The 122,500-nt window shown below is 47.3% G+C and overlaps 13 protein-coding genes and 1 long non-coding RNA gene across 41 annotated transcripts in view; 11 read left to right on the top strand and 3 right to left on the bottom strand.

Annotated features, from left to right (window-relative positions):
- Nucleotides 1-2,835: 2,835 nt before the first annotated feature.
- Nucleotides 2,836-4,295, top strand: LOC134038668 (uncharacterized). The gene is made up of 5 exons (XR_009932672.1): nt 2,836-3,105; nt 3,357-3,412; nt 3,598-3,646; nt 3,901-3,952; nt 4,188-4,295. It is a non-coding gene; the product is annotated as an uncharacterized LOC134038668 (long non-coding RNA).
- Nucleotides 4,296-4,690: 395 nt separating this feature from the next.
- Nucleotides 4,691-20,986, top strand: sec31a (SEC31 homolog A, COPII coat complex component). 7 transcript variants are annotated; one of them, XM_062484770.1, is made up of 29 exons: nt 4,691-4,861; nt 5,490-5,569; nt 5,749-5,872; nt 6,348-6,543; nt 6,908-7,003; nt 7,141-7,281; nt 7,544-7,686; nt 8,046-8,145; nt 8,289-8,450; nt 8,763-8,915; nt 9,038-9,268; nt 9,368-9,442; nt 9,612-9,653; nt 11,548-11,931; nt 12,452-12,560; nt 12,713-12,891; nt 13,149-13,275; nt 14,097-14,242; nt 14,327-14,500; nt 14,647-14,871; nt 15,285-15,386; nt 15,977-16,082; nt 16,693-17,043; nt 17,637-17,672; nt 18,434-18,492; nt 18,703-18,951; nt 19,089-19,208; nt 19,449-19,520; nt 19,663-20,986. In XM_062484770.1, exons 2-29 carry the CDS (start codon nt 5,491-5,493, stop codon nt 19,840-19,842), a joined length of 4,161 nt encoding a protein of 1,386 aa, XP_062340754.1. In that variant the 5' UTR covers nt 4,691-4,861; nt 5,490; the 3' UTR covers nt 19,843-20,986. The 7 variants fall into 7 exon arrangements, with proteins under 7 accessions (XP_062340754.1, XP_062340758.1, XP_062340756.1 ...); XM_062484774.1 differs by lacking the exon at nt 11,548-11,931; XM_062484772.1 differs by lacking the exon at nt 15,285-15,386.
- Nucleotides 20,987-21,289: 303 nt separating this feature from the next.
- LOC134039029 (stearoyl-CoA desaturase 5-like) lies at nt 21,290-24,804 on the top strand. Its single transcript, XM_062484777.1, has 5 exons — nt 21,290-21,714; nt 22,884-23,014; nt 23,721-23,926; nt 24,165-24,397; nt 24,595-24,804. The coding sequence occupies exons 1-5, from the start codon at nt 21,477-21,479 to the stop codon at nt 24,783-24,785; spliced, it is 999 nt and encodes a 332-aa protein (XP_062340761.1). The 5' UTR covers nt 21,290-21,476; the 3' UTR covers nt 24,786-24,804.
- Nucleotides 24,805-26,623: 1,819 nt separating this feature from the next.
- tmem150c (transmembrane protein 150C) lies at nt 26,624-30,246 on the top strand. Of its 2 annotated transcripts, none has more exons than XM_062484528.1 (8): nt 26,624-26,984; nt 27,759-27,840; nt 28,021-28,074; nt 28,157-28,189; nt 28,279-28,346; nt 28,500-28,627; nt 28,746-28,923; nt 29,210-30,246. In XM_062484528.1, the coding sequence occupies exons 2-8, from the start codon at nt 27,767-27,769 to the stop codon at nt 29,416-29,418; spliced, it is 744 nt and encodes a 247-aa protein (XP_062340512.1). In that variant the 5' UTR covers nt 26,624-26,984; nt 27,759-27,766; the 3' UTR covers nt 29,419-30,246. The 2 variants fall into 2 exon arrangements, with proteins under 2 accessions (XP_062340512.1, XP_062340513.1); XM_062484529.1 differs by lacking the exon at nt 26,624-26,984 and adding an exon at nt 27,093-27,549.
- Nucleotides 30,247-30,351: 105 nt separating this feature from the next.
- On the bottom strand, nt 30,352-33,703 carry enoph1 (enolase-phosphatase 1). Of its 2 annotated transcripts, XM_062484526.1 has the most exons (7): nt 33,637-33,696; nt 33,342-33,464; nt 33,097-33,198; nt 31,929-32,131; nt 31,434-31,566; nt 31,111-31,234; nt 30,352-30,955 (listed from the first exon to the last, which is right to left on the bottom strand). In XM_062484526.1, exons 2-7 carry the CDS (start codon nt 33,423-33,425, stop codon nt 30,816-30,818), a joined length of 786 nt encoding a protein of 261 aa, XP_062340510.1. In that variant the 5' UTR covers nt 33,426-33,464; nt 33,637-33,696; the 3' UTR covers nt 30,352-30,815. The 2 variants fall into 2 exon arrangements, with proteins under 2 accessions (XP_062340510.1, XP_062340509.1); XM_062484525.1 differs by having other exon boundaries at nt 33,342-33,703.
- Nucleotides 33,704-34,500: 797 nt separating this feature from the next.
- Nucleotides 34,501-39,612, top strand: hnrnpdl (heterogeneous nuclear ribonucleoprotein D-like). Of its 5 annotated transcripts, XR_009932699.1 has the most exons (9): nt 34,501-34,749; nt 35,617-35,785; nt 35,917-36,078; nt 36,212-36,343; nt 36,541-36,652; nt 36,983-37,144; nt 37,904-37,999; nt 38,415-38,518; nt 39,306-39,612. XR_009932699.1 is itself a non-coding variant. In XM_062484524.1 (8 exons), the coding sequence occupies exons 1-7, from the start codon at nt 34,661-34,663 to the stop codon at nt 37,972-37,974; spliced, it is 897 nt and encodes a 298-aa protein (XP_062340508.1). In that variant the 5' UTR covers nt 34,501-34,660; the 3' UTR covers nt 37,975-37,999; nt 39,306-39,612. The 5 variants fall into 5 exon arrangements, 3 of the variants coding, with proteins under 3 accessions (XP_062340508.1, XP_062340507.1, XP_062340506.1); XR_009932698.1 differs by having other exon boundaries at nt 37,904-38,518; XM_062484524.1 differs by lacking the exon at nt 38,415-38,518.
- A 239-nt stretch (nt 39,613-39,851) lies between these two features.
- Nucleotides 39,852-44,531, top strand: hnrnpd (heterogeneous nuclear ribonucleoprotein D). Of its 13 annotated transcripts, XR_009932697.1 has the most exons (9): nt 39,955-40,487; nt 41,092-41,260; nt 41,379-41,540; nt 41,805-41,936; nt 42,038-42,131; nt 42,318-42,458; nt 42,848-42,937; nt 43,274-43,374; nt 44,116-44,528. XR_009932697.1 is itself a non-coding variant. In XM_062484516.1 (8 exons), exons 1-7 carry the CDS (start codon nt 40,312-40,314, stop codon nt 42,913-42,915), a joined length of 930 nt encoding a protein of 309 aa, XP_062340500.1. In that variant the 5' UTR covers nt 39,955-40,311; the 3' UTR covers nt 42,916-42,937; nt 44,116-44,531. The 13 variants fall into 13 exon arrangements, 11 of the variants coding, with proteins under 11 accessions (XP_062340505.1, XP_062340500.1, XP_062340496.1 ...); XR_009932696.1 differs by having other exon boundaries at nt 42,848-43,374; nt 44,116-44,527; XM_062484516.1 differs by lacking the exon at nt 43,274-43,374 and having other exon boundaries at nt 42,318-42,446; nt 44,116-44,531.
- Nucleotides 44,532-44,830: 299 nt separating this feature from the next.
- si:ch73-234b20.5 (uncharacterized protein LOC449923 homolog) lies at nt 44,831-46,130 on the bottom strand. The gene is made up of 3 exons (XM_062484530.1): nt 45,965-46,130; nt 45,310-45,471; nt 44,831-45,139 (listed from the first exon to the last, which is right to left on the bottom strand). The coding sequence occupies exons 1-3, from the start codon at nt 45,965-45,967 to the stop codon at nt 44,999-45,001; spliced, it is 306 nt and encodes a 101-aa protein (XP_062340514.1). The 5' UTR covers nt 45,968-46,130; the 3' UTR covers nt 44,831-44,998.
- Nucleotides 46,131-47,871: 1,741 nt separating this feature from the next.
- LOC134039014 (zinc finger MYM-type protein 4-like) lies at nt 47,872-54,908 on the bottom strand. Of its 2 annotated transcripts, none has more exons than XM_062484748.1 (19): nt 54,774-54,908; nt 54,120-54,252; nt 53,964-54,019; nt 53,672-53,827; nt 53,496-53,559; nt 52,977-53,247; nt 52,526-52,685; nt 52,206-52,418; nt 51,956-52,106; nt 51,628-51,743; nt 51,176-51,505; nt 50,878-51,007; nt 50,201-50,346; nt 49,975-50,110; nt 49,676-49,852; nt 49,403-49,494; nt 49,127-49,192; nt 48,911-48,988; nt 47,872-48,820 (listed from the first exon to the last, which is right to left on the bottom strand). In XM_062484748.1, exons 1-19 carry the CDS (start codon nt 54,804-54,806, stop codon nt 48,071-48,073), a joined length of 3,258 nt encoding a protein of 1,085 aa, XP_062340732.1. In that variant the 5' UTR covers nt 54,807-54,908; the 3' UTR covers nt 47,872-48,070. The 2 variants fall into 2 exon arrangements, with proteins under 2 accessions (XP_062340732.1, XP_062340731.1); XM_062484747.1 differs by having other exon boundaries at nt 54,120-54,255; nt 54,774-54,899.
- A 113-nt stretch (nt 54,909-55,021) lies between these two features.
- On the top strand, nt 55,022-58,117 carry adprs (ADP-ribosylserine hydrolase). Its single transcript, XM_062484750.1, has 7 exons — nt 55,022-55,226; nt 55,362-55,576; nt 55,822-55,918; nt 56,065-56,272; nt 56,572-56,759; nt 57,128-57,228; nt 57,565-58,117. Exons 2-7 carry the CDS (start codon nt 55,390-55,392, stop codon nt 57,930-57,932), a joined length of 1,149 nt encoding a protein of 382 aa, XP_062340734.1. The 5' UTR covers nt 55,022-55,226; nt 55,362-55,389; the 3' UTR covers nt 57,933-58,117.
- Nucleotides 58,118-58,572: 455 nt separating this feature from the next.
- si:ch211-266o15.1 (zinc finger MYM-type protein 4) lies at nt 58,573-70,816 on the top strand. The gene is made up of 27 exons (XM_062484746.1): nt 58,573-58,968; nt 61,330-61,792; nt 61,900-61,955; nt 62,092-62,247; nt 62,360-62,423; nt 62,672-62,942; nt 63,054-63,213; nt 63,321-63,533; nt 63,633-63,783; nt 63,996-64,111; nt 64,234-64,569; nt 64,706-64,856; nt 65,047-65,237; nt 65,338-65,488; nt 65,808-65,930; nt 66,045-66,088; nt 66,265-66,406; nt 66,668-66,813; nt 66,904-67,039; nt 67,162-67,338; nt 67,520-67,614; nt 67,742-67,892; nt 67,993-68,144; nt 68,244-68,358; nt 68,741-68,977; nt 69,078-69,204; nt 70,057-70,816. Exons 1-27 carry the CDS (start codon nt 58,630-58,632, stop codon nt 70,274-70,276), a joined length of 4,683 nt encoding a protein of 1,560 aa, XP_062340730.1. The 5' UTR covers nt 58,573-58,629; the 3' UTR covers nt 70,277-70,816.
- Nucleotides 70,817-71,031: 215 nt separating this feature from the next.
- mat2al (methionine adenosyltransferase II, alpha-like) lies at nt 71,032-75,170 on the top strand. Of its 3 annotated transcripts, none has more exons than XM_062484553.1 (9): nt 71,032-71,263; nt 71,445-71,522; nt 71,747-71,869; nt 72,130-72,242; nt 72,796-72,939; nt 73,081-73,299; nt 73,512-73,694; nt 73,879-74,012; nt 74,364-75,170. In XM_062484553.1, the coding sequence occupies exons 1-9, from the start codon at nt 71,185-71,187 to the stop codon at nt 74,464-74,466; spliced, it is 1,176 nt and encodes a 391-aa protein (XP_062340537.1). In that variant the 5' UTR covers nt 71,032-71,184; the 3' UTR covers nt 74,467-75,170. The 3 variants fall into 3 exon arrangements, with proteins under 3 accessions (XP_062340537.1, XP_062340539.1, XP_062340538.1); XM_062484554.1 differs by having other exon boundaries at nt 71,134-71,274; XM_062484555.1 differs by lacking the exon at nt 74,364-75,170 and having other exon boundaries at nt 73,879-74,016.
- Nucleotides 75,171-75,700: 530 nt separating this feature from the next.
- LOC134038809 (aryl hydrocarbon receptor-like) lies at nt 75,701-85,454 on the top strand. Its single transcript, XM_062484385.1, has 10 exons — nt 75,701-75,949; nt 77,103-77,293; nt 80,892-80,977; nt 81,285-81,374; nt 81,604-81,724; nt 82,917-83,065; nt 83,201-83,376; nt 83,488-83,597; nt 83,725-83,866; nt 83,947-85,454. Exons 1-10 carry the CDS (start codon nt 75,891-75,893, stop codon nt 84,539-84,541), a joined length of 1,719 nt encoding a protein of 572 aa, XP_062340369.1. The 5' UTR covers nt 75,701-75,890; the 3' UTR covers nt 84,542-85,454.
- A 12,595-nt stretch (nt 85,455-98,049) lies between these two features.
- Nucleotides 98,050-122,500, top strand: part of zswim6 (zinc finger, SWIM-type containing 6) — a 38,073-nt gene continuing 13,622 nt past the window's right edge. Inside the window, 4 exon segments of the mRNA XM_062484085.1 lie at nt 98,050-98,563; nt 118,904-119,260; nt 120,233-120,381; nt 120,518-120,668. Of these exon segments, the coding sequence (XP_062340069.1) occupies nt 98,137-98,563; nt 118,904-119,260; nt 120,233-120,381; nt 120,518-120,668 (1,084 nt within the window). The 5' untranslated portion in view covers nt 98,050-98,136.

Here is a 122,500-nt window from a genome sequence, read left to right as displayed (position 1 = left end):
TGGGAGTCGAACCAGAGGTCGCGGGCAGACTGGGCCCCGGGAGCCTCGCACAGCAACAGGTAGACCTGAGGGAGCCTCGCACAGCAACAGGTAGACCTGAGGGAGCCTCTCACAGCAACAGGTAGACCTGAGGGAGCCTCGCACAGCAAAAGGTAGACCTGAGGGAGCCTCGCACAGCAACAGGTAGACCTGAGGGAGCCTCTCACAGCAACAGGTAGACCTGAGCGATGCCGTTGGGAGGGTTAGAAGTGAGGTCCGCCGACTGGAGCACCGTGTGAGTCGGGTGAGGTGTCAGCGAGGTGGACGAGGCTGGTCAGAGCAGCGAAGTGGCTGGACTACAGGGGCTTACTGACCCCAGGGCCACAGCTAGTCTCTCCTGGTCGGTTTTGCATCCACCCAGATGGTCTTTCTGGCAGCAAGAGCGGGCTGGTCCGAGGAAACTTCGACTTCAGTCTCCTGTCAGACGAAGGAGTTTGTTAGAGCGGCTTGTGAAGATCCTCTGCGGTCAGAACCAGAGGAGTGGGACCTTGTTCCTTGCTCGTCACAGCCTCTGTGACTGGGATTGTCACTTTCTGTGTCGAATGGAAGGAGGAGGAGTTCATGTTTCAATGACCATGTATGGACACCTTTAATTTTTTTTTTTTTTTATAAAAAACATATTTTTGTTTTCTCTTCTCACCAAGGTGTTGCTCTTCACCCTATCATGCTTCCATTTTCTTTGTCTCTCTCTCTCATCCGACATTAACTTTTAGTTAAGTGCAGAAGAGGGAAGAAATCCCAGTCCAAGCTGGTGAAGGAGCACAGAAATCCAATCATGATTTTCCTCCTACACAGGAACTAGCCTCGACTGTAAACTCAAAGAAACACTCACTTTTTAGACTATTTATTCGTCCAGCCATGTTTTTTTCAACACCTGTTCAAAGTCATCACTTTGCTCCTTCATGCTACACTACAACTGATTTGAATGTTTCGGTTGATCAACTTTCGGTATGTAGCATACAGATTGACTGGGGTTGGTAAAATATGCATTGTTTGGGGGGTAGGTGATAGGAGGGTTGGTTTTGGCAGCCCTTTACCACAAGGTCTCATGTCGCCTACATTATCTCCATCGGCAGCAACAACAAACACAACAGACGCCACTCACGGTCCTTCACAAAGACTTGTATCAAGAATCCCCCTTTGAAGTATTCAGAAGGAAATGTGGATGCTAAAAATTCTAGGTTCTCCTATTTTAACTTATTTTTGTACATAAATTTAGCTCACACATCTTTTATCTACTCAACTGAGTTTTTTTTAGTCGCTACGAAATTGCCAATAAATTGATTAATGTATAGTATAGATGAGGAGTCTTACAGAATAGCTTATGGGGTGTCGTAGCTGGCAAACAGTAACCAGTGGTCTTAGTTCTGAACAAAGGAACTAATCCACCGTTTCATAATGACATGAGTATTGAAACTAGAGTGCCTTTGGTCTCCTGTAGTGTTAACGATTGGACGTGGTAACGCCGTGTTTGACCCTGAAACATGATCATGCCGAACCCCCCCACCCCACCCCCGAGTCTCACGTGTTCAGGCAGGAATCTGTGTATACGTTTGAACATGGCCTTGATGCGCTGCACCTCACTGTGTTTCCTGACAGGGTCTGGCGGAAGTGGATAGTTAAAAGAAGCGATGTTTAAGACCGGGGGCCGATTGCCCGCTGGCAAAACTCCTTTCATGTTTGCATCTGAGTGTTTGGGTTTGTGTGTGTTTGGGTTTGGTTTTAAAAGATGTAATTCGTGTAAAAGTTGAATTTCTTACAAAATACTTCTGCCTTATGTTCCCACTGCTCAGGGCATTGACCGTCAGTTTTTCCTCTCATCAGTGTCCCTGTTGTCCTTGTACACAGTAAGTGTCACACCTGGATATGCGTCACTGATATCAACACCTTGAAGGAAATTAAACTACCCTATGCACTGAAGATACCTTGTCTAGAATGTCTGAAGACATGAACATAAATTTGACATTTACCAATATTCACATTAAACCACATTTGTAGGTTAAAAAGGGCTTCCTTAAGTTAAGCACAATTTGTGTAGAGGGCTCACTGTCAATTTCAAGTCAAAATATTTGATCTAGTTCTCCCTGGGAGTAATGCACGAACGCAAAACAAATTATAGTACCCTTCGATCATACATCTAGCTAGAGACTTTTACTCAGTTCTTAAATACAAATGTTCGCTTTAAATTCAAAAGTAGAAAACTTTTTGTACCAACCTTCTAGCAGGTTCACGAGTTATCAGTAATTCCTTATAACCTTTTAAATGATTTGCAATAGCAGCGTTTTTGAACCTAATTTGTACCACTGCTACCTGAACCTAAGATGTGCAAAGGCTGTGCAGTGTTCGTTTTGTTGGACTATGTTACGTGACCGTTGCCTGTAACTTAAGGTGAAATCAAACTTTTAGTTTTGTTTGTTTTTTGTTTAAGTCTATTAACCTCTTCATGACCGGTATCGTCTAATTTATCATCCTCACTATAACACAGTAAATATCTCACAGCATTTATGTACTTTTTAATTATTTTCAATTGTAAAATGTATATTAAGTCAAATGTAAGATGTTGTCATTGTAAATTGTAAGCATACCATGAAACAAATTAAATTTATACAGTTCTGTATTTGCATACTGTACATTTTCTTAATTTCATTCATTTCTCAATTATTATTATTTTGCATGACTTCCATCTCAAGTACAAATTGTTTTATTATTCAAACAATATGAAACAGACATTGAGAGCAACTAACTTCCATCCTAACATCAAATGACGTATTTCCTGTGGTGATTACCCACATTGCCCTGCGGCATATAAGTACTTCAGTCTGAGAACTCGTCTTCATCCATGTGGTTTCTACAGAGTATAGTTGGGCGATTGTATTGCATAGCATTGACCAGCTAGCGCGCAAGAAGATGAGACACAAGAATCAAGATGTAAATGTGACATGAACATGTTATCCAACATGCTCACAGAATATTTCACACGAAGCTGAATTATCCAGCCTCCATGGCTAGCCAGGTGGAAACCAGGCCGCCAGCTTCTGCTAGTGGGCTAGCTAGCTAGCTAGCGTGGTAAGTTTACTGCAAGTGGCCGTAGAATTGACTTCAAACGTGCATTCAATTTACTGAAAAAGTAGACTGGAGTATAAAAATCGAAGTACAGTGTCTTATGATTCAAAATCTTTTTGCTGTTCACATAATGATCAACAGTGATTACTATTTTATGATATGAGGACACTTGCCAAGTTGAAGTACGCCACCAGTTTACTAGCACGTGGTGAAATGTAAAGGACCTAGTATTAACATCATTCAATGTTTTACAGGCCCTGCAATGTTTCAACGGGATTGTTGTGGACCCCACATCGTGAAGTAAGAATCGGTAAGAGTCCTGATGGTTATCATATTATATTTGAATTGTGTCGCCCAGTGATTAAAATCTTATTGCTGTTCACATCATGAAAAATAGTGATTACCATTTTGTATATGAGGACGCTTAGTGGAATTGAGACTAGGCCATATATGAAGTTCAAGTATCTAACTCTTTAATTTCCTCCAACTCCACAGATATTCCGTGATTCTGAAATATTGTAACGTTTTGGACTAAATGGATGAGGTAAGAGTCATTTAATATGGTCTGGGTGAATAATGAATAATGACCAGTTGTCCGGTGATTAAAATCTTTCTGCTGTTCACATCATGAACTGTAATGATTATTTTGTTGTATTATTATGAGGACATTTACAAATCGAGTGCAAAACCAGGACACGAATCCTAGCATTGTGCACACCAACGGCACTATATTGGTGCATGGGAAGTTTTCCTGTTTGGAAGATACCTTGACGATAACTGTCTTAACTTTGTTTGCAGGTAGAAGAACGTGTTCACCTGCCACCATGTAGTTCTGTAAGTTATATCTAAGGTATGTAAGCATTACTTTCCATCAAATATGGAAGATAATTAGATTTATTCAGAGTTAATGTGGAAGTTGACTGTCCCAATGATTAGATCAATCACTACCCATCTGACCTATTCACATGTTTGGGAAAGATTAATTTATTCATAAATGAGGGTGCAGTCTTCGTAACATTTCGGTTACATGGCCAATGTTTGGAAATTATGGTTTTTAACATTGTTCTTCTTCGTGTCCCTAACAGATAAATACATGAAAGAGGGATGCCCAACTCGACCTGAGGTGCCAGAAACCTATTCTCCTATTGACCTCTTTGTGACAATAAAAACGTGTTTTTTTTTTAAAGTTCTTGTGGTGTTGCTTTCATGTTTGTGCATACCCACGTATGGCAAGATCTGCAAAGCCCTGACCACATGAGGTTTCAGTACATTTATATGCTTAAGCATTTTAATGATGCTTTGCAGGGTATGTTGGTGCAACTACTTTTAATTTGTGCTGTTACTTAAGGCGCGGAGTTGAGTTAACCCCGTGTAATGTGCAATATCAACACGGGAAATCTGACACTACATTCAAATATCTATCCGTGTCTATAATACCTCATAACCATTTAAAGAATGCAAGATTACGCTAGATTCCACTGTTGATCTACCGTACAAGTAGAATGTCTCCTGGTACAAAATGTTCAGGCCCACGTTCACCGGAAAGGGTTTGCTTACTTCTTGGGAGGAGGGGACTATTATGCCACGTTGATGGAGGGGCAGTGTGGGGACGTGGAATTGCATCCAGTCTACAGCCGGCAGCGGTCCTCTTCTTTTGGTGACATTTATAGAATCACAAAGGGACTCCATTGAAGAAAAGTTGCATGTCATTTGTTTTTATGTGTGTGTTAACGTTGTAAGAAGGAACAGACTTGGGAAAGTAAGTGAATCCGAAGCCAAGTATGAGCAAATAACCGTTTGTTTTTCTATGAGGCTGTGTAGCTAGCTTAGCTATTTGACTTATGGCTGCATATCGCTCATTGAAGGAAATTGTAGCTGCAATAGATTACATTGCTAAATACTGTACATTCTGTACATTCTTTTGTCATTGCCGCTTTGTCATTGCTGTACAAGAATGTCAGAATTTGTAGTTAAAAAGGCTATGCTACATAGTAAAGCGTGGCTTATGTAGCTAGCAAACTTAAGTCTGGCTTACGTACGTAGTGTACCATTTAGTAACTACCTAGGTATAGCCCATTGACCACACTTATGTCTTCGTGCTATAGTATCGTATGACTTGGTAATTAGTGTTACTTAAATGAAGGATGACATTCGGTAAAATCGATTCAGTTTGTGGTCTCAATTAAATACACCTTTGCCCCCTATAGACTCTCCCTTCATCTTAGCATGTTAGTTACCTTTGACTACCAGCAGTTTTATAACCCATACTGCGGGCATGTTGTACCTGCAATCACAAACGATATGTGCACTAATGTAATACAGTTTTAAGTCATGTTAGTAGCATGTTTGTCGTTATGATTGGAAAACGTCATGTTCTGTTCATTTAGGATGAAGCTCAAAGAGATCAATCGCACAGCGATCCAGAGCTGGAGTCCTGCACAGCAACATCCAGTGTACTTGGCAGCGGGTATGAAGGCCTTTTAGACAGGCTCCAACTAGTTTTTCTTACATTCTACTTCTTTTCAACTCTTCTCACAAGAAAAACACAGACTCATCCACGATGAAGAGTACAACATTCCGTATTCAGTTGTCATTGTGAGTTTTCTACCCGTTTTACAGTGAGCCGCCTTTATGCTCGTTGTTTAGGTACTTCAGCCCAACAGCTAGATGCCACCTTTAGCACCAATGCCTCGTTGGAGATCTTTGAGCTGGACTTGGCCGAGCCCTCTCTGGACATGAAGTCCTGCGGCACCTACTCCTCCTCTCATAGGTAGGCTACTAGGGGAGCATGTCTGTTTTCAAATGTGGCAAGGACAACTCTGTAGTTGTCATCCGAAGGTTGCCAGTTCGATTCCCGGTCATGCCAACTGACGTTGTGTCCTTGGGCAAGGCACTTCACCCTACTTGCCTCGGGGGAATGTCCCTGTACTTACTGTAAGTCGCTCTTGATAAGAGCGTCTGCTAAATGACTAAATGTGTAAATGTAGTTAATGACTGAAGAAGTGGCTGTTAAGAATGCTTTTCTTAAGAAAAAGTAGGGGCAGGGTGGGCGCACAGATTTGTAGTTTTGCAGTTTTTCAAAAGTGTGTAACAAATGTATAACAAAACACATGCCCCTGGCTACTACACACACACACACACACACACATCCAGCCTAGCAGATAATCATCACACAGTTAATCAACATACACACTTCCTGGATCTGCACTGCTGTCACATCCTTTGTTTTCGTTTGTTTTTCTCAGATATCACAAACTGGTGTGGGGTCCCCATGGGATGGAAGGGAGTCTCCCGTCCGGAGTCCTGATCGCAGGGGGAGAAAACGGGGACGTGATCCTGTACGACCCTGCCAAGATCGTAGCTGGGGACAGCGATGTGATCATCACCCAGAGTGACAAGCACACGGGCCCCGTGAGAGCCCTGGACGTCAACTCTTTTCAGGTGTGCTCAGTTCCAGACCAGAGGCAGATGTCGGGCCTATGTTGACCTTGTCTTAAGGCCCTTGCACACTGAGTGAAATTTTCGTATGCGTTTTTTGCAATCGGTGGCTCTGAATTGCCCAAAAACCTATCAAAATGCTGGCTATAGATGCGAAAAACGCATAAAATCGAACCCGATCCAAACTTTTTTTTGACGGACGAAAGTTTCGGAGGCAGTGTGTAAGCGCGATTGACATAACGTGAGGTATTTATTTTTTAACGTGCGAACATTTCGGACTCGAATTTCGGACTCAGTGTGCAATGGCCTTTACTGATATTTTACAAGTGCTACAGCTAACGAAGACTCTCTTTCTTCTGTCTAACAGACAAACCTGGTTGCCTCAGGTGGGAATGAATCGGAAATTTACATCTGGGACCTGAATAACTTTGGATCTCCGATGACTCCGGGACCTAAAACTCAGGTAACAGACATTCTCCAAATCTCTTGTTACTTTATCCATCATTACCTTTTTTTTTGGTGTGTATATTCTCCAGGAGGGTCCGCTATTGCCCACCCTGTGCGATTGTTGACCGTTGTGGTCGGTGTGTGTTTGAGCAGCCCCTGGAGGACATCAGCTGTGTGGCGTGGAACCGGCAGGTGCAACATATCCTAGCCTCCGCCAGCCCCAGTGGTCGAGCCTCCGTCTGGGACCTCCGCAAGAACGACCTCATCATCAAAGTTAGCGACCACAGCAACAGGGTAAGTGTGGTCGTCTGCCGTTCGTTCCCTCGCTTCCTGCGTACGTTTTTGGTCTGGCCCTCGTGGGAGGATGGATCTTTTAGGGGGAAAGAGCCTCTGCTCTCCTCTTCCTCTCCTCCCCTCTTCCCTTCTTCCTCTCCTCCCCTCTTCCCCTCCTCCCTCTGCTCTCCTCCCCTCTTCCCCTCTTCCCCTCCTCCTCAAGCTTTGGTGGTTCTGACCCGTGTGTGAGACTGGCGTTTGAGCGTGCGTTTGCGTTCCCAAGATGCATTGCTCCGGGTTGGCCTGGAACCCAGAAGTGGCCACACAGCTGGTTCTGGCGTCGGAGGACGACCGCATGCCTGTTATTCAGATGTGGGACCTGCGTTTCGCCACCTCTCCTTTCAAGATCCTGGAGAACCACACAAGGTAAACCTGAGAATAGTTTTTGGGAAAGGATTCTCTTTTATTTACATTTAGTCATTTAGCAGGCGCTCTTATCCAGAGCGACTTACAGTAAGTACAGGGACATTCCCCCCGAGGGTGAAGTGCCTTGCCCAAGGACACGTCATTTTGTACGGCCAGGAATCAAACCGGCAACCTTCTGATTAATAGCCCGATTCCCTAACCGCTCAGCCATCTGACCCCCAGGTAAACCTGAGCATAGTAGTGCGTGTGTTTGTCTTTCCAAGCAGAAAGGTGGCCGTAGCGTATAACCTAGCGTGTGTTGTGTGATCTTTGTAATATGACGGAACTTAGGAAGTTTGGGCTTTTGTCCATTTGTACAGGGGTGTCCTTGCCATTGCCTGGAGTTTGGCTGACCCTGAACTGCTTCTGAGCTGTGGGAAGGACAACAGGATTCTGTGCTGGAACCCCAACACTGCTGAGGTGAGATTCAAACTCTTAACCCTCCTCTTCTCAACATCACAAACCCGTGAAATCAAGAGCTTTGTAGGAGAGGTCCTGCTTCACCGCGAGTATGCTGCCACTTTTCTGACGCATCGGGGATCCTCTTGGCGGTGTTTCCACAGGTTCTGTATGAGCTGCCCACCAGCACCCAGTGGTGCTTCGACATCCAGTGGTGTCCCAGGAACCCTGCTGTGCTGTCGGCCGCAGCTTTTGACGGACACATCGGCATTTACTCCATCATGGGGGGCAGCAGCCAGGCCCACACCCAGATGCAGGCAGACCAGGTGGGGGGTGTGGCAGACCAGGTGGGGGCTGTGGCAGACCAGGTGGGGGCTGTGGCAGACCAGGTGGGGGCTGTGGCAGACCAGGTGGGGGGTGTGGCAGACCAGGTGGGGGCTGTGGCAGACCAGGTGGGGGGTGTGGCAGACCAGGTGGGGGGTGTGGCAGACCAGGTGGGGGGTGGAGAAGTTGTGGAAGGAAAAAATAAATATAATCCAGACGGGATAAATCTGGTTAACATTTGGTTGTGTTTTCCTGGCGTTAGAGGGTTTTTGCTTGTCTTAAGGTTGACTGGGCACTGGGTCTCTCTGTTCCAGATCACTTCCTCGTTTGGGAACATGGATCCGTTTGGGACGGGCCAGACACTGCCCCCTCTTCAGATGCCCCGGACCCCTGCTGCCCCTGCTACAATCACCCCCCTGAAGAAGCCCCCGAAATGGATCCGTAGGCCCGTCGGCGCCTCCTTCGCTGTGAGTTCTATTTGTTTACCTTTTTTCACTCGCGCCAGCGTTGACTGATGAAGAAACACCTTGCTTCAAGCTGACGGTACCATCTCACCGTGGTTGCTTTTGATTCTCTGTTCCTCGTGTAGTTCGGTGGGAAGCTGGTGTCTTTGGAGAACCTGAAGCTAAACCCACAGCAACCACAGCAGACCACAGCACACTTGGTTCACGTCAGTCAGGTCGTCACAGAGACGGCCTTCTTGAAGAGGTCAGGCCAGCTTCAGATGACTCTCAACTCCGGGAACTTTGTGGATTTTTGTGAGGCGAAGATCGCAGCAGCCCAAAATGAGTTTGAGAGAACAGTCTGGTCTTTCTTAAAGGTAGGAGTTTTAAATCCTAAAGTGACTTTGTTTGTGAACTGTGGCACAATGGCTTATTGTAGAAAGCGGAGAATAACCTAAAACGTTTTGTGTTCCCAGGTGAACTTTGAGGATGATGCTCGGGGTAAATACTTGGAGCTTCTAGGATACAAGAAGGAAGAACTAGCTTTAAAGGTGAGTATTTACAAACCAGTCTTTACAAGTAATTGCTATTTCCTCATTTTAGTGACCTTGTCCACAGATTGAATACAGTGACTTGTTGCTGCCTGACCTTTTGGGGGGTTTAGAGGTTGGCATTAATTGACTTGACAGACCCAGTAACTTGTGCTGTGCTTGTGTGCAGATAGCAGCGGCACTCGAAGAGAAACCTGTTCAGCCCGAGAAGGTAAGATGTCTTAGCTTTGCTCTTAATACACACAGTAACCACTCTACACAGGGCGGTTACATACTTAAACGATACCTCTCTAGCGTAATAGGTTTTGTTTTGTCAACGTAGTCTGGTTTTTGAAGCCGTGTGCAAAGGGTGTTGCAAAACACAACAATTTGAGGAAGTTAAAGTTGTCTTACAAAATGACTTTTTCCTAACCAGTGGGAACATAATCTGTTGACTAAAGTATTGTGAAAAATCTCCGTCTGCATAGTGTCTTGAGTGATTTTTGCATTTCCTTGTGCTCATCAATGATTTATTTACTGGACATAAATCTGGAAAAAATGCTTCTCTCACTGCTTGAATCGATAAAGCAACCAGTCACACACACACACTGTAAGAATGACAATATCCTCCTGAGGATACGATCTGAAGAACTAGTTACACAGTTTTTATATACATCTAAAAAAAGCTCACATAAATACACAGACAGGGAGTCAGATAGCTGAGCGGTGAGGGAGTCGGGCTAGTAATCTGAAGGTTGCCAGTTCGATTCCCAGCCATGCCAAATGACGTTGTATCCTTGGGCAAGGCACTTCACCCTACTTGCTTCGGGGGAATGTCCCTGTACTTACTGTAAGTCGCTCTGGATAAGAGCGTCTGCTAAATGACTAAATGTAAATGTAAAATGTAAGAAAAGTGTTTTTTACCAAAGATTGCTTTGACCAAATTCAAAATTTTGGTTGGAATATTAAGCCTAATCTTTTTACAATCTCTTCTATTACTTGAGAGATTGTATCTCCGTGATTATGATTTAATGTAAACCCAAAGCCTCTTCTGTGCTGAATGCTCTGTGAATCCGGCCTCCTCCCTCCCTTTTTCCTGCTGTTCAAACCTGCTGAAGACTCCCTCTGCTGCTGCTGCTGCTGCTGCTGCTGCTGCTGCTGCTGCTGGACTCAGTCCTGATCCTGAGCTCAACACTGTTCCCCAAGTCAACCTCCACCCTCCTGTTGAACTCCCATCCCAACCGCCTGCACCAGAACCTGTCGTTGAATTTGCCTCCCAACCTCCTGCACCAGAACCTGTTGTTGAACTCCCATCCCAACCTCCTGCACCAGAACCTGTTGTTGAACTCCCATCCCAACCTCCTGCACCAGAACCTGTCGTTGAATTTGCCTCCCAACCTCCTGCACCAGAACCTGTTGTTGAACTTCCATCCCAACCTCCTGCACCAGAACCTGTTGTTGAATTTGCCTCCCAACCTCCTGCACCAGAACCTGTTGTTGAACTCCCATCCCAACCTCCTGCACCAGAACCTGTTGTTGAACTCCCATCCCAACCTCCTGCACCAGAACCTGTTGTTGAACTCCCATCCCAACCTCCTGCACCAGAACCTGTTGTTGAACTCCCATCCCAACCTCCTGCACCAGAACCTGTTGTTGAACTCCCATCCCAACCTCCTGCACCAGAACCTGTTGTTGAACTCCCATCCCAACCTCCTGCACCAGAACCTGTTGTCGAATTTCCCTCTGAATTTCTGGTTGAGCCTGGCTTCCAGCTTGATTCAAATCACGACCTCCTCCTCGCTAGTGACCTCGCTGCTCCTGTGCTTTCCCCTCATTCTGCTCCTCTCCTGGACCTCAGCATTGACCCTGCGCTAGCACCCGCTGCCCTTCTCCAAATCCAGCCTGACCCTAGCCTCTGTACCCCCAGTCTCTGTGCCTCTGCTGAGCTGCTGTCTGTCACCGGGTTTGATCTTGAACCTCCTGTGAATCTGCAGCCTCTTTCTCAGTTCGACCAGATTGACCTGCAGCAGCCTGCTTCTGTATTCGATCAGTTTGGCGTGACGCCTCAAGTTGACCTGCTACAGCCTGTGCCTCAGTTGGACCTCACTAATTCGGTCAACTTACAGCCAGTTCCCGACTTCGACCTCAACCCTGCGTCCTCCCTTGGTCTACAGCCAGTGCCTGGTTTTGATCCCACACCATCACTTAACCTACAACCAGTAGCCGTGTTGGATCTGGCTCCCCTGATCAGCCTGCCACCTTTAGCGGACTCCAGCCTCAACCTCTTGGCTGACCTCCCCCCCGAGGCAGCGTTCGACCTCATTGCTGCAGCAAACCTGCAGCCAGCGGAGGAACCGGAAGAGCCTGAGGTTCCGGCAGCGCTGTTGGAGCCGGAAGCGGAGCCAGAAGCACCTGAAGGAGAGACCCCCGAGGCTGGTGACGGGAAGGTCCAGACTGAGCCCAGTGCAGTGGAGCCCCTCCCTGTGGAGGAGGAGAACCCTCTGGAGGAGGTACCTCCCCCCCGCAGTCCACTCCCAGAGAGTTTACCATCTGAAACACGCGATACGATACTTGATACGAAAGAGAAAAAAAAGATACAATATGATATGTTACGATACGATATGCTACGATACGATATATGATATAATATGTCACAAGATGATAAATGATACGATACGACACACAGCTGTACATTTTTATTGGAATCATGGTGGCTGTTTTTTTAGAACCCTTTTTACTTAACTCTAATTATCTGCATTACACATTGTCTTTCTTAGTTATTGCTTTGATTATATTTTCGTCATTAACATCTTTCTCTCTGGGGTTGACTCATACCTTTCTGTTGCTGTTGTCTTGTTTTGTTTAGGCTACAAATGGTTTGTGAAATTTGGGGTTGTGAAATGATCAATAATTGTTATTACATATGTCTATGGTAAGATAAGGCTTAAACCGGGCTGGTCCCGGTAATCTGATTGGGCGAGGAGAAATTATGCCTTTCCCCCAGAAGTGACTGTTTCTCTGGTCTCTCAGGAGGTGACGGCACCAGTGGAGGCAGAGAGCAGCCCCCCAGAGGAGACTGTGGAAGAAATCACAGGCCCTGGCTCGGTAGAGGCAGGCATCAACCTCAGAGTCAGTCAAGGTAAACTTGGGTGTTTTCTCTTGTTGAAACGTATTTTGCTGAAAAATCAGACAAAAACGTCATGAAGCGTATCGCCTAGTCGTACGCATACAAACTCGCCTATTCTTCGCCACGTAAAACCGGATGACGGTGCTGTTTTTTTTCATTTGCAGATGTAGATGGACTGATCACCCAAGCTCTGCTGACCGGTGACTTTGAGGGGGCGGTGGAACTCTGTCTCCACGACAACCGCATGGCCGACAGCATCATACTTGCCATCGCTGGAGGGGCGGAGCTCCTGGAGAAGACGCAGAAAAAGTATTTCACCAAGACCCACAGCAAGATCACCAAGGTAACGCCTTGCACACGGCCAAAACACTACAGCTGTATGTGTAATGACTTGTAATGATACCTAAAGTATTAACCACAGTGTTAGTGTAACTGTATTGTATACAGTATGTATTATATATCTCGATGGTAAATATATACAACTGTGTGTATCTGTGACATGCTGATTGGTTGAGAAATGTTGTTGTTGCTGTGTATTTTAGATTCTTCTTCTTCTTGCTATGTATATTGATTATTGATTGACCTGATCCTCTCCTGCAGCTGATCAGCGCCGTGGTGACGAAGGACTGGCATGACGTGCTGCAGACCTGCGACCTGCAGAACTGGAAGGAGGCTTTGGCTGCCGTCATGACCTACGCTCAGCCCGACGAGTTCTCCTCCCTCTGTGGTTAGAATCAGCTCTCGGATCTCTTTTGATATTTTCTAGCGCAGGAACAACTCTCTCGAGCCATGTTCCGCTGTTACTTCCTCTGTCATGCTTGAGGGTGGTGATGAAGGTGAGGGTGGTGATGAAGGTGAGGGTGAGGGTGGTGATGAAGGTGAGGGTGGTGGTGAAGGTGAGGGTGGTGATGAAGGTGAGGGTGGTGATGAAGGTGAGGGTGGTGGTGAAGGTGAGGGTGGTGGTGAAGGTGAGGGTGGTGATGAAGGTGAGGGTGGTGGTGAAGGTGAGGGTGGTGATGAAGGTGAGGGTGGTGATGAAGGTGAGGGTGGTGGTGAAGGTGAGGGTGGTGATGAAGGTGAGGGTGGTGATGAAGGTGAGGGTGGTGGTGAAGGTGAGGGTGGTGGTGAAGGTGAGGGTGGTGATGAAGGTGAGGGTGGTGGTGAAGGTGAGGGTGGTGATGAAGGTGAGGGTGAGGGTGGTGATGAAGGTGAGGGTGAGGGTGGTGATGAAGGTGAGGGTGAGGGTGGTGATGAAGGTGAGGGTGGTGGTGAAGGTGAGGGTGGTGATGAAGGTGAGGGTGGTGATGAAGGTGAGGGTGGTGGTGAAGGTGAGGGTGGTGATGAAGGTGAGGGTGAGGGTGGTGATGAAGGTGAGGGTGGTGATGAAGGTGAGGGTGGTGATGAAGGTGAGGGTGGTGATGAAGGTGAGGGTGGTGGTGAAGGTGAGGGTGGTGATGAAGGTGAGGGTGGTGGTGAAGGTGAGGGTGGTGATGAAGGTGAGGGTGGTGATGAAGGTGAGGGTGGTGATGAAGGTGCTGTTCTCCTCAGGTATGATGGGCTCCAGGCTGGAGGCAGCCGAGGATGACCAGCTGCAGGCCCAGGCCTGCCTGTGTTACATCTGCGCCGGCAACCTGGAGAAGCTGGTCTCCTGCTGGACCAGAGCCCAGGAGGGCCAATGCCCACTCTCCCTCCAGGTGTGTGTGTGTGTGCTGGATTATGTAAACTAGTGTTCCTGTGTATTTTGAGTCTGGCTAAGTGTGTGTGTGTGTGTGTGTCAGGACCTGGTGGAGAAAGTGGTGGTGCTGCGCCAGGCTGTGGAGAAGAGCCAGGGTTCTGGTTCCTCGGTCGTGGGCGCTCTGCTGGCTGAGAAGATGAGCCAGTACTCCAGCCTCCTGGCCTCTCAGGGCAGCCTGGACACAGCCTTGGCCTACTTACCAGAGAAGACCAACCAGGTAAACAAACCGACTGACCCACGGCGTCAACACACGTAGCCCTGGGGTTACCTAGGAAACCTGCTGTACCTTATCACGCCTCCTCTATGCCTCCGTCTGCTGGGTTCTGTGCACCTCCTGAGGGTACATGCTCTGTTTGCCCTCAGGCTGCCGTGCAGCAGCTTCGCGATCGCCTCAGTCGGGCCCTCGGCCAGCAGGCTACTGCTCCTCCAGCCCCGGCCCCAGCACAGCCCCCTGCTCCCCAGCAGACAGAAGCCCATCCCAGGCAGACCTACAACCCTGGGCAGCCCCAGGTGCCCCAGCCCGCTCCAGCCCCAGCACCTGCCCCGGTGCCCAGCGCTGGCCCTGCCCAGTCTCAGTATTACCAGCCGGTAGGTTCCTACTCACCACACATGGCAAAACACCAAACACTGCTTCTTAACGGCACTTTGCATTCCTCAGGGATGTTGATTATGGTTTTCGTTCCGGATCGGGTGCGACACGACTCACTTCAAAGGCAGTGTGCTTTCTCGTTTAGAATACATTGTGAATTTGAAGGTGTTTCCTTAAAACCTTTTCGACAACGTTTGTGTCTCCCTGGGTTGTCTTCAGTAGGGATGTGCTGTTTCCTCATGGAGATGCTCTCAGTCTGTGTTTCTCTACCACCTCATTTGGCCTCGGGCGTCTGCCATTCCTGCCGTGATTGGTCTTGGCTGTGTGGGAGGGTCCCTATTGGTTGTTTCTCACCTGCTGAGTGGCCGTCATTGGCCTGTGTGTGTGTGTGTGTCGTCTCTGTGTGATCCAGGCGAGGTCTGCCACTACTGTCACCTCCTGGAGTAACCAAACCCCCACAGGCTTCCCCAGTGCCCCTCCTCCTCCTCAACTAGCCCATGCCTCAGACCAGAAGGTACACTGACCACACCCCCTTCGCCACGGCTGTGACCAGCTTCTATACACACACATGCACCCCTCCCCCCCTCCACGGAATTCACTGCTACCTATACTCCCCCTGGTCTGCCCTACCACTCACCCTCCACCCTTCAGCCAGCCCCCCCCCCCCCCCCCCCCCCCCCCAGACCCTCCTGCATGGCTGTAGATGAGCCCTGGTGTCCTACATCTGTCACGTCTACTTGCGAAATGTTATTCCCCCCCCCCTCCTGTCTCCCAGCTGTTCTGCATGCCTGTTACACCCTTGCTTCATGCGTAGACCACAGAGCCAGTAGAGGTTGCCGACACAGCCAGGAGTCTAAAGCTGTTCCAGGAGAGACGCCCTCGTCGGAGAGATAACTATTTTCCCACACGCAGCAGAAGAATGCGTCCTAGATGATAACATCGGCACGCCGCCTTCGCTAACCCAGTCCACCCTGTTTCCCCTGAGCTTGGAGGGGAAGGGCGGGGCCGCTCGGGGGGGGGAGGGGGATCCGAACCGGAGCCCCACCCCCCGGACGTCCGTCCCGTCAGTCTTGAGAGCTGAGTCGTCTTCCTGTGTCTCTGCAGGTGGAGGCCGGCCAGCCCAGGTTTGGGATGCAGGCACCGGGAGCAGCAGCTCCACCCCAGGCCTCCGCTGCCCCGCCTGCCTACATGTACTCCCAGCAGTACCAGCGTAAGTGTCTCCCTGCGTCCCCGTCACAGGTCAGCAGAGTCCTAGTTCGGCAAGAACCAGGTTTCTGCTTGCTCTCTCACAGGGCATTTTGGACTGAGTGGTCCTCGTTTGCGAGAACTACATCCCAGCAGGAAACGTCACACGCTTTTTTACTGCCACCTAGAGGTTTGGAGTGAAAGGACAGAAAGTTTCCAGACTTTATGCCCTTAGATAAACCACATTCTCTCCTCTTTTAATTTCTCAAATTAAACCACCAAGCATTTTCATGCAGAGAATGCTTGTTTTCCCGATGACATCGTCTACCTTTTTTTCTTCAGTCTTTCCTGTGATGCTTCCGACCCCAAAACTCACTGTCAGAAGTTTCAAGAAACTGAGATTAGAATGTTGATCTCATCTGCATGATGTATTATCCTGAAACACTGTTTGCCTGATGTTACTACAACTTTACATTCAGATTCATCGCATGTATCGATCTGTATCGAAGAAAATGCCTCAAAGGTTAAACTAAACTTGTCAACATGCATGTTAAAATCACTGTCAACTGTATTGGCTGTGCCCAATCTGTTTTCTAACAGCATCTGTTCTCTCTTGTCTCTCTGGTAAACCCCAGCCTACCACCAGGTCAACCAGTTCCAACCTGGAGCTGGGGCACCAGCTATCTATCAGCCTCTCCAGTACTCTGCTGCCTCTCTCCCCCCTCTCCCTGCCTCCTCCTGCTGCCCCCCTGCCCCCGCTCCGGGCTTCCGGGCTCAGTACATGCAGCCCGGCCCCCCTCCGCCCGGCCCCCCTCCTCCGCGCTACCCTGGTCCCCCCGCGGGCCACCCCTCCTCTCCTCACCCTCTCTCTCCCACGGCCTCTTCCGCCTTCTCTCCTCTGTCCTCCTCCGGCGCTTCTTTCCAACATGGCGGCCCTGGATCGCCCTCCTCCTACATGCCTCCTCCGCCACCGACAGGAGCCTCAGGTACACTGCCTGACCCCGCCCCCGACCAGATCCCGGCCTCTCAGAGAACAGGTCTGCACTGGCTCCGCCCAGCCGCCGACCGTCTGTCATCTTGATTGACGTAGTCAAGGGGGCTCCCTAGTTACACACACACACACACAAACACAATTTGTGCTTTTGATGAATATCTCGAAAACAAACCGTGGAAGTCCTTATGGCTTGTAGGTGCTGTGGAAGGGTCTAGCATGGCCAGGGTGAGGGATATTTCAGGGGAGACGGGCTGACACCTGCTGACGGTGCCTAAGGTAGCGAAGCTAAGGCGGTCCAGCAGCATTTAACAGCTGCTGTTTTCGCTAGCGTTCCCCTCGCCTTCCTTTCAATGGACGTGGAATAGCTGAGCTAGCATATCTCAGCTGCCGCCTGGAACGAGCCTGGTTAGCCATTAACGTGCCCCTCTGTGGCCTCGAACACATCCAGGTGTTAGGTGTGTAAAGAGCCCTGGCCATAAGTAGCCTCTAGAGTACTGTTAAGACAGAACATGGTGCTGTTCTTTAGGAGAGTGTTGTTTTTTTGTGCTAATGTTAAGTATGTGCTTAATAATGTGTGTTCCGCAGGGGGATTTAATCCAGACACAGACTGTTTTATGGAAGGTGAATTAAAAGGCGGCTTGGCTTTGCTACAGCAGATAATTACTGCTAGAAAATTACTATTTCACCTGACTGTCCTGAGCGCATAATCGATTTGATCCCAAAAGATTTAAGCAAAGCAGAGGACTTGTGAATATTGTAATGATGTGTGTTCATGTTGTGAGTGTGAATAGTTGCTAAAATCGGACGTTAAACCATTAAAACCACATGCCTTTTGATACCTTTATATATAATGATATGGATGTTGACCCAGATTTCTAGTCAGCCGGACTAAGCAGTCTTTCTGCTGTACGACGATGAGGGCTTTGCATGGCTATCTAGGACAGTCATTACCCTGATGGAAATGGCAGACAGGAATCATGATTGCGGTCAGGGTCATGGCTAGGCTAAAATGCTAGATAACATAGACATACGTGTATTTCAGGTGCTTTAATTTAGCTTTAATGCAGATTTTTTACTATCAGCTGGGTTGAATTCCAAAGAAAAATGTGTGTGTTGAAGCCATAATGATCACGTAGCCTCTCCTGTCATCCAAATATACATTAACCTTTCCCGTAATTACTTTTGACCTAATTTACTTATCATTATCAATAACCCCTCCTTACGCTCTGCTCTGTGAGGTGCATCCTTCCGGCAGGGAGGTTGTATCGGCTTGCGTTGCCGGTCTGGCGTTGTCCTGGTGATGACGTTAGCCGTTGTCCTGGTGATGCGCTGGCTGGAGTAGGAGACGGATGGGTCATCCTGTCTTCTCTGCTTCTCCACAGGGCCCCAGAACGGCTGGAACGACCCCCCGGCGCTGAGCAGAGTGCCCAAGAAGAAGAAGGTGAGTGCGTCTGCCAGCCCTCTCAGATCGCTGTGCTGCACCAGCTAACGTTTACCTCAGAAAAGAGGTCAAACCACCAGGCTTCTAACACCAAAAGGGTTTCGCAGTGACAGCCCCGTATTCAAACCATCTGATTCGTTTGCATTACATGCGTTTCCAAAAACCTAAAAGTTCACCAAACATTTTTTCTCTCAACCTTCCGACCTCCAGGTTCCAGAGAACTACACCCCCCCTGCCCCCATCACAGCCCCCATAATGTCCCCCCTCGGAGGGGACCCCCAGGCCCAGCAGGTTCCCACCATGCCCCCCCAGCCCGGGGTCCACGGCCAGCCGGGGGTCCAGCCCCCCTACCCAGGCATGCAGCAACAGCAGCCCCTCCCCCATCAACCCATGAACCCTGCCCTTCCCAAGACCAGCGTGGAAGGAGCCCCTGGAGCCCCCATTGGAGATGTCATACAGGTTCACGTCTTCTACGACCAGAATCACTCCGTGTTTATTCAGTTATTGTTACACTTCTGTGTTTTTACAGACGTGTTTCTTGGGGACAGTTCTGTGTTTCTGACGTCTGTCCCCTGCTCTCTGCCTGCTCCTCCCAGCCCCTGCAATCCATACCTGCTGAGAAGATCACTAAGAAGCCAATCCCAGATGAACACCTGGTCCTCAAGAGCACGTTCGAGGGCCTCATCCAGAAGTGTTTGGCAGCTGCCAACGACCCTGTGGGTTCTCCTTTATTTACGGATCAAAGTTGCCATAGCAACGCCAACAGTAGCAGTAGCGTCAACTGTCAACCTTAGCAACACTCTACCCCGTTTGTACAGTTGAAAACACTTGAGTTTTGTATTTGCATTGTATCCTTAGTAATGAAAAAGGTTTCTTACTGTGAATCGGCACAGCCAGGATGTTCTGTTTGTGGAAGGATTGTTGACGTGTAATCGCCACATCTCTCTGCCCCACAGCAAACCAAGAGGAAACTCGACGATGCCAACAAGCGCCTGGAGGCTCTGTACGACAAGCTGAGAGAACAAACTGTGAGTCGAACCTTCCTCTCACAGCGAGTCAATCACAAGTAGACGAAAACGCCTACCAGGAAATGTTAGCTTTTAGAAATATTTGGTTTCAAATGGTTTCCAGGGTCAACCATTCTTACCGTTTATCTCTCCCTCTCTTCAGCTCTCGCCAGCCATTGTAGGTGGACTGCACAACATGGTAAGGAGCATCGAGGCTCGGTCCTACACGGAGGGCCTGACCATCCACACCCACATAGTCAGCACCAACAACTTCAGCGAGACCTCGGCCTTCATGCCTGTTCTGAAGGTGGTGCTCACACAAGCCAACAGACTGGGGGTCTGAGAGAGAGGGGGGGGGGCTCCCGATCACCTGACCCAGTCTAGAACAGGACCGGAGACCAATCAGACGCTTGAGATGATGTCATAGAGATACCAGGAAGTAGGATTTGGAGCCTGTGGATGTAGATGCAGGGATGTAATAGCCGGATTTTTGTGTCACTGAGGTTTCCGTGTGGTTACCGATATGTTTCCTTAAGAACGAAGGGATTGATCCAGTAACAGGTTTTTTATTTTTTATTTTCTTGTCAGTATAGCATGGTCAGAGTCCTCCCGCATCTCAGACACCAGACATCAGTATCACCACAGTAACATAGGACCAACCTCTTGCCAGTCTTATTTTTTATCTTCACACAACACGACTCATCACAATCTTAAGGTCATGTTCTTTTTATCGGTTAGATGTAATTTTTTTAATTGTAATCATGCTATTCATACAGAGCAGAGTGCAATGGGGATGGTCCTCTTCTAAAGCAAAAAAACATTGTACGAAAAGGAATGCACGCTTCAAATAGCCTTGGAATCATTGTCAAATTGTTCAGTTGGATTAGCATTAAAATCCAGTGAGAGCCGGCTACAGGGAGAGCAATCTGCAATCCAACAGTCCTCATTTTCTCTGTTATGTTTAAACAAGAGAAACCCTTTTTTGTTTAAGACCAACAACATGCAATATTTTCAATAAATAGTATTTATTTAAAATGCGTTGCTTCACTGTTTTAATATGAGTTGCTTTAGGAGAGAAATTTGGTTTAGTTTGCCTTTTTATGGCCATAAATGGCACGTAGACGTCACATTACTTACTGGTCCTAGACGCTTTATGAGTCACAAGCCTTCTGGACAGTGATACTGTACGCCCAAAGCCATCTGCGGACTGGGATCAGGCATGTGCCTGATAACCTTAATGATATGCATCTGTTTAGCATTCCTGTAGCGTTAGCAATTAATTATCAATTGTCCGGATCAAGCCCTAACATGCTGGACGAACATGACAGAGTTTTAGAATTTGTACTGTTCTTATAGTATCTTACGCCAATAACAAAACTGTTTGCTTTTTATACCACCTCTGCCTGTCCGCAGTATGTATTAGGCTTGTGTATACTATAGGCTACATGTCTTCATGGAGTTAAGGTAATAAATGCTTTGACAAAGTCCTTGTCTGTCATGGTGTTTTCTAATCAAATGAAATGCACTCTCATACAGGGTTTATTGTATGTGTGGCTACATGACAAACACTAGGCAAAGTTATACCTCATTAATCTCACCACAATGTCCAACATGCGTTCGTATAAAAAAAATCCAGTGAACAGAACACTTTATTAGTTCTTTGCATCATTGCAGTCTGAGATCTTACATCAATAACACCTCATCTGTGACTGCGACACACTATTGGCTGCAGAGCTGCACGTTCTTCTGCGTGACTGAAGGGGGCTGTGTTCTATCCTCTGCTCGCGATGCTCTCTGTCACCAGTGAGAGGATTGAGTCTGGAAACTGAGATGCTGCAGTTGGCTGGGAATTGATTGACTCTGTCCACATTTTTCATGTATTGTAAATTATTCTGAAACAGATACCTTGATAAAAGTGAAGTCGGGATAATTAAGCTTTTTTTTTTTGTTTACTGTTGCCTTTATTCAGCAGTGGAGATGGTTAGTGTTCTGACCGCAAGTGTTTATCAGGATGGGGAGACGGTTACCGGCGAGCCTAGGGGACCGGAGGAGACCAATGCTGAAACCCAGGCTCTATGCCGGGATGATTATTCAAAGGATGACCGCTCTCGAAGCATCGTCTGGAGAAACGTAATTCTCATGGTCCTCCTGCACACTGGGGCTGTCTATTCTCTCATCGTTATACCCAGAGCACAGCATCTTACCTGGATATGGTGTAAGTCTGCAAGACAAAAGAACTTGCCTTGTGTAACTCTCTTATCGTGCTTGTGTAACTTCAGTAAATTGCCATTGCAGCCTATTGAGCATTGGCTGTGCGTGCGTGATGAGATCCATGTTGCCAACTGTAGCCTGCGTTCAGTCTAAAGGGAAGCCATAATACAATGTCTCTGTGGCACATCAGCAGGTCTTTTGCATGGTGTTTTGTTATCAATTTTACTCTGATTTCATAAATGAGTGGAGGGAGTTTCGTGGTCTCAGTTCCGGGTTTTCGTTGGTCTGGTTGATTATAATTAACGAATATAGACGCAATTAAATCTGTTTTGCGGTTAAATAAACAAGCAGGTCGTCTCAATATAAAATATCTTATTATCACAGGATTCTCATGACACTGTTTGTCTTGATCATCAAGGGTTTTGATAACTACCGGCTATCAGATTTTAGTTTTTTACTAAAATATAATTTTATTTAAATGATGATAACACTCATTCATCCCACCCTCTATTTCATATGGGGCTGTAAAAAACAAAATTTGGTAATGAGTTCATAATTTTCCGTCCAGTGACAGTTCCCAGTTCCGTCTAACAGGTATCACGACATCGGCCAACACAGCCCTCTAAGTGGAACCCTTTCATTAGTCCTCTTGTCAATAGTAGGAAGGGCTGCTATTTTTAGCCCTTCCTCCAGTTTAAAATCAACAAGCTACAGTAGATTACGTAAAGGACCATAAACAAACATCCAGTCCATGTATAAAAGTCTTTGAAATGTGGAAAAAAGCCTCAAATCCAAATCATAAAGGACAGGCGCAAACACATGCAAGGTCATGTCCCAATTTGCTTTTGATCGGCTAAGAGTCTTAGCCGATCAAAAGCAAATTGAAGTGATGAGTATTTTAACCCGTTAAGGAGTAGCGTCACACATGTGATTCTGAACATTCCAACCGACTATTTTCCGATAGACAAAAACTATATGACAAACGCTATAGTATGGCTTCAAAATTTACAATTAGGAGGCTAACAAGTAACACTAGCAGGTAGTAGCATTGCTACGAGTATTATGCTAGGTTGCTAGGTAACGGAAGCTAACTAAAACTAGCTAGCTTCCGTTTTGGAAAAATAACTCACTCCTTAAAAGATTGCTTTTCTATCCCCACTTTGTGTCTTGCAGCTTACGTTTGCTTCATCATCACTGCCCTGGGGGTGACTGCGGGGGCCCACCGCCTGTGGAGTCACAGGTCCTACAAAGCCAAACTCCCCCTAAGGGTGTTCCTAGCTGCCGCTAACTCCATGGCCTTCCAGGTATAGATTTCTCTCGTGAAACCCACAACCACCAATGCCGACACAACAACAGTCCTAAAGTCTCAGAGTGAAACTACAGTGGAGGTGTCCTGTTTTCAGTCTTGTACTCCGTGACAATATGTGTTGTCGCAATCGATCGCTCATTTTTGATTAAGTCAAGTGCTTTTCCAAATCCAATACAGTGGGAGGTTTTCCAGAAGCTTTGATACGTCTCTGCCTTTGGTTGATTATTCTTTTGAGCATTTTTTTTCTGAATTTTTCTCTAGGGTTTAACTCTCACCAAAACCCCTGACAGACAGAGTAGATGTTTCCTAATGAGTCTTTCGGGAAGTCTCACAAAATCTCAGAAGAAAACATGGTGTCTCATGTGTGCCAAGCTTGACAGCACAATTGCTTCTAAATCTCTGCCATCCTTATTTGTGCGTAAAAGACCCCCCCAAAAAGCCACTAGATAAACTGTTTTAAATCTCCCATGTGGACCTCTTGGTCCCATTAGTTTCAAAGGTTAATGAGAGAAATTAACTTGCTGACCAGTGTGCCCTTCTCACAGGACTTGTAATATATCACAAAAAGATTTTCTAATTATGAACTGAGTAGAAAGTCATCTAACGCAGTGTAATCACACAAATGAAAATAAAACTAACTCGGAATAAACGTCAAAATGATACGTCCTCATTTGCAATCATGGTTGTGTTTCCCTCTCCAGAACGACATTTTAGAATGGGCACGAGATCACCGGGTGCACCACAAGTACTCAGAGACGGATGCCGATCCTCACAACGCCACACGAGGTTTCTTCTTTGCTCACATCGGCTGGCTGTTCGTGCGGAAACACCCTGCTGTCATCGAGAGAGGCAAAAAGCTGGACCTCACCGACCTTCTGGCCGACCCTGTCGTCCAGTTTCAGAGGAAGTGCGTCCCCGAAGCCTGTTTTTGTTTCACATGTCACGTATCTCTTTTACCAAGCTTGGGCAGAGTGATGTGTGAAATAAAAACGAGTTCCTGAAATGGAGAGTTTTCAAAAGATATTTGAGGTCTTTCTGTGATTGTAGAGAGTATACAAGAGTATTAGAGAGCTTATGATTTTGCCTTAAAACCTTAAAAGAAATGTGGATTCCCCAGATACAGTGTGTTTCTGTTTTTTCCCTAGGTACTACAAGACGTCAGTGTTGATCATGTGTTTTGCTCTCCCTACCCTGGTGCCATGGTATTTCTGGGGAGAGAGCCTGTGGAACTCTTACTTCCTGGCCTGCATCCTGCGCTACACCCTCTCCCTCAACGTCACCTGGCTCGTCAACAGCGCCGCACACCTGTATGGCAACCAACCCTACGACAAGACCATCAACCCTCGAGAGAACTGGTTCGTCACTTTTGGAGCTCTTGGTGAGTTTTGGCTGTTGGGTGAGGAACTGTTAGAACCTCAAACTCTGTGGAACTGTTAGAACCTCAAACTCTGTGGAACTGTTAGAACCTCAAACTCTGTGGTGCATCACCATTCAGGAAATGGATACAAGAACGTTGTTTTTTTTAAATCCCTTCTCAACATGTATGTTATCTCAAATGTTTCTTCATGATCTCAGGTGAAGGATTCCACAACTTCCACCACACCTTTCCGTTCGACTACTCCACCAGTGAGTTTGGTCTGCGTTTCAACCCCACCACTTGCTTCATCGACCTCATGTGCTTTCTGGGCCTGGCCGACAACCGCAAGAAGGCCACTCCGCAGATAATACAGGCCCGCAAGCTAAGGACAGGAGACGGCAGTGCCTGAGGACACCTCCATGGCGGGAGGGGAGGGAGGGGGAGGTGGGGGGAGGGGAGGGAGGGGGGGGGAGGGGAGGGAGGGGGGGTTACTGAATAAAAAAGCCTGATGTTTTGTGCCACCGTTCTTCAAAATTCCTTCACATTTTGTTCTGACACATGGATTAGCTGTTCCTTTTTCCGTCCTAAAATGAAATAAGATCGGGTTTTACTTTTAACTAGGTGCAAAGGGGTTGATTTGGTTTTTAAATAGAAGAAAAAGACGGTTGTCGAGCAGGTGATTGTTAGTTAGCTGCTGCTCTTATTTGCTCAGAGCCCAGCTCTCACTAAAGCCCCCAGAGGAAACTTGAGGTAAATTAGAGGTATGAAATCAAAGTGCGACCTCTGTTGCGTTGATGTTTCTGTTGAATATGATTGATTATGAGCCAGTGCTGTTTTTCTGCCTTACCGTTCACCAGAATGTATTTGCATTGAGATTCCTGTTCAGGTCTTGGTAGTATGTTTATAGTGGTCTATGTATCGTCTGACAAGACGACATCCATCATTCAGGCTCTGAACCATTCACAAGACAAGCCTGAAAGAAGGTTGGAAGGAAATTCGTATTGAGCATTGTGACCAAATTGATGTTAAATTTGAATATGATGATAATTCAATGTTAAAATAAGTGGACTAATAGACTGTGGTGTAGACATTAATTTTGTCAGCCAGAATGTCTTCAAATAGCTTTTAGTGCTTTTACCCATGTTTCCAACCATGTTTCTGAAAATCTCTAAATGGGAAAATCGTTGTCATGTAATAACATTCAAAGACAGATTATCTCTACGAATAGTGTAGTAAGTTGACATAATGGGGCCAGTCTGAGAAGCTGGATTTGGTGAGTTCTTACTATCCACTAGTAGAAATTATATTATTATAGACTGCATGTGCATTAACACAGTTTACGTGTTCGAGTCCTGTTTTCACTCAACACCCCCCCCCCCCCCCCCCCCCACTGCTCTCAGGTATTCCAGCCCTGAGTGTTTGTGTGTCACATGTGGGGGTTGCTCAGACAATGTCAGATGTATGTTGGAAAATATTATTCTATAACGTTGCCGTTTAGTGCTTCTTCCTATGCTGTACTAATTTATATCAAAACATGTAGTGAGTTGAGCTTGTGTGTTATATGCCTGTGTCCCACTCAAAGTTAGGATGCTACGTATGGAATGACTGTTTGTATACCTTAACTGTCTTGTGTGGGTTTTTTACTGTGTCTGGATGAATATACGCTTAAATATATATTGGTTTAGATTATTGTTATCAAATACATCGTCTCCCACGTCTTTCTTCTGTCCTGTACGCTAAGCAGGGTTGACTCGCTTAGCCCAAAATGAGGCCTACACAGCCACACTGTCACTATGATTGTGTAAGCTGTCGACGATCACATGACAGTGATCAGTTAGCTGTCAACTCCGGTGTTCTTTAACGAGGCAGGAAAACACGTTTTAGTTGACACTTGATTAAGAAAGCTAATGATTAATTGATTGCAGATGGTAACCTGGCAACCTGGTCTGATCGTCACTGGACTGTGCCAGAAAGCAAGAGTCAATCCTGAGTGGTGGAGGATTACTGCGTGTGTGGCTTCATCAACGTGAAGTTGGCTGACAGGAATTTCAACGGGAGGGTCTCTGTGCTTGAGTGTTGACTTTTGTGCCATGCATTAGAAAAAATAGATTTTTAAATAAAATGTTGCGATGTTGTATGATTAGCCTACCGTTGTCTTTTTGTGGGGTGTGGCTATTTACTAATACATGGTCAGTGTGTAGCCTATGTATTGTGACTGGCACGGTTTCATCTCAGACAGCCCTGACTGCCACAGGTGGCCTGGCCTAGGTCTTGAGCCTTCAGGTAGACCACGGTTGGTAGACTTTCGAAAGTAATGAGGCTGCTATTCTGGCATCGTCCTGGGAATCCTTTCAGCTGCAAAGATATCCAAGAGCCGATTTCGAACGCCGCGGTCCATGCTAATATTGTCCCACTCAATCTCCAAAATTGGATTCTCAACATGGTTTTACCGCACGTTTTTCTGTTGGATAAACCAGAATTGTAAAATGGACATATAAGATGAGAAGAGGACAAGATTTGATCGAAAGAGGAGCCGATTAAACCCCAAGCTGTTCCATTTTGTGTGCCTGCCGTTTGAAAGGAGACTTGGTTAAATCAATAACTCCAGGTATTGACCATTGTTTAGGATTTTCCCAGGTCTACCCCAGACTCATCAGTTGCAAGTACGGATGTTTATCTTTCGTAGCGCAGTAATAAATAAGGGTGCCTGTTTGAAGATAACGGTTAAGCTTCCAATAATTAAACGGATGTTTGACTGCTGTAGTGCCTAAATTGGGTTGAGCCATCCAGAATACACTGTCAAATCGAGTTAGCCATAACAATAGATTTTGTTGTTGATGGCCATGCTTAGCAATATTTCATTAAAACGAAATGCACGCATCACATCGTTGTGGTCTGTGTTAACCGCATTTTGGAAACGGACGGAAAACGCGAGGGAACAGGCGCTGTCTACTGGCGAGGGTGCTGAAAAGGATTACTACGTGGCATCAGGGGAAATAAAGAGACAGTTTATTGCGAATGCTTACAACACAGTCATCGCGTCTGCATTTAGCGGCCACCAAAGCCAGACTATATGCGGGGGGATATAAAGCTGGCAGCATGTCGAGAACTTGTGCAGAACCATACGTAGGCCTATCGTTTTTTTCTTTGTAAATTGAAAGGCCACATCCGAGGTTTGTAAGTCGAAATTTTGCCTTTAGGCTAGTTGTCATGCTGAACCAGACAAATCGATATACCGACGTTTTGTTTTTTAGTTGAACTGTGGGGTGAAATCGTGAGTGTGAGCTCGCGAGATCGGGATGTTTCGCCAGTTCCTCGGATGATTTAAACTGAAGGCAAAACAACTGGTTACACCTAATTCCTGTTTCCTGCCTGTCGACAGGAGGCAACATGAGGAGGTGCAGCCCGTGGACGTTTCTCCCTGTTATGTATTCTGTCTTCACAGCGGCCGGACTGTGGGTTGTGTAAGTTAATTATATTATATCTATTTCTCTCTTTATTTCTCTCTAGTTCTCTCTATTTCTCTCCCTGTCTCTCTGTCTCTGTCTCTCTCTCACACACACACACAAAACAAGAAACAGACAGCTTTGACAGCTCGTAACGTCATGGCGTCATTTCCCTAGTAACAAAGTGACTCTTCACAGGTACTTCATAGCTGTTGAAGATGAAAAAATAACACCTCTAAACTCGGAATACAAGTAAGGCTCTTTTACGACAGTATTAGAAGTAAATAAAAGCAGGAGTAGCCTTTTAATTAAATGACATGTCTGTTTTTCCCAGACGATCTGGATCAAAGTCCCCCCCTTACATTAGGTACAGTACAAACAGACAGCATAATTAGATTAGCAGTTTATATTTGCCTGTCAGACTCGTAAATAATTAATGTATTTCTCTCGTTTCAGCATTGCAGGCAACGCTCCACCGGCCAGCTGTGTGTTTAGCCAGGTCATGAACCTGGCAGCGTTTGTGGGTAGGACTGATGGAGGTTACTGTGTTCATGTTCATTATAAACCATGATCTTGTTTATGCCACAAGGGATTAGATCTAGAGTACAATGGGAATAATGTTATCGATTTACTATAGCCGTATCTATCCTGTACCTTCCCCCCTCTATCTCTCTTAGGATTCATCATCGGAGTCCTCAGATATCTCCAGCTAAAACCCAGAGTGCACAAACCTTGGCTGAACATTGGCAGTCTGGTGGCCATGTCCCTGGCCTGTTTCGGAATGACCCTGGTGGGAAACTTCCAGGTACGGTATCAAGCTCCTCTAACATCCACTGGGTGAAAACGCAGGGAGGTTTCTGACCGTGGAAATAATGACGTCCCAGATGTGAATGAATGACGACTTGCCCCTTTCTTGGGTCCAGCTGTCTAATGACGAGGAGATCCACAATATTGGCACGTCCATGACGTTTGGGTTGGGAACCCTGTTCTGCTGGGTGCAGTCGTTCGTCACCCTCAAGGTGAACTTGAGGAACGAGGGCAGGAGGGCATGCATCCCTCGCTTCCTCTTGTCTGGTGCTGTCACTGCCTGCATGTTGCTGTGTATCCTTCCTCACTAACACAAAACCGAATTTATTTCAGATCAGTCAATGAGTTGAGCCTTCAAGCTGAATATTGTTGAATCCGTTTTTTCTTCTTTTACTTCAGAAACTCCTGACATGACTGAATTGAGATTACGTTGCACATATCTGTGTTCCAACATTTCAAATAGTTTTTACCTCACGCACTAAACCTGCTTGTCATCCACAATGTCAGAGTACACACAATGTATGCTCCGCGACCCACTGTGGGGACTCTGCACTTTGACCCTTAACCCTGTGCGTGCCAGACTTTGTGCTGATGGCCCAGCGCCTCCACATGCACGCGGCGCGGGCGCAGTGGGCTCTGGTCATGTTCTTCCTGGGCTTCCTGGGCACCTTCGCCATCGAGTTCCGCCACTACCACTTTGAGATTGTCTGCACGGACGACCGTGACCCTCCCCTCAGCCTCTCCGAAACCTTCTCCGAAGTCTCCGAGTACCAGTCTGACCAACTATAGTGTCGGAAGACGATGCTCGGAAAGTTGTCTTTTAGTCGTCTCACATGTCTGGGGATTTGAGATTCGATGCTGCATCTATCGTACTAAAGATCAGATAACTAAACTGGCTATTCATCCAAAACTACAAATCTGTCAGAATGTTGTCATGGATACCCCCCTGTAGCATATCCATGGTACTGTAGCTGTCGCCTACGGTTTGACATTAGTTACCGATTCAGCCTAGTTGCACTGCATGTCTGTCTGCCTGTTTGAATGTCATCACTGAAACTGGATGAACACGATTTCCGTTTTCACACGCACTCGAAAGCGTCGTACCCTTTGAAGAGCACAAAGGAGAAAAAACTAATCTCCCAATCACTGGTGGACTTCCTGAAACATGATCTGATTTGAATGACGATGCATGATCCATGGAGATTCAAGATCTCTCTGACCAAATCGCACTCATACCGTGTAGACCTTTCTGACTCCACTCGTGTGTACTGTGAGGGGAGTAATGAGGACGTGGGTGCATCACCATCTTTCACGTCAATCACGTCCACTAATAGGACCACATCAGAGTTGATTTTGTTTGGTCAATTTCCTTCCTGTTTAGCTACCTCTGTAGAACCATGGAAACAAGCAAACAGGAAGCGCTGCCTCTAGGGCAAAAGAAGAAAAACTAGTGGTTGATCTCAGACATGACATTTTTTTAAATCACCAGTCATACAATTTTGACCATTTTGTAGTTCATTAACCACGCTTACATGACTATCGTTACCGTGACCACCGACATGCATCTCAATGATGTTCTGTGCTTTGTAAATATTTCACAATAAAACCTTGAAATAACCTGTCCTACAGTCATTGTTCTGTACACCTTAACATGTTTCAAGAGGAATCCATTTACTTCACTATCTGTGGCAGACATGAAAAACAATTAGAGCTACAAAGAGGTGATTCAACTTAAATAGGATTTATTTTAAAAGGGTAAAAAAAAAGAAAAGAAAAAAAGACGACTAAGTGACTAAGTCCCTGACAGGTGTTTAACATGTGCAGTCAGTTGATCAGTGAACACGATGCTTGTTCTCCACATACACAGTACTCTGTCCACTCCCCGACACTCCAGATCTACAGCCAAGCCCCCTTCTCCCTCCACAACCTGGCTCGGCAGCAGACCCTAGACCCCCCAGTGGCTCCGAGTACACAGATGAAAAAGGCTTGATGTCCGTTTATGTTGGGTGAAAGTGATACGCTTGTTAACCCCTCCGGCAAGCTAACCGGAGCACCAATCACATCACCTCTCTAAAGTCCTCCCATTCCGGACCGTGGACGTGAAACAAGGACAGAACCTAAGGGTTTAGGGAACAGGGAGGGGGGAAAAGGAACCAGGGAACCCGAGTCTCCCGTCCTCTCCCGCGTCAGGCTCTGCCCGTCGCCTGCAGCTGACAGAAGGAGGTGACGACGCTGTAGTGAGCCTCCTCCTCCTCCGTCAGCTCCATGTTTCCTGGACGGACCACCATCACCACGTTCACCCCCGCGTCCTCTGCAGCCTTGGCCTCTGTAATCACACACACACACTGTAGCTTCCGCTGCCTTGTTTTCTAATGACACACACAGTAACCTCAACAGCCCTGGCCTTTCTAGGGGTCCAGCTGTCGAATGACCAGGAGCTCCACATTATTGGCACGCCCAGAACGGCAAGGTACCACCTACCCCGTGTGATGTCTGTCAAGAAGGTGATTTCTTCGGTTCGACAGCCGATCCTCTCCGCGATCCTCTCATAGCTTTTACTCTCCACCTTTGCACCCATGTTGGTGTCAAAATGACCGTCAAATAACTGACAAAACAAACACGCGAAATATTCTTCTGTCAATCACCAAACAAATCGGCAAACATCGTTCATCAAATAAACCAATACCTCAGAGTGATACTGATGACACCACCGCATGAAAAATGTATACAAATGTAGGTCATACGTGTGACTGTGATTCATAACATGAATGATGACAGGAAGGGGGGGGGGGGGGAACGCTCACATCTAGGACGTCTCCTTCTACGGAGAAGCCAAACAGCAGTTTCTGTGCCTCCACGCTTCCGGAAGAGTAGATGTAGACCCTCAGGCCCTGACGCCTCCAGCGCCTGACGGAGGGGACTACATCCTGGTAGACCCTGCACCACACGCACCAACAACACACCATCAACTTATCCATTTCAAACTGGACAACCACACAGACAATAGACAGTGGATACAGTATTACCAGGATAGGCATCCATATTATGAGGAATATAGTTACTGATTCCCCTGAATATTATGAACATCCTGCAGATCTTTTTTCCTTATTAACCAGTCCAAACTGACACAGCATAGGCCTACTACACCTGAGCACTGAACACATTCTATCAGCATAAAACCAATCTTTCAAATAGTTGGTTTTATTGGTTTGAATTTTATTATATGAAGAACAAAAAAATGAACATGCCAAGCAAGCCCAGTTGGGCTTGATGAAAAGGGAACACTTCAGGCTACTTACTCGCCTTTGATTCTCCCGGCAGCGTAGGCTGCCCTCCACATGTGTCCCTGGATCTGTTTGAGCGCCGTGGTCTTCCTGTCCGCTGCCATCTGCCACAGCACGTTCTCCACCACCTCCCGGATGGCCTTCTCCTCGTCCGTGTGAACAGTCTGGTCAAGGGCGTGGACCGCACATGCCCGGTTCTGCCTCATGTCCTCCTCAACCTGTCATGGGGGGTGGGTCACCAACTTGTCTCAAGGATCAGAATCTGTCTGTACTGCGTAGCGAGACATAAGCCAGCCTGTGACCCTCTAACCTCAGTTGTGTTACGTGGATTCTTTATTGACTCCTGTGAAGACATTTCTGAATAAGCATCACTACGTTCCCAGTATCAAGTCAAACAGACTTTTTCCACAATATTACCCAATAGCATATGCTGGGAAGCACCAATCACACAAATCACATTATATATAAAAAACGACTTACAGGAAACCAAACAGGAAACAATTAGTCCTTGGCCTATATCCTATCCTGGCTTGCATCAAGCATTACTGACCACCTTTCTTTAATTCAATAAGTTCTGTGGGAGGTAACTGGTGTCATTAAGTCTATTGATTTAGAGGCCACCTGGTCTATAATTTCCCCTGACTGCAGCATGGCAGAAGACCCAATTTTTTAATACATTATCAGTTAAGCTCAACCAGTGTGCAAGGCCCCTATAGCTGCCGTCCAGGAAGCTGGATTTTCATCTTATATCCTAAAATGCAGAGAACACAGTGACCATTTCTAGTGGAGGTATCCATCTGAAAGAGAATACTCACATCATCCCAGTACAGCCTCCTCTGGGACGCCGAGAACTTCAAAAGATATTCAACTAATCAAATTATGCCTTTGGCGAATGGCCTAGTTTAGGTCAAATCTAACCCCATTACAGGAAATGTAAAACGGGAGATATGTAGGGGATGTCTATTTCTGTTGAAAAAATTGTCAAAGACTGTCTTATTTTATCGGGTGGAGTGGCTCTTTATTAACCACAATCAGTTGTTAAACAGTAGTTCAGACAGTAGTCCAATCAAGAAAGTATTACAACCGACAGAAAGATGCGTATACCAGGGAACTGTTTGTGATAACTGGATATCTCAAATGTGTCTGACAATGTTAGCAAACTACCAAGACGCTCAAAAGTGACCTGTTTTTTCAGAAGGTGCACGTCCTGCTTGCACTCATCCTCTTCCCAGTGCTCGGACAGATAATCCTCGAGATGCTCCTTTATGTACGGAAATAAGATGTCCTGCAACAGTGCAAGAGAAAATGTGTTTAATGTAGCTGGCTAGCTTCGGCCATATCATTAAATTCATAACACAAATATACAAATTACCAGAACATACAGTACACAAACATGGCTAAAAAAATTGTTCCAGAGCGTTGACTGACCTTTACAAAAGTGATTGGTGTTGTGGTCCCTTCAATATCAAGCAGGAGTGCACTAGTATTAGCAGGAATTGCAACCGTAGCCATTCTTCCAACGAGCCCGCACAGCTAGCCAATGCTAGCTGGCTAACAAAGCGTTATTTCCACAAAATCAAGAGAAAGCCGAATCAAACCCGTTTGCAATTTACTAATTACTGATTGGTGAATTTGAATAACGTTGGTTATTTACTCATTCGAAATGACAGCCTGAAGGACAAAATACGAAAAAGCAAAAGGCAACGAAAGCGGCAACGCTCACATGGATGGAGCAGTGCCCGTGCGTGGAGCACGAGGACGCATACACCGTCCGGGGCGTGGACAGGGAACGTTGATTCCAGAATGCCGTGCCCTTATAATATGTAGCCTACCATATTCCCCGTCCCCTTTAAAAAAATATTAGGCTATTTGGTTCAATCTGCCCATTTCCGAATCTTGACATACGATACAACGATAAGACTTATTGAACATTCAAATATAGAGACTCAAAGCACACAGAACAATATAACTTTGGTGCAAACCCCGCACCCTGAGCCGTAAATAATGAGCGTTTGACCACCATATCTCGTTGGGACGTCAATATCATACTTTTAAAATGTGCTGGCTATAAGTTACTGTGTTATGTTACTGTGATCATTATGTAGGCCTATAACAACAATTTCATCTATACACCAGCCTTTTACACTTTCCCCCGGGGAAATCTGTTCCCTGGGGGGTTCATTGTGTTCACAGTGTAAAAGACTGGTGTATAGATGAAACTTGTTATACATAATGATCACAGTAACATACATCACCAGCATATTGCTTTATAAATGGCTAGACATTACAGGACACACACACACTTTCATCAGGCCTCCAGGGAAATCTGTTGCCCCATACTTATATATACACCATAAAGCCTGCATTTGAGTGCAATTTAACTAACCAACATCAAGAAATGTACTTTATCCTCATGGATAGTATGTAGAGTACACTATAAACTAACTCACGCGATTATATAAATCACATTCACCTCAACAAGAGAAAATGTCATGATTTCGCGCACGCGCAAGGAAGGGGGGACAGGGGAACTGAATTCTCCAGAACACCGCCGGGCTCCCCTAGTGGATTTACAAACAAACCACATCATCTGCGTCACTCTCCGCCCTGTCCGCCCTTGATGTCAGCCATTTTACATAGGAATCGAAACTCGCTAGCTAAATCAGTCTGGAATTGTCATAGCAAATCGAGTAGTTATATAATTAACTGTAGCTTGCCAATTAATAACCCTTTTTTTAAGTGGGAAAATGGAGACTGATAGCCAAGTTGACTTCAGTACAGATGAATTTCCAGAGGGTTCCAAAATAAACGCAAGCAAAAACCTGCAAGATGACGGGTAAGTGTCTGTGCCCGGCTTGCTGTCAAACTCCTTGCATACCAATCAAGCCAATATGACCAGCGAACTACAGTAGTTGGATGCAGGTTAGTTTGTGAGGTAATCCGGCGATAGATCTGGGTGGCGTTACGTAAATTAATTTCGCTAATGTATTTAGTGTAGACACTGTAAATCTAGAGCTATTACACGTTCAGTTTGGTAGACTACTACTAGCAACAGTAAAGTTAATCTAGCTCATTTAACCATGGCCATGATCGATATTACTAGGGAAAAGTTTGCTAACGTTAGCTATGGCAGGTGTCGCTAGCCAGCCACTCTTTTTGTAGTGAATCTGTCTGTCGGAACTGCTCGGCAGTTGTAACCTTCTCCAACCCGGTGTCGTTGACGTGTCAATCAGGCCCTCCTGAACTGACCCGGAGGCGTTGTGGGCGGTTTGGTTACATTGCGGTCAACTTCAAGAGCTAGCGAACCTAACGAATGCAGACTGCAAATATCTGCTAGTTTGATGCAGGTCATGTCATTCATGTGGGGTCAGTTTCAAATGGCTTGTACTGTAGAATCCCTCTCCCAGATTGCTTTCATTCCAATATTTGAGTACAGTTAAAAAGTAGACTACTTCTAACATCTAACACCTCTTACGTGGCTCCTAGCTCTAGTTGAGATCAACTGCCAGTGCTAGCTCCTCACAACATGAACATAAGAATGTTGAATGTCAACACTCATACATTCATTTTGTAAATCCACTAAATCACACATGATTATAAAAATATGTTTGATTGCAGTGTGTCTGATGATTTCAATGACTTGAAATGGCACGGGGAAAGCCCCTCTTAGGAAAATGTTCATGTTCGTTATTTCTATTCACAGCAAGATGTTCATTGGCGGGCTCAGTTGGGACACAAGCAAAACTGATCTTACAGATTACTTGTCCAAGTTTGGCGAGGTGCTGGACTGCACCATCAAAACAGACCTGATGACAGGGAGATCCAGGGGGTTCGGGTTTGTCCTCTTCAAAGATGCTGAAAGTGTAGAGAGAGTAAGTTGTAAACCACAGCCTGACTATTTCGACCGTTAAAGTCTCCTTCCTCGGTAAAAAGCTTTCAACTTGATCCGAAGAAGCATACTGCCACCCGGATGTACAATGTGTGTAATTGCGCCGAATTGCAGGTCCTGGAGCTTAAAGAACACAAGTTGGATGGGAAACTAATTGATCCCAAGAGAGCAAAAGCAATGAAGGGAAAAGAGCCTCCTAAGAAGGTCTTTGTAGGAGGCCTCAGCCCTGATACCCCAGAAGAAGAAATCCGGGAATACTTCGGACAGTTTGGCGAAGTAAGTTTTAAACTCAAAGTTTTAAGCTAAAGTAATTGGATACAATTGTAGATTCGGAGACTTGTTTCGAGATGAGAACTTCCGAGATGAGCGCTCTCTCGTGTAGAATCTGACGTGTGTACTGTGCCGACAGATTGAAAGTATCGAGCTTCCTATGGACGCCAAAACCAACGAACGCAGAGGGTTCTGCTTCGTGACGTACACCGAGGAAAGTCCTGTTCAGAAGCTCTTGGAATGCAGATACCACCAAGTGGGAAGCGGAAAGGTATTCGGAACTTCAGTGCCTTTTTAGATTGTTGTAAAAACATTTGCACTAAACTCAACCGCTATACTAAACTCAAACAAACTCATGTTTGTCAAGACCTCTCGCTTTAACACTGTCGGGTGTTATCGGAAAAAAACATGAGCATATGTGTCTGTCTATGGTTGTAGTCGCTCACTGCTGTTGTGTTCTCCTGGTAGTGTGAAATCAAGGTGGCCCAGCCGAAAGAAGTATACAGACAACAGCAGCAGCACAGAGGAGACCGGGGATACGGAGGGGGCAGAGGAGGGTACAGGGGCCGGGGGCGAGGAGGTAACTACCATCACTTCTGTTTATGACCCATCCAGGGGCATAGGTTTCATTATACATCGGTGGGACATGTCTCCCACCCACTTTCTATAAATAGAATATATGCCCCCTCCCACATTTTATTAAGTGTTATCCATAAAAGTTGTCTGACACATTCGAAAACAAACGTACGCCCCTAGATCCATCTCCCACCACACTCCTTGAGACGTAGGAATCCCGATAAAAAGTAACTTGTTCAAAACCAGAAACGTCTACCAGAGAAATGTCTTCTCATAAAAAAATAAAGCCACTATACTTTCTCGTCATATTAACCTTTCTGATTTCTCGATTTAGGTCAGAGTAACTACAATCAGGGTTACGGCAGCTACTATGGGCAGAACTATGGGAGCTATGGCAACGGATACAACCAGGGCTACAGTGACTACACTGGCTATGACTACTCTGGCTACAACTATAATAGTTATGGTTATGGACAGGGCTACGATGACTACAATGGTAAGCTAACTTATTGATGTTGAACACTAGGCCTAACTGAAGCAGTGCCTTGCCTCAACAACTAATGTACGTCTAGACAAACAGCGGAAGCAAGTATCCTTGTATGTATTCAATAGTTTCTGGAAAAATAAATCAATATCTGTAATGCCGCCTGCCTTGGGTTTCTTTGCTCTGATGCATGATGGTCTATATCACTCTATCCAGGCAGTGCAATATGTTACTTGATAGAATAACTATCATTGTTCATCAGTCATTAAGTCTCACTTCCCATGTAAAAGGGACAGATAAGGTTTCACACATCTGGACTGCATCGCATGGATTGATGTAAACATGCGTTCTTGCAAGAGTACTTAAGATGTGTGGGATTGTGGATGTGCACACCTCAGTTAGAAAAAGGAGAGTTAGTATTCTGGAAATGATGGTAGGGACACATGATTTGTTTTCCATTTATAGCAATGTAGCGACTCATCAGCCAGTGTTGAAAGTGCTCTCATCCAAATTCCACAGCTCTTAATTCTAAGCAGATAATGATGGTTATTAGTGTGAACAAAGTATTCAGGCTACATCGAACAGATTATAGCGGTCTGACAACTGCACTTTTAATTGCGGGGGAAAAAAAAGTAAAGCAACACAGTTTAACATGAAGCATTTTGGTAAGGTTTTGCTTTGCCAGTCTGCCTTAAGTGTGTTTTTACCTGTCTGACCTCCTAACCTTTGACCTCCTAACCTGTGACCTCCTAACCTTTGACCTCCGTATAGGTCAGCAGAGCAGTTATGGAAAGGTGTCTCGAGAGAGTGGGACCCACCAGAACAACTACCAGCCCTACTGATAAAATGATTACACTAAGACTTCTGGTAAGATCATCATTTTGAGTGTCACCTCTGGCTTAACTTAAACCTTTAAAGATCAATAGACAAAACAACCTTCTCCCAAACCTTTTTTGGGGGAGAAAGCAAGTGGTTACTCACACCACACGTCCCCTTTTGAAAGATAAATCTTAAGATTGTAAGAATGTCTATAGATCTTTAATTGTGTAATGCTTGTGTAGCGGTTTTGCGTTTTATTAAGCTCTCCAGAAAAAACGTTAGCGTTTTTCTGTAGATTCTCCTTTTCCCCTGCTTTTTAACAGGTATTCATAAGGAAATAACATAAAAAGACTTGATAGCAATGTAAACAGGTAAAGTACTGCTAAAGGGTGCAAAGTAAGGACCTATCCTTATTTTTCCTTTCTTTTCCTAACTGATATTGTACCTTGTTTGTACCTGCCAGTGGGGACTTCATTGCAGGCCGTTTGTCACCTGACCATGACATTCTCTGGGCGTCGCACATAGCGGGCAGAGAGCACGGCATGCACAAGAAAACGCTGTCCTGTGGTATGGTCTCTTCCAACTTCCTGTACCAGCGATAAACAGAAAGAAACATAAAAGAGAAAAGGAAAATGACCTTGTTTTTTCATTTTTAAGTTGTTCAGTGTTTCCTTTAACAATTGTCTGAAATTGGTTTTTTACAGGAATTACATAAAACGAAACCTTTTAAAGACTTGTAATTAACGAATTGTTGTGTATTCTCTTTTTATTTTAGTGGTTTTGTGTTTCAGTTCTGGAGCTTCAGTGTTTTCGTTTTGGTTTTTCTAAAATGACCCCCCTCCTAAATCGCTTAAACTCATGATGCTTGCTTTTTCTTTATAGCCCTTAGAGAACTACAATTGATAAACACCAAACCTTTTTTTTAAACATAGGTGTTAAAGATCATATGTAAACCAGCTTTATGACACTATTGAAAGCTGACACGTTCAATTCCCTGTTAAAAGCTACTGTGAATCAAACACATTTCTTCAAAACAATCCTCTTCTTGAGGACTTGGGTACAGTGAGGGGCCTGCCCTATACTGTAACTTAGTTTGCTCCTTTTAAAATGGATTATTGACTAATCCAGAATAGTTGAAGCTGTTGCAATTTGGGAAGCTGTTAGCTGGAGTGCGTGAAGCTGCAAGTCCTACATATGATCTTTAAAACGGAATGGAGAAATAAACATAAACTTAATAGTTTAAAGTTGACAGCACAAGAAGTTAAACATTGAGTCATGGACGTGTTCTTTTTTCGGTTCAGTGTTTCAAGTGGTCCAGAATGAGTAAATGCCTGTCTTGTTTCCTTGTTTGCAGACAGACAGGCTGGCTGGAGAATTACCCTATACCCTGGTGGCAGTTTGGGGGAATCCTGTCCTGTCCTGAGATCAGCTCATGATTTTAACAGACCTTCATTTCATTGTGTCTGATTTTGTAAATAGTGAGTTACCCCACACAATAATTTTCCCGTGTTCTTCACCCTCTTCTTCACTTTGTATTCTTATGAGGCTTTAGGTCTAGATTTTGTCAAGATGTGTGTCTTTATACCCTAATTTTCAGCATTTTGTCTCAATAGATTTTTGGCCGTTTCTGATAAGGGATTAATAAAGAGGGTGCAAAGCTGTCCAGACCATGACTCATTTTTAACATTTGTACAATTTCAGTGTACGGTATGTTGTTGTTTTTACAGTATGTAACCCACTACTCTGGTAAACTATTAATTTCAGAGGGAGACATTTTTCAGAGACATTTGTTTGTCAACATCCAAAGTGTCCGTCGAGTTACATTACGCACGCTTCTCAACTCGCAACCAGTTCCACCCACCAAGTACTACGCCTCTGAAACTAAAGTGGATTTCTTTCTCGAGATAGCACGGACGGGTGGGGTTCCCACATTTGGACTGGATCCACCGACACAGCTGAGAAGAGCGCCCCTTGGGTTACCCCGGGTATCGAAACGTGTGTAACCCATGCCAAGTTAGCTAGCAAATTTGTATTTAAGGATAACTGGCCAAATAACAAAAAAATGGAAACCTATTCTCTTTTTTATGTGGTAGTTGTTGGCATACTGGCTCTTTGCTTAGCTGAACGTAATTAAGAGCGAAACTTCATCGTGGGGGAAAAACACAGTACCAGTCAGATTGATAGGAAGCCGAGTAGCTAGCTAATAGCTAATTATCTTCACTAGCTAACAAGTCTAGCTAGCTAACATCCAAACGAGTTGGGAAAGCTGTGCTTTAATCGTTATCTCTTCAGCTAGCAAGCTAGTCCAGTAACTACCATCGCTCACAAGTCCCCACGTTAGATATTCGTACGAAACAAAAATGTCGGAGGACCTTGAAATAGGTGATGATCCAACTCTGTTGACAATGATGGAAGAAGACGGAGAGGCAAGCAGTGAAGAACAGATGCCGACTGCAGAGTGCAGCTCGGGCCTGGGAAGAGGAGGAGAGTCCGAGGGATCAAAGATTGATGCAAGCAAAAACGAGGAGGATGAGGGGTGCGACATTTGATGGTGGCTAGCTTATAGCTGCAACAAACCGTGAAAATTAAGCACTAGAAATAGCCTAGAGCGAGAGCGAGTGAACGTTACCGAGACTAAACCTGCAAATGATGTTTCCTGTTTTGCAGGAGAATGATGATGAAGCTGGATTCTAGCAGGCTATCATCATGGCCATTTATAAGTGACGCTGTATTACTTGGGCTGGATTCGTAATTAAAAACACACCATAGCCAGTGGAGTTGAGAATTGTGCATGGAATGTGTGTAGCGGTAGTCTATCGGAATTCAGTGATGATATACAGGTTGAATGACTTGGATCGTCATTTACGGAAATTGAATTAGAAAACAACTCTTGAAATATGCAATATTAAAACGTAAAAAGGCAGTTCTAATACATGCAATAATACATGCAATAATAGAGCAGTGCTGTATAGTTTGTACTTATTTGGTTAGTTTGTTGCTACCTTGGTTGTATTAGCTATGAAAAGATAGCGGTTGCTGTTGGAGGAAAATGTAAGTAATAAGTGCAGTACTAGTAGCCTATTGAATAGGTGCCCCTTGTTTCATAATTAACGATGCCACTCTGTATGATCTATAAACAGGAAAATGTTTGTTGGTGGGCTCAGCTGGGACACAACCAAGAAGGATTTGAAAGATTACTTCTCTAAGTTTGGCGAGGTGGTAGACTGCACACTTAAGCTGGACCCAATGACAGGCCGATCCAGAGGCTTTGGCTTCGTGTTGTTTAAAGAGGCTGAGAGTGTTGATAAGGTATCGTCTCAATATTCAATATTTATCTATAATTGTGAGCCCATGTGGTTGCAAAGGTAGGTATTAGGTGTAATAGGGAGTGACTGTCTTTTCTATGGGGTTACTATGACACCTCCAGGTCACTCAACAGAAGGAACACAAGCTGAATGGGAAAGTCATCGACCCAAAGAAGGCCAAGGCAATGAAGAGCAAGGAACCGATAAAGAAGATTTTTGTTGGCGGTCTCTCTCCAGACACTCCAGAAGAGAAAATCAAAGAGTACTTTTGCACATTTGGAGAGGTAGGCTGTCTATTCTTCACTGTTTACGTGCATATTTATTTTCATAAAATTCTGGGAGTAATGAAATGACTACACAGGTGATCCTTGATGTTCTATTATTATGCACTATTTGTACGTTGCTTTGGATGAAAGCAAAACATTTTAAAATGTAAATGTCATGTAAATTCGATAACTTTTACTTAACTATACTTATATACTATATTTAACTTTAACTACACCCATACTCCATAGATACTTAGCAGTCACAGTTGTTCTTGTTGACAGTTGGAGTCTATTGAATTGCCCATGGAAAACAAAACAAATAAAAGACGTGGGTTCTGTTTCATAACCTTCAAAGACGAAGAATCTGTGAAAAATATCATGCTGAAGAAATATCACAATATAGGACTGAGCAAGGTAACAACAAAACAAGTTTTTTCCACAATAAACATATCCAAGCTGTTCTGATCCAAACAGCTTCTTCATACACCCTCCGACCCCATGTTTGTTTCTGTCAGTGTGAAATCAAGGTGGCCATGTCCAAAGAGCAGTACCAGATACAGCAGCACTGGGGAGGGAGAGATGGATATTCCCCCAGACCTCGAGGCAGGGGTATACACTCAGAGAGATTCACCATGAACTTACACAAACCTTTTTACATTCATATTTAACAATTAATACATAGTGTGTTTATAATAACATTTACAGCTATAAGCTCACTAATGATGACTATTTGTATATGTTCTTTATGGTGTTCGGCACATTATTCCAAGTGTTCTAAGAAGGTGTGTATTGCAGGGCCTAGTCAAAATTGGAACCAGGGTTACGGAAACTATTGGAACCAAGGATATGGCAACTATGGATACAATAACCAAGGCTACGGAGGATATGGTGGCTATGACTATTCTGGATACAACTATGGATATGGTGACTATACCAGTATGTAATGCCTTCTACGATGGCACACTAAATTAATGTATTGATTGTGTAATACAGGGAGTCAGGTGGCTCAGCGGTTAGGGAATCGGGCTAGTAATCAAAAGGTCGCTGGTTTGATTCCTGGCTGTGCCAAATGACTTTGTGTCCTTGGGAAAGGCACTTCACCCTACTTGCCTCGGGGGAATGTCCCTGTAGCTACTGGAAGTCGCTCTGGATAAGAGCGTCTGCTAAATGACTAAATGTACATGTAATACCACACTACTCCCTTGTGGTATTTTCAGTTATTTAAATACTTGATTATTTAGTATTTGATGTTGCTGTCACCATGTTGGACCAACTATTTATATATGTAAACACTTCTTACTTGTCTGTGTGTGTGATATTTTAAGATCAACAAGGTGGATATGGCAAGTCCCTGAGACGAGGATCACACCAAAACAGTTACAAACCATACTGATGTGGAGAATTCGCACAAACAGGTATAACCGAATCTCTCTCACCACAAACCTAAAATCGAAAAACTACTTAGTGGTATCACTTCTTTGTACCATAATTAACATGAATAATAATCCCTTTCAAAGTTTTTCACAGCACCCTGAAGTGCTTTACTGTAATGGTAACATAGAGGGCAACAGCCTTTGTGGTGATTATTCTAACAGCTGGCTTTCGGCTGTCTCTTTTGCACCATTTTGTAACTGTAAAGTTAACAGGTAAAGTATTGCTATGACAGTTAATGAATGTGAAAAACTAAAAGTACAAGGAAAAAGAAGAATTGTTGTCTCCTAACTGACATATACCTTGTTTGTACCTGCCAGCGGAGCTTCCTTGCAGGCCATGAGCTGACCCCACGATACTCTCAGGCCCGCTCAATGCGGACCGGGCACGAGAGGCGTACGCTCTCGAATGCTGCCGTTTGGTATGGTCTTTCAACATCCTGTATCAGCACCGTAAACAAAGTGGGATATTCCCATCTTTGTCATCTTGCTTTACATTTAATTCCTTCGATTGTTTCGTTTCTGTAAATATTTTAAATACACGTAAATTAATGTTTAATGTAAATTAAATGTCGTTTTTTACAGGCCCCTACTACCCCCACAAGTAATTGTAAAATACGACAGAGAAAATAACTATTTACTTTTTAAAGGATACGTCTTCTCTGGACTTTCCAGTTCCTAATCTTACCTGTAATGCTTGCTTTCTTTATTTAGCCCTCGTAGCCGTAGTAACCAGTAGTCCATGAGCTTAAACCTGGTTTGTACTTGGATGCCACTGATGGAGAAGTGCGTTACTTTTGTACTTGTTTACTGTTTGTTACTGACAGCGGTGGGAAAAGCTTTTATACAATTTTAATTTTCCTCTAACAAATTCTCTTCTTTTGGAAAAACATGGAAGTACAATGTGTCCAGAAATGTGCATGTAATGCTTAACTTAACGTGTATATATTTTTTTACCAATTGAAGGCTTCCTTATTGATTTTGTAGTTGCGTTTTGACTCTTATCGCACCTAAGGATTTGTAGCTTATGGACTAACTGAATGTTAAAAATCATTGTTTTATTGTCTTTTCATAATGAATTAAAGACGGGGGATTCCTATTTTATATTGTTTTTGTTTTCTGTACAGTCATAATAGACTGTTTGGCTTGTTTGTTTTCTGCAGGCTTCGAAGTGATACACGATTGGAAGCTGTCTTTCGATGGAGCATTGGCGGAAGACTTGGCAGTATCCAGATAACATGACGGAGAGATTATGGGAAACATATCCAGCATTATGAAGTAGATCAACCGTTCGAATCTACTTTTATTTAATGTTGTTTTTGTTTTGGTTGCATCTCATAGCTTCATATTAACCATCATATTCGTCACGTGTTAAAAGAAACTGTCACAACAGATGTGTTTGAGGGTTGATTCATTATTCAATGATTCAGATGTTCTTTTGTCCTTTTTGTCAAGTGCTCAAGTGAACCGAAGATCGGTTTGGTCATTATCCTAGACATTTTATATTGGTATTATTATAATTGTATTAATGACTAATTATGAAAAACACATTGAAAGTTATACATAAATGCATATATAGATTATTCCTATTTTATTAGATTGATATTTTGATATGCTATAGGATAAAGTATGTACACCATGCCAGATATCCTGCAAAACAATCAAAACAATAAAACTATAAAATTCACTGAAGATGTCTTGGAATGTGTCTCTGGGTCCTTGATCAACGATTAGGCTACTCTACCCGTTTGAGTCCTGCAAACGTCATCCACTGAACACTAGTGCATTAGAATAGTGACAGATTAGCATAGCGGTGTACAAAGGGATCGTTTTACAAAGTTATAAAAAATTAAGAAAATAATTTGAAAGAATGCACACAGCTTTAAATGATGAAATGTATCATTACATGGCCACGGACTGAACATATCATATCACACATCTTTAAAAAGAACAAGGTAATTTGACTATTGCTTATTTACATGAAGTACTGAAACATCCCCATGCTACCTAACAGGTTGAACCTGTTTTGGACTTCTGAATCCAGGTTTACTTAATTACACCAGTGGCAAATAGGATGATGAGGATGACGACAATCACCACTACCACGCCGATGATGATCATTATCTTTGTATTTTTCCACCAGTATTTCCGGGCAACCCTTGCGGATGTCCGTTGGAATGTGTCAGCCTGAACAGGTAAGAAATAAATTAAAATACCTGCAATGTGTAACATAATAACTACACATTGTATGTTGCATTGTCTGATGTTGGGATATGTATATATTAGCACACATAGGAAAACACCTTGGGAATACAAGCACACACTTATTAACACTCATTCGTCCTCTCAATACTCACAGTTGATCGAAGGTCGTCTGTCTTGTCAATTAAGTCATCTAACTTCTCTCCCCTTTCCAGCACTTTGTTGATGTTGTCCTTGAGAATAACTTTGACCTCATTGACTTGGCCCTGCACTTGATCAAGCTTCGCTGGGGCTGATGGTTGAGAACTAGCGTCCGCCTTCAAATCAGAAAGAAAACGTGAGAGATGGGGGGAGGAGGGGGGGGGGGGGTATAGCTTAAAGATGCGATGAATTCATGTCAGTGACTGCCTAGTTTTCATTAACAGATGAAACGAAGAGTCAAAAGAAGTAAAATAAATTATCTGCTATCTGACCAAATTTAAGTGGTCTGTAAGCAAAACAAGCAAATATGTTGTTATCAGTCCAACATTCCTTTATTGACTCTCTTCGGTCTTCCTGACCTCCTTCATAACAGCTGACTGGTCTACAAGTATCAAAGGTTATTTTAGAGTCACAGACAACTTTGTTCTTGGTCAAGTATTGGTATGAACGTATATAAGTTCTCATGACAAAATCCTTGTATCATAAGCTGTTCTTTGTTTTTAGTTTTAAACTTTTTAGACATTAGTGTTAATGATTAGGTCATCACTGTGCTGCTAGACAGATGACAGCTTTAAGTTCTACTTGATGTCATTAACAAGCAACACTCACCATATCAGCACCGTTCCCCTCTACCTCAACGCACAGAAATACTCCAGTTTAAGCAAATGTTTTACAAAAGCATAGTGTATGATCTCACTAGTATACTCACTAACAGTACAGTATTGCTCTAGAGTCAATATGCTGTTCAAAAGTACATAGACAGGTACAGGTGTCACAGGATTCTGACTGCCCCTCCCTGTCTAGTTACACATTAACTAACTGATACTGCATGGAAAGTTTGCCATTGGCCAAAACAATCTGTCATCTAACATAGAACTAGACTTAGTAGAATGGACAAAATTGGCAAACGAATCTGCCGTGTTTGTTATTTAGAAATGTCTGGCTTGTACCCCTGAGTTATCGAATATAGAGAGAATAACAGATAAGAGAATAATGAACTGCAATGTGGTAGCCAGCTTAGCCAGAAAAGAAAAAAAAGCATGCTTTGAATGAAAGTATGCTCTCTGTTGGTTCTACTTCTCTGTCTGGGGAACGAACCATCAGCTGTCCTAGCACCTGATGCAGGTCAGCACTGAACTCATTGGGCTGTGCAAAGGCCACTCTCGTAATCAGAGGGCTGTTTGTAAACATGCTGTGGATCTGAAAGACAATACAAAGGGGAAGTGGCTCGCTTAGTCTCTAGAGCATTGCAGTACAGTATCAATATCAGTAAGAGGCGGTTGACAATGATTGGTGTTGATGGATGTACTGGCCTCATTAAGAAAATGGTGGGCCCTCTTCGACTCAAATCCAAGCTCTGTGACACAGACATAAGCAACCCTATCTTCACAAAGAATGTGGTATCTGAAACTGAATTATCAAACAGATATATATTAGAAGCTATAGTATGTGTTGTATATTGTATGAGAGCTGGACAATCTTTCAATTAATATTCTTGCCTGAATTACAAAGGTTTGTGAAGTAAAATTGTGTTTAGGCCTTATGCTGTGTGAACACATAAGGCACGTCAAGGGTCTTGAGTAACTATTCCCTTTGAGATATAGGCCTACATCAATTACTTAAATCTACTTGATTAAACGAGTTGTTTCAAACACTTTTCTCTATTGCACACGAAATACTTGAATAATAGCCTACGAATGAATGTTCTCACCCCTCAATTAAAATACTTTTTCGATACAGAAATCCAGGCGACAGCGGTCTGATTAAAGTCAAGGATGTCTCCTAAAACCCAGAGCACACGGTAGAGCAAAGCACACACAAAAAATTCGAGGCGTAAACATTTGAGGTGAAAAAAAAGTCAAATTCAAATCCCCCAAATTAGTTTTAGTATTAAGAAAAATACATTCAAGCTTCAGATTTTCAAATCGAACAAAATTCAGGCTGCTCAAACCCAAAAATGCTCACATACTACCTGAAATGCTCCACCTCTGAACGCAAGGTCAGCAAGTATTACGTTGCCTCTTGCTATACACGAGTACACAATTGGCATGGTCTGACTGGTGACAAGATACATGCAAAATGATGAACCAACGTTTTTGTAAAGTGCAAATTACTGTGATACATAAATGTTTCAGTAGTGCTAGTCAGGGTAAGTGTGAAACTGCTGCTAATCTATAGTACAGTACTGTACTGGTAGTGCTAGCTAACTTGTCTAGCCGACTCACCTACAGTAGCTGTAGCCCTATTAATTTGTCAAATTGGACAAGCCAACTTTTTTTGTATTGCTAACATAACATTTTGTCGTCAAATGTATTTAATCACGACATCCTGTCCTTTAACACTTCATGTTTTTTTGTTTTGCTGGTTAAACACCTACTGTTATTCTCCCAGTAGTTTGCGTCGTTAAGCAATCTCACTAGAATATCAACACGGTTTTATTGGAGTGCCTCTTGTCCAATCACGAGTTGATCGGAATTAAACTAACTGTTGTAAATTAAGCGGTAGTTCACAACAGGCAGTGGTATTTATCTTTATTTCACAGCTCACCTGCAGTGAGCCATTGCTTTTATAAACAGTTAAAAATAAAATATAAGTATCAAATAGTTGAATCTACTTATCGATTGTCATGTTTGGTCTAACGAAAAGACAGATTTTGGGGGATGGAATGGGTGTGTAGTGTGTATTGTCAGACAATATTGCATCTTTACAAATAGGCTAGATATGTATAGCACGGGCACCAGTCTTCATAGGTATCCGCAAGTATTCATTCACTCCGTTTTTCACATGTATTCCGTCTTTATCATTCATCGTTGGAAACTTGTTCCTAACGGCATCCATCATGAACTGTCGGAGGTTGATTGGCAATGCCCATTTGCCTCTCGAACCATCCCAGTCGGTGTTCGTTGCCCACTCGTTATATTTGTCTTCCGTTACTGCCAAACGGAAAAGAAGAGAGGAGTACTGGTTACTGCAGCCCCAACTAAGCTTGCTGATCAATTGTTCTACGTCAGGGGTCAGAACAGGGATATCAATGTCTGGATGGACGTTTCTTCCAACTAGGGGTGAGCACTGCTCTGTGCGCAGATCACCGTCGTCCGGACTGATCGGCGGCGGTTGAATCGTCATTCCGTTGTCTTCCTGCATCTCGGTCGATGCTTCTTCCTGCATCTCGTTCGATGCTTCTTCCTGGTTCTCGGTCGATGCTTCTTCCTGGTTCTCCGTCGATGCTTCTTCCTGGAGCTCGGCGAGTGCGTTCCAGGTCTCCTCCATTGTCGATTGGCTGTCGTCCAACGCTTTCCTGGTCTCTTCCAATGTCTTTATCAGTTCGTCTGTTGCCAGCTGCACCTCCGCCCTCGGAGACGGGTCCTCCTCTGAACGCCTCTTCAGCTGATTCCTCAACTCTGCTTTCTTAAGTTCCACTGCATCGATGGATATTGCTGTATTGATATGGCTGATATCAGTGGCCTGTATATAAAAAACAAACATTACACACACACACACATTTTCACACAAATATGTTTGAAATACAGAATATACTGTATGATATTAAATTACCGGTTTCTTTGCAACCATTTGTTCTCGTAGTGTTAGTAGAGCCTTTGCTTGATCTGCTACCTGTTGTTCGCAAACACGCTGCATGTGCACAACACAGACACACACTTTTTAGAACATCATTACCGATATACATTCATTTACGCATTTCTTAAAACCAATAGAATGCTGTTGTCTGTATTTTTTACAGTAAACATTTGAAGAAGGAGCAGAACATACCGCTCTCTTTGGATTTTTATTAGTATCAACCTGTATCCAACAGTTATAGAACTGTCTATCAATGCGCTGCAAATACACAAAGACACTTGTTTCAGTACACACATTGATATGCATTCATTTCGAACTAACAAAAACCTTAACAGAAACAGTCTTGTTAATCTTTTCTAAACTCGCTAACTTTTCAGAGCTTTATAAAATAGGGTTTCGAAAATAAAAACAGTTTTTAACAGTTTACATCCAGGTTTACGTTTGCAAATCTTTATGACCCTAATTTACCTCCGTGGGAGAGAAACCTTCTCTGGGTCGTTTACGTCCAGCCAGCCTCTGCTGCTTCCTGAGGACAGCCCTCTCAGAGGCGTCACACCGCTCTGCAACGAGAGTCCAGCTCCCACAGTTGGTACAACGATACATGCTGGCATTACCAGTGTCCTACTTAACTGCTGTTTGGGAGAGGCACATGACTAGACAGCTTATAAAACTGTAGCTTACAAGAGAAATATTACAGTACAAGCCAAGCAAGCACTGGAGTCAACAGCACCTCCATCTCACCAGTGGGGATGTCAGCCTCCAAGTCCATGGCCCCCGGCTCAGAGGTGCTGGGGGGGTCCACAGCCACTGGACCCCTTCCTCGCTGACTGCTGGGTGCAGGGTTGGATTCCTCTTCCCAGCTAAGAGGGGTGGAGATAGCCTCAGACTCCAAATCTCCACTGTAAGTACTTCCCTGGTCTGAAACGACAAATGGAATACATGTGAACCTGTTTACACACTATGTACATATGTACACCCTGAGGAGGAAATGATCCTGACTGACCATTCAAACCTAAGTGGGTAAAACTAGTTTTCCATACCTCCATGGGAGACAGGTTTGTCCTTCTCAACTTCCTCAACCTCCTCAGCAATGCCCTGTGATTGGACGAGTGGGTCATGTGGTTCCTTGGACTGTGAGCCACTCGGGGCGGACGGTAACACCACAGGCACAGGGACCTGGCAGAGGAAACATACACCTCACTAACGTGTCCAGCGTCACGAGAGGGCATCAGTGACATCATGAAGCATCACACCGGCACAACATACAGGAATGGGCATCGGCATGGGAACCGGCATGTACTGGGAGTACATGTTCATGGGCACGGGTATGAAGACTGGCACAGGGATGGGAAGAAGCACCACTTTCACCTTCTCCTCGTTTATAGTGGTGGTGAAACTACACCCAGAGAAGCCTGTGGACATAGAGAACTAAAGTTAGGACTAAACCTGAACATAAACTACCAACATGTCCTTCTGACTAGCTGGAGACTGCTGGTGTGTGTGTGTGTTCTTGTTGTACCTGCTGGTGTGTGTGTGTGTGGTCTGGGTTGTACCTGCTGGTGTGTGTGTGGTCTGGGTTGTACCTGCTGGTGTGTGTGTGGTCTGGGTTGTACCTGCTGGTGTGTGTGTGGTCTGGGTTGTACCTGCTGGTGTGTGTGTGGTCTGGGTTGTACCTGCTGGTGTGTGTGTGGTCTGGGTTGTACCTGCTGGTGTGTGTGTGGTCTGGGTTGTACCTGCTGGTGTGTGTGTGGTCTGGGTTGTACCTGCTGGTGTGTGTGTGGTCTGGGTTGTACCTGCTGGTGTGTGTGTGGTCTGGGTTGTACCTGCTGGTGTGTGTGTGGTCTGGGTTGTACCTGCTGGTGTGTGTGTGGTCTGGGTTGTACCTGCTGGTGTGTGTGTGGTCTGGGTTGTACCTGCTGGTGTGTGTGTGGTCTGGGTTGTACCTGCTGGTGTGTGTGTGGTCTGGGTTGGGAGGTTGCACAGTGTCTCCTGGTTGTGTGTGAAAGGTCGACACATGATCGCCTCGTTCTTCACGTCCCAGTGAGGAGCCACAGCATCTGTCTCAGTGCTCTCCTGCACACATTCACACCAAAATGTTTACAAACCTAGAAGTGAATTATTCTGTCGATTTGGTCATGAAAACACAACCGCAGAAAACTACACCACATTCGTTCAGTGTGTTCGCAAATACATCAAATCGAGGATCAACTTAGGCTCCAGGTAATCGGAGATCATCAGTACCGTGTGCAAGAGTTCAGGCCTGGAGGAGGGTTCCTGGGAGCAGCTCTTGTCTAGCGTGATGGGCCCGGTGAAGCGCGAGGTAGAGAGGGGGGTGAGGCCCTGCTGTGGCTGCTCGTACGGTCTGGACGAGCCTGGGGTGGATGCACAGGGCGCTGCGGAGGTCTGGCTGGGAGCGTCGGGGTAACCAGGGGCAACTGGCCGGGAGGAGGAGAGTGGAGAGAGGCCGTAGGGGGAGGAGCCTGTCCCCGGAAGGTCAGGCTGAGGAGGGGCCAGGGGATTGGTGGACGTGCCGTTCATCTGAGCGGTGAGCGGAGCTCTGCTCTGCTCAGACTGACGGAACAAGGACACGCACTCAGTGACATCACAGAGCTGATCAAGATACACCACTGTAGGATCACAGTCATATTCTAGCAATCAGGAAGCCTTGTGGCGCGGTGAGAAGGGGCTGTTACCCTGAAGGTGGTGACACAGTCGTGGGAACAGAAGTTCCGGATGCTTCCGTCCACCATGGCGAGGTGGTACTGAGGGACAGCGTTCACTTTGCAGTGGGTGCAGGGGAACGGGGTTCCTGAGGGCAGGGAAAGACCGTTACGTTTCTGTTTCAACATCACCAAACACAACAGTCGTCACACAGAAGCACGGTTCAGAGTTCTCATCAGTTTAAAAGGAAAAACATCCATCAGTTTAAACATGAATGCAATACCACAAGGCAGAAATCTAAGATGGCCATTTTGCTCCCCATATCCTATCCGTAACCCCTGGCTGAGGAACTGTGCATACCAGAGAGGATGTGTTGTGGAGGCCGGCTGTAGCTGACACAGGTGGAGCTGCAGTACAGTTTAACCTTGCCCAAGGGGTCGTTGCTCACCAACATAGTGGACACCATCACCTCGTTACCACAGTGATTACACTTCATCAGCTTGGAGCAGGTCTACAGGGGAAGTCAGAGAAGGGGTGATCAGGGTTAGAGAGCTAGCATCTACAGCCATTCAGAAAACTGTCTTCTGGACCGCTGGAGACGCATCGCTACCTGTTTATAGGTGCTGATGCAGGTGGGACTGCAGAACCTCATGTTGACGTCTCCAATGGTCAGGTTCTGGCATCCGCCTCCTTTACTGCTGCAGTACATGCCACAGTTCTCGCAGAAGTTTATGGCCAGGTTGCGGTTGCAGCGCCATGTGAAAAAGCAGTCGTCGCTGCACAGTCTATGGAGCTCACCGTGATAGGTTACCTCATGCTGAACCTGAATGAGGAACAGGGGAGTGAGGGCAGGTTTGTGTTGCGATGGGAGAGCGTCTGTGTGTTGGTGAGGGTGTTTAGAAGAAGTCGCTGCAGGCTTTCAACCTTTACCTCGTTGGACTTCTTGCAAATGCTGCAGAAAGGAAGTTCTGGAGCAGCGGGATCAGTCTTCTTTTGGCAATTGAACGCAAACAGGCAGACAGGGCTGCAGAAGTCCTTAAGGTTGTTGTCCACCACAACACTGGGCACATTCATAGGGTTCTCAATTTCCCTGCAAGGTTTATGGGCACAGAAAAAACTGTTTAATTTACCCGTTTAAAGCAACTGAGAGAAACAGCTGGCAAGACACAAAAACAACACAAAATGTTTTTGGCCATTAGATTAGATGACACCAAAATGGACAGATCTTGAGCCGTAAGAATTCTGTAAAGAGCTACACACAATCAGATCCATTGGTGTTAATATGAGTCAACTGCTTTGATTTGCATCCTGCTCCTTTAAAAGCACAACATGACAAGTTAGATAATCTCAAAATAAGGATAAACAACATCAGATGAGGTACTTGAGGCACTGGTGGCAGGGCCGGGCCGGGACAGTTGGAGGCAGGAAGCCAGTGAGGCAGACGGTGGAGCAGAACAGCTGGGTGGAACCCTTCTTCTGGAAGGCCGTCTGTCCCTTTAACAGCACCTTGGAGCAGCCGCTGCACCTGATGTTAGCAGAGCTACCGCCTCTGCCAGGGGGGGGCGGAGCCAGGGGAGGCTGGACCAATGGGGCTGGAGCCAAGCTCCTCCCAGGACCAAATATGGAGGGAGTGTGGGTGGTGGGACCTGCAACTGGAGGTAGAGACAAAGCTGGATGCTCAAAAGTAGCAGAAGGTAGCATCTAAGCCCACCTCTCTATTAGATCAGTGGTTCTCAATCCTGGTCCTCGGGACCCCCTGCCCTGCATGTTTTAGATGTTTCCCTGCTCCAACACAACAGGGGGTCCCGAGGACCAGGATTGAGAACCACTGTATTAGATAACCAGGTGAACAGAACTAGCAGTGCTCAGACTGTGTGTGAGAGCTGGTCTTCACTCTCACCACTGGGGGCGCTGTACGAGGGTCCTCCTCCCACCGAGTACACAGAGCTGATCCTCAACTCATCCTGCAACACAAACAACACGCTCAGTAAAGTCTCTCTCTGACGCTCCCAGTCTAGTTTAGACCGTCAAAGGCCTGAACGAGGGCCTGAACGAGGGCGTGAATGAGAGCCTGACCTCCTGGTTCTCCAGCTCCTCTTTGACCTGTCTGCTGGAGGACTGAGGCAGCAGGGCTGCGTCGTAGTCCTCGTCTATCGGTTCATCCTTAATCTTGATCAGTGGCGAAGTGGGGGCCTCGATTGCTATGGCACCACAGTCTGACCTCTGTGGTGACTAGGCAGAAGACAGTGATGTTGGTGACAGGCTTTTGGAAAAACACTGAATTTATAATGCTATATTAGATATACGTGCGTAGTTAATTGCTGAATTATTCGTTCTAGTGAACACCTAAGGTACAGGTGACACTCACCTCCACTTGGTGACACTGTGGATCTCCTCCTGCTGGGTAGTTCACAACAGCTCCGTCTTGTGAGGCACAGAAAAGGACAAATAGGATCCCTTGACCTAAACTCTAGTCACAGCGTAATTACAGCGTGACTGACAAGGCTCCTGGACTCAGTCTTACCGAGGCGGTGTGGGGAGGGAGTGTGACTGGAGAAGGCCGACACTCTCCTGTCCCCCTGCGTAGCCGAGGGAGACCTCGAGAGGACAGCGTGGTGTCCTGCTGGCTTCATCACCTCATTAAAGGTCCTTGTCATCTGCTGTCCATGCAGTTGGGAGACAATCAGACTGATGAAATGTCTCAGAATAGATAACTATGTTACTCTGTTGGGCTGATGGAAATAGTGAAGGGTTTGTGTCGGGTTTTTCTATTGACCAAACAACCAGAAAAATGTCGATGATGCTTCTGATTGGCTGGTAGGTGGCATTTAACTCTGTAACTCGAAAGAGCTCTCAAATGGGCAGAAAACGTACCTCCGTATCCCTCCACCTCGTCCATTAATTGTATATAGCGGGACAAGTTATCCCTTACTTCTCAGGGAGAAAAATACTAGATGTTGCGTGAAAGCGTGAGAAATGGTTGAAATGCGTGTCTCCTGTACTTCTGCAAGTCTGGGCATATTAGCAGACTTCAGTAACGAGTTTAAAAGTGTATGTATATTAGTGTGGCAACCCCAATACTCAAAGTCGGGTAGCATAGCAGCATTCAAGATGGAAAATGTTACTTGATAACGAAAATATTCATTACATGTGGAAATATATTGGTAGAAATGTTCACCTCAGATCTTCCAAACTCTTCTAGTCCCGCCATGTTTGTAGCAGACTGTCATCCGGCGCAGGCGCTCCATGGACCAGTACAAATCTCTAATGCACGCACAATCGATCCATCGAACTATCATTCTCTGTACCATGTCCTGCGGCCCCTGAAGTTACCGTAACGGCAATTATACGTGTATATTCTACTCATTTTACAAAGTTGGATTTAACCCAGTAACTAAACTGGAAAAGGCAAGTGCTCATTTGAAATAGGAATATATGCAGAATAGAATCTAAATACTATATGTTTCAGGTTGGTCAGAACTAAGGTTAGTAAATGCAGTTACAGGCGATTCATAAATTTACCCCTCTATTACAATCACCTCGGTACTTTGTCAGTGGCGTACGCACACAAAAACTAACAACTGGACAGTAAATTCGTTAAATCAGAAGCACTGTGGGTTAAGCACAGCTTGTGAGTATTAAATAATCTAATCTATAAATATTTCTAGCTTCAAAAATTTTGAATCAAGAGCCGGCAAGAATTTGCAAGAGATGCTCGACAGTCGACACTGTCGTTGACAATTTGTTCTACCGTCTCTTGTCCAAGGAGAGAGGAAACGCATAGCTTTGACGTTATGGCCGTAACGGCTGGAAGAGCTATTGGAGTGGGAGGACCAGCCTCGATTGCTCGGTTCCGCGGTGCTCTGGTTGGCGCGGTCCTGGGAGATTGTGTTGGTGGGGAGTTCGAAGGTGCAGAGGAGGTTCCAATGGATCGCGTTTTGCAGCATCTGAACGGACTACAGGATGAGGATCGTGGCGAAGGTGACGGTGAAATCTAAATTGCCCGAAAAATCGTTTTAGCCAGTAGGCTATGCAAGAATTACGTTAGATTCAGTCAAATCTCTTACGGTACTTTTGAACCAGATTCAGGCCATAGGTGACTCCGCTTCTCTTCTAGAACTAGTTAGCTAGCTAGCTACATAACTAGCTATTTTGAGTACCGATTTAGTTAGGCCTACATTAGGCTACTTTACACTTGACAATATTGTCTGTCATGTCATCCTCAGGTATTCTGCAGTACAGTGACGATACAGCCATGACACGGTGTGTTGTGCAGTCTTTGCTGACCAGGGCAGGGTTTGACGAACAAGACATGGCCTACAGGTAGAGATAACCGTCCTCAGGATTTTGGCCAGCACCTTAAAACCTGTTGTGTTTGTACTTAACATCCAGTTGTATTATTGGCCTGTCGCCAGTAATGTTGGGCTAAGGAAGATGTATAACGAAAAAGGCTGCTTTCTTGTCAACAGCTTTGCCAAGGAGTACAGTTTATCTCCAGGGCGGGGCTACGGTTCAGGTGTGATCCAGGTGTTGAAGAAGTTGCGGGTGCCAAAATTGAATGACGTCTTCCAGCCAGCCAGGGCTCAATTCAACGGACGTGGCTCCTTTGGGAATGGTGGGGCAATGAGGGCAGCCCCTTTTGCCCTGGCCTTCAGAGACCATGGAGACGTCAAGAGGGTGAGGGATTAGGGGTACAGGGATAGTGAGGCACTGTTACTACTATGTTGTGAAATGTATTACCCAACACTGCTAATGCTACTTTGAAACCCAGCACAGTACTCCAAATAACACAGATGTTTAACTAATAAGAATACACCCCACCCATCCTGTTTCTCCACTAGAATTCACATCCACCCACCCCTTATTTATCAATAAAGTGTTGGCTTTATAATGTTTCTCTCTCTCTCTCTCTCTCTCTCTCTCTCTCTCTCTCTCTCTCTCTCTCTCACCTCCTCTCCCTTCCTTGTTTCACATAGTATGCTCGACTTGGAGCGATGTTGACCCATTCCTGTTCCCTGGGTTACAATGGAGCCGTTCTGCAGGCTCTGGCAGTGCACCTGTCCCTCCAGGGGGCCCTAGACCGGCCGCACAAGTTCATCAACAGGCTCATTATGGAGATGGAGGAGGTGGAGTCAGAAGAGGCGGCTCGCCAGGACGCCAGATTGTACGCTTCTTCAAGATACCAAGATGGTCTATGTCAATATGTGAAATGCTAGATAGCTACCTAAACTCTGCAAAACCTGAAAAAAACGTTCCTTTAGCTCCCTCGGTGACGACTGCAAACGCGAATGAATACAATTTACATTTTATTCATTTAGAAAACACCTTTATCCAAAGCAACATACAAATAGTGCATATAGAATGTAGGACGAGAAGTACATATTTCTAACAGTATTTAGATAGTTGGGGAATGGTCTGTATTGTACCAGGCACAGATTATATGTATTATAATAATATATATACTACACACGTACAATTCTTTGCATTGTATGTGGAGAAGTGTCTGAACATTTCTTTGTCTTGTTTCCCCAGGTTGAAGGAGTCTGAGTTTCCGTTCTGTGATCGTTTGCACAGAGTGAAGGACCTGATGGAGAGGAACCAAGTGAGCATCGAGGAGGTCATATCTGAGCTAGGTCAGTGGGCTCGCGTACAAAACAAATAACACTGGCAAATGTGTTAGTTTGACCCTTTCAGCCTTGACTATGAACTAACTATATTATTTGTATATTAGGAGGTTTACTATATTTTAGCTTATCATATGTTCTGTGTACTTATATGTTATGTTATGCCAGGTTGCTTTGCATTATCTTGTCCTAAGAATTTCAGTGCCCAGTCTGACCCTGTGTTGTTCTCTGCATCTGACAATAAAAGACTTGAAGTTGAACATCCATTCAAACCCCCACTGTAAATTCACTCCGCATTAAACTCTCGGGAACATCTCACGCTTTCCCTCCCCTCCTTGTCGACAGGGAACGGCATCGCCGCTCTGCACTCCGTCCCCACGGCCATCTTCTGTGTCCTGCACTGTCTGGAGGTCCGTGAGGGCCTCCCAGAGAACTACAGGGGCATGGAGAGGACAATGGCCTACAGCCTGGCCCTAGGGGGGGACACAGACACCATCGCCTGCATGGCGGGGGCCATCGCTGGGGCACACTACGGCGTGGACGCCGTCCCCAACGCGTGGCGACGCTGCTGCGAAGGGGCAGATGACGCAGATAGGAGCGCCGAGCACCTGCACAAGCTTTACCACCGGCTGCCACCAGAGGGAGACGCGGGCACGCGGGGCAGCGCTGACGATCAGTCGCATGCCAGTGCACAGCCTCCAAGCGCAGAATAGATTTTTGGGACTAATTAGCTTAATACATACGTACACACACCATTTTTGTATATATCTTCTCTCTCCCTCTGATTTTTGCCATGTGTGAACAATTGCCTGTGATGTGAACGTAACATGAACTTCCCATGAATGTTCCTCTCTTTTTTATGGAATATTTAATAAATGGCATATAATGTCCAATAGAATTCTAAGCAATACTGTTTTTGCTGCCAAGTCTTACCTGTTATTACTGCTGTCTTTCTTACTATTCCCTGTCAATTGCTAAATATACAGTTAAAAGCTACGTAACATAAAACATCCTAACATTTTAGAAAACGTTGTTTTTTTTTAAAATTTTACATTGAATGCCTAATCCTACCGCTTACTGCAAAAAACACGCGAGACCTTTAAAGCCCGGAAACGAAAGGACAAAGTAAACGAGTAAAGCAAATTCCATGATTTCAGTACATAATACATATATTATATAATATATGTGTGAGTTGAACAGTTTCTTGCCCGTTTTCAGCTCAACCTATCTACGTCACAGCCACCTATCTACGTCAGATCACTGCATGGCTCCTCCTCTCACCCGGTGAAACGGTATAAAGCCTGGAGCTCATTTGCATAAGAGGTCCTCCCACTCCACTTCAGTTACGACTCCTTCTGTACTCAGATTGTTATTGTACATCAGCTAGCTAGCTAGGTAGCTAGGCACAGGATGTCTCCCTCCACCCGGACTTGCATCTTTCCTGGATGCAAGAACTTCCACAGCAGCGCTGTATCGCTATTTCAATTTCCTAGTGATGAAGAAAGGAAAAAGAGGTGGATTGATTTTGTGAAGAGCCACGCTGATGGAGCGCTTCACATCAACTCCAACAGCCGCCTCTGCAGTAACCATTTCACGGCGGATAGTTTCAACATGGACCGGAGACGGATGGGGTTCACGGACACACGGCTTCTCTTGGAGCGCGGAGCCGTACCGAGCATCGCCCTCCCGGCTGTTCCTCCTCCGGTAGCACCTGGACCATCCACCGCCGCCAGCAGTTCATCACTCAGCGTAAGTTCTGTGTGCTTGTTATAATTACAGTAGACAACTTTTCCAGAGGTATCTCTGCTATGAGTTAGTGCAAACTGCTAACTTGATATTACTCTGTGTAGAGTGATGGTATTTTGGTAAAATGGTAGGCTAGCTAATGTGCTAGAAGTAGTTGCAGAGCTCACTGTCTGCCGTCTCTGGTGTCCATTTTTACTCCTGTGTTACAGCTCAGGGGAACAAGCTTCATTCATATGCATCTGTATGTTTCACTCATTGAACCAAGTTCTATGTCCTATTTCATTGCTCGAAACGCTCATTGTCCGGCTTGCCGTAGCGTCCGTTATCCGGGTCATAGGCTCACATGCTCCGCAGAGGGCGCTGCTGCACATCGTATGCCCGTGCGTGGTCGACAATGGAGGGTAAAGAAGAGCGTCTACGCAAACGGCGTAAACATGTATGCATTACATCCACGGGTGGAAGCTGTAAGCTGTATGATTATTCGCAGTTTGTTATTGCTTCCCAAGGAGAAAGAGTAAACCGCTGGTGACTACATCAGGCATAGTAACATGTTTATCTGAAATGTTTCTAAACATGTATTTCTTTGTGACTGCATGCACGAGTTACATTTGTAATAACCTACCTAAAACATTACACTAGACTAGCTACATTTAAAACATTAAATAATCATATTCTACTGTAAAGAAAAAACTAAATATTTAATGGACCAGCACATTAGGTAAATTGTCAGAATATGTGACCCCACAACTGCAGTGGTCACCCCTTCACACTAATGTGGACACATGTTTTCTTATTTGGAGTCATCACAGAGCCAGTACCACAGAGGTCACCATATCTGACAAGTAGCAGCCGTCAAAATATGTGACCCCACTGTAACTTCTTCATAAAGGAGTTAAACTTCAAAATATTGTTTGGGGTAGTTATGTCATCCCTTCACACTAATCTGGACACATGTTTTCTTATTTGGAGTCATCACAGAGCCAGTACGACAGGTCACCACAAAAAAAAATTGAAATAAAGGTTGCAACTGATTACAAGGTTATCAAGGTAAATGTTTTTTTATCACTCATTATAGCTTTATTTTATCATTAAAGTAACATTTACTACATTTCCAATGTTGTTCTATGACATAATCACAACCAGGAAACAACAAACCGCGAATAATCATACAGATTCCACCCGTGGATGGAATCAGAGAATGTCTAATAAGGTAGACGGGCTTTGATGTAATGTATAAATAGGCGACTTCGACTTCATGCAGCGCCGCCGTCGCCTGCAGCCGCCCGCAGCCCGGCTGACCCGAAGCAGCCAATGGCATTCTCAGCTTCAAGTTAGCCGGCTGCAGCCGGCTGTCGGCGCCGCCGGCGCTGCATGAAGTCGAACGTACCTAATGTTTACGCTGTTTGCGTAGACGCTCTTCTTCTTCCTCCATTGTCTACCACGCACAGGCTGACGATGTGCACCAGCGCCCTCCTCGGTCACAGTTTCTGATTGGTCACATCTTTCGGTGCACCGGAACTCCAACGAGTTTGCTACAAAAATGGCGGAACCAGAGGAGTCGGGAAGATCTCTGGTGAACATTTCTACATTATTATTTGAATTATCTATCAATTAAAATCAGTTGGTGGGGTCCGTCATCTTGATAGCTTGCCATGCTACCTGGCTAGTTGTGCATTGGGGTTGCGACACACTGTACTTGTACATCTGAACTCGATAATCCAGTCAGCTAGCATGCAGAGGCTGTTTTACAATCTACAAAAACATGAAATCTCAAATTTGTTATACCCGGTATTTATGTTAATTGGTATTTAAAATGCATAGGCCTACTGGAATCGCAAGGGTAATACATTTGTGCTTATAGTGTATTGTAACGACCCTGTATTACAGTTTCTCATTGTTTGCAGGCATTCATGACTTCAGGGCAGACAGTAGTGTTGGGGTGACGATGGGTAATCACGCGAGGTTTGGGAAGTTATAAATAAGAGCTACTGTCTTAATTTCTATCTCTCAGTTTTGTGCCTCGGTACTGAAAAGACGAGTTGTGTGTTGCATTATTGTGGAGTTTTGCACTGTATGGAATTAGCGGTGTGGGCTGTGGCCAGAACAACAGCCCAGTCTAATAAATAAAGCGTGTGTTGAGTTCGGACATTTAAAGTCTGAGTCCTTCCTATGTCGTGGTCATTACAGTATAATGGATTTGTACTAAGTGAATCATACACACAATACTTTCAGAAAACATATACTATCATTAAATCAGCACTACGCCTGGAAAATGTCTTTCATAATATCCGTCAGCCCAACAGAGTAACATGGTTATCCATTCTATTTGAGACATAATTCATCAGTCGGATTGTCTCCCTACAGCATGAACGCCAGATCTTGAGGACCTTCGATGAGGTGATGAAGCTGGGCAGATACGACGCTGGCCTCTCGGCATCCTCCTCGGGCGGCACCGACCGCGACGCAGGTCCGGCGAAGGGCAGAGAGGAGAGGGACGAGCCGGCTGAAGAGACCAACGCCTCTCTCCGCGACCCCTTCTTTGCGGCCGGGCATCGAGGGGGCAGCCTGGAGGAGGAGCTGGATGGACTTCCTGTCTTTGGCGTGGACGACGAGGAGGATGACTGGCAGTTTTCGCTGCCCATGGACACGCTGGCAGATCTAGACACGGATAGGATAGGCGCCCGGTTAACCGATGAATCGTCTGACAGACAGAGAGATGTTCAGGCGGGCCTCCTGACCAGTGGGAAAGCCCCAGAGGAGAGAGCTACGCAGGGGGACAGGAGAGTGTCGGCCTTATCCAGTCCCACTCCCTCCCCTGACAGCCTCGGTAAGACTGAGTCTTACCGTGGAGCCTTGTCACACTGTAACTACGTTGTGACTGGAGTTAAGGTCAAGGGATCTTATTTCTCTCTTCTTTTCTGTTTGTCTCACAAGACGGAGCTGTTGTGAACTACCCAGCAGGAGGAGATCCACAGTGTCACCAAGTGGAGGTGAGTGTCACCTGTACCTTAGGTGTTCACTAGAACGATCAATTCAGCAATTAACTACGCACGTGTATCTAATATAGCATTATCATTTCAGTGTTTTTCCAAAAGCCTGTCACCAACATCACTGTCTTCTACCTAGTCACCACAGAGGTCAGACTGTGGTGCCATAGCAATCGAGGCCCCCACTTCGCCACTGATCAAGATTAAGGATGAACCGATAGACGAGGACTACGACGCAGCCCTGCTGCCTCAGTCCTCCAGCAGACAGGTCAAAGAGGAGCTGGAGAACCAGGAGGTCAGGCTCTCATTCACGCCCTCGTTCAGGCCCTCGTTCAGGCCCTCGACGGTCTAAACTAGACTGGGAGCGTCAGAGAGAGACTTTACTGAGCGTGTTGTTTGTGTTGCAGGATGAGTTGAGGATCAGCTCTGTGTACTCGGTGGGAGGAGGACCCTCGTACAGCGCCCCCAGTGGTGAGAGTGAAGACCAGCTCTCACACACAGTCTGAGCACTGCTAGTTCTGTTCACCTGGTTATCTAATACAGTGGTTCTCAATCCTGGTCCTCGGGACCCCCTGTTGTGTTGGAGCAGGGAAACATCTAAAACATGCAGGGCAGGGGGTCCCGAGGACCAGGATTGAGAACCACTGATCTAATAGAGAGGTGGGCTTAGATGCTACCTTCTGCTACTTTTGAGCATCCAGCTTTGTCTCTACCTCCAGTTGCAGGTCCCACCACCCACACTCCCTCCATATTTGGTCCTGGGAGGAGCTTGGCTCCAGCCCCATTGGTCCAGCCTCCCCTGGCTCCGCCCCCCCCTGGCAGAGGCGGTAGCTCTGCTAACATCAGGTGCAGCGGCTGCTCCAAGGTGCTGTTAAAGGGACAGACGGCCTTCCAGAAGAAGGGTTCCACCCAGCTGTTCTGCTCCACCGTCTGCCTCACTGGCTTCCTGCCTCCAACTGTCCCGGCCCGGCCCTGCCACCAGTGCCTCAAGTACCTCATCTGTTATTGTGTTGTTTTGTGTGTCTTCCCAGCAAGTGCTCTTAAGTTTCTTTTAGATGGTTAAATAAAACTGTGTTTTCCTTTTCCCTTAAACCCTTGCAGGGAAATTGAGAACCCTGTGAATGTGGTCAGAGTTTTGGTGGACAACAACCTTAAGGACTTCTGCAGTCGTTTCTGCCTGTCTGCGTTCAATCGCAAAAAGAAGACTGATCCCCCTGGCCCCAAACTCCCTGTCTGCAGCGTTTGCAATAAGTCCAACAAGGTAAAGGTTGAAAGCCTGCAGCGACTTCTTCTAAACACCCTCACCAACACACAGACGCTCTCCCATCGCAACACAAACCTGCCCTCACTCCCCTGTTCCTCATTCAGGTTCAGCATGAGGTAACCTATCACGGTGAGCTCCATAGACTGTGCAGCGACTACTGTTTCTTCACATGGCGCCGCAACCGCAACCTGGCTATGAACTGCTGCGAGAGCTGTGGCATGTACTGCAGCAGTAAAGGAGGCGGATGCCAGAACCTGACCATTGGAGACGTCAACCTGAGGTTCTGCAGTCCCACCTGCATCAGCACCTATAAACAGGTAGCGATGCGTCTCCAGCGGTCCAGAAGACAGTTTTCTGAATGGCTGTAGATGCTAGCTCTCTAACCCTGACCACCCCTTCTCTGACTTCCCCTGTAGACCTGCTCCAAGCTGATGAAGTGTAATCACTGTGGTAACGAGGTGATGGTGTCCACCATGTTGGTGAGCAACGACCCCTTGGGCAAGGTTAAACTGTACTGCAGCTCCACCTGTGTCAGCTACAGCCGGCCTCCACAACACATCCTCTCTGGTATGCACAGTTCCTCAGCCAGGGGTTACGGATAGGATATGGGGAGCAAAATGGCCATCTTAGATTTCTGCCTTGTGGTATTGCATTCATGTTTAAACTGACGGATGTTTGTCCTTTTAAACTGATGAGAACTCTGAACCGTGCTTCTGTGTGACGACTGTTGTGTTTGGTGATGTTGAAACAGAAACGTAACGGTCTTTCCCTGCCCTCAGGAACCCCGTTCCCCTGCACCCACTGCAAAGTGAACGCTGTCCCTCAGTACCACCTCGCCATGGTGGACGGAAGCATCCGGAACTTCTGTTCCCACGACTGTGTCACCACCTTCAGGGTAACAGCCCCTTCTCACCGCGCCACAAGGCTTCCTGATTGCTAGAATATGACTGTGATCCTACAGTGGTGTATCTTGATCAGCTCTGTGATGTCACTGAGTGCATGTCCTCGTTCCCTCAGTCTGAGCAGAGCAGAGCTCCGCTCACCGCTCAGATGAACGGCACGTCCACCAATCCCCTGGCCCCTCCTCAGCCTGACCTTCCGGGGACAGGCTCCTCCCCCTACGGCCTCTCTCCACTCTCCTCCTCCCGGCCAGTTGCCCCTGGTTACCCCGACGCTCCCAGCCAGACCTCCGCAGCGCCCTGTGCATCCACCCCAGGCTCGTCCAGACCGTACGAGCAGCCACAGCAGGGCCTCACCCCCCTCTCTACCTCGCGCTTCACCGGGCCCATCCGACTCACCTGCAACTACTGCTTCGAGGAGTTCTCCTCCAAGCCTGAGCTCTTCCTGCACAAGGTACGGATGACCTCCGATGACCTGCGGCCTGACTCGATCCTCGGTTGTCGGCCTTGGATTGGATAAGAGCTTTGATTTTCAAACACACCGAGAACTAATGTGGTGTGAATTTGGTGCGATTGTGTTATCGTGACAGAATCGGGTGTACCAGTTCTGTGGGAAGCAGTGCTGTGATCGGTTCAAGACCCAGAGGAACATCATCATGAAGTGTGAATACTGCCTGCAGGACAAGGTGGTCAAAGACATCATCATGTTCAACCACGTGGCCAGACCCTTCTGCAGCGAGAGTGAGTCCAGTGAGAAAAGCCACCCTCAATGGTTGAGCTAGACTAGACTCCACAATAGACCAGTCGATGGAAGACGTAGGGTGTGTTTGAATCAATTCCTCAACTTCAACGAAACCAAGAAGTACGTACGGTCTGTTTCTAGGAGATTAGCCTACAACCTGTCCCCTGTGTCTGTGTGTGTGTGTCTCAGGCTGTAAGCTGCTCTTCAAACACGACCTGACCAAGAAGAACAAGGACAGCCCCTGGCGTTCCTGCGCCTTCTGCTCGGGGATCTGTCAGAACATGGTGAACCAGAAGATGATCCACAGCCACTTCGGAGGCAGGATGGAGGAGTTCTGCAAACCCGACTGCATGTCCATGTTCACCGTGCTCTTCTACGAGGTCAGTCAGTCAGTCACGCACGCGCCACACCCACACACGTAGACGCACGTGCGACTGTTGACGTTCCCGTGACGACATTGCTCGCTGGTTCTGTTCCCAGATGGCCAAATGTGACAATTGCAGACACCAGGGGAAGATGGAGGAGCAGCTGCGGTGTGCCGGTTACATCCGACACTTCTGCGACTTGGCCTGCACTCTGCAGTACTGCCACCGGCACGTCCCGCAGATCCCTGCCAGAACAGCATCGCAAGGTCAGATGGGTCAGGTGGCTGAGCGGTTAGGGAATCGGGCTATTAATCAAAAGGTTGCCGGTTCGATTCCCGGACGTGTCCAAATGACGTTGTGTCCTTGGGCAAGGCACTTCACCCTACTTGCCTCGGGAGAGTGTCCCTGTACTTACTGTAAGTCGCTCTGGATAAGAGCGTCTGGTAAATGACTAAATGTAAATGCAAGGTATCACTGGCAAAACGTAATTGGCATTGAATGGGATGTAATGCATGTCTTTTTCTTTTCTTTTTTCTACCTTTTTGTTTGATCTGTGACTGTGAAACTCTCCCTTCTCCTTTTTAGGTAGTTCGGCCACTGTGCAAAACCTCTTCCCCAGTTCCAAGATGGCGCCGGGCATTGCTGATGTCGGGCCAGTGGCTAGCACCCCTACAGGCCAGCCCCACACTGCAGATAGCCCCCTCACAGGTAGCTAGCCAGACCGCTGGTTCTCAAACCTTTTTGGCCACTAGATTAGAGTGGCAAATTTGACTATGCGACCACACTCGGGACATGTTATTAAAAACTTTTATTTGCTTGCAGGAGCACTTCCCACATCTAACTCTCACGGAAAGAGTCTTGATGATGTGAGTACTTGTGTCTGTCTCAGAGTAGAGCACAGATGTCCCGGGGTGCAAGATTTGGGTCAGATTCACTTATTGTCAGGACATTGACTGATCCCTTCTTTATAAAGCTATTCTTTAAACTGCTTTTGCTTTGTTGCTTTTTGTGTGCGTGTGCGTGCGTGCGTGCGTGTGCGCAGGCAAGCACTCAGACAGATGCGATGCGGCTCCCCGTGGCTCATCGGCGGAACATGAAGAACAAGGCCATCATGTGTCGACCGTTTACACACAACCAGGAGACACTGTGCAACCTCCCAACCCAGACCACACACACACCAGCAGGTACAACCCAGACCACACACACACCAGCAGGTACAACCCAGACCACACACACACCAGCAGGTACAACCCAGACCACACACACACCAGCAGGTACAACCCAGACCACACACACACCAGCAGGTACAACCCAGACCACACACACACACACCAGCAGGTACAACAAGAACACACACACACACCAGCAGTCTCCAGCTAGTCAGAAGGACATGTTGGTAGTTTATGTTCAGGTTTAGTCCTAACTTTAGTTCTCTATGTCCACAGGCTTCTCTGGGTGTAGTTTCACCACCACTATAAACGAGGAGAAGGTGAAAGTGGTGCTTCTTCCCATCCCTGTGCCAGTCTTCATACCCGTGCCCATGAACATGTACTCCCAGTACATGCCGGTTCCCATGCCGATGCCCATTCCTGTATGTTGTGCCGGTGTGATGCTTCATGATGTCACTGATGCCCTCTCGTGACGCTGGACACGTTAGTGAGGTGTATGTTTCCTCTGCCAGGTCCCTGTGCCTGTGGTGTTACCGTCCGCCCCGAGTGGCTCACAGTCCAAGGAACCACATGACCCACTCGTCCAATCACAGGGCATTGCTGAGGAGGTTGAGGAAGTTGAGAAGGACAAACCTGTCTCCCATGGAGGTATGGAAAACTAGTTTTACCCACTTAGGTTTGAATGGTCAGTCAGGATCATTTCCTCCTCAGGGTGTACATATGTACATAGTGTGTAAACAGGTTCACATGTATTCCATTTGTCGTTTCAGACCAGGGAAGTACTTACAGTGGAGATTTGGAGTCTGAGGCTATCTCCACCCCTCTTAGCTGGGAAGAGGAATCCAACCCTGCACCCAGCAGTCAGCGAGGAAGGGGTCCAGTGGCTGTGGACCCCCCCAGCACCTCTGAGCCGGGGGCCATGGACTTGGAGGCTGACATCCCCACTGGTGAGATGGAGGTGCTGTTGACTCCAGTGCTTGCTTGGCTTGTACTGTAATATTTCTCTTGTAAGCTACAGTTTTATAAGCTGTCTAGTCATGTGCCTCTCCCAAACAGCAGTTAAGTAGGACACTGGTAATGCCAGCATGTATCGTTGTACCAACTGTGGGAGCTGGACTCTCGTTGCAGAGCGGTGTGACGCCTCTGAGAGGGCTGTCCTCAGGAAGCAGCAGAGGCTGGCTGGACGTAAACGACCCAGAGAAGGTTTCTCTCCCGGCAAACGGGTATGTCATCTAGCACAGCCCCCCCCCCCCCCCCCCCCCCCCCCCCAAGAAAAACATTCAGTTTGAACAGAGTTCAAATTGGATTTTAGAGAGAAATCCAAAAAATATTTGTGTGTGTGGTCCACAGAGCCGGAAGAGAGCTTGCTCTGGGGAGGGTAGCCACACTGTTTCGTCCTCCCGGACTAGAAAGCTACACCACGCCTACGGGGTGCAGGCTTGGAAGACATGGGTGCTACAGAGGAAACAGCAGCCAGAATCTGAATCCACCAGTAAATCAGGTGAGAGGCCAGAAAACCTCCTGACATGTGTCCGAGTCCCGGTTCAGACATGAACACATTTTCGTAACGCGTGTCTCTCGTTTCTTGGTTCGGTTGGCAGACGGGCCGGCGGTTCTGAAGGAGGACTTCTTACAATGCGACTCCGCTGAGCTCAGCGACGGTCTCTGCCACTTCATCACCGAGGTCCGTCGACCCAACGGAGGGCCTTACGCGCCCGACAGCATCTTCTACCTCTGCCTGGGCATCCAGCTGGTAGTAGCCCCGCTCCACGCCAACACCTCAGTGCCACGCTAAGGACCACCTCTGCTTTACATTTCTCTGTTACTCTCCCCTCCCCCCCCCCCACTCTAGTATTTATTTGAGAACGGGAGGATCGAGAACATCTTTACGGACGAGTTGTACAGCCGCTTCACCGTGGAGATCACCAGGATCCTGGAGCGCTGGAGACCGACGCTCTCCCCCAGCGGTACGGCTCGTCTGTGTCGTATCCTGTTTGGCGCTACGACGGGATACGTCCCACTGCAGACCGACTACCATTGCTGTTGTTGATTTTGACCAGACGCGGCCATGTTTGTTCTCAAATCTGTTGCTTTCTGTGTGCCCTTGTATACTTTCTTTTCTCGCTCTCTGGCTCTCTCTCTGGCTCTCTCTCTGGCTCTCTCTCTGGCTCTCTCTCTGTCTCTCTCTCTCTGGCACTGCCTGTCTCTCTCTGTCTCTGGCTGTCTGTCTCTCTCTCTCTCTCTCTCTCTCTCTCTCTCTGGCTCTGCCTGTCTCTCTCTCGCTCTCTCTCTCTCTCTGTGTGTCTCTCTCTCTCTGTGTCTCTGTTTCTGGCTCTCTGTGTCTCTCAGGCTACCTCAGCTCGCGAGTAGAGGAGGACTACCTGTGGGAGTGTAAGCAGCTGGGCACGTACTCTCCCATCGTGCTGCTCAACACTCTGCTGTTCTTCAGCACCAAGACCTTCCGCTTCACCGACGCCGGCCAACACAGGCGGCTCTCCTTCGCCAACTTCACGCACTGCACCCGCTCGCCCGGCAAGACCGACTACCTCAGGTTCAGACCCCCGCACAGAGACCAGGGAACCTCAGGTTGGAAACCCCTTTGCCCGTTCCACAACAATTAAGAGCAGTCGTACACGACGTAGCGTGCGTGCTTCAACATTTTTCTGCGCTGTTTGTTGACACACAGAGCTGTTGCCGGTCTCGCCCGGCAAGAGGAAGATGGAGGAAGAGGAGGGAGACATGGAGATGCCCGAGAACAGGGAGAACCCGCTCCACTGCCCGGTCCAGCTCTACGAGTTCTACCTCTCCAAATGGTGAGGCCTTCAACTGGGTGTTAGTTGTCGATGTTCGTTCGATGTACTCTCAATGTGTGTCGACTGTCTGTGTTCTGTGCCGTACCTCAAGTAGCCTCTCGGGACTTTAGTCATTTAGCAGCTAGGAGTCAGGTGGCTGAGCAGTGAGGGAAGCGGGCTAGTAATCCGAAGGTTGCCAGTTCGATTCCCGGTCATGCCAACTGACGTTGTGTCCTTGGGCAAGGCACTTCACCCTACTTGCCTCGGGGGAATGTCCCTGTACTTACTGTAAGTCGCTCTGGATAAGAGCGTCTGCTAAATGACTAAATGTACATGTAGCAGACGCTCTTATCCAGAGCGAGGACATGGACGTTTTCTAAATGTTAGTTGTTGTTACATTTGATCGCACGGTTCTATTCTTCAAAGTTCTTGTTTGTGTCTCGTGAACGGCCGCTCTGCTGTCTCCCAGACGACTTACATTTACATTTAGTCATTTAGCAGACGCTCTTATCCAGAGCGACTTACAGTAAGTACAGGGACATTCTCCCAGAGGCAAGTAGGGTGAAGTGCCCCCCACTTATTAAACACCAATCAGTGGCCGTGGGTTTTAGGAGTCCTGAGTTCATTTGGGATTCACTCTGCTGGCTACCTACATTTTACATTTAGTCATTTAGCAGACGCTCCATACAGAGCGACTTACAGTAAGTACAGGGACATTCTCCCAGAGGCAAGTAGGGTGAAGTGCCTTGCCCCAGGACACAACTTCATTATGCACGGCCAGGAATCGAACCAGCAACCTTCTGATTAATAGCCCGATTCTCTAACCGCTCATCCACCTGACTACCTCTCCCTTCCCCTGTCCCTGTTCTTCAGCTCGGAGTCGGTGAAGAAAAGAGACGACCTGTTCTACCTGCAGCCGCTACTCTCCTGCCACCCCGACAGCCTGCGCTGGTTCTCCTCCCAGCCCCTGGATGGCGCTATGCTGGACAGCATGCTCACGCGCATCCTGGCTGTGAGGCAAGTGCACCCGGATGAAGCGCAGCTGCAGCATTCGGGATCCGAGGCCTCCACAGACGACGGCGGGTCACCGTGACGACGGCGGGTCCACCGTGACGACGGCGGGTCCACCGCGACGACAGACTTGACGCTTTTTTCTTCCGTTGTTTTAACTGACTTCCTGGCTGAAAGAGAACTTTTGGCTTTCAATTAACTTTTTTCTGATGGGAAGGAGAACCTTCCCATGGGTTGAAAGAGACATTTTGGCTTCTTGGAAAATCTTGAAGAAAGATGGTGATAAGAGTTCACAATCATACACTGACATTATCATGTGATACTAAACTATGCTATTTAGGTTTAAATATGATTACATGCATTTTTTGTCTGCATTTTTTATTTTTTAAGTATGTATAGAAAGTGGGTCTTCTAAGTTTGTGAGATTGTTTGGTTTAGGTCGGAATCATAATTTTACCAAGCTGCCTTATTCATAAGAGAGCCATCTTGTCATCTACACTAACCAAGATTATCAACATTTTAAAAGTACGTTGTTTGCAGTTGTATGGATTCCTCAGTTGCTGATATGAATCAGAGAAGTGATTATATAAACAACAATTAAAAAGAGAAACGGTCAGATTTACTAGTATTAAATCCATCTTTTCTGTTTTTTTTATGAACAATTGATTTTATTTGATTGTAATGTGTGTGGAAAATCTTTGGACTTACACATTAGACATTTTGTCTAGACCACTATCCCTGGCTTGTACCTTGCGGTAACATCGTGTGGCTCTCAAGCCACTATTGGTTGCCTCATATGACGTTTTTGTCGCCTTCTTAGACACTGGTTGCACAATCTCGCCAGTAGTAGGCGATAGATAATCAGATCAACTTTTTGCAGACAACTTTGCTCCACAGAAAACGGACATATGAGAACTGCAGTTCAGAGTTCATATATTAGGACAAAGCTTGCACACTCTTACACCAGCAATTGCGATATTAAGTTTAAATATGAATACTAGTGGTAGTGGCAACCGTTCCGGAAAAACATTCCTTTTTACATCGGAGTCCGTTGGGGAAGGACATGCGGGTACCGTTGGAGCGTGGATTTATTTTTATAACAATAACGTGTTTCGATTAAGTTGTCATAGCCGTTTCAGACTCTGGTTAACCAAACAGTATGCTTTCTAGTGAGGTTTTTGATACCAGCGTATATAGGTTTACTGTATTGATGTTGTAAACATGTTTCTATTGCTGTTTTTGCATTTCAGATAAGATGTGCGACCAAATTAGTGACGCTGTTCTTGATGCATATCTTACCCAGGACCCTGACTCCAGAGTGGCATGCGGTAAGTTTAGGCCTAGTGTGTCCTATTGTAAGCAGGTTAGGGTTATTCATTTGAAAGCACAAGATAAAAGTTCGACTCTTCATGAATGCAATATGCCACCTTAATGTGCAAACTCAAAAACAGGTAGCCTACTACCATGTGCATCTAGGCAAAAAACTGCTGGTACCTAGTTGACACTGTTATCGTGTCATGTTACGGCCTTTCTGTTAATATTTTGGTTTCAGAATGTGTGGCCAAGACGGGAATGATCTTACTGTGCGGGGAGGTTACCTCCAAGGGAAAAGTGGATTTACAGACCGTGGTCAGAAACACGGTGAAGAAAATCGGCTACGACGATTCTTCCAAAGGTAAATAAGGATGTGTCTACATCCTTGTCACATTGCATACTTTCTGGGGGTTATGGTTTTATCTCAGTGAGAGAGAATTTCTCTGCAGATACGTTAGCTTTAGTTGGGCAACCAGTTCGAATCTCTCCTGTACATGGCTTTGGTTAAAAGCGTATTCTATGAGCACACGTTGCTCTTAATTTGATAACAAGGAGTTGGCTGAAGCAGAATCGACTTAGTACCATGTCATTGGTGTTTCACTGAGCTGCTTAATCTTGCAGGTTTTGATTATAAGACATGCAACGTGCTGGTGGCGCTGGAACCGCAGTGTGCGGAGATTGCAGACTGCGTGTTTGAGGGACGGGACCAGGAGGACATAGGTGCTGGCGATCAGGTAGGCCTGAAGTTATTGAACCCTACTTGGACCATGCACTTTGGTTTTGCAATACTTAAGGGTTAATAAATGGCCTACCCACCGAAGGGGGGTTTCCTGTATGGTAGTAGTTGCATGCACAGGCAGTCATAAAATTGTGTGAAACCTAGATTTATAAAGAAAAATGCCAAATATGACAACATCTAAACGTGCAAAGTTGGTATAAGAATATCCTAACATTCACACAGCTATAATTTGGCTGTCTGCACTCCATATTATTATCCATAATTTATAATCTCAGTGGTTTGTAAACTTAATGGCAAAGTTAGGAAGTGTACATGTTCATGTTTTTTTACTAGCCACTATCTGAATTGGTTAAACTCCTCCGGTATAAATGCAGTCCACCCGCACCAGCGAAAAGCTAGCTTTAAGTTGGCGTAGCTAGTGGGGAAAGATCAGGACGACCAACGAGCAGCGCGACTACTACGCCTGTAACATTCGCTCGGTATATTGGCTCCACAGAGTGCCCAAGTGTTTAGCAGGGCTGGTTGTCTAACGCCTGTTGTCTTGCCAGGGCCTGATGTTTGGCTACGCCACGGATGAGACGGAGGAATGCATGCCCTTGACCATCCTCCTGGCTCACAAGCTCAACGTCAGGATAAAGGAGCTGTCTCTAAATGGAGAGTGTCCGTGGATACGCCCCGACTCAAAAACACAGGTAAGTTTTGAGGGAGGGGAAAGGGGACACCCTTTGGAAGCTTGTGTGCAGGTTGTTCGAAAAGCCAGCGACTTCTATAAACGGCCTGTTCGATACCGTGCTTATACTGCTCACTCTTAGATCCTAATTCCTTCTCTCCAGGTCACCGTGGAATACCAGGACAACCATGGAGCCATGGAGCCAGTGCGCGTCCACACTGTGGTCATCTCAGTCCAGCACAGTCCTGACATAACCCTGGAGGAGATCCGCTGGAGCCTGAGAGAGAAGGTCATCGCGGTGGTCATCCCTGCCAAGTACCTGGACGACAGGACCATCTACCACCTTCTACCCAGTGGGAAGTTCCTCATGGGTGGGCCACAGGTGAGTTTGAAACAGGCGTGCAAGACTATCCTGGAAAGAAATAAGGGGGTGCCCCAGTAGTTCAGTGGGTAAGAGTGTGTGTACCATTAAGGCTCATGGGTTCGAATCCAACTGAGGCCAGTTCCTGCTTGCCTCCCTTCATTTTGATATCAGCCAATAATCGTGGTGTGTGTGTGTGGTGTGTGGGTGTGTGTTTTCCCTTCTGTGGATAGGGTGATGCAGGACTAACGGGCCGCAAGATCATAGTGGACACTTATGGAGGTTGGGGTGGCCACGGAGGTGGGGCCTTCTCAGGGAAGGACTACTCCAAAGTGGATCGCTCTGGGGCCTACGCCGCACGCTGGGTGGCCAAGTCTCTGGTGAAGGCCAAGCTCTGCAGGAGAGCCCTGGTTCAGGTGAGCAGCTGTAGAAAGTGGGTCTGGTCTGTAAAACACACAGGTGTGTGTGTGCGTGCGTGCGTGCGTGCATGCGGTTATGCGCTCAACTTGTGATTTTTCCACCGTGGCCTTGATATTGTGTTTGCTCATCACATAAGAGGTCAACTGATGCTATGGACCTTCTACCTCCCGGCTTGCCCAGGTCTCTTACGCCATTTCTGTGAGCCACCCACTGTCCATCTCTGTGTTTCACTACGGCACATCGACCAGGGATGAAGACGAGCTGCTGCAGATCGTCCAGAAGAACTTTGACCTGAGGCCTGGGGTCATCGTGAAGTAAGTAGGGGGTCGGATGGCTGAGCGGTTAGGGAATCGGGCTACCAATCAGAAGGTTGTCGGTTTGATTCCCGGCTGTGCAAAATGACGTTGTGTCCCTGGGCAAGGCACTTCACCCTATTTGCCTTGGGGGGAATGCCTTGGGGGGAATGTACTTTACTGTAAGTCGCTCTGGATAAGAGCGACTTATAAGCGTAAATGATGAAGGAAAAAAAAAAGTACTGTTGCTGAGAGAGCTGGTCATGTTCCTTGCATCGAGGCATACAGGTTCTTTGTATGCCTGACTTATGAGTAGGCTGTAGAGCCAGTCTGATGTGTGTGTGTGTGTGTGTTTGTGTGTTTTGTCCTCAGGGAGTTGGGTCTGAAGAGGCCTATCTACCAGCCCACCGCTTGCTATGGGCACTTTGGCAGAGATGAGTTTCCATGGGAACAGGCCAAGCCCCTGGCGTTTTGAGATGAGTTGAACCTTTCAGATTTTTATTCAGTAATCAATGACAGGGTATCATAGGGGGTTCATCTAGCAGACGCTTTGATCCAAAGCAATGTGCAGGGGGGATTTGAACCTGTCACCTCTTGATCTGTAGTCAAACTCTCTAGCCACTGAGCCATAGGTCATGGGAGTAAAAGATTCAGTTACTTAATTAACTCCCTGGTCTTGTAATTCTCTCCTGAAAATGTGTAAACTAGATCTAGTTACATAGGTGGAATTTCGATGTTAATGTCATAGAAGAATGTAATTGTCTTTAGGACAGGTGTTTTAATAATTATATTTTGTGTCTTTTTATGTTCTGAGTTTTTTTATCTTTAGTCTCGTTCAAATGTGTTAATGTAGGTAATTGTACTGATCAATTGTTCCCCATACTGTAGTTGAACAGGCTTCTTATCTAAATGAGATTTTATCTCAATGAGAAACAACCTGTATAAACAACGACTAAATAAAATGCCTAGAATAATGATAGATTCTCAAACTTGGAATCATACTACATTTGCTTTTCTTTTAAAATGTCTGAGCAAGTGGGGGCAGAACCTGGAATATACACATGTAATCATGTAGGGAATAATTTTACAGCTATGTCGTGATGTCTCTCCTAATCAACTTTGTGGCCATGTGCTGTACATTGTTCTTTTCACCGAAATATCATAAAAAATCTATCTGAATGTCTTGGTATCATTTAATCTTGTGATTTTAGGTAAAACAAACCATCTGTCATGAATGCACCATGGTTTAGTTGTTGCAAGTAGATCCGGTTTTACAGTAGCACCTGGATTATAAACGGAGTTCTGGGTTATTGTCGCAAATACGTATGTATTTATATGATGTCATAAACTACATTGAATGTCTAAAGTACTGAAGTATCACATGAAGTCATCCTGTATGTGGTATTACCGCTAGGGGGCGGTAAAAACCCGTGCATGTTGCAAGGGGAGGACTAGTTGAGAATGAAGTTACGTTTAGTGAAGTTATAGGCATACGTTGCTTTTCCATTTTCAATCATTATACAAACATTTAGGAATTGTTTGAAGTTAATCGTTTATTCAATGTTGAACTACACCTTTCAACAACATAATAGTTATTGGTCTGACCGTGTGCTGTTTTTCCTACGCTGATCCTGATTGGTTGAAAGCTGAACAAAACGGACGTCTTTAGTTGGAGCGGTACACAAGGACCACGAACTTTACTTCAGTGAAATATTCGTGTTTTAACAGGTGCTGATGACATCTCCGTACAACTTGGTTGTACTCTATCAGCGAAGGAACCGAGTGTGAAACGATAGTGGGGGAACCATGAGCACTTTTTTGTTTAGCATTCGCTCATCTTTTCACGCATATTTTGGGTTCGAAAACTAAAGTTGAATCATTTAAAAAGTGAAAGTCAACATGTTGGGTGATGGGGGAGTCTACGCTGCGAAGAAAAGAAAGAAACCGGCTCAGAAAATGTAAGACGTTTTTTATTGTGTAAAAATGCAATCGAGTGGTTAAAAGTTCAATATCATGTGAAATGGACGTGGGCGGGACACTGTAATCATCCACAAACACCACTCCACAAGGCTAATATAAATTACCAAACTAACTTTTATATGAACCCTGTTAAAATCACTGTTGGGTGGGCGTGAAGAGGATAGGAACCCTGACAGGGGTAGGAAGCTGGGAGCGAGTTTCCGAGTCAAAGAAAGCTCAATTTGTTCATGGCATGGTTTAAAACAGAACGTTGTCCAGATTTAAATGAGTATTATAGTAACATAACTGAATCACGTACGTAAACTCTTTACTTGAGTCTATCTTTCTTTCATCCATCCGTCCATCCATCCTTCAGATCAGTGTGTTTTGACAGGCAGCGATGGCAGATGTTGCTTGTCTAGGCTTGTCCCGGAAGAATCACCACGCAGCTAGTTGTTGTAGTGACTGGCTGGCGCTCTCGAGGCAGACCGACACAATATACCCACGTGAAATATTAAGATGCTGTCATTCTATTTAAAAAGTTGTTGTACAACAACCAAACGTTTTTGTGTACAGTCCTACACAAATATGATTCCCTAAATTAAGTCTGTATAGTTCCAGTGTTTTCCAATTCCAATATCTCCGTTTTCGTTGTGGCAACAAAATAACATTCGTACTGATTTGTGAATGCTTTTTGTTTTGGCAACACTATAGTTCCAAAGGAGGCTGAATGTCAAGTGTTCGCTGCCTCCACTATAGCCAGATTACAGGACAGCAGTCGGCTTCACAACCCTCAGAGCGTTTCGAGATGTCTCGCTGCCTGAAGGCCTCGCGTGTCTGACTCAGTCTAACTAAACGTCAGCCGTTGAGCTCAGTCACAGTTCTAGCTAATTGTCGAGGATTAGTAACTGACGATTTCACCTAAATGTCATGGCTCCCAAAATAACACGCAGTGTTGTGTATTTGACACATCTGAATGAAACATCCAACAGCTGGTATGAGCTTTGTTAAAATGTAAAAAAAACTAAGAGAAACCTGTTGTCAGTGTGGTCCTTTGGTCAAATATAGTTAAGAAGTGCATCAACTGTCAGTTTCTCAGGGGGGAAAAAAATGCAGAACAGCTAGGCTACTCATGCCGTCCCTGTGCCCCAGTGTGAAGCCCTCGGTCGTGGAGAGTCCCGCTAAGACAAACCCGTCTAAGCGTCACCGCAACCGTCTCAACGAGGAGCTGGAGCGCCTGACTAGCCTCCTGCCCTTCTCTCAGGAGGTCAAAGGTCGTCTGGACAAACTCTCCGTTCTCAGGCTCAGTGTGGGATATCTAAAGGTCAAGAGCTACTTTAATGGTGAGTGACACCACACACACACATACGTTTACGCACACACACGTATACACACTCACGGTTGGAAGGCAGGGCTGTTAACCTGCTAGTTCTTGGTTGCATCAGCTGTTTACGTTTGATGTGTGTAAAGTGCAGGCTAGGAGTCAGTGTTTGTGTGTGCATGTCAGTCAGAGAGAGAGTATCTGACAATGTCAACGATGATTGGCACCTATAAAACCAATACAGAACAGATCGATCTCCAGCCCGTCTCCCTGACCTGACCCAGGCATGAGGTGAGCACTTGACCTCGGCCCCCGGGTGATACGACTGACCCCTGCTCCTGGCTGCCTCGGAGTAAGGGGGACAGGACGGGATAGCACAGATAACGAGTTTCATCGTGCGTGTGTCTCCTTTCCCTACACGCGTGTACATGCTCATCTCGCATGACTAATAAAGTTTTCTTCTTCTTTGGAAAGGCGCTCTGGCTCAGCTGTCTGTCCTCATCTGCTCTGTGTCTCAGGTTGGAATTATCCGACGGAACATCAGAGCTGAGGAGGGGGGGGGGAAGGAGGAGCTCTGAAGCATGGTGGCACGAAATGAAGGCTCGTGATAAGGGCGCCCCACAAACTTCACAGTCACACAGCCTGCCCGCAGTCGTAGGTCGGTGCAGACTAGTCAGGTGACTGATCCTTGTCCAATCAAAACACTTCACCTGGAAACGACGTGTGTCTGGTGGCACCCAGTCAGGGTTTGGAGGTGCGCGTGAAAGGATTCCCGTTGTGAGGAGGATGTGATGAAGAACGCACCCTGGGAGAAAAAGCGCTGAATCAGTGCTTTTCCTCTTGCCCTCCTCCAGAGAGACCAGGGTGTTGTGCAATCACGTATCAGGTCTGTCCCTGAGTGGAGCTGAGATCAAGATGAAGGGGAACAAGGGCAGGCCGACAGACACAGACCTGGTGTTGTCACAACACCCACCTTGACCTGAACCCTGGTATTACTGTGAGCTTCCCTTTGATTCTCAAGAGACGTTTCAGGATCAGTTCTCTGCTTTGTGATGCTGTGTCGGCAGGGTTCCTGAAGTTTCTAAGAAAAGTTTCGAAAGGTAAAAACCAAAAAAAGGTTTAAAAAATGTCTGTACGCTAGCTGTCCTTTAAGTCCTGGTCTGGAGGGCCAATTAGATAGGTGATTGTGTTCTGGTGCAGCTGGCTGTTTGCTGTTTCCTGTGTGTGTTGATAAGTATAGCAGAGCAGTTGGGTGGAAATCAGGTCAGCGCTCTTGTCCTTCTCAAGGCCGCGGTAGTCTCTGGGATCCCCTCGCTGAGGGTGTGTGTGTGAGAGAGTGTCTGTTTGTTTGTGTGTGTGTGTGTCCCATGAGTACCAAGGGGCCCTCGGTGACCTTTCACCTCGAGGTGTGTTTGTGAGTCTACTTTCAGTCACCAATGTGTCTTTCATCTGTTCAATCCCAACTGCATACTGTATCAGAATACCAGAAAAAAGAAAGTTCCAGAACAGCTGACAGTTAAGTGTCTCACTGTTTACCTTTGTTTTGAATACGCAAACCAATATGATGCCTAATCACAGGACAGAAAACTCTGGCAGACCTGACTCTCTGAGTCGTTCATGGGCTGCTAGGCTGGATCAAGAAAGGACTGCTATCTCTGCTGTATAGGAAATACTTCCATATGGAGTCAGATATATTGTCCTGGATTTGCATCAAGTGTATTTAGAGTAGCAGCGAAAACTTTTTTTTTTTTGAAGGGCACATGTTGGAAAATCAGGACAATTAAGAACTTTGGGGTGTTTTCGCATTTTAAAATGGGTAGCTAAGAAATGTGGGAGGAAGGGAGGAGAGCTGGCAGGTGTGCCTTGGAGCCATCACTGTTGAGAAGGAAAGGAGGCATTGTTGTGTTGGTAAAACGCCAGAGAACAGAGATTAGATTCCAAAAAACTAGCCAAAACCTAAAATAGACACAAGGGGGAAAATATATTCCTGTAATATGTTGCTTTGAACCCTGAGCTAAGCTGTGACTTGCAAAGTGCCCTTATAAAATTGTGTTGATTCAGCTGAATTCAAATGGGGTGCAAATAAACAGTACACACTATTTAGATTATGTTGAAAGGGATTTGGGTCTAATACACACGTGCGTACACACACACACACACACCTCTCACCTGGCTGTGTGCTTTTTTGTTTGTTCTACATACAGTGGGAGGTGCTTCTTGCGAAAGTCAATGAAACTGTTCCAGAAATAACAGGGAGGAAGACAGACAGGCAGGTGAGGGCAGACAGGCAGGTGAGGGCAGACAGGCAGGTGAGGACAGACAGGCAGGTGAGGGCAGACAGGCAGGTGAGGGCAGACAGGCAGGTGAGGACAGACAGGCAGGTGAGGGCAGACAGGCAGGTGAGGGCAGACAGGCAGGTGAGGGCAGACAGGAAGGTGAGGACAGACAGGCAGGTGAGGGCAGACAGGCAGGTGAGGGCAGACAGGCAGGTGAGGGCAGACAGGCAGGTGAGGGCGGACAGACAAGCAGGTGAGGGCAGACAGGCAGGTGAGGGCAGACAGGCAGGTGAGGACAGACAGGCAGGTGAGGGCAGATAGGCAGGTGAGGGCAGACAGGCAGGTGAGGGCAGACAGGCAGGTGAGGGCAGACAGGCAGGTGAGGACAGACAGGCAGGTGAGGGCAGACAGGCAGGTGAGGGCAGACAGGCAGGTGAGGGCAGACAGGCAGGCAGGTGAGAGGTGCTTGCTGTGTCTCTCAAACAGACCACGGAGCTCCACCAAAACAACAGCAACCATGTTCCCAGAGATCATGTGCCTGAGGCTTGGCCTGAGCTTAGCCTAGCCTATGGCTCTGAGAAAATACATTTTGCTTGATTTTTTTTTGTTCCAGATATGAGAGATTCCTATCAGTTCGTGTCTCTTATCTGTATCCAAGCTGTCCAGCTGAGTAGAATTGGAGGTTTTTAACCATGGCTGCTGTTAAAGAACAAACGCTGCTTTCGAAAAGACTTGGCGGCCATTTTGAGGCTGACGTTTTGGATTCACTGTGACCCGTCTCATGTTCTTGTCGTGATGATAATAACCCCCGTCTGGAAGAGCAGAGCTGTGGACTGTGCTCTGAAGTTAGCATCTCGGATAATAACAGACACCGAGAGAGAGAAAGATCCGGAACTTTTCATCAGCCCAACTCACATGCCCACAGCCCAGATTGACACTAGGGAGTTACCTTTACATTTAGTCATTTAGCAGACGCTCTTATCCAGAGCGACTTACAGTAAGTACCGGGACACCCTACTTGCCCCGAGGCAAGTAGGGTGAAGTGAAGTGCCTTGCCCAAGGACACAACGTCATTTTGCATGGCGGGGAATCGAACCGGCATCCTTCTGATTACTAGCCCGATTCCCTAACCGCTCAGCCACCTGACTCCAGGTGACTCCTGACTTGGTCGTTTCTGTCCCTTTTACGAGCCTGGATGGTTAAATGAGTCTCTTGCCGCTCTACTGTCTACCTACCCACAGGTTCACCTCACTATCTTAACGATCTTGACATTTGTAATTGGTTTAGCAGGTGATTTGTTATCTAAAGCGATATACTAATACTGCATGTGAAATCATGTTCCAGCGACCTTACAGAAGAGTGCTTGGACGGCCCCCGCTCTCTCCACCAGCGATGGAGTCAGCTTCTCAGAGAGTGACCTTTTGCTCCAGGTATGCAACGCACGTGTGTGTGTGTGTGTGTGTACCTGAGTTCCCCCAGCCGGTGTACAGGGTGTGTGTGTGTGCCACTCTTACATGTACATTTAGTCATTTAGCAGACGCTCTTATCCAGAGCGACTTACAGTAAGTACAGGGACATTCTCCCCGAGGCAAGTAGGGTGAAGTGCCTTGCCCAAGGACACAACGTCATTTAGCACAGCCATAATCGAACCAGCAACCTTCGGATTACTAGCCCGATTCCCTAACCGCTCAGCCGCCTGACTCCCTACATGATGTGTTTTGTTCTGTGTGTCTCCAGGCTCTAAACGGGTTTGTGTTGGTCGTAACAACCGATGGCTGGGTGTTTTACATGTCTTCCTCCATCCAGGAATACCTGGGCTTCCATCAGGTAAGCACTTCTGCACAACACACTCAGCCAACACTAACTTCACCTCGGCCTGCTACATGCATTTCTCCATCCTTACCTCATTTGCTTGGTATTCAGTCATCGCTAAGTCATTTGGAGAGGACTTTTATACTTTCTTTGAAATGTCCGTTATCATACACCTGTCTGTTCTTCACCTCCGCTGTCCTTCCCTCTGTTCTCCTTCATCCCTCCGTCCTCTCCGGTCTCCCAGTCTGATGTCATCCACCAGAGTGTGTATGACCTCATCCATGTGGAGGACCGGGACATGTTCAGATGCCAGCTCCACCTCACCCTCAACCCCAACCAGGCCGAGGCTGCCTTCCCAGCAGGGGGTGGGAAGCACTTCCTGCTACACACTAGACACATGACACATGACACATTACTGTAGACACATGACACATTACTGTAGACACATGACACATGACACATGACACATTACTGTAGACACATGACACATTACTGTAGACACATGACACATGACACATTACTGTAGACACATGACACATTACTGTAGACACATGACACATGACACATTACTGTAGACACATGACACATTACTGTAGACACATGACACATGACACATTACTGTAGACACATGACACATTACTGTAGACACATGACACATGACACATTACTGTAGACACATGACACATTACTGTAGACACATGACACATGACACATTACTGTAGACACATGACACATTACTGAAGACACATGACACATTACTGTAGACACATGACACTAGACACATGACACATGACACATGACACATTACTGTAGACACATGACACATTACTGAAGACATATGACACATGACACATTACTGTAGACACATGACACTAGACACATGACACATGACACATTACTGTTGACACATGACACATTACTGAAGACATATGACACATGACACATTACTGTAGACACATGACACATTACACATGACACATGACTGTAGACACATGACACATGACTGTAGACACATGACACATGACTGTAGACACATGACACTAGACACATGACACATGACTGTAGACACATGACACTAGACACATGACTGTAGACACATGACACATGACACATGACACATTACTGTAGACACATGACACATTACTGTAGACACATGACACATTACACTAGACACATGACACATTACACTAGACACATGACACATGACACTAAACACATTACTGTAGACACATGACACATTACTGTAGACACATGACACATTACACTAGACACATGACACATTACACTAGACACATGACACATGACACTAAACACATTACTGTAGACACATGACACTAGACACGCAATCAGAGTGATAAGTGATGCAGTGTTGAGAAGGAATCAGGGTCTTGGGTCTTGTCTGGGGATGGTGTCTTGTACCGAAAAAAATCTGCTTGAAGTTCAAAGACAGATATTGGTATTTCCAGACTTCCGAAAATAAAGTGCAGCATCGTTAGACTCGTACGTTCGTTTGTAAACAGACGCGTCCGTGACAGGAGCCTCTTCTGTCTCCTCCAGGCGGCCGGCCGGACGCCAGGGCCACCAGCGGGCCGGACGCCAGCGTGAGCTTCCTGCCACGGCACATCCTACCGGAGAACTCGTCCTTCCTGGAGCACACCTTCTGCTGCCGCCTCCGCTGTCTCCATGACAACTCGTCAGGGTTCCTGGTGAGGGGGGAACACACGGCCTCAAGCTCCCCCCTCCGAGCCGCCCGGCCGGTGGTGATCAAGATCTAAACACCTGGGTAGTGTGTGCGTCGGGGGGTTAACCTGTGTGTGTGTGTGTGTGTTGTTCTCCTCCAGCCTCTGAACTTCGAGGGGCGTTTGAAGTATGTGGATGTTGGGGGTCAGATGCAGTTGGCCCTCTTTGCCATCGCCTCTCCCCTGTCGCCCCCCTCCGTCATGGAGATCCGCACCAAGACCATAGTCTTCCAGACCAAACACAAGATGGACTTTGCCCCAACGAGCATAGACACCAGGTACCAACCAAAGACGAGTCTCTTCTTTGAAACCTGACACAATACAGGCTCTGTGACTCGGCGGTTCTATGTTTTCTCAGGATCACTGTGTGTGTGTGTGTTCCCCTACAGAGGAAGGGTGGTCCTGGGTTATTCGGAGGTCGAGCTGGTGACTAAAGGGTCCGGTTATGAGTTCATCCACGCTGCCGATATGATGTACTGTGCCGACATCCACCTCAAGAGTCAGTATCTCAACTCTTCTACTCATTCACGTACATCTGCTCACCCCGAACTCTTGTTTTCCCCATTTTGAGAAGCAATCCTGACTCCTTTCTCCTTCCAACGTCCTGCTCTCTCCTCTCTGCCCAGTGATCAAGACGGGAGAGAGTGGTCTGACAGTCTTTAGGCTGCTGTCCAAGCCCGGCGTGTGGATCTGGGTCCAGGCCCACGCCAGGGTGGTCTTCAAGGACAGGAAACCGGACTTCATCGTGGTCCGAGAGAAAGTCCTCACGTGAGTCTGCGCCTCGTCGCTAAGGGCTCCTCGCGTCTCCGCGTCGTCCAGGTGCTCACCTTGTCGTGTTTTTTTTCCAGGAACAACGAGGGGGAAGAACACCTTCGTCAGAGGAGGCTGCAGCTGCCCTTCAACTTCGTCACGGGAGAAGCGCTCCTTTACGGGTCCTGTCCTTCCCTGGAGAGCCTCTCCTTCCCCGCTCCCCCTGGCTCCAGTCCTCCAGCCCCCACACAGACCCCCAGGGAGACGTCCCTTGACCCTGGCTCTCTGTTGGGTTCCCTCCTGAAACAGGACCGTTCTGTTTACACCCGGTCGCAGGAGCCCCGGCCGTCGGACCCAGCCTGGGACCCACACCTCTCCCTGGAGCGAGCCTTCACGGACAGCCATGCCCTCCTCAGTGTACCTGGGGAGATCCAGGACCTCCAGAGGGCCAGGCCCGGGGGGCTCACAGCCCTGGCCATGTTGGACTCCCTGGGGGAGATCCTGGGGGAGATGGGGGACGGGGGGAGGCTGGAGGGCCTGGATGTGCAGGAGACTGAGCTGAGGGACTGGGAGAGCGCCCTCCTCAGGATAAACGTGGAAATGGAGGAGTTTTCCAGACAGCGGAGCGACCTGCTAGCCAACGATGTTTTCTCCTATGTGGAGGAAGCTCTCAGGAAAGAGAATAACATTTAGTCATTTTAACAATAACAATAACAATCGTGACTGTTCGCGCTGTTCAGAACAGAGGGGTGTTGAGCCAATCAGTGCTTTCTGCGCTCTCCTCCCCTCCAATCAGAGCTTTGTGGGTGGGTCGTCATTCCACTCCCAGAGTTCTGTGTTACCTGGCAACCAGGGCATCTATGGCCCTACTGGGGTGTGCTCTGAGACTGAAGAACGGGTCATAACTGGAATGAAAACTAACCACAGCAGCTTTGGAGAGCAAGGCTTTCTGGGAAATGTAGTTCCCAGTGAACTAAAAAGACAGCACATTGCTGTTCACTCTCTCTAATGAGACACTGCCATAGGCAGGTCCCCAAGTAGCATTGGATATGCCCACGGCAACCAGGTTCCATGGCAACCATCCAACACTATCCCATAATAGCAATCAGTCGCAGTCTGGATCTGTGGGACAGTCATAGAGATTGATTGAGCTTGATAATAATAATTTATTAAAATTATGTCTTTTACTTTAATTAAGTCACTAGATTCGTCGCTTATACTAGAAACGAGTCCAACAAGATTTCAAATTTAAAAACAAGGTTTTCACTCTCAGTAAGATGGCCACGTTGTGCAGCGTGCCCTGAAGGGAGAGGTGGACTGGATGACCTTCTCTTCACTCACCTGCAGACAGCCACATCAGCCAGAGGGTGGGGCAGGAGCCATCTCCCTCTCTCTTAGACACTGGCTGGACTGTGGACTAACAAAAGGTTTGTGACTAAGAAGTGTCGGCCATTTTGTTGATCCGAGAGTTTTACAAATGGATTCAATCCTTAGCCATGGCTGATTTAAAGGTCAACTGAAAAAGCAAGTGCTGTATTTTATGATGTAAATTATATTAGACGTAGATGGCTAAGATATGACCATTTCTTAAATTATTTTAAACTGTGTAGCCATTCAAATCATCAAATATATGTTTATCACAAGAAAATTCACATTTAAAGCTTGGTTAATTTACTTGTTATAGAGCAGCTGGTTAGATTTTGTGATCATCAACACATTTAACAGTTGTAAAATATATATATTTAACACTTAAAATACCACATTATTGTGATATGTAACATGAAACAGAATGTTTTACGGTTCAGCAGGAACGTATTCAAGTTCGCTAGCTATACGTTGTTTTGGCTTTGTTCTTCAAAGGAATCGTCAGGGGCAGGTATTGTTTGTGTTTAGTTTCCAGCGTGCGAAGGAGTCAGCGATCCCTCGCGCCACACATCAGCCGCTAGCCTGCTGAAGAACAGCGTGACCCAGAGACCCAAAGAGGGGCGGGACATACGCTGAATACAATTCTGCAGTAAGAGAAGAGCTAAATGGTCCTGAGTATTTGCAGCACACTTTGGGCTTGTAAACGCAGGAACAGCACAGGCCAGTCAGGTAGACAAACAGGAAGGGAGCAGGGAATTTTGTATTGTAAATCCACCACTTGATAATCGTCCCTGTTAAACAATACACGGTAACTTAGTTACAAGCTTACTTCTCTACGTACCAAAATGTCACCAGTATAATTTATATTGACGTGTTGATTAGCTTCACTGCTCCTTGTGTCTCAGGGACCTGTCGCTGGTGGGGCCCCCTGCTGGTTGCAGTGTGGACTGTGGCTAGCGTGTCAGTTCTGTTTGTGCTTATCTTCCCTTTGTTTCACCATCATTAGTCGCTCTCCTGAGATGGTGTGTTCCCACAATGCATCACGTCAACACCAGCATCCCACAACCCCTTTCTCTCTCCTTCTCTCCCTCCCTTTCTGTCTCTCTGTCACACTCTCTCTCCCTCTTTCTCTCTCTCCCCTCTGTCTCTCCTTCTCTCTCTTTCTCTCGCTCTCTCTCTCCCCCCTCTCCCTCTCCTTCTCTCCCTCTCTCTCCTTCGCTCTCCCTCTCTCTCTCTCTCTCCCCTCTGTCTCTCCTCTGTCTCTCCTTTTCTGTCTCTCTCTCTCCCCCCTCTCTCTGTCTCTCCCCCCCTCTCTCTCTCTGTATCTCTCCCCCTCTCTCTCTCCCCCTCTCTCTGTATATCTCTCTCTGTCTCTCTCCATCTCTGTCTCTCTCTCTCTTTCTTTCTCTCTCCACAGTCTGTGTCCTTAAAAGCAGAGCCGTCCTTGTCTCTCATTGGTTGCTGCAATGTAAACACGACCATTGTCGGAGCCATCTGAGGTGAGAAAAGCAGAACACAACTAAACCATCCATATGGAAACAGGTTGATCAAACTGGAACAGAAACTATCTGTGCCTCTTCTGAAGGTAGAGAGACTATCAGGGGCAGTTCTTAGTTCAGAGAGTTGTCTGTCCTGTTGCAGAAGGGGGTTATCGCTGTCGCCATGGAGAGCCCTTATCCAATAAAGTATCTTTGGTAGCAGCGGTTGCTATGGGAATTATCGGATCCTAGTGCGGAATGGGGAGGTTTGTTATTGTTTTTTAATGGAAAGTATGGAAGTGCAGGCCTGTGCAAAAGTCAAGCAGGAATTTAAAAAGTCAAATGCTTTTAGAAATAATCAAATGTAAAGACAAACGTTTTTTCAAAGTTTAACTTTTATACAACTGCACAAATACAGAAGACAAAATGTTTTATAGTGAAGGAAATATTCATATAAACAATATTTGGCGCCTAAGACTTCAGCACAGTACATTCACACCAGTCTGCAAACCTTTTTGTTCACTGATCCCCCTGCGCTTGTTGTTTTTCCCCCCCAAAAAATCTCCATTTAGGAAGTTGACTAAAGGGGCATTCACCTAATGCAATTCTAAACCATTATTCTGCCAGAGGTAGACAACACTGAAGGAACTGATGGTCTGTGTGAATCCTGCAGTGAAACCTAAGCTGTCCCTGTTTGCCAGCCTGAATGAAGGATTAAAGGGAACGAATATAGAGAAATACAATATCACTACTAGACTAATGTAATGTTCTCACGCAAGGAGTCTGACACCCTCTCTGAGAGGGAAGGATGATGACCAGGGGGAGGAGAGAGGGAGATAGAGGGGGGGAGGATGATGATGACCAGGGGGAGGAGAGAGGGAGATAGAGGGGGGGAGGATGATGATGACCAGGGGGAGGAGAGAGGGAGATAGAGGGGGGGGAGGAGGATGATGACCAGGGGGAGGAGAGAGGGAGATAGAGGGGGGGAGGAGGATGATGACCAGGGGGAGGAGAGAGGGAGATAGAGGGGGGGGAGGAGGATGATGACCAGGGGGAGGAGAGAGGGAGATAGAGGGGGGGGAGGAGGATGATGACCAGGGGGAGGAGAGAGGGAGATAGAGGGGGGGAGGAGGATGATGACCAGGGGGAGGAGAGAGGGAGATAGAGGGGGGGAGGAGGATGATGACCAGGGGGAGGAGAGAGGGAGATAGAGGGGGGGAGGAGGATGATGACCAGGGGGAGGAGAGAGGGAGATAGAGGGGGGGAGGAGGATGATGACCAGGGGGAGGAGAGAGGGAGATAGAGGGGGGGAGGATGATGATGACCAGGAGGAGGAGAGAGGGAGATAGAGGGGGGGGAGGAGGATGATGACCAGGGGGAGGAGAGAGGGAGATAGAGGGGGGGGAGGAGGATGATGACCAGGGGGAGGAGAGAGGGAGATAGAGGGGGGGGAGGAGGATGATGACCAGGGGGAGGAGAGAGGGAGATAGAGGGGGGGGAGGATGATGATGACCAGGGGGAGGAGAGAGGGAGATAGAGAGGGGGGAGGATGATGATGACCAGGGGGAGGAGAGAGGGAGATAGAGGGGGGGAGGAGGATGATGACCAGGGGGAGGAGAGAGGGAGATGGGGGGGTGAAAGGGATATTGAAAGAGGAAGTTGCCCCTTAAAACTAGTGGCAGTTGGATTTTCTGGAAGGAAGGAGGTTATGAAAGCTGGGCTCGGAGAGTGCATTTTCTTTTAACCTTCGCAATGTGGGGGGTCTGAGACAGCCCGACGGTTAAAAGAAAATGCTTCACTTTGTTTTTGTATGCGGTAAAGTTGTCGCAATACGACGGTGGGTCACAATGACTGATGGGTCAGAATGACCCGAAGATAACACAAGGGTTAAGTCGAAGAGTGCATCTTCGTATGTGTGGTAGGTAAAGAGTTGTAGACTTTGTATAGGAATATCTGGAAGTAATGTTTTACTCTTCCAAGTGCCTGACTCTCTCATGGTGTTTGCTGCCCCCTGGTGTACGTCATGTGTAGTGCAGCTAGGCTATGTCTCCACCTTGTGGTGGAACACTAAAGGTCTACTGCAGGTCAGAAACAGTTGAGTTGCATTATTGTATGGGTGACTATCAATAATCCTTGTTTTTTGATAGTGTATATAGTACATGTATTATCGACTTATCAACTTTTTTTTTATTAGTCTCTAGGATACTCCTTTCAATCTGAAATACTCCACCAATTGGTATTTAGGAATGTTTGGTATTTTGACACAACAGATGGTTCCCTGTCACCCCATTCCACTTAAGCTCGGACTCTGAAAGCAGATATCCCAGAGAGATGGAATCCAGACTGCTGGCTAGCCAGCCACAGCTCACCCCCCTCGGGGGAATGAATGGAAAGCTGCTTTCTACATGGTTTCCAAGCTGGTTTATCGGGACAGATAACTCAACCCTGCACTGAATCCAGAAACCAAAATGAAATTCTGGTTTGAGGTCTTTTGGTTTGAAGAAGATTGGTGCTTTGTCTGATTGTGCCTTGAAGGGACGACCGCTCTGATGTGCAAGTAGCAGGAGCTGTTTGGCATCCTGCAATAGGCTAGAACATATGGACACACACACACACACACACACACACACACACTGGGCTCTGGCACTGGGGATGTCTGTAGTGCCCTGTGAGAGTTGTGTTCTCTGGGGGGTCACCTTGAATCTTTGAGGCAGGACCCCGCGAGCCCTCTCTCCTCTGGGGAGGTGCCCCCCTCTCCTCCAGCTCTCCCCCTGGTGCACACTCCCCCGTTCCCCGTTCCCATCCTCTGTCACCTCTGCCGTGAAGACGCCCTGGGAATACCAACTGGGAATCCATCTGTCCATCCGTCCTACCCATCTATCCATTATCCACCCATCCATCCATTATCCATCCATTTATCTATCCATTCATCCCTCCGTCTATATCTGTCTTTCAGTCTGTCGGTCTGTTGATGTACGTGTATCTAAGTTACTGTTACTGTAATGAATGTGCAGATGCTTATTCATCTGTTCATTTGAAGTGTGCAGATTCATAGTATATGTTATTAGAATAATGCAAAAGCCACACTGAAGCAGGAACCTGCCCAAGATCTGTGAATTATTTTAATTTAGTCTCAAAAAGCAAATTGATTGACATATGTATAATTGCCTGGAAGGAGACCTTTAATTGTCTGCTTTCATCATAATCTCTGAAATGATTTTTTTGTTCAATCAGTCCCACTTACCAAGAACCACATATTCATTTTTCCTAGAATTTTTGGAGAGACATTGTCAAAGAAATTATTCACCAATTTTCAATCAGCGATTCGTCAGTGTTTAATGGTAATTGAATTTTGATTTAGGGCAATTATTCCTCATTTAAGGTTATTTGCCTTCATTTGAAATTTTAATGGGTTCTTTTGGATGAGTGAAGAGAGTGTTTTGGTCGCAGAGGGCACTCTCCCCTCCAGGCACATCCGTTCAGATTACCCAGGGTTCTGTGCACCGAGGACACGGTGTAAATTAAAAAAGTGTGTCTCTTTCGGCTTCGCTATTGTATGTTGAGACGGAATAGTGGCGTGTGAGGGAGATGATAATGAAACAGCACTTTCTCAGTGTAAAGTAGTCTGGACACGCTGTACAAGCGAGGTGGCGATAATACAATGAATCAATTGTAAAGAGGAAAAAAACGACAACTAAAAACTCCCACTGGCAATTTAGGGACAATTGATTTGCGAACTGTGCCTTTAAATATCCCCCTCCACAATCATTGCCAGACAATATTCTCACTAATATATGTTCCTGTCCACAGTCCTATATGAATTTGTATTTGTTCTAATCCAATATACAGGTGCGCAGGAAGGAGTTTTCATTGTTACCTTAGAGCACCTAAACATTGGCATTTTTCATGCTTTATTAGACAGATTGTTTACGTGAAGTGGGGAGAGAGAGAGAGAGAGAGAGAGAACAATTTTCAGCAAAGGGCCAAGGGCGGATTCCAAACAGAAGCCTCTACTGTTCTGGTATTCTCACCACCACTTAATCGGTGATCGTGGCGCTACGTGTCGCAGGAGAAACGCCCCTGTTTGATCCTCTCATGCAGTCTCTACAAGGAGACGCCTCACAGTGTTCGACAGGATCCCACTTCTCTATTCGGACTCTCAGGTTTGGGCAGGGATGGGGGAGCCGGGGTTTGGAAGCTGGAGATAAGCGTGCATGAATCTGGTAATAAGGATGAGGAGGGGTGGGGGGGGCAGACTGAGCCCCTGGCTTCATGATTCAGTGCACAGGGTGTCAGACGTCACAGGCCTGATTGTTTTGACACCCCGTTAAGAAATTCAAGAAGAGGATGGCCGGCTCATGAAATTTGCAGACCCTGATTGAATTTATGATATTTTCATAAAGGCCATCAACTGTGTCTCCTCGTAGGGGGGGAACTGACAGAGAGACAGGTTTGGGGGAGAATGGTAGGGGGGCCTTCTCTCTTTCTCTTTATTTCCTCCATCACAGACGGTGTGCTAATGCCCTCTCTCCCTCTCTGTCTCTCTCTCATTATCTCTCCCTCCCTCTCTCTCTCCCTCTCTCTCTCTCTCCCTCCCTCTCTCTCTCTCTCTCTCTCTCTCTCTCTCTCTCTCTCTCTCTCTCTCTCTCTCTCTCCCTCCCTCCCTGTCTCTATCCCTGTCTTTCTCTCCCTCCCTTCCTTCCTTGTGCTCGGTCTGTGGAGCAGCTTTCAGAGTGACGAGCCAAGCTGGGAGAGACAGAGGAATTGTCCATCCGTCCATCTATCTGTCCATTTGCCTGCCTGCCTGCCTGCCTGCCTGCCTGCCTGTCTGTCTGTCTGTCTGTCTGCCTGTCACACCTGCCACATTCTGTATGCAGATCGCCTTGCATCACTGGATTCATCAGAAGAATCTGAAATGTGATGTCTGTTTTGTATCACTCACATTTTCCTGACAGTATTCTTTCTGCAGTGAAGCACACTTTCTGACCTTAATATCCACAGTCCGTCCTCTCCACAGCCTCTTTGTGTTAATGGCTCCTCTTTGTGTTAATAATAAATAGCTGTTGATAAAATAATCAATTTCTAATGTCCCTTTCAGATCTGCTTCTCTCTTTGAACATATTCGTTTGTCAGGGCAATGCCACCTCAAACACTCCTGACTTAATTATTAAACTGTCTGAAAAATTCATACCACACTTTTAGGATGCAAAAGCCATCATCCGTTCAATGAAATTTAGGAAGGATGCAGGGAAATTAAATATTCAGCTTACATATTTTCTTTTACATTTTATTTATACATATTTTTTTTCTTCAAAAGGGAAAACAGATGCATGTGGAAAAGGGCGCATCTTAAAACCGAATAAATCCTCCAGCGATAAAATACAGCCACTGTCAATGATTTACACCAGAGGTTCCCAGGGACTTTACACATTTATGTTTAATCACATTCTGGGAATTTGAATACAATCATCTGGCTGGCATTTGTACCCCAGCCCCTGGCTAGGCAATTAAATAGTGAGAAAAAAAGTTTTCACAGAAAAGAAAAAAAGAGAGAGAGAGAACGTTTCAAACATCTGAACAGTGAGAAGTGTGTGTCGAGTCCGTTTGGGAGCCCAGCTTTGTGCGCAGTTCCTGCTTCTGGCTGCTTCTCCGAGAGGTCGAACATCGAGCTGACTCTCTGTGGCTTTATATCACACGGTCTCATACCCTTTAGATTGGTTCCCATCAATGTTTAACAGTCACTTAAAACATGCTTCTTTGCTCATCTGTAATTTAAGAATTCTCCCGCGCCCCTACTCTATCCCCCCTATCCTTCCACCCAACACAAATGCTTTTTGTTTGCAGGCTGTCGTTGTGTTGTATTATTCAGATGGGGAACAAACAGATAGGCCTCTCTCATCTTCTCCTCTTCCTGGTTCATCGTCAGTGGATCCTTAGGCCTGCTGCTCCAAACACCACCAAGGATCACTTTTGCCACTCCACACCGACTGGGAAATGCAACGCGTGCACACACACACACACACACGTGAGTACACGCGCACCACATGATCTGTGGTTAAGGAAGGAGTTCTTTTGTCCTAAGGAGTCCCTAGGCAAGCATAGCCTTGTAATGAACCGCAATACTGCATTTGGATTGGGTGGAAAAGCTTAGCCCCAATGCTTCTACTGTAGCTGATTCTCTTCCTGCTCCTCTTAAAGAGTAGAATGATTAAAAAAAAAACTGCACCGAATCGTCTACAAGGTAGACACCTGTCTCCTGCAGGTAATGAGGAGTATGTCGTTCTAACCAGTCGCGACGTATGGAGGAAGGGGGGGGGGGGGCGACCGAAAGTAACCATGGCAACCTTCTTTTCTATCACCCAAGAAATTGTCAGGAGAAACTGCGAGAGAGAGACAACGAGGGAGAGAGGGAGAGACAATGAGGGAGAGAGGGAGAGACAATGAGGGAGAGAGGGAGAGACAATGAGGGAGAGACAATGAGGGAGAGAGGGAGAGACAATGAGGGAGAGAGGGAGAGACAATGAGGGAGAGAGGGAGAGACAATGAGGGAGAGACAATGAGGGAGAGAGGGAGAGACAATGAGGGAGAGAGGGAGAGACAATGAGGGAGAGAGGGAGAGACAATGAGGGAGAGAGAGAGAGACAATGAGGGAGAGAGGGAGAGACAATGAGGGAGAGAGGTAGAGACAATGAGGGAGAGAGGGAGAGACAATGAGGGAGAGAGGGAGAGACAATGAGAAACAAATCCTCCCTGTCTCGACGCTCGTACGGCAGAACACCTCTTTGTTGTTGTTTGTTCTGGGCGTGTTTGTGTTCGTTGAGACGTCCACCTCCAGGAGGATTGGAGGAGGGAGTGTAGTGAGGGGAGAGGTGGAGGATTGGAGGAGGGGGTGTAGTGAGGGGAGAGGTGGAGGATTGGAGGAGGGGGTGTAGTGAGGGGAGAGGTGGAGGATAGAGGAGGGAGATGGAGGGAGTGTGAGTGGAAAGGTGGAGGAGTGGACATAAAGTAAGGGTAGTGGGTCGGAGAGAGGGAGCGGGGTGAGGGGTGAGAGGCGGAGGGGTGAGGGGCGGAGGGGTGAGGGGCGTAGGGGAAGAGAATATGTTTAAAACATAAACCGCATGCAGAATTGATGATGATGCGTTGCTGCGGTGACAGACTATGGCTTATGATGCCCTACACACACACAAACACACACACACCCAAGCAAACACAGACACACACACATGCATGGGTTGGGAGGTGAGGCCCTGGGGCCTTGCTCTCGGGCTCCTCATCTAGAGAGGGCAAATTTACTCCTCTGATTTATGGAAATGCAGATATGGCTTTTATTATTCCCCCTGTCAGTACACACTCTAAAACACACACAAAAAATACACAAACACACACACACACACATGAACATACAAGTAGAGTTTGCAGACAGAAAGCAGACACAGGCCCACCCTCCTTAAGACATGGAGGCAAATTATCGAGGAAAATGAAGGACAAAAGAGGGTCGAACAAGTTAGAAATGTGTCAGGTCTGCAGGGGATATGGTGATTCAATTACATACGTGTGTGTGTGTGAGTGTGTGAGTGTGTGTGTGATTGTGTGTGTGTGTGTCAGGAACGCTGACAATCGATTGATATCGTTGAACTTGGCCAATTTTAACGTTTAACATTTTATTGTCCTTTTTATTTGCACAAAAAGACACACTCATCAAAAGACGTTCATATCATCAGTTGTTTTTATTGAGTTATCATAAAATATATAGCAGTGATATTTATTATTTATCATACGATTCGATTTCAATTTATAGAAACAGAAACATAACTACTCTACACACACCAGGAGTACCACTTTCTACACAGAAAACATTGACACCGATTTCCACAGCTTCACTGGATGTGTGTCGGTGCTTTGTTTTGCTTAGATGAACGTGTTTGCATTTCAGCAAGAACAGGATATGTGCATGTGTGTGTTTCATGCATGACCGGCTGTGCATTTTTGGCAGCGACCTGTCGGAAAATGCAAATGCAGGGATGCGTCAAGCAGGACCAAGGAAGAAGAGCCTGTTCAAGATCCTGCCCGCTGAGCTGGGAGATCTGCGGTGTTGAAGGAGAAGATATGAGGTGGGAGAAATGCTAATGTGACGATGCCCTCCTTGGACTGCTCCTTCAGACGACGGGAAGCCGCCCCAGAGCCTGAGTGTCGAGGTGGGGGGACACGGCGAAGGAACTCAATCTGGAGCCCGAGTCACGGTGTTCTGCAGGGCGTGTGTGTGTAAGCTTAATCCACTTCTCCATAGATGCGAGGTGAGGATGGACAACAGGGGGAGGGAGGGGGATAGGGGGAGGGAGGGAGCCAGGGAGGGATAGTAAATGAGGAGGGGAGGAGGGGAGTTGAGGAGAGAAGAGGAGAGGAGGAGAGTTGAGGAGGGGAGGAGAGTTGAGGAGTCTTGCTGCTAGCACACTGAGATAGTGATGGTTTTATGTTCTGTGCCTATTGAGGTACAAACACATTACTAACACTCTCACATGTCACCTGGTCTTCACTTCTGAGACTCTAACGCATCAATCATCTCCTGTTCCCGTGGTGACGCCTCTTCCAGCCCCTCATCACACACAGACACTTAACTGCTAAAGCTCTCACCTCCCCACTCCTCTCTCTCATTCCCTACTCACACCTCTATCTGGAACCCCCCTCTCAATCTTTCTCGCCTCCCTCCCTCCTTCCTCCTCTCCTTTATGTCTCACTCCAGTTCTCTTCTCTCTCCATTCTGGAGTGGCCTTCATGGCCCCCACCCTAAGCATTGTCCCTTCTCCATCCTCCCCCTTTCTTCTCCCACCTTGTCCACCGAGACCCCTCCCGCTTCCCTCCCCCAGCCCTCCCTTCCTCTTTCTCCTCTTCCTCGAGAGCAGCATTTAGTGATTAATGCGAGTTTTAATTGTCATGCTCACTTTTATGCTCATTAAAGTGTATTATGCAGCAGTTTGGGTATTGAAGTTCAGCGAGAAATTTCATGCATACTGATGAGAATGCAAATGAGGCCCGGTATGAAATCCCTGGGTGTGTGCTTGTGTGTGTGTTTACCCGTGTCTGTGAGTGTGTGTGTGAGTGTGTGATCCCCAGGAGCCTGCAGGACTGTTGGTTATCACCCTCTGTAGTCTTCTTAGCTGAGCAGACAGAGAAGAGGCCAGCAGCTATAGAAATCATCCTAATGGAGGTTAGAGAGAATCTTTTATTGCCATGTGGCTGAAAGCACCGATATGCTCAATGAAAATGCTCAATGGGCTCTTATTCAATCGAGGGCAAAACTGTAAGCATAAAACTGAAACACAAGTCAACGTGCAGTTAAAGTATTTCTTCTGAGATTTGGGCAATAATACAGAATGTGCTTTTCAAGTGGACCAATAAAAATTTGGTGAAACTTTTAAAAGGACATTGTTGAGATAACTTGATGGAAAGACATACAGCTAAAATAGAAGTTATAAAACGAATAATGCAAATTACTGATTAAAATGGAAATTGGGCAGTTCAATTAAACCTGAGCTGAATTTTTTAACCGCTCCAGAAACAAAGTATAATTTTTCAGAACACTGCACCAGTATTTGATACAATCAATATCTCTCAAATTATTCTATGCTTATCCATTTTACTTTTATGTTAGACAGCGTTTTTCATTCCTATACTGTACAGCAGGCCATACATCACACATTCACACACACATGCATGCGTCAATTGTGAACCTATTTGCACATACTCTGATATGAGTACATGTTGACTGTGTGCCTGCATGTGTTTCTGTGTGTGTGTATACATGTGTGTTTGAATGTGTGTGTGTGTGTGTGTGTCCAGCCCACCTGCTTGGAGCTCTTGCTGGGAGAAAAGGGTTTGTCATTACAGCGTTACCTCCGCTCTGACTGCAGGGTAAAATGAAACAATGGAAGAGATATTCAAGACGGGGGCATATCACTCACTCAGCATGCTGTTGGCGTGGCTACCAAATGAGGAAGCGGCAAAGTGGATGACACCAGCGGCAGGTGGTACTGTAACTGTAAATGACTGCTCTCAGAGATTGGGGGAATTCATTAGAATGGCAAATCTCCTGAGACAGATAGAGAGAGAGAGAGAGAGATAGAGAGAGCGAGAGAGCGAGAGAGAGTTGTGACAATGGAATTAAGAAAAAAAAACACCTTCTCAAGTCAGTTCTCTTATATGTCCTGAAGGACAATGATCTAAAGTCTACAAGCGATGATACGCATCTCAAAGCTGTCTCCCAGTGAAGGATGTCAGAAGGAGGAAACAGCAGAAGAGATATAAAAAATAAAAGCTATCCCAACAGAAAGGCAACTGCCGTTTATATGCTCGCCAGACTCCTGTCAGATCAGATGTGTTCAGATTTGTTTTGGCCTCGACTGCTTGGACTCTTTGATCAATGATCCCAATTAGAGAAGCAGTAACCAGTTGTGTTCGTGGGGCTGGTGTCAGCCTTAACAGATTCCAGCCACCATCAACTCCACATGAAGGAAAAGGGCTGTGGTTAGGAATCTAATTAAAAGAAGATGGGAAAGTTGACTAAAATATTGATGAGAAGTAAACATATAATGCTCAAAACCAAGAAAAGGGGGTTTTAAGTATTGCATAGCCAACACTGTAGGTTTTGTATACATGACAACTCTAGTGAAGCCTAGACGATTTAAAACAGACGGAATGGCATTGCATTGATTGTCCAAAGATTACAACGGTGCTCGTTTCAGTTGCAATTAGTTACATCACATTTCCAATCAATTGAGCCTACCTTCAGGCAACACAGCTACGAAACACCGGAGACTCCCTCATCTGATTAGGTTAACCAGTCCCCCCCCCCCCTCTCTCTCTCTCTCTCTCTCTCTCTCTCTCTCTCTCTCTCTCTCTCAGCTCTAAACTACCATGTTGTTTTATATGTTGTGTTTAATGAATTCGACATGTTTTGTATTGTATAACAGTTCTATTCATGGATTTATCTGTATAAATGAAACGTAACACAAGCCACTAGAAATTCAGACATGTATACATTCCTTTTGAATTGAAACGCCACAGAGGGCGTGTCGACTGCACGCCCCATCTGCGAACGGCCTTTAAAATCCCCCTGTAAAACCCATGCGAGGAGGGAACCCTGAAGTTTCTTGTCTAATTCCAAGCTCCTCCTTAAAAAAAAAACGTGGTCTCACAAAGGATTTGCCGACGTTCGGAAATTCCGCCTCCTTTCCTTTTTTAGATCAGTCCTACACCTACAGGCCCCGCCTCGTTCTTAATTTGTCAACAAAGGGGTTTGACAACACGTGTGAAGTCCCGCCCATGTTTCCAAATAAGGTCTATTTGCCCATACACGGCGAACAATCGATTCGAGTGTAACCTTTTCCCTTCCTTATCCCGTTTATATGGTACGTTGGCCTCCGCTGTCGATGTTAAAGCAGTGCTATCATGGCGGAGCGCGTTCAGCAGCCCCCAGCCAAAAGGCTCTGCTGTAGACCGGGGTATATGTCAATTTGTAGACAGGGCCAACGGGCCGGGGGACAGTCATGTGGAGGTTCAGGTACGGCCCAAAGCGGGTCGAGCAAAACCCAAAGCCCGGAATCTCTTTTGGACATCGCAGCCAGGAAAGTAGCGGAGAAGTGGCCGTTTCAAAGGGTAGAGGAGCGCTTCGAACGGATCCCGGAGCCTGTTCAAAGGCGGATCGTTTACTGGTCTTTCCCTAGGAGCGAACGGGAAATCTGCATGTACTCTTCGTTCAATACTGGGGGAGAGGAGAATGGAGCTACCGGGGAGAACTGCGACGAGACGCGGCTGCCTTTTCGACGAGGCATCGCACTGTTGGAGAGTGGTTGTGTGGATAACGTATTACAAGTCGGTGAGTGCATGAACCATGATGGAAATATCTTTTAATTTGGCATTTCCTATTATATTAATCTCCCGTAATGAACAACACACAGTATTCTCTACTACCAGACATGTACAACGGGGAAATGAATAAGGAAGTCTGAACAACAAAGGATGGAATGAGGCGTTAAAGGGGAAAGCCTACACGAGGGCTTTAAATTTCCGAGCTGCGTTCAGTGTGTGTGTGCTTTGACCATAAGATATAGGCTTTGACTAGCCAAGCTTTCTGGCCGAATAAACATTTTAATTGGGTTTGGACCTTTGTCACGGCGATAAGAATCGTCAATTATTGTGAGGCTGTAAATATGTCGACGTGTGTGACAAATTAGTTAGCTATTTCGACAGAACATTTTTGTGTGGTGAAACAATAACCATTAGACTAGCCTACGGAAGTAAACGGGTTTCAGATAAATGTGACAGTAAACTACTTGAGTAGCCAACAAACATGGCTTATTTTCGCCAACCCAGCCCTTGAAGTCCTCTCATACTTTGAACCGAAAAAGAGCGAGCTTTTCTGGGCTGTGTCGAGAATAGAATTTCAGGGCTGCGGCTTGTCGGCTGTGTTTATTTTCCGTAGTCTACTGAAAGGCATGGGGGAGGTTTCTGGCGAAGCGAGAGCTGAAGTCCTCTGCTGAATTGACAGTTACCCCGACCGAGGCTGACAACCTTACTCCCAACCAGAACTGTGAGAAAGCGTAGGCTATAATAAACCAATTTTATTTTTTCATAGAAACAGATTGTTCTTTCATTAGAAGCCAACCTATTCCGTTTCTGATTATGGATCAAGCTCTTTGAGCTAGTCTATTTACCGAGTGCGCATATCAAATAGCCGCGAGGCATTCCTATTGAAAGCATGGAACTTTGTCCCTATTTTCATGTTCATTTGTGTCTTTTCAGCTTTCTGTCACCCTCCAAAAGGAAGGCGAACAAAAGAGCCGTTTTATTCCTTTTCACTGCTTCTTAAATAGAAGATTTGGAAGTGAGAGAGAGAGAGAGAGAGGGGGAGGAATGGCAATTTAAAGACACAGCCACTATTTTAAATAGATCTTTATTTGCACAAATATGCAGCTAATTGGTTCAAGTTTGTACTTTTTACCCGGTGTCGTTACACAGAATAAGACATACATCGGAGTCTTCGTTTGACGTATTTCAGCACATGCCTAAACGAAACACATGGCCACAACCTACCTTACCCACAAGGTCCCAAGCCAAGCCGGGATGCATATTCCAACCCTGCCAGCTTTCATTACGAGTTCACTGGGGTTTGGATTCGACGCTCCCCCCCCCCCCCCCCCCCGCCTTCCCCCCTCCGTTGGAAAGCGCTCAGGATTCTAATCTCATTACTCTGCATGGTTAATTTGAATTGTAATGCAATCGGCAAACACAATTTTCTGCATGGCCATCCCTCCCCGCCGCTAAACGCAGCGGCTTCGGCAGTGATTCGCCTGGGCTTCGTGCCCTTCGTGAAGTGCCAAGGGGGCTCTAGGCAGTTTGCAAAAACACACACACGGTGTGTGTTTTTATCCTGTCAACATAGGTTAGTGTACTGTATTCCTCTATCCCCACAGTAGGTAAGGAATCTCTGACGTTCAAAGTCGTTTTTTTTCTCCTCTCTGGGTTAAAGGGTTGAAATTGCACTGTTGTGTGTTGCTAGAAAAGAAAGAAGCATGCCTCTTTTCCTTTTGAAGTGTGTGTAAGAGAGAGAGAGAGAGAGATACACAGAGAGAGATAGGGGAATGTGTGAACGCACGTGAGGCTCAATCTGCATGCCTGCGATGGGGAATGATGGCAGGACACACATGCGTTTGGCTGATTGCACCCCAGCCTGGAATTTGCAGGAAAAATAGAGTCAAGAACTGATAAATAAAAGATGCAATATTCCTTCACAGGCTTAGCTAGAGGAGGGGGGGGGGGGGGTCTCTCAGAGAATACCTGAAGGAACATTCTAGTAAGAGGTGCTTTTGAACACTTCAGCAACTGTTCTGTCTCAAGACCTCACCGCACATTGCAACACACCCACCGCAACAAAAGCATAGGACAGGCATGACATCTTTTCTAACAGGCGCCGTGGACCCTACCGTGCAACTCTTCAGTAATGGACGCTCCTCATTGTGTTTTGTTATGCAGCACTGACAACTGCCGTTACACAACAGCCTTCAGTGGTTTCACTCCTGGATTACATAACGACGTAACCTAACAGAGCATCATGCAGTACTGTAGATCTGAAACATGCGAATGGGGATGTGGACTGACGTCCTTCAGCTTTCAGCGGGCACGGCCTCAGCCAAGTTCAAACCCAACCCCTCTCCTTGACCTCCATGACCCTGCTCTGTCGTAGAGTTCACCTAGCAGGCTCCCATCTGGGCCTCCTTTACAGGGTCAAAGGTCACTCAAGTGGTGATCCTATTAGACTGCGCTGTTGTCTGTTACTTGTGGGAAAACTGGACGTCGCTTCCACCCCCCCCTCCCCCTTCTCCTCCCCCTTCTCCTTGTTCCACCGCTGAGGCAGAACTGGGGCTGATTTTAGGATCTGTTTCTGGGCGAGAGTGGAATCTGTCCTCTGGTGATGATTATCAAATTCCAGATCTGGTCCCCCCTCACTGGATCTCATCGAGCAGTGTGTGAGCAGGACCAGCAGTGTGTGAGCAGAACCAGCAGTGTGTTCAGAACCAGCAGTGTGTGAGCAGGACCAGCAGTGTGTTAACAGAACCAGCAGTGTGTGAACAGAACCAGCAGTGTGTGAGCAGGACCAGCAACTATTTTAGGGGGGCAGAGATGTTGCTTGTGGGTGGGAAGTGGTGTCACTGGTTGGAGAGGACCTTCGGTTCTGTCTGGTGCTGATGGAACAGAGCCGGACCGGTGAAGGAGAGGCTGGAGGTGAGGTCTTTCTCTGTGTTGTTTTCATCTGGTGAACCTGTTCTCTTCAGAGACTGTGTGTGCGCTTGTGTTAGTAGCCTATTTGCGCTTGTGTGTGTGTGTGTGTGTGTGTGTGTGGTTATGTGTGTGCGGGTAAAGGCAGTGATTCAGCTGTGTCACAGCCTCCATTCCTCTAATATGCTGCCTGGCAACTCATAATAAAGCCTCTGTATCTGGCTTTCTTGGGGCTGTTTCCCTTTTAGACTGTCCGGCAGACGTTTATCCTGACGTCTCACTTATTCATAACGGCCTGCGGAGAATCTATTCTCAGCTATTTCTGTACTTCTCCAGGCAAACGGTTTCTTCATGAAAGCGCCCAGGTCCTTTATTCAATATTCAGCATTCTTTACTGTCACACACCGCCGCACACGCAGGGAGCGCAACGCGCCGATGATGACGTTGACCCGGGCAGCCGCAGTTCGAAGTGTTGTGAAGCGCGTGTGAGTTTGGAGGGGTGAGCGGGGCTTAACGCCCAAGTCTTGTCGTCAAGCGACACTTCAGAGAAACGCGTACACTACGCCCGTGGCAGTCACGGACCGCCCGTTTCTGACGTGTCGTACGCAGAAGTGCAGAAGACTCGGTGCTCAAATGTGCCGTGGGCGTGCTGAGGCGAGCTAGCGGACAGTCTGGTTTGGGTGAAGCACCAGCCCGTTTACCAGCTACTGCTGCCAACAGTGGTGCACTGTGTGTGTGTGTGTGTGTTGTACCTCATTCATACAAATTTTGTGGTTCATCCCTGTATCCTGTTGGTGGAGAACTGGTTGTGTCCTATTGGAAGATAACTAGTTGTGTCCCATTGGTGGATGCCTGGTTGTTTCCTATTAGTGGAGTGCTAGGAGTGAGGGCCTAATCTAGGCAGGAGTGAGGGCCTAGTCTAGGCAGGAGTGAGGGCCTAGTCTAGGCAGGAGTGAGGGCCTAGTCTAGGCAGGAGTGAGGGCCTAGTCTGGGCAGGAGTGAGGGCCTAGTCTGGGCAGGTGTGAGGGCCTAGTCTGGGCAGGAGTGAGGGCCTAGTCTGGGCAGGTGTGAGGGCCTAGTCTAGGCAGGAGTGAGGAGTCACCACACTGAGATGTCTGGCTGTGCCTCCACAGATCCCTTGCATGTCCTACATGCCTGTCTGCCACAGCCAGAACGTTCCTAAGCCCAGCCCAGCCCAGCTCTCGAGCACAGAGACAAGGCTGAAGAAACAGCCAGCCATCCTAGTCTGACAGTACATTGTTTTACTCCATTAAAAGGACCCACAAAAATGATGTGTTGTTGCCTCAACCCCCCCCCCCCCGCCCTTCTTCAACTATGTAGCATTTTGTCCAGGAAATCTGATGAAGGTTATCTTTTTAGCGGAATGTGCTGTAATCTGATCAGAGCACAAAACAGTCTGAATCTCATGTCTATTCATGATGGCATTTGCTACCGAACAGTAGCTGCATACTTCAGGTCAAAGGAAATGAAAACTGATGTTCTTCTACACAATACACCCTTCCATTGTGTTGCACAACCAGAATGACCCTGTCATATAACCAGCACTGCAATCTCCTTTCAAAGCAATTAGTCTCTAAGTGCTTCAGGTGGAAGGTCAAGTTACTAGACAGGAAACTTTCTCTGGAATCTGTGTCAGCCTGGATCTCTGTAGCATCATCTATGTTTGATGAATCTTCGTAGTTAACTATTCAAACAAGGCGTCAAACATTCATAATCATGTGTAAACAACGCCATGGCTTATTCATGAAGCCAGAAGTACCAGGAAAGGAAAAACAAGTGTTTGCTCTGAGTGAGTAAAGTTAGACGTGCTGTTATGCTCCCCTCTTATCACACACACACACACACACACACACACACACACACACACACACACACACACACGAGACTTACAGATGACTGCTTTGAAGTGTCAGATGTTGCAGGTTCCGATTGAGCCTCTGTAACGCCGTCTGATGTGGCTGTGTTCGACACAGTCTGCTAACCCATCTCCAGGCTCAGTCTACCTCCCTTTCCGAAGGGCCTCCTCAGCACTCTAGCTATCCCAGCAGCCCCTGGGGTACCCTGCCTGTCCGGCTGCAGGTGAACAGACTGCTTGTGTGTGTTGGTGTGCATGTGTTGAGTGTTATGCTAGAGATTTAGCAACGCTAGGCAGCGTCCATTGTTTTTGAAGGGAGGTTTGAATATCAGGCACAAGTGTCTGGATTTAGTTATCAAGCTTGGAGAGTAGCTGCTAACTCTCTCTCTCTGTCTCTCTCTCTCTCACACACACACACACACACACACACACACAGAGTGACACTGCAGTTCGCGTTAATCCAGAGGCTTTACTAGATGGAATATAAGTTTATCCCGATCAATCCCAGCTATCACATCTGCCATATTCTGTCCAGTCAATGCAATGAAGCACATCCACACAGCAGGTGTCCACACACACACACACACACACACACACACACACACACACACACACACACACACACACACACACACACACACACACACACACACTGTGGTTGGCTGATCATAACCCATAAGGCTGTTCATCAGCATTAACAGTGAATGCGACGCAGGATTCAATATGTGTCTGCCCTGTGTAATCCATTCGCATCGAATGGATACCATAAACCAGATGAGTCCAGATTGCACCATAAAGATACGACAGGCAGCATCCTGCATGCTAGATCCAGTGGAGGATGGATTCAGTCTGAATGATTCCCTGGTCTCTCCAGCCTGGGCTTGATTCAAGTCGAGGTTTTGGTGAGATGTAGGAGATGGCAGGTCTGATAGCTGTGCTGTAGATCAGACTGTCTCAACCCTGGTCCTTGGTGACCCTCTTGTCCTGCATGTTCTAGATGTTTCCAATGAAACACACCTGATTCAAATCAATGGTCCTTATCAAGCTCAGATCTTTTGAAAACGACCCGTTCATTTGAACCAGGTGCGTTGGAATAGGGAAACATCTAGGTGTTTCCCTGCTCCAACACACCTGATTCAAATGAATGGGTCGTTATCTAGTTATGCAGAAGCCTGCTAACGACCATTCATTTGAATGAGGTGTGTTGGAACAGGGACACATCTAAAACATGCCGGACAGGGGGTACTTGAGGACCAGGGTTGAGAACCACTGATCTAGAGCATGCAGGGCAGGTTGTCCCGAGGACCAGGAATGAGAGGCTGTTGTCGTGACCTTGGCAGGTGTGTGTACAGGGTGGGCTGTAGCCTCTTATGTATATAAGTGAAAGAATAGTGTGTGTGTGTGTGTGTCTGTTTATAATCACATTTTTATTGGTTAAAACAATCTCTCGCCTCTGACCTGAAAGATTAGCAACCTGTCTTCATCCATCCATTGTGGACTGTTCTGGATTCCTTCACTGGATTCCCCTGTTTTAGTCTTCAGCTCAGGGAAGAGGAGAGGAGGAGGGAGGAGGAGGGTGGAGGGAGGAGGAGGGTGGAGGGAGAGGGAGGAGGGTGGAGGGAGAGGGAGGAGGGTGGAGGAGGGTGGAGGGAGAGGGAGGAGGGTGGAGGGAGGAGGAGGGTGGAGGGAGGAGGAGGGTGGAGGGAGAGGGAGGAGGGTGGAGGGAGAGGGAGGAGGGTGGAGGGAGAGGGTGGAGGAGGGTGGAGGGAGGAGGAGGGTGGAGGGAGGAGGAGGGTGGAGGGAGAGGGAGGAGGGTGGAGGAGGAAAGAGGAGAGAAACAGGTGTGCCTCAGAGAGACCCAGCTTAATTTTTCTTATCACACACACTTCACACACACCTCACCTGTACCACTGCCATCGCACTGGTGGTGTCACCATGCAACACCTCACCAGCCAACACCAGAAACAAGTCAACCATTCATGTCGTTGAAAAACACATTTCCAAGCAGCTTAAAACTCAGAAAAAAAATCAAAGCTGCAACATTCATCTTTGTCGCTGTGAACCAAGACATGCGTGTGCAGCGCTAGGCTACACCATCGCTTCCCTGTGTCGGCTGTGTCATAGCGCTAGGCTACACCATCGATTCCCTGTTTCGGCTGTGTCATAGCGCTAGGCTACACCGTCGCTTCCCTGTGTCGGCTGTGTCATAGCGCTAGGCTACACCGTCGCTTCCCTGTGTCGGCTGTGTCATAGCGCTAGGCTACACCATCGCTTCCCTGTGTCGGCTGTGTCATAGCGCTAGGCTACACCATCGCTTCCCTGTGTCGGCTGTGTTATAGCGCTAGGCTACACCATCGCTTCCCTGTGTCGGCTGTGTCATAGCGTAGTCAGCAGCGAGCTCTCCAGCCGGCTCTGAGGCCCACAGCACAGATGTTGCCACTGACAACCAGCCACCACCCCCTCGTCCCCCCCCCCCCCCCCCCCCCCTGCCCGAGTGGCCCCTCTTAAAGGGGATGTCTGGGGTAGGTCATTCATCCCCCCCCCGAAGAGCCCTCAGCAAGTCAAAGCCTGCCGCTCTCAAGGCATCCTGGGAGCCCTGGGCCTCACGGAATGGTCTCGGAGGAGTGCCCTTTGGAACTCTCGGAGCCAGAGTTTTGGCTGCATGCTGAGAACATTCCACAATCAACAACCCCCCCCCCCCCCCCCTTCGGATAACCAGGGAACGTTCTGGAGCCAGGAGAGAGAAGCCTCGTGAGGGGGGAGACAGGAGGAGGGGCCAGTATGTTTGTGTCTAGTCGTCCTCAGCCCACAGGGCTCGTAGCGAGCTGCTCACGGGCACCGCTTCCCTTTTGAAGGGAGACGTGAACGAGGTGAACGTCAGAGGCTGGTAACCTATCACTGCTCCAGGTTAACGGAGACCGATCCCTCTCTTCTTCTCTGTTCTCTCTTTCTCCTCTCCTTTCCACTCTCCTCTCCTGCCCTCCTCTCCTTTCTTCTCTTCTGTCCTCCTGACCCCTTCCTCTCGTCTCTTCTCCTCTCCTCCCTCCTCCCCCCTTCTCTCACGATGTCAGGTGGCTAGTGTTTTGCCCGCAGTCCTGACAGGAACGCCTGTTCCCAGCTCTGTGGGGCCCAGCTCTGTGGGGCCCAGCTCTGTGGGGCCCAGCTCTGTGAGCTGTGTGTGTACCTGTTCCCCGGGCCAGATAACAGTGTGTGCCTCAGCCTTTATATAGAAGCCGGTGTTCTTGAGCCCACAGAGAGACCTGATGGCCGTGTGTTTATTTAGCCAAACACACAGGAGAGGGCAGGGTCTGTGTGTGAGAGTGTGAACTCTGTGACCGTTGACGCGAACACACACACACACACGCACACATGCTCGTAGTACCTCAGCAACCTATAATCAGCCGCTTCCTGCTCCAGAGCCACTGGGATCTCCTCCCTGGATCAGTGTCACGTTTCCCCCCCTCCCCCCCTCCCCCCCCCCCCCCTCCTCTCTTACGTCAGCATTCAGCAAATTGCCTCGTTCTCTCCATACGGCCCTTGGAGGGGATCTTCTGTGGTGGTTACCATGGCACCCGGCCCTCTCCGTCCCCACCTCCCTTGCCAAAGACCCAGATTACACACACACACACGCTCAGACACACACACACACACACACGCTCAGACACACACACTCAGACATACACACACACACACTCGTGTGGTGTGTGTGTGTGTGTGTACCTTCTACCAGAGAAACACATCCGTGCTTTCTGCAGAGTGCACACACCATTCCAGACAGCCCCACTGTCTTTCTCCTGGACTCAGACATGCTCACACAGACACTACCAACCCATCCGGTCTGCCTCTCCTCACACCCCTGCTGTGTGTGTGTGTGTGTGTGTTTCTGTGTGTAAAACCTGTTCACCCACTCTCCCTGGCGCTCCTAAATATGACAAAATATCAAATCATGGATGGAATTCACAGGGTTAGCAGGAGGAGTAGGCCGGCTAGCCTAGTGCTGTGGATGAGTCAGAGCAAGGTTTGGTGTTTGGTGGAGGGAGAGGAGAGGAGAGGAGAGGAGAGGGAGGAGAGGAGAGGGAGGAGGGAGAGGAGAGGAGATGGGAGGAGGAAGAGGAGAGGAGATGGGAGGAGGAAGAGGAGAGGAGATGGGAGGGAGGAGAGGGGATGGGGGAATGTGTGTGACTAGATTTGAATGCTGAGTAAAGCACAGTCTGGCAGTATAGAGCTGAGCTGGTCTGCTGATGTCACAGAACAGGCAAGCATGGCTCCCATCTCACACACACACACACACACCAGTGCACTGGAATCAGATTCACTTTCAATATGACATCAATAAAGGTACTTTTACGAATATTGGAGTTATTTTGCTATAGTAAGATAGAAAAGGCGTTTGCAGCTGGGGGAAGGAAGTGTGTGTGTGTGTGTGTGTTTGTGTGTGAGAGAGATAGTGAACTGCAATGTCAGCTGGTTTCTGAGGGCTTCCTCCATTGACAGGCCTTTATCATTCTTATTTACTATCCGACAGAGAGGGAGAGGGGGATGAGAGAAGAGAGAAAGAGGGAGAAAGGGGGCGGGGGAGCGGGGGAACGTGTCGATATGTAGGCCGACCTCAAAACCAATGGGGATTTATGGAGGCATGACGAATGATTGGGTCAGGTCTTCACAGCCTAGCCCAACCCCGGAGAAGAATGCTTCATAAATGCCATATTTAACAGCAGGAAAATAGGCCTGGCTGATTAATTTACTGTGTAGAGAGACACCCTATTGACTGTGTGTGTGTGTTAGTGTGTCGAAGAGAAATGAGAGAGAGAATGAGGAGAGGCTGTGTGTCACTAGCAAAGAACACACGCAGGAAAGGCCAAGGGTTCCAATCATGACAAAAAAAATCCACCCACATTCTGTGCGCGTGCGCGAGTGCACCGACACAGGAGGTGTATTCCGAGAAGACAATCTGGAGACGGTAAAGCGAGAGGGGAAAAGAGAAGGGAGTGATTAACCAGAGGTACTGCGGACGAAAGGCGTGTTTATGAGGAGAAGGTTGGGTCTCCTGAGTAGCAGAGCTGCGCTAACCCCACAGGAGGCTTCCTGGCTGTCCCAGAGATACCCAGTATCAGGCCCGACGAGATCCCAGCCCAGTCAGGCCTGATTGCTGACTCCTGCCTGCAGAACAAACAAACCGTGCTTGCTTAACAGGGACGGGGCACGGTCATGTGGTTACGGCCTGGTTGTAAACGGTAAGGTGCGACCGGCTTCCTGTTTTGACAGAGAAGCCTCCCCCTCTCTTTCTCTCTGTGTGTGTGTGTGTGTGTGTGTGGTCTTAGAACGGTATGCTTCCGGGGTGTGACGAGTCTCGACATTGTGCAGACTGTTTAACGTCTGTTTTGAGTCACACCGGTAGGAACGCTGGCTTTAGTTTCGTCACATGACTGGCAGGTGAATGTGCAGCCGTCCCCGGTGGAAAATAAACTGTAACGACAACGCACGTACACACACACACACACACACACACACATACACACACACTTAAAAGTTGAAGAACAAAAAAAAGGTTCTGTTTGAGACTGTCTGAGTCACTGTTTCCATGCTAAGAACAAGACAATAGAACACAGGAAGTGTTTAGTTTATCGTGTAGGTTATCGTGTGTGTGTGAGCTTGATTTGGCATTGTCAGAAAGAAACGCATACACGATGCAGGGATGGATTTTCCAGGTTATTTGTCAAGTCTGGGGAGCACCTGTTTGCAGTTCAAAGGTGGGAGGGTGGAGTAGGGTGAGGTTGAAAGGTCACACAGGTGTTTCTCATGGAAAAAGAGGGGTCTGCTCACTAGTGTGTGTGTGTGTGTGTGTGTGTGAGAGACAGAGAGAGCGTGTGTATTATCTCCAGGCGTAGGAGCAGGAGACAGAGCTGTTTTCCTTATGTGCCCTGGACCTCGTAACACACTTTTAGAAGATGTGTCCCAGTATCTCAGTATGTCTGCTCAAATAAAGAGTCCCTATTCCCTTTCTCTCTCACACATAAACACACACACACTCTCTCTGTCTCTCTTTCTCTCTCTCTGTCTGTCTCTCTCTCTCACACACCAAAATTCAGCCTAAGAACAGCTGACTAAACTTCTCTCAGGGGAAGGAGGTTGTGTGTGTGTGTGTTTCTCTTTGTGCATAGATGCACAAGTGTGTGTGTGTGTGTGTGTTTGTGTGAGTGTGATCAGGGGGCCTCCAAGCAGTCAGTCACAGCTGGAAGAACAACACAACAATCCCAAAGCGCAAACGCAACATTTAGTCAACGTTCACTGCCCTCCCCTCCACGGAGAGCTCCAGTGCTGCACATGCACCTGGATACGCAGGGCTTCCTCCCTGTTGCTAGGCGCACAGGTGGTCTCTCTTCCTGCAGGCTCCTCCACGCCCCTCAGCTCACCGCCTCGGCAACGCAACCCGGCGCACAGCCTCCCCCCGTTTCCCGATCTCTCTCACACTCTCTTTTGAGCAGAGTCATTTCAGTTTGTTCTGTGTGTGTGTGCCAAACCCACCAGAACACAGCTTTCCACAGGCGGTGAGACAGAGATGTTTCTGGACGGGGAAGCTTTTGGCTCTCTGGGTTTTTTCAAAAGGTTGTTTTCCTTCTGTTTGGCCTGAACCTCCATTGGGGCCCTGGAGCTGAACAGACGACTGGGACTGTTGTTGACCGAGGAGACGGTCTCCTCCAGGTCTGCCTGGTCTGGCCTGTGGGGGGACTGGAGGCCTGGTATATAGATGTAGACCTGGTCCTGGAACAGGTGTGGAGGGTATATAGATGTAGACCTGGTCCTGGAACAGGTGTGGAGGGTATATAGATGTAGACCTGGTCCTGGAACAGGTGTGGAGGGTATATAGATGTAGACCTGGTCCTGGAACAGGTGTGGAGGGTATATAGATGTAGACCTGGTCCTGGAACAGGTGTGGAGGGTATATAGATGTAGACCTGGTCCTGGAACAGGTGTGGAGGGTATATAGATGTAGACCTGGTCCTGGAACAGGTGTGGAGGGTATATAGATGTAGACCTGGTCCTGGAACAGGTGTGGAGGGTATATAGATGTAGACCTGGTCCTGGAACAGGTGTGGAGGGTATATAGATGTAGACCTGGTCCTGGAACAGGTGTGGAGGGTATATAGATGTAGACCTGGTCCTGGAACAGGTGTGGAGGGTGTATAGATGTAGACCTGGTCCTGGAACAGGTGTGGAGGGTATATAGATGTAGACCTGGTCCTGGAACAGGTGTGGAGGGTATATAGATGTAGACCTGGTCCTGGAACAGGTGTGGAGGGTATATAGACCTGATCCTGGACCAGGTGTGGAGATGCTACTCTCCCCTTGTGTTCCTCCTGGTCTGTGTGCTTGGGTGTGAAATGGAAGCCGACATATTTGGGTTAGCTCCACATCGTTAGCTGCTCCAGGGAGGACGAGCTCGCTGACGCTCACAACACATTCTCTCTTTCATCAATAGCGTAAATACCCTCTGCCTCTTTTCATCTCCCTGCTTCTCTCTCTTCCTCTGTTCTCTCTCTCTCACCCCACGGCCCCTCCTCCCCGCTCTGTCTCCAGTGGCCTGAAGTCCATCAGATCCAGACCCTGTCCCCGTCCAGTTTGGCTGTGTGTGTGTCTATCTGTGTGTGTGTGTGTATGTGTGTCTATCTCTGTGTGTGTGTGTCTCTGTGTGTGTGTGTGTGTCTCTCTGTGTGTGTGTCTTTTAAAGGAGAGGAAAACAGCTTTTTCAGATGCAGACTCAAGTGTCTGTTTTGTGTCCTTAGACACGAAGAGATCATTGTCCTGTCCTGGTGAGAACCTGCTGGAGGGCTGGTGTGTGTTTGTGTGTTGGTGTTTTGTGTCTGTTTGTCAGGCTTGGACGACTCTCCAAGTGGGAGTTAAGAATGGTTGGTACCCTCTAGTCATCTCCTGGCTAAGAATGAATCCAAATAAAGTTTCCTAGGAATGCTAAGTAACCTCCTTGTTCTGCCTTACAATCACTCAGTACTCCAAAGACCAGTCTCTGTCTCGTAAATATAGTCTACACCAGGACTTCATCTTTTTATTACAGCTTTGAACCATCACTTGTAAACCTCATATCTTCTGTTTTCCTTTTCCGTGTCATTGTGAGCTGTTTTGGATACCCTGCAGGCCTGACTGAGGTAAAAGATGGATAAGACTGTTGTGGTGTGTGCCTCTTCCGCTTGTTTCCACATCACAAATACAGAGGGAGCTGTCCCAACATTTTTACGTAGTGACGTCGCACACAGACGGCGTGAACTGGAGGAAGGCTGTTTAGCTACCAGTGGTCTAGGAGAGAGACTAGGGTCTGTCTGACAGACGGCCTCTCCTGCTTGTCTGTCTCGGTGGGAGATGCAGCTTGATTTTTCGAACCCTCCTCCCTCTCCCTCTTTCTGGATCTCCAAGCTTCCTCCCAGGGTGCACTCTGCAGGCTCTGGCCAGCCTCTCTGGAGCCACAACGGCAGCAATTAGACGCTAACGCCATCCCAGGCCTCTTTTGTGGCCGGTGAAATGGACGTGATAAAACTCTGGTTGCCGTGGCGTCAGGAGAAGGAAGTGGAGGTCAGGGTTGCCTGGACCTGACAGACACCTCCTCGTGTGTTGTGAAGCGGCTGTCTCTCTGGTGAGGAAGTTGAGGAGCGCACAGATACGGGTTATTTCAGACACGTCTTCTTCCAAACTAGTGGTTCGCTCCAGTCCTATGAAGATAGGCTACAAGTTTCCTGTTTGAGTTCCTGTTTTAGTTCTAAAGCCCTTATCCTGAACTGGCTTTCGAAGTGTTGCTGAGGGATAACCTTCTGTTTGTTACCAGATATATACAGAAAGTGTGTGTGTGTGTGTGGGGGGGGGGGGGGTGAATAAGTAATAAGATAAGAAGGACACAGATTGACCTAGTTAACTCAGATCCTCATTGACCTCATTTTGAGCTTGCTTGGTTTAGCATCTCCCCCCCTTCTCTTTCCTCTACACACACCACTACACACACACACCGCCCCCTTTTCACACACACTTCCCCCATGTGCAGGCACAATACTCTTACCGCACACACACACACAAACTCCCTCTCCACTCCCCTCATTGTTGCCGTACACAGAGCCTTCTCCTTATTGTCATTGGCTGCTGGGTAAAGGTGGCCCCCCTGAGCTCGTCTGTGATTGGCTCTCCCCCTTCTCTCAGCGAAGGCACTGCAGGTCCACTAGCTTTGTCCCTCCAGATGCATTCAGGGGTATCGGTTACTATGGAGACGAAGCTTCGTATTGTTAGACGCATTCCAATATTCTTCTTCCGATTCCTTTCGGACGAGGAAGGTGTGGGTGGTGCTGTACAGGGGATGGCTAGCTACTACAGGGGTGTAGGTTTCACTGTACATGGGTGGGGTCATATGCCTCACCCACCTTTTGAGAACTGCAATCCCCCCCGCCCTCTTTTTGTCAAGAAAATGATATTTATGGCCGTATCCTCGGTCAGTAAAAAATAAAAGCTGTCCCGCCCACAAACCACCCTGAGCTAGTATGACCGTTCCTCACCACTGTGTCAGCTGTTTTCTCAGTGTCCACTGATCCAGAGCCAGTTTTCCCCTCCCCGGGATTCTTCCGACCAGAAGTTGATGCTGGTTAGAACTGATCTGGTGTCAGCCAGGGAAGGCAGATAGTAACCAGATCCTCTGAGGGTTCCCATGCCCCTCCCCCCTGCGTATTTTCCCCCGAGACATGTTCATGTTTTGTGTGTCTCTGGGGGAGAGATTAGGTTCCCTGCTGTGAGTACACACACTCTCTCACACTCTCTCACACACACACACACACACACACACACACACACACACACACACACACACACACACACCTAGGCTGAGAGGCACTTCATTGCTCAAGCTTCACTGCACAGCTTTGGTGGGTGAAACGAACAGAAGAATTACGTCGGTGTGTGTGTGTGTGTGTATGTCAGTGTGTAATGGACTGGAGTGTAGCTGGCCATTGTCTAGTGAGCACACTATTAAATGAGGGCCCTGGTCACAATGCTGAGAATGACCCCCTCCAGCCACTCGTTTCAACGGGCAACGTCTAGGGCAGTCTCTGGCATGAAGGGGTCCTTAGAGCCAGCTCTATAGGAGCCTGCTGCTCTTTCACAGGCCTGTAAACCTTCTCCCAGGCTCTCATCAATGGGCCCAGAGTCCACCAAGTAGCACTCTGGTCATGATGGTCAAAAAAGAAAGAAAAAAGAAGCCTTGTATTGGTTGGTTGGGTGGGTAAAATACTGGCATCCGTTTGGTTGTAAATGAGTTAGGGCTGTATTATGGTCTGTTTCGATAGCGAGGGAGTTACGGCTGGTTGCTTAGCGCTGTGCAGAGCTGTATTATGGTCTGTCTCGGTAGCGAGGGGGTTAAGGCTGGTTGCTTAGCGCTGTTCAGAGCTGTATTATGGTCTGTTTCGGTTCCAGGGCTGTATTATGGTCTGTTTCGGTAGCGAGGGGGTTAAGGTTGGTTGCTTAGTGCTGTGCAGAGCTGTATTATGGTCTGTTTCGGTAGCGAGCGGGTTAAGGCTGGTTGCTTAGCGCTGTGCAGGGCTGTATTATGGTCTGTTTCGGTAGCGAGGGGGTTAAGGCTGGTTGCTTAGCGCTGTGCAGGGCTGTATTATGGTCTGTATTATGCAAGCTGTGGAGGGAAGAGAGGAAGTACATGACAGAATGCTGAGCTCAGGGCTCTGGCATGCCGCCAAGCCTCCGCACACACGCGCACACACACTTACACACACTTACACACACACATACGAGCGCTCAGCTGAGGGCTTTCCAAGCTTCCCACCAGCTTAGCGATCTGCTCCTCTGTTTAGGAATCCTACCCTTCTCACTTTCTCTCACTCCCCTTTCTTTAGTTTTCTTTTCTCACTCTCTTGCTGTCCCTCTCTGTTTCACTCTGTCTGTCTCTTTCTCTCTCTCTGCGTCTCTCTCTCTCTTTCCTCTCTGACGTCAATAGTTCAGCTTTGGGCCATGGATGACTAGGACTGGCCCAAGCAGGGGAGTGCTGTGTGTGTGTGTGTACACGTGCATGCACTTCTACTGTTTATATATGTGAGGAGATGTGTGCTTGTGTAAGGAGGAGGCTGTGATTGTGTGTGTGTGTGTGTGTGTGTGTGTGTGTGTGTGTATATATGCATGCCAATGTGTGAAACATGATGCCATGTCATCATATTGTCTGCCTGCTTCACAGGAAGGGGAGGAGCCAATGTAGGTTGTTTTCTTCTGGTTCTACTTATCCTCCTTTTTTTATACCCTTTTAGATCTCCTCTCTCTCTGAACTTTTGCACTTTTTGCTGCATCAGTATTCTTACTATTTCCTAGTTAGTTGCGGTGTGAATTCCCATCACTCTTATTGAGCAACCGTGAGTTAGGGGAAGCAAAACTATCTTGTCTGAAGTGGTTGGTTCTCTCCAGACACCCTTGTGACTGCAGGGTTGGGGACATCTTGCGATATCTGATTCTGAGTCACCAGCCACAGTTGGCCAAGTCCAGTTCTTTCCTCTCTTACTAGACCTACTCCCTTATAGTCATGGTTCAACCCAGAAGTGTTACAGCTCACTGACCAGAAACAGTTGACTGTTCTGTGTTTGTTTCCGTCCGAGTGTTCCATTCTCCTCCAGCTCCTCCCATAACTCCGCCCAGTCTCACAACCTCCCGCCAATAGGAGGCCTTGTCTCTTTCCAGAAGCTCTTCCCCTGTGTTCGTCGTGGTAACAGAGAGGCTTCTCGGATCCCCCTGAGGTGGAAGTCAACAGATGTGAGAATCAAAAGACCCGCCCGCCTCTAACCCCCAGGACGTTCTGAGGAATGTTCTGTGTAGTTGCCGGGTAGAAAAAGCATGTCAGCGTTGATAATTCGATCTGCTGAAGCACGTCTCCTACTACATTAAGACTGAAGATGGATGTTTCAACTTGACAGTGTCACAAAGTCGTAATTTCTTTTTCTGAAAAGTCTGTGTGGACCAGCTGTCTGTGCGAAACGTCCAACTGCATCTGAAGCATTAGCATGACAACGTTAGCTCCCCTGTAACCTACACTGACTGGAAACGGGCTTTCTCATCAAGGAGGCTAACCGAGTTAGCATGTCAGCTGTGCGTGAATGCTCTCCCTGTTTTTACCGCTAGCTAGGGTTGACTGCGCGCTAATTATGGCCTTCCTCCCAAGATAGGGGTTTAAAGCGCGTCCTTTTCGATGTCTTACTCGCCTGTTCAATCGGTTAACTTTCACAGCGTCCTCATTCCGGAATCGACAGCTTACCGACTCAGGTGCTCACAGGTTTATCATGCGTTTAGGGACTGAACGATGAGAGCACTGTTAATTGTCCTCAATATAGGGCAGGTGTGTGTGATGAAAAATAGAGAAAGAAAAAAGATTGAACGTAAACAAGAAAATTGTAGAAACACAATCGCTGGCGGGTCTCTCTATACCTATAGGCTACAGGACCAGACACACGATGCTGCCCCACCACAGACCCAGGACCTGTTTCTCCAACCCCAGTCAAGACGTCAGATCCCAGCTGACCATAATGTCACCGGGGCACCACAATACCACACCAGGGTTAAACCCCGCAGCAGTGTTGAATCCGATACCAACTGCCCAGGTCGTCTCGACTGCTCCGAAGCCTGATAGCTCCACAGAAAGTCGCAATGTGATAGGCTACGGCACCATTACGGAAAAACACACACCATTTTATCCTGCCTTTAGTAGCTATATCTCTAAGCTTGTCTTCCAAAAGCCATATAACACATTAAATGGGAATTCCATCTGTCGGTTTGAACTCTACAGATAATCTCTGAAGTCCGCCAAAGAAGGCGGAGATTGAACCCGACGTTCTAGCTTGGCTAACTAGCTTAGTTTAAGTTCTCACGGAAGGGCAAAGGGGAACGAGAAAATGTTCAGTGACCAACTGTCCCAACCATCCGAGCCTTCAGCTCTTGGATGTGGAGTATGTTGTGTATGTAGCGTATGTCGTCTAACGCGAGTCACTTGGCGGGGTGCCTGTCAGACCCATAGCCAAGCCACAGGATTCACGGCAGCCATTTTGAGGCCATCTCTGACATCCTTCTACAGTAACTCCAGGGTGTCACTGTGGTGTGCGGAGCCGACTTTAACAGCAAGAAAAACCCTCTTCTGGGCTCTTTGTCTGGGCTATTTACTGTATCTCTCTCTGTCCTTCTATATGCATCTCTGTCTCTCACTCTCTTAATGTCTCTCTCTCCCTCTTTCTCCCTGTATTTCAGCGTCTGTCTATTTGAGCTTGGCACTGACAACAGGAAGTTATCAATCTCCCAACAGACTATGTTTGGGTCCCCTTGTCACACAGGCCTGTAGCAACATCCCACTGTGTGTGTGTGTGTGAGCGAAGGCTTGCATTATGGGGGCTGATGTATTGAATTGTCATCAGAAATAACTTAAGCCCTTCAATTCCCCATCCAGATAATGGTGATGGCGATATTATGTAACTGCTGATGGTAGGCCAATGTGAAGTTGCTGTGAGTGGACAGGATAACGGTTGCATGAACTTGGTTAATCAATACGGTTCTGCCCTTCGATCATTTGTCAAGTTTCATTCTGTGATATTTGATATTGAAATATGAGCAGTGTGTCTGTATGAGCAGTGTATATACAAGGTCTTTTCCCCCTCAACCACGCAAATGGTCACAGTGTAAATCACCCAACAAGAACAACATGTCATATATTCAGACTTGTCCAAATGACTTTGTTGAGTGATTTATGTAATAAAAAATACACGAGTGAGTCTAACACAGCCTAATGAGCAAGTCAGATGTCTAGAAGATTCCAGTCACCATGTAGAACACCTCAGAGAAGTGAGCAGGACAAAGTCAGACCTGTAACATGAGGTCTGTTTTTAATTTCCCCTCCACTGGGGGCCCAGAAAGGCAAACAAGAGCAGTGTTTCTGTAGCTGAAAGCTAGCGACTCTCACCTTACTAACACCATACACAGACCAGCCCCAACACAGACCAGCTGCCCACTGCCCTACAGCCCCGCACAGACCAGCCCTCACCCCGCTGCCCTTCAGCCCCAACACAGACCAGCTGCCCACTGCCCTACAGACCAGCTGCCTACGGCCCTACAGCCCCACACAGACCAGCTGCCCACTGCCCTACAGCCCTGCACAGACCAGCTGCCCACTGCCCTACAGCCCCACACAGACCAACTGCCCTACAGCCCCGCACAGACCAGCTGCCCACTGCCCTACAGCCCCACACAGAACAGCTGCCCACTGCCCTACAGCCCCACACAGACCAGCCCTCACCCCGCTGCCCTACAGCCCCACACAGACCAGCTGCCCACTGCCCTACAGCCCCACACAGACCAGCCCTGACCCCGCTGCCCTACAGCCCCACACATACCAGCTGCCTACAGCCCCACACAGACCAACTGCCCTACAGCCCCGCACAGACCAGCTGCCCACTGCCCTACAGCCCCGCACAGACCAGCTGCCCACTGCCCTACAGCCCCACACAGACCAGCTGCCCACTGCCCTACAGCCCCACACAGACCAACTGCCCTACAGCCCCGCACAGACCAGCTGCCCACTGCCCTACAGCCCCGCACAGACCAGCTGCCCACTGCCCTACAGCCCCACACAGACCAGCCCTCACCCCGCTGCCTCAACACATACAGGAGAACAGGGTATTTGACTGCAGTCACGGCTAAATCCACGTCAATATTTCTCTTTCTCCTTCACACACTATTCATATTGTGTACGTGTATGACGCACACACACACACGCACGCACACACACACACACTGACATGATATACTACACAGACACACACAGAGAAGCAGAGCCTTCCGCTGGCTAAACAGCCTTGGGGTGTGTTGTGTCCAGAGACTGCACCAGACAGCCTTTTCTGCATGTGGGGGGGGGGGGGCAGTGCCCCTGACCCGGGAGGGGGGGGGGGGGGGGGGAGGATGGGGAGGAAGGAGGGGCAGACCTGGGGAAGTAGGAAAGGTGTTGTCCAAGGGAAATGAAAAGGAAATGAGAACATTTTGCCCTGTTGTCGCTCAGCTTTACTCTGTAGAAGGGTTCGTGTGTGTGTGTGTGTGTGTAGGCCTGAAGGTGTATGACCTCTCTGCGACCTCACATTCTCAGCCTGAGAATGTCATGTTTCTGAAAATATAGCCTGGATAGACATTCCTCAGAGAATGTGTGTGTGTGTGTCTTCTGAAGGTTGTGTGTTTCTACTGCTCTATTGAATTAGCAGGTCGTCAGACACTGCCCCTCTGAAGATCAGCAGTTTTCAGTCATTCTACAGGGAAATCACTGTGAAGGAGGAAGAGAGAGAGAGGGAGGAAGGGACAGAGAGAGAGGGAGGGAGAGAGAGAGATGGAGAGGAACGGAGAGAGGAAGGGGAAGAAGAGGAGAGAGACAGGAAGGACTAGAGAAAGAGTGACAACAAGCGAGAGAGACGGAGAGAGAGACAGGAAGATAAAAGCAGCCTTGAGCGTTCTCGGCGACTGACGTTCCATCCTGTTCCCCCCCCCCCCCCCCCCCCGCAGGGTTCCACCTCAGCGGCACGGTGACGGAACCGGCCACGTCCTCGGAACCCGAGCTGGCGTGCAGCGTGAGCGTGAGCTTTGACCGCTGCAAGATCACCGCGGTAACCTGCGGCTGCGGCAACAAGGACATCTTCTACTGCGCACACGTGGTGGCGCTGTCCCTGTACCGCGTACGGAAGCCCGAGCAGGTCAAACTGCACCTGCCCATCTCAGAGACGCTGTTCCAGATGAGTAGGGACCAGCTGCAGAAGTTTGTCCAGTACCTCATCTCCGTCCACCACACGGAGGTGCTGCCCACCGCCCAGAAACTGGCCGACGAGATCCTGTCCCAGAACTCAGAGATCAACCAGTTCCACGGTGAGGATGGGGGGAGGACGAGGGGGGGGGGGGGTGGTGGGAGGGGGGGGGGGGGGTGGGAGGGGGGGGGGATGAAGGGGCATAGGAAGAGTGTCTTTTTTAACCATTTATATTACCTGTGTTTGTGAGTGGGGTTAGAGAATAGAACTTCCACAACTCTATCCTAACCTCTCCACTCACTCACACACAAACACACACACACACACACACACACACACACACACACACACACACACACACACAGCCTGCTCAGGCTCCAGTGCCTGGGTTCGATTTCCTCAGTCTTGCACCAGTGAAACCCCAACCGGATGCTCTCTTCTGGGAGAGAGAGGAACCAGGACAGGCAGCCAATCGGGAGGCAGGAAAGAAAGGCACTTTGATCCGGCTGTATGAGCACACCACCAACACACACACACACACACACTTTGATCAGGCCATGCTTTTGCTGAGTGCACGGCAGGAATGCAGGATGTGGGAAAGTGTGTGATGAGACTGTGTGTGTGATGAGACTGTAGATGTGTGTGTAATAGACTGTACAGTGGTTAGCAGTTTGGAGATAGTTTGTCTACTTTTCCTTGTGGAACATGTGTTAAACATGTGTTAAACATTTTCAATCCTCTATCCATTAGGGGCCTGACCACATAAACACTGGTGTCCCCTTCTGTAGATCCATGTGTGCAATCAGTTTGATCATCATAAAACTAACACATCCATGTGTTTCCGCAAACAGTGAACGTAACTGTGCCTTGTTTGTTTGTGTGTGTGTGTATGCATAAATGTGGATGTGTGTGCGTCTCTGTATGTGTGTGTCTCTCTCTCTCTCTCTCTCTCTCTCTCTCTCTCTCTCTGGATGTGTGTCTCTCTCTCTCTCTCTCTCTCTCTCTCTCTCTCTCTCTCTCTCTCTCTCTGGATGTGTGTCTCTCTCTCTCTCTCTCTCTCTGGATGTGTGTCTCTCTCTGTGTGTGTGTGCAGGGGCCCCGGACCCCACGGCAGGGGCCAGTGTGGATGATGAGAACTGCTGGCACCTGGACGAGGAGCAGGTCCAGGAGCAGGTGAAGCTCTTCCTCTCCCAGGGAGGATACCACGGCTCTGGGAAACAGCTCAACCTGCTGTTCAGCAAGGTAGCACACACACACACACACACACGTATATAAACAAATACAGATTCCGTCAGCATGTAACTAAATACATATGCCTCACCAAAATCTTCACTGACTGTGTTGTCATGTCTGTGTGTGTGTGTGTGTGTGTCTGCAGGTGAGGGAGATGCTGAAGATGAGGGACTCTAACGGGGCGAGGATGTTGACACTGATCACAGAGCAGTTCATGGGTGACCCCAGGCTGGCTCTGTGGAGACAGCAGGGCACCACCATGACCGACAAGTACAGACAGCTGTGGGACGAGCTAGGTAAGAACACACACATACTCTCTCTCACACGTACTCTCTCTCACACGTACACACACAAACGGGTACACACACACACATGGGTACACGTGCACAAACACACACATGGGCACACACCCCACCTGGAATACACACAGGTGTACACGCACACACACATTACATTTACATTACATTTAGTCATTTAGCAGACACTCTTATCCAGAGTGACTTACAGTAAGTACAGGGACATTCCCCCGAGGCAAGTAGGGTGAAGTGCCTTGCCCAAGGACACAACGTCATTTGGGACAGCCGGGAATCGAACCGGTAACCTTCAGATTACGAGTCCGACTCGCACACCCACACACGGTTACACCCCCACAGGGCACACACACCCCTACCACACCGTCTCCCTGCATTCCATCCAGGCTGGTTCTGTGAGATAAGACAGAGGGAGCATATCCCCTGTGTTCTCTCTCTCCTGGTGACTAACAGCGTGTTTTGAAGGTCTGTGCCTGTGTGGTTGGGTAGACAGTCAGACAGACAGACAGACAGACACGCACAGGGCTGCATACCGAGCTAGTTACGGCGTGGTGTGTCGACGGAGCCTTTAGCATGCGGTCGGCAGCGCACGGCCTCTGACGGCTCCAGTGGTCTGTTCTCTGCAGTGGCGGATTGGCAGAACAGATGAGATATGGGCTGAATACTCAAATTAGCCCCTTCAAAGGGGGGGGGGGGGGGGTGTGTGGTAAGTGTGAGGGAGGAGAGATCTATCGGGATAAACCCAATATTGTTCTAATGAATGTGTGCATCGGAGCCTTTGTAGTTAGACAGTCATCTGGGTCGCATTTTAGTCGAGTGGGGGAGGTGGGGGATGGGACACAATTGTATTCGAAAGCCAGTCAGCATGCGATTGTGTGTGTGTGTATGTGTGTCTCTGCTCGTGTGTGTGTGTGTGTGTGTGTGTGATAGACAAGAGACCTGTCAAGAGTGATGAGGAGCAACTCCTGATGTAGTGTGTATGTGTGTGGAGCTCAGACGCTAGGAGACCGCAGCTCAGCGGAGACACCGACCCCATCTCCTGCTTGTCGATGGCGACTGCGTGGTGGAAAACACATGTTTAGCTGTCTGCTCTTTCTTTTATGTTCCTCCTCCTTTCCTCATCCTTTTCTTCAGGTTATCCTGTCGTAAAGAACAGCTCTGTGTGTGTTTAGAGAAATGGGTTGTCTAGCGGTGGGTTGTTCCAGATAAAGCTTCCGGCTTGATGGATTTACATTTAGTCATTTAGCAGACGCTCTTATCCAGAGCGACTTACAGTAAGTACACAGACATTCCCCCCCGAGGCAAGTAGGGTGAAGTGCCTTGCCTGAGGACACGTCATTTTGCACGGCCGGGAATCTAACCTGCAACCTTCTGATTACTAGTCCGATTCCCTAACCGCTCAGCCATCTGACTCCCTAGATGCCTGGCTGCGTGTTGTCGCGATTGCGAGACGGCTCTCAGGTCCAGCGCTGCGAGATGTCTCTCCTGCGGCCGCGCTCCTGTCCGTGTCAGGGCCGCCGCGCCAACAGCACTGCTGTTCTTTTCTCTATCTTTTTGTTTCCTGTTTTCTCTGTGCTGCCATCCATCCCCCCCCCCCGTGTCTTCCTCTCCATCCTTGTCTCTCCCCCTCGTCTTTGCCCGCTCTCCCTCTTTCTTTCTCTTCCCTCCTCCTCCTCTCCGTGTTGTCCTTGATGCAGCCCAAACAAAGACATCGAGGATAAGCCTCCTGTCCCTTCCCCCTCCCTCCCTCCCTCCTCCTCTGCTTCTCTCCTCCCTCTCCGCCGTCTCCCCCTGTCATCTGTCCTCCTCTTCTCTTC

Source organism: Osmerus eperlanus, chromosome 18, assembly GCF_963692335.1.
Source record: "Osmerus eperlanus chromosome 18, fOsmEpe2.1, whole genome shotgun sequence".
NCBI lineage: Eukaryota > Metazoa > Chordata > Actinopteri > Osmeriformes > Osmeridae > Osmerus > Osmerus eperlanus.
Note: the sequence above shows the minus strand (reverse complement) of the source record. Positions and strands in the feature narration are given on the sequence as shown.

What these genes read in the sequence shown, in the direction of transcription:
- sec31a (XM_062484770.1), top strand. Translation starts at nt 5,491, where the DNA reads ATGAAGCTCAAAGAGATCAATCGCACAGCGATCCAGAGCTGGAGTCCT. An exon ending in CAACCTCAGAGTCAGTCAAG is followed by an intron (nt 12,561 to 12,712) that starts GTAAACTTGGGT and finishes TTTCATTTGCAG; the next exon opens with ATGTAGATGGACTGATCACC. An exon ending in GCCACCGACAGGAGCCTCAG is followed by an intron (nt 17,044 to 17,636) that starts GTACACTGCCTG and finishes TGTGTTCCGCAG; the next exon opens with GGGGATTTAATCCAGACACA.
- LOC134039029 (XM_062484777.1), top strand. Translation starts at nt 21,477, where the DNA reads ATGGTTAGTGTTCTGACCGCAAGTGTTTATCAGGATGGGGAGACGGTT. An exon ending in CTAACTCCATGGCCTTCCAG is followed by an intron (nt 23,015 to 23,720) that starts GTATAGATTTCT and finishes TTCCCTCTCCAG; the next exon opens with AACGACATTTTAGAATGGGC. An exon ending in CGTCACTTTTGGAGCTCTTG is followed by an intron (nt 24,398 to 24,594) that starts GTGAGTTTTGGC and finishes TCATGATCTCAG; the next exon opens with GTGAAGGATTCCACAACTTC.
- tmem150c (XM_062484528.1), top strand. Translation starts at nt 27,767, where the DNA reads ATGAGGAGGTGCAGCCCGTGGACGTTTCTCCCTGTTATGTATTCTGTC. An exon ending in GAACCTGGCAGCGTTTGTGG is followed by an intron (nt 28,347 to 28,499) that starts GTAGGACTGATG and finishes TATCTCTCTTAG; the next exon opens with GATTCATCATCGGAGTCCTC. An exon ending in CACTGCCTGCATGTTGCTGT is followed by an intron (nt 28,924 to 29,209) that starts GTATCCTTCCTC and finishes TGTGCGTGCCAG; the next exon opens with ACTTTGTGCTGATGGCCCAG.
- enoph1 (XM_062484525.1), bottom strand. Translation starts at nt 33,425, where the DNA reads ATGGCTACGGTTGCAATTCCTGCTAATACTAGTGCACTCCTGCTTGAT. An exon ending in CACCAATCACTTTTGTAAAG is followed by an intron (nt 33,199 to 33,341) that starts GTCAGTCAACGC and finishes GCACTGTTGCAG; the next exon opens with GACATCTTATTTCCGTACAT. An exon ending in CTTGACAGACATCACACGGG is followed by an intron (nt 30,956 to 31,110) that starts GTAGGTGGTACC and finishes GTGTGATTACAG; the next exon opens with AGGCCAAGGCTGCAGAGGAC.
- hnrnpdl (XM_062484524.1), top strand. Translation starts at nt 34,661, where the DNA reads ATGGAGACTGATAGCCAAGTTGACTTCAGTACAGATGAATTTCCAGAG. An exon ending in ACTTCGGACAGTTTGGCGAA is followed by an intron (nt 36,079 to 36,211) that starts GTAAGTTTTAAA and finishes CTGTGCCGACAG; the next exon opens with ATTGAAAGTATCGAGCTTCC. An exon ending in ACCAAGTGGGAAGCGGAAAG is followed by an intron (nt 36,344 to 36,540) that starts GTATTCGGAACT and finishes TTCTCCTGGTAG; the next exon opens with TGTGAAATCAAGGTGGCCCA.
- hnrnpd (XM_062484512.1), top strand. Translation starts at nt 40,312, where the DNA reads ATGTCGGAGGACCTTGAAATAGGTGATGATCCAACTCTGTTGACAATG. An exon ending in ACAATATAGGACTGAGCAAG is followed by an intron (nt 41,937 to 42,037) that starts GTAACAACAAAA and finishes TGTTTCTGTCAG; the next exon opens with TGTGAAATCAAGGTGGCCAT. An exon ending in CCCCAGACCTCGAGGCAGGG is followed by an intron (nt 42,132 to 42,317) that starts GTATACACTCAG and finishes TGTGTATTGCAG; the next exon opens with GGCCTAGTCAAAATTGGAAC.
- si:ch73-234b20.5 (XM_062484530.1), bottom strand. An exon ending in CAGACGACCTTCGATCAACT is followed by an intron (nt 45,140 to 45,309) that starts GTGAGTATTGAG and finishes TTACCTGTTCAG; the next exon opens with GCTGACACATTCCAACGGAC.
- LOC134039014 (XM_062484747.1), bottom strand. Translation starts at nt 54,806, where the DNA reads ATGGCGGGACTAGAAGAGTTTGGAAGATCTGAG. An exon ending in AAGAGTTTGGAAGATCTGAG is followed by an intron (nt 54,256 to 54,773) that starts GTGAACATTTCT and finishes CTGCATGGACAG; the next exon opens with CAGATGACAAGGACCTTTAA. An exon ending in GCATCAGCACCTATAAACAG is followed by an intron (nt 52,107 to 52,205) that starts GTAGCGATGCGT and finishes CTTCCCCTGTAG; the next exon opens with ACCTGCTCCAAGCTGATGAA.
- adprs (XM_062484750.1), top strand. Translation starts at nt 55,390, where the DNA reads ATGGCCGTAACGGCTGGAAGAGCTATTGGAGTGGGAGGACCAGCCTCG. An exon ending in GGATGAGGATCGTGGCGAAG is followed by an intron (nt 55,577 to 55,821) that starts GTGACGGTGAAA and finishes TGTCATCCTCAG; the next exon opens with GTATTCTGCAGTACAGTGAC. An exon ending in GAACAAGACATGGCCTACAG is followed by an intron (nt 55,919 to 56,064) that starts GTAGAGATAACC and finishes TCTTGTCAACAG; the next exon opens with CTTTGCCAAGGAGTACAGTT.
- si:ch211-266o15.1 (XM_062484746.1), top strand. Translation starts at nt 58,630, where the DNA reads ATGTCTCCCTCCACCCGGACTTGCATCTTTCCTGGATGCAAGAACTTC. An exon ending in ACTGTGTCACCACCTTCAGG is followed by an intron (nt 64,112 to 64,233) that starts GTAACAGCCCCT and finishes TCGTTCCCTCAG; the next exon opens with TCTGAGCAGAGCAGAGCTCC. An exon ending in GTTTCTCTCCCGGCAAACGG is followed by an intron (nt 67,615 to 67,741) that starts GTATGTCATCTA and finishes TGTGGTCCACAG; the next exon opens with AGCCGGAAGAGAGCTTGCTC.
- mat2al (XM_062484553.1), top strand. Translation starts at nt 71,185, where the DNA reads ATGAATACTAGTGGTAGTGGCAACCGTTCCGGAAAAACATTCCTTTTT. An exon ending in CGTTGGGGAAGGACATGCGG is followed by an intron (nt 71,264 to 71,444) that starts GTACCGTTGGAG and finishes TTTGCATTTCAG; the next exon opens with ATAAGATGTGCGACCAAATT. An exon ending in AGGCCTGGGGTCATCGTGAA is followed by an intron (nt 74,013 to 74,363) that starts GTAAGTAGGGGG and finishes TTTTGTCCTCAG; the next exon opens with GGAGTTGGGTCTGAAGAGGC.
- LOC134038809 (XM_062484385.1), top strand. Translation starts at nt 75,891, where the DNA reads ATGTTGGGTGATGGGGGAGTCTACGCTGCGAAGAAAAGAAAGAAACCG. An exon ending in AGAGTGACCTTTTGCTCCAG is followed by an intron (nt 80,978 to 81,284) that starts GTATGCAACGCA and finishes GTGTGTCTCCAG; the next exon opens with GCTCTAAACGGGTTTGTGTT. An exon ending in GGCTGCCTTCCCAGCAGGGG is followed by an intron (nt 81,725 to 82,916) that starts GTGGGAAGCACT and finishes TGTCTCCTCCAG; the next exon opens with GCGGCCGGCCGGACGCCAGG.